Genomic DNA, 144,179 nt, shown 5'->3' with positions numbered 1-144,179 from the left:
CCTCAGGATGGAGAAAGACTCACAGAGCTAGGCTGTAGTTGGGGATGAACTCCTGTGAGCCTGGATTTCACTTGGCCGCTGGCTTCACCTCACTCCATGGTCCTGCATGCGTGCCTGGACCAAGCTCACCAAGCTGTGCTTGGCATGAGGAGAAAGAGAAGTCGTGGCTGTGCTCAGAGCTGAGGGGGAGGCAAGGAGCAGAAAACAGGTAGTGGGATACAAAGGAAACAAGCTCAGGTTCTCACAAATTGTATCAGAGGTCTTTCCCTGTGTTTGGTCTTGTATCCCACACTTACTGCAGGTAGGACTTGGCTTATTTTCTGAGCTAATCCCCTAGTTTCTAGTATGCGCTCCACTCAAGCCTATTCTCTTTTGCAGCTGTGTGAGCTCACTGTCTCCTTTCCTGAGTAACTGAAGAGCCAGCATTGAAGTCAGAAGGGCTGCAGCTTGGCTTGCAGAGAGAAGAGCTTCTGCTCTGGAACAGCAACCCACCCTTGCGACACTGGCCAACCTGCCCCAGAGGGCTGCAGGGCCACAAGTCCATATTGCTGCCATGAAGAGCAGGGACTCTCTTTTTCTCTTCAGATGAATGAATAAATAAAAATCAGGAACAGGAATATGAACCTTTAGTGATAGGAATGTTGTTTTCCAGCGGGACACTTCCCGCTCTCGGCAAGAGGAGCACGTGCTGTGCACATCATTAGTGCAACAGTGAACCCATATTCCCCAAGCTCTCATTCCCATCCATCCCTCCCAGCCCATCCCTACCTTGCAATGGCACAGCTGGGTGCCCTCTTTACTGGAAGAATTGGCTTGAGGTTTCCCTAATTTCTCTCCTTGTGCTGCATGCTAGTGCCTGCTCCAAGGAGCATGGAATTTCAGGTGAGCAAGCCAGACAAAGCTGAAACTCAATTTCTTCAGAAGAACATTTGAATTTGTAACAGTAGCTAGGTTGTTTTCCAATAAATTCTTTCAGCTTAAAAATTAATACCAAGAATAAATACCTTCTTGTGCACTTCCCCTATGTGTTCAACCCATCAACATAAGAATTTATAACCTTCTTAACAATTAATATCCATTCTCCTTGCAGTACCTCTCATTATAGTGGGCTTTTGTCTTCATACCTGAATATTTTTTAAACAGCATTTGCTGGGTGTACTATGATTTCCTGATAAAAGACATTAAGTCTGAATCTTGTCACTAATTCTGCAAGGTGATCACTGTATTTCAGCCACATGCTTTGATATTATCATTGAATGTGCAAAAAAGGATTCCTTAGCTGTGTCTGCTCAACACACACAGGAAAGGCTTTCAAACAAAGGCCAAATAAATAAGTAAAATACAGGTTGACATGGAGACCAGTTTATTAGCTCCTCAGTAAGTACATCTGTAAATAAATGTGTCTCTTGTGTTTTCTCAATATTTGAAACAAAATGATAGAGAGAAGGGCACACAGCCTTCAGCCCCGTGAGGCTTGACTGTTGCATAGTCATAAAATAAATATGTAGCTGTTGCTTTTCACTTCAAGTATCAACTGTGTGGAAAGGTACATAAGGGCCTACAATCAGTTGTTTAATCAGCTTTAAATAATAAAATAAAAAACCCCACAGACATTCAGACAACCTACTTGTGCATAACTGATATGCTTGATTTGTGAGAATTATGGGCAGTAATCATATTATCATTTCCATTAGATTTTTCTCTTCTACACTTTTTATAACTCAAGTGATTCATCTAGTAGATGAAGAGACAGACACAGACAAATACTTCAAAATGGTTTTTTGGAGCTGTTTAATTTGTCACATAACAAGTTCATCTCGCCTAATTTTCCAAGAGCTGAAGTTGTTATTACAAACACAAAGACATAAAGGATGACATGGCCACAGAGTAGACGAAGGAAGAAGAAACTAGGCATGGGAAAAGGAGGGTAAGAAACAGCGGTGTATGCAGTACCTGCCAAAGGAAGGGTGCAGCGTGAGAGGAAATAAAAAGGAAGAATCACACTGAAGGAGAGGGTTTGGGCATTTCATAGATGTTACTTGCAGATTGAGAGGGATCTGGCATAGACGAGGTAATGACAGCAGACAAGCGCCTTGCTCAGGAGTCCAGCTGATCAGGGGAACACAAAGCTGCCTCAACTGTCAGGACTTGAGGGTCACATCATATGTCATTGGAAAGATCAGTTCCCCAGACTGACAAAACAACTGGTGCTCTTATTCAGGACCTTTAAAGTTGAAGCCAGTAATGATCCTTTGCACCTCAGAGAGGGATGAAGATCGACAACTGGAAACAAACAGTCACAACACTTTCATTATCTTTTGTGTGAAAAATTCCTAGAGCATTATTAATTTCTGATGATACTTGCAATCAGTAGAACTCATTCATTTTTTAAGTTTCACTTATTTGCAGTGAATGGATCTGTTTCTCAGCTGGGTAGCTGCATTCATTTTTGCAATAATGGTGTTTGTTTGACATCTGAGAAATTAACAATGCAAATGCCTCCATGCCTTCATAGCACATTTAAAATAAAATATCTTCTCATAGAGAATTGATGACACGACTGTAAAAAGGGCTCCATAATAGTCGAAACATTTTTCAAAACCCATTATAATGTTAGGCACTTGGATGTGATGGGATTGTCTCTTGGGGCCCAGCTCTATCCACACTGTCAAAAAAAAAAAAAAAAAAAGCCTAGAAATCACTGTGTGACTCTGTGCTGTGGTTTTATTCCTTCTCCCACACCTACCTGCTCTTGGGGGCAGCCCGCATCTCTGCTGGCTGGCCCTCTCTGCCAGCTCCATAGAGAAGACTGCAGTGGTGAATGCAAGCCCATGCCTGCTTGCTCCTGAGAAGCATTAGCAGCTTCACGTCTTTCCCAAAGGTGATGACGCCAGCTAGAAAATATCCCCAGAAGACCCCTGGACACCCTAAGACTGGGCACTTTAATTGAGAATCTTGTAGTGTTACTCTTTATAATTCAGATTCATGTGCTAACACAAGAAGCATACTGATAATAAACGTGGCGATTTTTACCCTTATGTTTGCAAATAAAAGTCTGGAAATGTTTAACAAATACTAAAAGTGGAAAAGAGAAGAATAAAAAGTAAACTGCAGGCACTATAGTTACAAAAAAATCTCATTATTTTTAAGCAAATCTTTTTTTTAGGGGAGGGGGAGAATGCAGTCTGTTGGCACACAGAAAGCATAGTGCATTACTTTCCTGCCCTGGCTGACAGGAAAGCCCACAACGATTCATACTGTAGAGCTTTCTGTTGACCCCTGCTTCTATAACCCATTTATGCCTGCTCATTTCTGCATTTTCTTTGGTTCATAACTGTCCTGGTTTCAGCTGGGATAGAGTTAATTTTCTTCTTAGTAGCTGGTATAGTGCTGTGTTTTGGGTTTAGTATGAGAATAATGTTGATAACACACTGATGTTTTAGTTGTTGCTAAGTAGTGCTTACACCAGTCAAGGACTTTTCAGCTTCCCATGCTCTGCATGGCGTACAAGAAGCTGGGAGGGGGCACAGCCAGGGGGGCTGACCCAGATTGGCCACAGGGCTATTCCACACCATATGACGTCATGCTCAGTATATAACTGGGGCGAGTTGGCCAGGGGGGAAGGGATTGCTGCTCGGGAACAGGCTGGGCATCAGTAAGGGGGTGGTGAGCAATTGTGTCGTATATCACTTGCTTTGTACATTATTATTGTATTATATTATTATTATTACTACTACTACTACTACTGCTACTATCATTCTATTTTATTTTACTTCAATTATTAAACTGTTCTTATCTCAACCCAGGAGTTGTCTGACTTTCACCCTTCCAATTCTCTCCCCCACCCCACTGGGGGGGAGTGAGTGAGCGGCTGTGTGGTTCAGAGTTGCTGGCTGGGGTTAAACCACAACAATAACCATGAGGAAAGCCCTTTGTTTACAAGCCATTGATAAATTATCATTTACAGGAGGCAATAACTTCCTTAAAAATTAGCATAATGTTTTTACTGGTCATTTAGGGCTGTTGCATATTATATTAAACCTTAAATGGCAGATTTTTATTATGCATTAAGCCTCAAATAGTATTACGAATCTACCAGCCTCACTGGAATATTTTCTGTTTCCTGAAATTTAATTGTCTTGCAAGCCAAGGCAGCTCATAAGCTTCAATAAGTCTCGTTACTAAATTGGGATGTTGAACTGGCTATTTCAGATCACTTATATTAAATAAAATGGACACATTGTATTGCCAGCAGGCCTGCAAGGACCGAGGTCATGGGAAAGCTTCAAAGACAGACTGAGGAGCAGCCCAGCTTGAAGAGCACTTTAAAGGCTGGATTCAGATCTTCCCTCTGTCTCACAAACTCTGGCATTGAGAGCAATGCATATAGACATATAGAATAAGGGCATAGCCTCCAGAGACATCAGATTTAGTCCAAGAGCTTCCTTTAGGACAGAGGCATTTAACCAGCTGTAGGATGGTGCTAGGGCTAGCACAGGAATAGCTCCTCTCCAGATAAGTAGGGGTTAAGAGGACTTTGGGAAATTGCTCCTTCTTTTCTGGGAATGTGGGTCACTGGGGCTAGTAAGTCAAGCGAGGCCACCACTGGTTACTCATGTCACCTGAGATCTACTTCAGGAGCCATTAAGTCAACTGAAAATCTCTCATGGACATCAGATGGCTTTACCTGGCAAGTGTGATTTGTACTCATAGAAGTAACTGGCCTCAATAACAAGTGCTCAACTGTCATGGACCAGCTCACTGCTTAAATTAACTTGCTGAGCTGGACTTTCAAATAAAACTGGTTTAAGAATGCAGTGTACCATAGAAAGAAATTTGTTTCTTTAAGATTTAGTACCAAATGCCTAGGTTGATTTTGATTTTAGAGAAGGCAGCAACTGATAAAGTGAGTAATTTGAAACTTAACATATTTCTCTTCCCTAAGATCTGAACACATTAAAATTAAGTGCAAAGTGCTTCTAATTTGTCAATCATTCCTCGTGTAATTTTACTCCTCCAAGAAAATTGCCTGGGAGAGTCTTTCCTTTTTCCTTCATCTCCTTTCACCACACCGTTCAGTTGACTTGATCCCGGTTCAGGCAGGCAAGCAACACCCCCGCACCCACCTTCATGTCATCTCCCATCGTGCCAGCTGCTGTTTCCAGATGACATCTTTCTCTTGCCATCTGCAGAAGATGACAGGGTAAAGATAAAAGGACAACTGAATGAGCCTTCCATCCAAAAGACAAACTCTGATTCATATCTACAGTTAAAACAGCCTTAGCAGAGGAAGGAGTGGAACTATCCCAACACCTCTGAGAAAAAAATGGTTCTGCTGATGTTTCCCGTAAAGCCTGTTAAGTGCCAGAAAAGGCACGAGGCAGCCTTTTCTTGTAAAGTTTCCACCTCATGTCTACAGCAAAGAAAGTTCAGATAGGTTTCTGATTTAGAGCCGTCAAAAGTATATGCAGCGCAACATAAAACCAAAGCAAAACACATCCGTTCTTGGAGTTTGTCAAAAATGCTTGCATTTACATCTATTTCACAGAGCAGTTTGGAAAGGTTCATAAAATCTGAGCCCAAGTTTCAGGGCTGCATTTCATGCAAGCTGTGCAGAGAGATAGAAATAGTTATCTGCTTGCTTCAAAACGAGTTCATGTCAAACAAAACCAGAAGGCTGGATGAAGCTCAGAGTCATGTCAAGCTACTCAGGGAAAACCTGTGCTAAGCAACCCTGCTTTCAAGCTCTGCTCCAGCTCTAACGAACAAACGTAAGGAGTGCTTAACTGATCCACCCTCTGGAATTGCAAGAGATCAGCCTACCAGCAATGTGCAATTGTGAGAGAACATATTTATCTACTGCTCAATCATAAATTCTGCTCAGAATTTAAATGTACCAGTGTTATTTACAATTCGAGACCTCTAAGCCAAGCATGAACTACTTTGATGATTTGATAGCAGCTGTCTTTTCTCAAATGCAGGAGCCCTGGCTTTGCTGTGGTAGATTGATTTCTCTCTGAGAGCGGCCAGTATCAGCTCAGGGTAAAAATACCCCGGTCTGCTACTATAGTAACAGGTGTGCGATGCTCAAATGGAGGGATGCAATAAAATGGAGAGGGAAGAGCAAGAGAAATTCCTTCTGTCAATTTTTTTCTTTTTATATTCCTTTATAGCCTGAGCTTTGGGTACTCTGATGAGTGCTTTTAACTACAGGTATAACATGCAGTGCCAGAATCACCCCTAAAATTCAGCACTGGGTTTGGCTCATTGACCTCTCAGCGGGGAGGGGGGGAGTCATCGGCTGATTACACTCTGCATGGAGCAGCATTTCTTGTCATAAATTTAGCTGCCATTAATGCCCCTGAGTGACCCTGTGTTTCTTGTAGTACGAGATAGGCCAAAAAGACTCTAATCAGTTAGTGTCACACTCTTTAGGCTTAATCTCTGCCCCAGAGAGGTCCTGCCTGCTCCCTGCCCATGGCAGGTGGATGATGAACACAGAGATGTACTAAGATTGTGGGACCATGAATACTCTTTACTCATAAAATATTAAGTGTTTTTTTAAGAGCAGAAGTAGAAGAGATATAGTGTTGTTGAGCACTAGAACCCAGAAAAAATTTCCCTGATTCTCCTCACTCTGAGGAGCTGATTGCTTCCTACATAAGCCAGCATTTATCAAGCAAATGCAGCCTCAGGTTGGTAAAGGATGCCACAAAAGGGCACTTTCCCTCTTACACTTTCTACCATTCATTTGGGGAAAGACAGGCCACTTGAGGGAATTCCTCCCAGGTGCTGTCCATCCATAGCCTGTTGGCATAAACAAGCCTTAACCACTGCACACACCACAAAGCCAACAGAGCTGCAGAGGAACAAGCCACACTCCATCATGCTTCATGCATCGCCAGCAGAAACCATTTCTGCAGCAGGAAGAAAAACATAGCTTGGTTTTCAGGCGTTGGATTTACCCTGCAGCTCTGGCAGAGAAGGGAAAAGGGGGAAAGGGGGGGAAATAAAAAGTCAAGTTTTGACTTTTAAAATGAGCAAATTGATGTGGAAGTCACAGATGGTGAATAAATATGGGGCACAGAATTGTCATTTGGCATCCAGTTCTCCTGACCAATTTAAGAGGGATATGCTGTTATCTAGTTTGGTTCAGGGAAAATATATTCTGGGCAGCAGTTAACCATTTAAGAGGTCTCATTGTTTCATAAAATATATTTGGGTTTGATACAAACACAATTAATTCAGCTTTCTAATATTGTGTTTGAATCAAACCCAAAATACGTGTTGTGAACATTTATTCTTTTATGTCATTTATTGGTTCCAGGTTCTTTTCTGAAGGCTTAGATTTAAAAAGGGATTTGCAACAAAGAAAGAACATTTGGGGTGACTTCAGCTGGTGCAGCAAACTCTATTCTTATGCACTGTTTTGAGATGTGCCTCCAAATTATCTGACAAATGATATGTTCCAAATTAAGTCCCTCATTACCCATGCTTTTCTATTGCTAAGTGCTGCACAGCATTCTTCATTAATATACCACTGTATTTTGGGAACTTATTAGGCTTTGCTTGTTGGGTCTAGCAATTGAAGCAAAGGATTTGAATCAGGCATAGCACAGCCAGCAGTTCTGCCAGCTGAATCACTGTGCAATTGCATTTAAACTCTCACACTTTGGTTTCCCAAGTGACAGCCTTTGAGGAGATAATGATCTTGTGAGACACCATCAAGATCTCCAGCCCTCCTGATCCAGAGGCTTCTTTTCTCCCAGCTATGCACACAGACCTCCTTGGGTTCATTCAGATAATATGTGCTTTGGATGCTGAAAACAAAGGATATGGCAAATGAGTTGAAATGCAAAACAGTTTTTCCAGGTGAAGAAGTATCTTTTTGTCCCCTGTCTCATCCTGCTGAGTGCTGCAGTGGTATAAGGAGCTGTTTGGCAGGACAGGCTGAACAGTGGGTCTTGCTTTGCACCCAGGTGACTGCAGTCCCTGCTGGCAAGTACCATGAAGCCCATCATCAGTTACTACTAAGTGCAGCCTCTGAGCAACCCAGAAGGCACCCGCCACCACAGATAAGTGCTGGTCCTCGACCTGCAAATCAGCCCTGCCTTTCCTGCCCAGAAATATTTCTTAGTCAATGGCTTCTATAAAATCCTATTTTCTAACATACAGCACACAAAAATTTCCGTGGTTCTGAGTTAGGCCACGTTCAGCATCAAACTACTCTGAGTACGATTGCCAATTTGGACACCACAGTTGACACAGGGGAAAAAAATAAAATCTTTGCTGAAACATCAGTCCCCTTCTCCACATCTGTGTAACTTTAGGGAGAGAAAGGAATTGGTCACAAACATTTCAAGACTATGTTTGGGCTTCCCATTCTCATTAGGGACCTTATGGTGTAAAATTCTGCTGCAGATCCCTCTCTGTAACCAAAGTGAACTGTGCTTTTTAAAACAAATGAACAAAGCCTGCTCTGCCATACGTTATCCCTCATCTGGTGGTAAATCAGGACTGTTCACATCATTGCTGATTTGTAAAACACATCCCTCCATCCTAGACATAAATGCCAATTAGTGAGATTTCTGCTTCAAATTAGTGACGCCAAAGCACTTCGAGATCTACACATGAAAAGAGCCACAGAGGCCAAACTGTTACTGTCCTCTTTGGTCACAGTGTTTGAAATGGATATCCTTTTATAGCTCTGTTTTCTCCTAACAGGTAGCTTGGTAAATGAGCCCTGGTGCCCAGCCTCCCTCAGAAATGCAAAAAGGCAGGAGCAGAGCTCTTTGAAGCTCTTCCACAATTACAGTCCTGTGCTGGGGAGAGGCAGTGTGGTGTTAACAAGTTTCAAAATATACACATGAACCAGAGAGATTAGGACTTTCAGAAAAGCCTTCAATGAGAATCCTTGTCAGCTTCAAGATACATATCTAGTTTATTCACTGTCTCCAGAGATGAAAGCAACTTCTGATGGTATCTACTCACCACATTATCATATCAATGATAAAAAGGCCAGTCAAGATTCCTAGCTTTAGAACTCATAATACAACTATTAATATTTGTCTTTTTTTCCCTCCCTTAGATGGGTGGGTGTATGAAGGAGAGCTCAAGGAGGGCAGGCAGCTGAGGAGGAGAGGAGAACAACGCCGGAGTACCAGCACTGCCATTGCACCACACTCTGCGTTAATGCAACTGTGGTGAGGAAAAGGAGCTCCTGCTCCTCAGATTCCCTGTTGTAGGCAATAAGGGGAATGCACTGTGCTTAGTGCCAGCCACATCTTTCGCAGGACACGCTATTACCATGGCTACAGGGATGGAGCCAGGAGATAGAGAAGAACAGAGCACTCCACGAGTGCTTGGCCTTGAAACACATGGCACCAAACACCCTCCAAGGTCGCATTGACCCACACAGGTGAGGCATGTTTGTACCTCTCCTCGCTAACAGGTTTTCTGAAACTTACTGCGTTCACAAAATACCCCAGGAAGCCATGTCAGGGAACTGCTATTGTGTCAGGTCGTGTTAATCATCTCTGCATGATCTGGAAAGGTAGGGCATGCTGCACACAATGGAAAGGAGACAGTGAGATGTATATCGTGCTGCTTCGATAATGCAAGGTGTGAAAAGTGCCTTCTGCAATAAAGAAATAATAGTAGTTAGCATTAATTGCAGGTTAGAACTAGGGAATCCCACTGGGTTATACACATATGGTAAGCGTCTTCTCCACTTTGTGGATGGAGAAAGGAAAACATGAAAGAGGAAGAGTTGCCTGCAAACGCACACCAGGATGGATGAAAATGGAAGCCAAATAATAACTTTTTGGAAGTACAATCATATTTTCAAACAATAAATACTTTTTGTTTTGAAAACAAACATGTCTATTTAGATTCCAAGATTAAATGCTGACTGTGTAAACTTCTTATAATCTATTACACACCTTACACTAAAAATGCTCTATCTGGATGTCACATGCTTGTCACTTCAGATAAGAGGAGGTCAAACCAACTAACGTGCCTCACCCAGAACTAATGGTCACAAAAGTGCATAAACTTATGGTTGCTTTTGCAGGAACTAAAGGACTATTTTTCTTTATTTCAGCTTATTCAACTACTGTAGTGCCGTGACCAGCTAACACAAAAAGTCAGAAAGTCAGGAACTGTTCAATTCAAGAGTATAAATTAAGGGTGAGAAAAAAAGATCTATCTTTCCTAAAAGACACCATAAGATCACCAGAAATACTGCCCTCATTCATTGTCTTTTACACTCAGCACCTTGATGCCCTGTTATTTAATGAACAAGACATATAAGTAAAATACTGCCTTTTCACGTCCTTAAGTCCCACTTCCCATCCAAGTGCAACTTGAAACATATTACATGTGAGACACTGATTCTCCGCTGGCATATCATTCACCATTTTTAAGGTTGCAAAATGTAAAAATGAAGAATTGATTAATGTATGGTTAAACAACATACTTGTTTAAATCACTTTGTCTAGGCATACTGCATTCTTCTAGCTAGCAAGAAAATAGAAAGGCCATCCTGAATATTAACTAACTGTTTACTAATTATGTACCCAAAAGTTTCAAGGTTTTTCCTGAAAAAAATACATTATTTTACTTACTAGTATAGTAATTAGCTTATAGTAATAACTATAAGTTGTCCATCCCACCAGGCTTGAAATTTTTCTCTGAATACCTTCGTATCCAGATTGGAAATCCTAAATTCCTAGGCTGCATGTGGCTCACACTGCTCCTGTCCTGTCTGTGTGAGCATCTGAAGTAATTCCTGCCCCCATCCTGTTGCGGGGCGGTCACTGCTCAGTGCCATGGAGCACAGCTCAGACACACACCCGCCTGCCCCAGCAGTCCTGCCAAACCTCTTCCTGCACTTTCCAACTCTTCAGTCCATTCTCCCTTTTAGTTCTCTGCTCAGCAGAAGCCAAGAGGTACTTAATACCACCCTGTCTGGCACCTTCACTCTGGGCTGCCTATTTCAGGCTGCCAATACAAGTGCAGCAGCTCCAAACTGCCTGGCTGTGCCAAGAATTCACTCCCTTCTGTGCAGCTCACCAGCCAGAGGCAAATACATGAACTTTAGAGATTATCTAGAGGGAATATTCCAGGAATTTAGATTTCAGCTGCAGCAGTAGGACCATACATCATTAAAGCTGTCTCTCCTGCCAATGTAAAAAGCAAACATCGATGATTTAAATCACGGTTCTCTGGTGGCTCATTTAAATCACTTGGATGGAAATCAGTCCACCTTGTCACTGTGGAAGAGGTAGAAATGGAAGTTGTGGATTCATGACTCCCAGGTCAACGCTCTGCATCAGACGTGGACCAGGTGACAAAAAATCCAGCAAGGCAGAGTATATAAGAAGCAGTTTTATGAGGTGTGGCATGGATGAAACCTGGTTCCTACAGTTGTGAGTGTTGTGTTTGGAGTTTCTGTTGTCTGTTGACCAAAGCTTTTCCTGCAGTCATGATATGCAACACCATGCTCTTCGGTGTCTTGTGAGGGTTAAGCTTTCAGCCTTTCTTTCTGTGAGCACCTTCATGGAGTCTTTCTCTTTTTTTTTTACCTTCTTATTTTCAAGAAATCTTCACAAGATACAGGGATGGCATTTGCATTTGCATTTTCTGCAAAGCTGGTACCTTGTGAATGGGGACACGCTTGGAGCCACACAGCATGGGGCGAGGAGGCTTGAAAGCATATGTCCAATGGCACCTTCCCAAGGGCAGCTCGACCTGGACACATGCAGGCCTGGTCTTATTTGCCCGTATCACACCTTGGGATGCTCTGTGCAGCTTGTGAGATGTGGGACCAAAACGGGCATCTTGTCCCCATCACTGAAGCGCTGTGCAGGGCAGATGCATTATCAGAGGTGGTCTCTGCCACAGAAAATCTGTTTGACTGGAGAAGCCTAGGGAACGCTGGCAAAGGGAAGAAATGCTCCTGTCTTTCTACAGGTGAGCAACCAATGCAGACAGAAAACCCAAAACCCTTTCTGCACAAAGTCAGACCAAATCCTCATTTCCCTCAAGCAAGGAGAGCTCTGCCAGCTCACTGGCACACAGACATGTTTAAATTGGTTTGAATTTTTACGGCTGTACAATAACCAACAAGCGGCAGAACCTGCCATGTAACAGAAATGCGCTGGCTCCGCATTTTTCTGCCTGTTTGATTTCTTGAAAGCAGCAGATTTTGTTTCCTGTGTTACCTATAGAAAGAGACAACATTTAGTATGAAAGCAGGTATCAGAATCCAGCCCCAGATGAATGCTTTTTTGTGCAGGCAGCTGCCCACATTTTGACAAACTTGTTTGACACTTTCAGCCCTGGAGAGGCATTAGAGAGGTGACAGCTGATTTCAGTTTCCGTGGCATTGCATTCTGATCGCTGACACTCACAAGTGCTGTTAAGAAATCTTCCTGGCTTATAAACAAATAAATAAAAAATAGAAGGAAAACAAATAGGAAGAATGAAGTAATGTCACATCACTGCTCTCTCCAGCACAGGTTTATGGGAGCGAGAGGGAGAAGAAGACATAGACTTTCCCTCTGGCTCTTTTGGCTGCTAAGTTGCCTCGTCCTCTGTTTCGTGATCCCGCTGTGGCTGGCTCTTTATTGACTGGGGCTAGGACAACATTTAGGGTTCTCCCACACTATATAAATAGCTGATGTAATCTGCACACCATAAAGAGGAGAAAACCTCCACTTAAAACAGTATCCTCAATTGACAAAAAAGATTTATCTTGATATGCTTAAAGAAGGCTCAGAAGAAACGATCAGATATAGCACAGATAGGCAGGTGCTATAATAAGAATGTGCTTTGTCTGAAGATGCACTTAAGTGTCTCAGCTCCTTATGAACTGATTTCAACCTCTGCTTTTTAAAGTAATAACAGCTCGTTAATGAGGATTTTACTTCCTATTAGGGGATACTTCTGGCTCTATTTAGAGAGTCTTCAACCCATGCTTGCTTTCTTTGTTCCCCTGAATGCTTTTTTTCTCTCAAATCTTTTCCAGTGGTCAAAGGCAAAAAAATTATTCCTATTTGCATTATAGCAAGGGCAGTGCCATTATATTTCTTTCAAAAGACGCTTTCACAGGTTTCCATCTGCCTTTCTAATAGTTTAAAACAGAGAAAGAAGTCTGGCAGCTGGCAAATGCCCAAGATCTGATAGCTCCCAGCATGGGGAAGGGCTTGAGTAAATAGCTGGTGCCCTGTCTGAGAGTGATGAGGTCTTGCACTTAAGTTTCTTCTATTCTGCTCAAGTGGCAGAATAACCCACCAGCCCTCCCAGTGCCCTGGCCTGAGATCCAGGGGCTGCCACCTCTCCCCAGGATGCTGAGCCCCAGTTGGGTTAGAGATGGAAGGGTAAGTCCTTTACTGAAATATTGTTCAATAGTGCAGCTTCCAGACCCTAAATGGCTGACCAACAGCAAAGTCAGTGCACTTATTTCATATCCCTAAGATATGGGGAAGGGTCTGAGTGTGCACGTGCCTTCTCCCACTTGCCTGGTAACACCTCTGTAGCCAATAGCATCATAAGGGATCAGTTAAAAAAAAGAAGAGATCAAAGAACATTATAGGAAAAATTGGTAGGTAGTGAACAGGCTGCATATGAACAATAGCAAGAGGAAAAATGATAAATTCATGTTGAGACCTCTGAAGAAGGGGATAAGGGGCTAAAACAGAGAAGTCTTCAGAAGGATATGCGTATAATTGGGATATGGTTGGAGCCATGAGATCTGTTAAATTGAATTATGTGTTTGGTGTAACATCCGTTGTATATGTTAATCGGTATGTGCTCTAGCAGCCTGATTTAGTGTTATTATCAAAAAGGGTTCCTTGGCTGCCTTTGTCAAAGGAAGATTACAAATTATTCCAGATAAGTAATGGAACTAAAGACCTTTAAAACTAATTGGCCATTGAGCAATCCCGTTAATAGCTTTTCTTGTCTAACTAAACCTGAGAAGGTAATTAAGGGCAAATACCAAAAAATCTGTACCTGGTCTCTTGCATGGAAATATGATTTATATGCCCCTGGCTTTTCCTATCATGAGAAAAAAGATGGCAAATGATCATCCATCAGCAGCCAACATGGCCAAGAAAACTATAACCACATAATAAGGCCTGAGTTGGGTATGGTTTAAGAACCACCCTCTCCTAGGCTTGCTACAGAAAACAGGAATTTCCATAGGGAAAACAGGAGCCTTGGTATTGAACTTTGACAAGCTGGAGCTGTAGTATCCTTTGAGACACAGCTGCTTACTGACAGTTCTGAGAGGACTGTACCTGCCCAGCAGTGTCCTGGCAAGACATGAAATGGGTTAGTGGGAGGGGGCTGTGCAAACCTGCCACGTCCTGGTGACAGCTGCTCAGGCTCCATCAGAAAACGTGAAAACAGACCTTGGAAAGTGCTCTAAGGCCTCCTGGACCTCCCAGTCATCTTTAATCAATCAGGTCCCAGCTGCTGCTTGATGTTACTATTAATAATCACCATCATAATCAGTTGGCATTGTTTGCATAATATTGTTGTTGCGCACATCCTTTCCCCAGTCCTAAATGCCCTCAATGTTGCTTTAAAACAGAAGAAAACAGGAAAACAAATGAACATGGAAGTCAGGTGGGATCTGAGGAAACCATCCCACCACTGCTGTTGAAAAGCGGCAGGCAGCGATGGATGAACACAGTACGGGCAAGCAACAGCGGGGGAGTCTCTCCAGAGGCAGCTGAGAAAACAGCCCTTCACAGGACACCTAAGGAATGTGCTCAGCCTAATGCTCAGTTTTACTGTGCCATTAATTCATAACACCATTTTCTGAGGCAGCTCTTTGATCTGGACAAACTTTATCCCCTCTTTTACCTTAGTGTGTTATCTGCTTTTTTCATTTGCCCAAATCTCCTAGATTACTCATATCAGTTGCTAGATCTGTGCTTTATTTAATCCCGTGTTTCATGTTCACTTGCTCAGTTAAAAGCAGGACAGTTAGTCCAGCTCCATCCTCCAGCCATGAGCACCTTCCTGCGCCACTTTCCCGAGCATGAGGTTTCAAATTCATGTTTGTTGAATTCATGAATGCCAGCTTTGGACTGCGTCCTCATGGACCACATGGATGCAGCAGTTCACAGGTCTACACATATATACGGACACAGGAGGAGGTGTGCAGCTTTGGGGTTCACATCCTGTACCAAAGGTTGTTCCTTGCATCGTGGGGGCTGCCAGGGAAGACAGGTGATCGCTCAGGGACATCACCCCGTGAGCCAGCTCTGGCCATGGAGGGCCCTGACAGACCACCTGACTCTAGCTGGCAGAAATCAGTTGCAAGCATAGGGATTTCTCATTTTGTAAATGAGATAAGGCAAGATTAAAAGAAGAGAGATTAAGCAAATACCTCTGCTAGGTCTTTAAAATTGCCTATTATGGCATGTTTTTTTATTTTATACCCCCAAGCCACAGCAGTCTCCTCCTGAGCCAAAAGTTTTTTCATTTCATCTGAAGTGTTGTGTTTGCCTGATTGGTAGCCTGGCTAAAACTTCACCTGTGGGAAGACATCTCCGCAATGTTATGGCAAGATCTCTGTAAGGTTGATATCCTAAGCAAAGCCTTGAAGATCTGTTTCTTCCTAAAACGTGACAGAACTGGTCCTGGGAGCCCAAAGAACTAAAATCTGGGAGAGGGAAAGATTGAAAAAAGCCAAATGTTGATGAAAGTGTTTTCTCTGGAGTGGGGAGCCTGTGGAGTGAAATATCGAGACAGACTTCCAGTGGGAATTACAGCCAGCCAAAATTTGCCTGCACCCAGAGGAGCAGGAGCATTGCAGCATTGGCCGCAACCTCACACCGCCTTTCTGCAGCGTTGTTTTCAAGGAAATCAAGTCCACCAAGTCACTAAATCCACCAAGATTTAGTAAGACCTTGTGGGTAAAATATTGCTCCCTAAACACCTCCCCCCCATGCTAACATGTTTTTCATATTTGCAGTAAGAAGCCACCCATTTTGTTGTTGTATCAGTGTCTTGGCAGCAACTCTGCTGCTCAAGTAGTTAGTCAGCCATGGCACCTCTTAACATCATTGTAAGGGCAAACGAACACCGAGTACGTTACAGAGAGATTGCTGCTGCTCAGAACCCAGGTGGGCATTTACATCTAAAGATATACTTTGTCTTTAATGAATTATTGCTTTTTACCAGGCTGCATTTTCCATATGAGGCAGAATCTTCAACCTCCCTAGTAAAAGGGATCTTAGGAAATCTCATTTAAATTTCAAGGACCTCTTAGGGATAGTTGTTAATGGTTATGTTAATTGGCATAGGGTCTGAGTGACAGTTATGTCCCAGAATGATTTGCAAATCACATTTTCTTGGAACTTATTAGCAGACTTATTAACTGTACAACAGTACATTACTTTCAGAAATTCAGATCTAAGCAGAAAATTAAAATTATTTGCTAAATGACCTAATAAAATTGAATAAAATATGCTGAGAAAGTGAAAACTGAGGTATATCAGGACTCCAGAATTTGGCTAAAAATAAAAAATAATCTCCATTTACCGTTGATGTTCACCCCTCCTCTGGGAGCAGTTGTAGCCCAGGTGAGACTCAGATAGAAACTTGTTTAGATATGAAAACAAATGAGCCCAGGTCCACAGTAGCAAAATGAAACTTGTCACACACAGAGCTGGCATTAAGATTTCCTGAAGACTTGGCCAGGACTTTATCCAGCAACACATTTTGTGGTCCCTTCTCCACATCTCTATTTCTCCTTGCCTCCGCGATTCACCGTGCAATCAAAAACCCAAACAGCCACACTTTCCTGCTTCCCTGATGAAATCCATTTGCAGAGGTCTTTATAATAATAAAAAGTCTTCTTTGAAGTCGAAAGGATTATGTGAAGGAATGAGAGTCCAGGTATTTAGTTCTACTTACAGGTGAGAGAGGAGACACTATGAAATCTCCAGCCTGGTTAAGATATGTTATCCAGTCTTCCTCTGTGTGAACAAGATGTCTCCCGAACTTCATAAAATTCACCTGCAAAACAGTTTAATGAAGATATATTTAAAATTTTACAAAACTATCAGGTTTTCATGCTATTCAAAAATACACATTTAAGTATATATACTATATACATGTATTTAGAAAATATTGTGTAATTCCAAGATACTTAGTGCCAAGTCTTTCAAGGAAGGAGAATCTGATTTATGATTGTGTGTGAGCATGTAACACTAATGCTCCAAATCCAAGTTTGCTAGCAGGCAAATCTTCACGCATTTCATAATTTTGGACTGAAGACCAAGATCTGCATTATCATCTGACAATGCACCACATAGCATTTCCCTAAATTTATGCCCTCCAGATCTGACTTTTGAGTGCCAGGTGTAACATTTCCAGCACCAGTTCTAGCCCCTTCATTTATTGTTTGTTTGTTTGTTTCTTGGCTCTCTAAGTATAATAGTAACCAATAGTATTTTAAGGGACTTTAAAGTCCTTTTTGAGGCCTTCAATGCAAAAGAAGGGCTGGGCTGGATCAGATATACTCCCCAAGGCACACACAGATCAGAAATTTGTGTTAAACTTTCAGGGAACATGGTCGTCGCCTCATATTCGGAATTAACATACGTGATTTCTTTTGGTTCTGGATTTTACTGAGAACTCTTTAAATATCTCTACTTCAGAAAATCTTGAGCTGTAGCAGGAATAACTGATGAGTGTACAGTTTTCTTGGCACACTGAAGTGCCTGAAAAATTCTCTCCAGTTCACCATTTCTAACAGGCATTTTTATACTTGCAATTTATGTCGGGGTGAATAAAACACAGTCTGGTTCATGACACGTTTTGGTTGGATTTTTCTTTTTTTAAGGCACAGAACAGCAGGTCTTAGATAGAATCCATGGGATTTTTTTTTTTCATTAAAGAAATTTCAAACCAAAAGAAGCTATTTCACTTTAAACGTGCTTGTCAATTTCACAAAACTTTGTTTTACAAAAGAAGCAATCTGATAAGATTGAAGTGATCTACAATGAAATGCCTATCTTCTCTTGAACTGGCATTTCAAAAGAACCAGTTTTTGAAATAAAAGGTTTAAAAAATGGAAATTAGAATTAAATATTTTGATGTCATAGAAACAATCATTTCACATGAAAAAAATACCTTCAGCTCTAGTGCTTTGGAACTGAGATGCCTGAACTTGTGATAATCTCAGTAAATGCGGAAACCTGTGTCTTCAAAAACATTGTTTTTTGAAGTGTCCCATATTTTTAGCATTCGAGTATAACATTTCACAATTATCCATGGTGGCCTGTAAAAGATAGCAGACCTGCTCCAGGAAAGTCACTGCAATTCATGGACACAAGCTCCAACTGGTGAAACTATTAGGGAAAAGGCGAGTCATGAGCAATGGAGAAGTCAATCCTGCAAATGCCACAGCTACATGTCCTGGGATGCTGCGATTAACACATCCTCGGAGGAAGCGGCGGATCATGCGGTATGACACGTCTTGCTTTTAAAAATGTAAGAAGGACCCTGCCTGAGAGGCTGGTGTTGCTCGTAGGGTAAGGGTTTTTTTGTTGATTTGCAGGGCCCATTTCTCTACAGGATGGTGGCAATTCTGCATTATCATTTCTTGGCACCATGAAATCAGTTTGATCTGCCCTTTTTTTCATGTCCAAAACTAAGTCAACATCTAACCCAAGAAAATCCACACTGTCCTTCCCCCTTCATCTCAGCTCTGGCAATGGAGGCTGGAGGTTTGAACTCTAAGCCTTCAGGACTCTGGTCTCAGCACCATTGCCTCAATTTCGGCTTCCCCCAGGCACATGCTGGGAAGCACCGAGCAAGTGGGTCTGGATGTGTGGAGTAAAGATGCCACCATGCCATGAACAGGCCTTATTTTCCCACCACTTGTGCAAGTCGTAGATGCCTCCTCTTTCTCCAAGTCCCTTCCCAGACCATTAGATTCAATGTGGAGAAGGGTTAACCAAACCTGTGGTAAGGTCGTGGGCCAGCATGGGCAGATGTCTACTGACTGATATAGACTGAAGTCTACTGATGTCTGCTACTAGTGTCCCACCTACCTTTCCTATCACAAAACTATACCTAGGTCCTGTGAGGATAATTTCTAGTAAGTATAACTGCATTCAACTCCAGAAACTGTGTTTTCATCTCAGTAGGTCCTTTGAAAGCTTTTTCCTCAAACTACAGTGGATATGCTCTTTTAATCCACATATTATTGTTATTTTAATATGGTTCAGATTTAAAGTGCTTAGAAGGTGGTAAGCAATCTCACTTTGGGGAGCTGGAGAGGCTGAATCATTAAAGACAGTAGTGGAAATAGGGGAAACAGGCTCTAGGGAGATTTGCTCTTTAGAAAAACCATCTACTTTTGAGAAAATTTGTCATATTTTCTCCTGATAAACAAGCATTCCTCCTCTAATAAAGAACCCAGCAGACTGCTGTCACTGCAATACAAGGCGTTATAGTCTTAGATATACATCTATATATAGTATGTATATATATAATATATACTAAAATATAGCATAGTATTTCACCATGGGAAGGCAGTGTAATCAGCATCACAAAACACGGCCTCTTTGGGCTGCGAAGTTCCCCTACCCAGGGAGATTTATCTGTGTTGTGATAAATAGAAAACAGTATCTCCAGGTACCTCTTAGCACTGAGTGCAGTAGGAAACACAGGCACAGGGACCTTGCAATACGGTGTGTGTTGGGGAACAGAGTGAGGACAGTGGGCAGCAGGACTACATCAGGAATGAATTAACAGCATAGATGGACATTGCCTCAGGATCCAGACATCCCCCAAACCAAGCTGGACTAAGCATGGAAATTTTGGCCAAAAACTAATCTGACCTGCTACCAAAAAAGGGTCAAAGCCAAAATGTTTGGCTGCAAGTCTGAACCTCCCTGGTGCTCTGAGAGCTGGACCTGACATTTCTGCTTAACATCTCCTTGGACATGGTGAGCAAAGAGCAAGCGCAGAGGGTGGCCAGGAGAGAGGCAGACCATCTTCGTGTCCCTGCCTCTTCTCCCAGCAGCCAAATAAGAAACACAGGCAAATAGAAACTCATGTCCTAGAAGCAAAAGGCAGCTAGGAGGACAAATTATAGTAGGAGGAAGACTCATCTTCTTTAAGACTTCAGACTTGTGATGTATGAGATCCAATAAGCTCAGTAGTGCTGTCCAATACCTGCATCTTTAGACTTGTTTAAGCTTCAGGGGCTGTCTGGAAGTCTATGGAGTCAAAGCAACCACACGACAGAAACTTGCATGCCGTGCCTTTCATCCCAAGCCCTTTTCACATTAGGGACCCAGCTGTGTCTCCAGATTAATATCCATTTGGCTTCAGAAGTTGCTCAGCGTGTTCGAAAATCAGACTACTTGTTTAGGAAACTGCATGCAAAGTTGGGAACACAGCAGTACACTCCTGCACTTCAAAATGCCATTCTGGCTTGATTTCTATTTCCCTAGCTTTGAAATGGGGACAAAGACACCTTTAAAAGGTCTCCGAAATTAAATTGAGTGGGAGGGGCTGAGGTTGGGGCACTGGGGCTCTGCACTGGCAGAGGAGGTGAGCACCCTTCAGTCTTTGATTTTGCACCATCTCAGTTCTGGCACAAAGTAGACTGGTGCTACTACCAATTTCCCAATGTTTTCACTCAAAACTGTAAGCTACAACCACTGTTTCAAGGCATTCAACTGATCCACAGGCAGCATTATTCTGATAGTTTTACAAGAGGAAAATATCTCAAGCATTCACCCTTTTAAAAGCGTACCCCAAGTATTTGCAGCCCACCCTGTCAGCTATTGGAGTTTTTCCCTGCAGCTACATCTTTCCACTATATTTCTGCGCCTGTAGTAATAAAAACAAGGCAATAATTTAGTTCCCATGATTGTTGTACTGAAGCTTGTTTTTTATCCCAGTCTCTTATCTTCTCCATTCAGAGCCAACGTATCTTATTACTTTGCAGCAAACATGGTCAGAGATGAAAGATTCTGTCATATATTTTCCTTCATATTAAACCACAAGGCTTTATCCTTCTCTTTCATTTTTCAGTCTTGGACTTTATTGTTTCTGACTATCTCTGCCACATATGATTTTGGCTTTCATGCGGATGTGAATATGTGCATTTCTCTATTTATCCTCTTTATCACAACCAAACAAGATTGGGAACACTTTAAAATAACTGGCCACTGAATGCTGTTTCATCAGGTATTTGTTGCAATAACCTTACCAGGGCAGACTTGGGGTTATGCAGATACCAGAATAAAACATTTTTGACAATTTGCAGTATTTCTACACAATCTCTTTCCCTGTTTCATACATGAGTATGCCAAAGCAGGAAAAAAATGACCTAGAAGCAGTAGCACCAGGCCAAATCCTGCCCACACCAGCACAGGGGAATGCACCCAGAGGACAAGAACTCAGGCAGGACTCGGCAGGACGCTGTGGGATGCTGTGGGACTGGCTAAACTGAATCACATTCTCCTCCCCGTATCAGCAAAACACAGCCCAGCTGCAGGTAAGGATTAAAATTCTTGATCATTCAGTAGCACAGTTAATTATTTTCCCCTCTATCTTCTCCCTTCAGATCTCAGATTTTTTTTTTTTTTTCTGGTAAAGGGTTGGGTTTGCTCCAGACTCAGTGAGCATCATTTTTATCCTGCTGAGGGAAAAATGGGGGTCAGAAAAATAATCAGAGCTTTGAAAACTATTTAAGTAATATTAGTTCACCTTTTTAGTTTTTACTTTGAGGATGGAATGAAAGAGAAGCCAGAAAGATCAGAGTGCCTGAAGGATTAGTATCTGATTTGAGTGTAAAGGAGCAATCACATCACCTAATTTAGTCTCTTAATGCCAGAAGCCGTATTTTTCCAGATAATCAATGAAACAAGGTGGTTATTCTAGAGGGAGACTCAAGCTGTGTTTAAACCACAAAACTTATAAGCACTGCCCATCCTTGTCTTATTCTAATTTTTGTTCCTTTTCCACTGTTGTTCACCTCCCTTTCTGCTTTTCAGAAGGGACCTGGGGCATGTTTCAGCCAAATCCTCTTCAGGACAGCCAGCAAAGACAAGTGTGCATCACTGAGCACATCCATCCTGCTGTGTGGGCTGTTTCAGCTCGCTTGAGACAAGCAGTGGCTAGAGCCATAACATAGAAGCCCTGAATAGCTATCAGAAGACCACTCACTTGGTCTATAGAGAGCTTAAACAGTGCAAATACCCTCATGCCCCTAATGGCTTAGGTTCTGATGTCTCTAAAGGAGATAGTGACAGGGGTTGCACTAATCCAGTGTAGCACTGGTACTCCCAACCACAACTACACCTTGTCCTTGCACAGAAAGGTGCAAGAGTCATGTTCTCTTATTATTTGGCAGTCTTCCTGTACAAGCATAGAAAGCCAGGTTTGTCTGAATCCCTTCAGGGTTGCATTGGCAACAGGAAGCACTCTTCCTTTTTTGCATCGAGTTTCCTTAACAGGGAGCAATGGGTCAGCCTATCACATCAGTGAGGCTTTCATCAGGTACCAACTGCACAGAAGAAAAACTATAGTTTTCCCATGGATGCAGTGTTCTCTGAGCCACAACGAGTCCACATTTATGTAGTTACTTTGCAGTTGTCCACCCACTGTTTAGCTGAAACAGTGGGCTGGAAAGGTAGGAAAGGCAACCTAACGGGGAACATCGCTGGGTGTGAATTCCTATTCACACCTCTAATTAGTGTCAGTGGAGTCATCAATGGTGTAGTCACATTAATTACACGTGAATGACAGCTACAATAGCTTTGAGAATAAGCACAATTCTACTAGAGTGACAAAAAGGACAAACCTTTGACATAACACAAATACTGAATGTATTAAGAAATAAATTGTGATTTAAAGATTTTAATATTAAAATAGATTATATTACAGTAACAATAAAAAGATGGCAAAAAATGGAAAAACACACTGTAGAAATATAGTTGGTACTATGCTGGTGATAATTACTTACCAAATGTTTCTTACAAGATGGAGCTATAAATACTTTCGTGGTGGTCATTAAGCCTTCCTAAATCTCATCTGGTACACACCATCTGTTCTTCTGGCCTTTGCTGTAAGAGAGCGTGCGTGACTTGCAAGCACAGATGCACATGAACCGCTTGTATGCTAGAAGCTGCATGGCCCTGCTTCGGTCTGAGGAACTAAGGATGCTCAACACACCTTCAGCGCACAGCAAAGTTGTACACAAGACCACCATTGCAATTCAGTCCACAACCAATGGAGAGTCTCCAAAGGGTGGTTTAGACCATGGATGGGCTCCATCACTATCTCCACTTGATCACAGGGAGCTTGGGTGGTCTTCTAATGTCATTCAGTAGCTATGGTTGGGTGGAAGAAGTCTGGGTGACTGAAGCCCTGAGTCAGTGGAGTCACATGGCAATGCAGGTGTAGATGAGGATGTGTCTTGTCAGAGGGTGCATCTACCAGGCAGCGTGGGGGTGTGGATGGTAACGCAGGTAGATACACCTGCAGTAGCTCTGATGAACATGCCACATCACATCTTTGCCAGCCAAGATAACTGCAGAGATTTGGAAATCTCCACCAAGGGCAGACAAGTCTGAAGCATTGCCCTTTCCCTGGTTCCTGATTGGAAGAGGAATTACACTCCCTTAATGTCTTCATGCAAAGAGAAACAACTTCTAAACTGTACAGAGATCAAAAATCTTGCTGCAAACAGCATTCTGCTACTGAATGTTAACAATGTTTGGGTTTTGGTTGTTTTTTTTTTTTTTTAAATCTCCATTAAGAGGCATTTTCCTGGCCATTAGCATCCCTGGTATTCCTGTGCAGAAGTGCATTACCTCTAATAGGGCAGAGCTGACAAGCAGCACGAGCTAGGTAGCCCCCCGATGGTTAAATCTATAGGAAACCTCTAGTGTTTAATGAAACCCCTATGGAGACCTCCATATTAGCCATGGCTTAATGCTCCATAATGGCAGTGAGTAATTTATCTATGAGCAACAGCAACTCCTAGTTCTCTGTGCATTAGGAGTTATTTATGAGGTAATTTTAACAGTTTCACACTGGCTGGTCATTATGTTACTGAAGGCTAACTGTTGGCAGTTGCAGCCTAGGAGGAGAGAAATACTTTCCCTGTCACTGGCTAAGTAGTAAACAATGACACGGGAGCATTTGCATGTTGGTGTGTGCACAACTGGAAAAAGATGGCAGACGAAACAGCTCTGCAAGAAACCCTCAGAGATTTCTGCGTGGACAACAGAGCCTACTCCTCACGTCTCTCCCGCTAGCTGTTCACCAAGGTTCCTCCCTGCAGCTCTCATGGTGACACCTTTCATCTTCCTCCTTTTGTGTCTGTTTCCAACAGTTGTGCTGGAGAACAGTTTAGAGAGCAAGGGGAACATAGGGAACAGACCAGAGATTCTGAGGAACTGGAGAGCTAAGGTATGGCATCACATATAGGAGATTTGCTGTGGTCTGTTGAAGGAAGAGCTGGCACAGATGTTAGTGAGATGCTGCTAGTAGGTGGCCTAAGAGAGTGGAGAATGGTCATAAAGTGGCCAAACACGTAGGAGTAATACCTGCACTTTATGGAACATGCAGAACATTGTACAACCACCTACTTACCACTTCAGCTTCAGGCGTGTGCTGCAGACAGGCTGTGGGACAGCAAAACATGAAAAAAGACAGTTGAGGACAACTGCGAAAATATGAGGTTTAAGAGTGAAGCAGAGGGTGACTAACCATAGAAGTAGAAGATAACTGCAGAATGGAAAGAGCAAAACCACAAATAATTAGGAGATGATGCCACAGACTAGCACTCTTGTGAGGCTAGGATGTCGGTGGCCTGCAGAAGATGAGGACCCTGCTGCCAGACACAGTCCTTACTACGTGCTAGTAAAGCTCTGGCCTTGGCAGATCAGCAACTGCTGCCACAAGAAACAAAATAATGAAGGATATTGAAAGGAAATATGTTAATAACCCATATGATAATGAAAACAGTAGGACTGTGTTTGGAAGCAAGAAGTCAGCAAGAAGTTAGTCTTTAGGCACACAATTTGAGTGCTGGTAGTAGCTGTGACGGCAATATAAGGAGGTTTCATAATTGAGATTTGTTGGCCTTTTTTGCTTTAAAAAGTTTCTTACAAAACAACTGGTAACAGTACATGAACCACTGGGTAAGATCGAAGCAGACTGCTCCTATATTCAAAAGCTGCAGGATCTTCCTCCCACAGTGTCCCTAAGGCTCAGATCCTGGCTCATGTCTCTGCTGGCAGACCTCCTCCCCAAAATATGCTGCTCAGCAGACCTAGCCAGTTGCATGATGATAAAAGTGTTGGTCTTTTAGGTAGGTTCAAGCCACAACTTGTCCTGAGTTCATTCTGTTGGCAATGTGCAAGCCAGAAATGAACCCATTGTATTTTTTTTTCCTCTCCTAGAGTTCTGCAGGTTCTGTTAAATTATATGACAGATGTGATGCTGCACAAATTTGTAGAGCAGATGTGCTCACTAAGAAGGTCCTGTAGCTAAACCACTTTTTCAGACTGGAAGCTCACATCAGGAGACTTTACTTAAGGGAAACATAACTCCTTGGCTGTACATATGGGTTTGCTGAAGCTAGTTAAAACACATTTGCGTATCAGAAGGAGCATCATCTGGCTTTCTGGCTTCAGCCCAAGGAAATACTAAAAATAAAGCTCTTGCTTCCACTGTCCATTTCCCCTACATGAAAGCTTCCACCACTGTGTTTTGCCCCGAGGTGTCCCCTTGTCACAGGCCAGCTTCTCAGTGCATCTTGCCTGGTGTCTGCTGTGAAAAAACTTCATCTTGCCCTCTTCCCCAGCTGTCCCAGCAGCTGATTCTCTCTGCAGAGAGTCAATGTTGATACAGGAAGGTGTCAGGGTCCTTAACATGATGGCTGTGCCACAGGCACAGGTTGTCATGGAGAATTCCCCTCCCCGGAGCAGAGCTGTCCCCTCTCCCAGCTTGGGACTGGTCAGGCTTGGCAAGCAGTGGGGCAGGTGGAGCAGTTGTGACTGTGGACAGCTAAACATATGGCCAGCTTTGAGCAGGGCTGGTCAACACCATGTCAGCAGAACAAACCCACTCTGAAACTTCAAGACCGTATTCCAGTGTATGGGCTCTCTTCCTTATTCAAACAACAGAAGACATCCTTAACACACATAAAATAATCCTTTTTCTATAGCCCTATTCACAGAAACAGCTCAGTCACTTTTGCTGAGACCTTCAAAAAAGATTCAGAGACAGGTACCCAGCGCAGAAAATTTCAGCTTAAGCTGTTTGTTTAAAAGAGGACAAAAAGGTCTTACAATGGAAAGTGCCAGGCCAGCATAACCATGTATTGCGGCTTTGGCACACATTCAAGCTGGCCTATATCTAGGCCCAAGGAAGAACTCCTTCAGATGCAAATAGTTCTATAAGCTATAAAGTATACTGCACATTTCAGGAAAAAAATGTAGTATTTTGGACACCAGGTCTCCTGACTGCAGGAAGAAACTCAGAAATTTCAGCATTTACTGAGCAGATCAATACCTCCCTAAGTGAATCCATAAAAATCCCAGAGAAACCCCCGCCTGCTACCCCATGTGATCACTTTTTTTTTTTTACTTTGCTATGGTATCACCAATCTGCCACAGGTACTAGCTGAAAAGCCAAGCCATTATATTGCCCTGGAACTACCAGTTCTAGACTCCCAAAGGATTTTCCTGAAACCATTTTCCATCCTTTCAATGAGAACTGAACCTGCTTAAGAGCTTCCAGAGTTGGGCTTCATCATTTTCCAATAATTGAAATTATCTGGCCAGAGACAGGCTAGTGCAGAGAGAAGTCCATTGCCCCATTCACCCGAGCTTCCCCAGCCACAGCAATCCCTTAATTACATTGATGCACTCAGGAAGATGTACATGTTAATTCTTTTTCTCCATCCTGTGCCCCACCCTGGCCATTCTTCATAAAACAAAACACTAGTATATTTTCTACTAACAGTCATTAAAAATGCAGTTTATAATGGTCTTAATGCTGTGCCTTGGAACATTAACTGGACCTCCCAAGGTGTACATGAAGCAGCAGAGAGACTCACAAACGTACTTTGATACATTACCTGTATCAAAGCTGTCCTTTTATATTTACAAAACCAGACCTGCCTCTGCCCTCTTTTGCATCTAGTGCAAGTGAGGAGTTTCTAGAAGCCAAAAAGACTGTACTGGTTTAAAACTGTCTTCAGAGAGATTATTTTATTTTATTTTACTCAGAGAGAGTAAAAAGCCTTCCCTTTTCACTGCTTCAGAGAAGACTTAGCAAAAGCAGGAAGGCAATGAGAAAGTTCATTTGTAAAAAACCCTCAATATAAAAACCTTTGTTTTACCTTCCTTTTTCCTTTCCTGAGCATCAAATGAAACAGATATGCCTGAGACACTTCCATATCTCTCCATATGTTTGGCTGAGAATTAACACTCCTCTCCTTGAATTCTTCTGGACTGTACGCTCAAATTCAAGACAACATCAGACAGTGAGGAAATGCACCCAGCAGCGACATAACGACGTCAAAGGTGGGATATGAGAAATGGCATTTGCACAAGCCTCTGCCTAACAGCAAGATACCTGGAACAGACTTTTGCTGGGAAGAAAAGTGATTTCCTGACATTTTCAAATCAAGCTTATTCAGAAACAACATGGGAACAATTATATACTGCTAGGAAGAGTTAACCTTGGAATAGGTTCAGCAAACTTTATTTTCTTCTTTTTTTTTTTTTTTTACTGTGATAGCACAAACAATAGCTCTTTGGTACTTTTAAATGTTTTTAAGTGGTCAGAGAGAAAAAGAAGCCGCTATAGTTGGGATTTTGATATATAAAACTGTAATGATTCATGCTGTTGAAATTATTTATTTACACTTGTAAATTGGGTACTTTTACAAAGCTGACTGCTACTGAAATCAATGGAGGTGCTTTGATGCGTTTAAAATTCTCCTATCCACCTCTGTAACTCTTCTGGTTTTAAAATGCACCTTAAAGTCAGGGCTTCACTTCCATTTTAGACAAGTTACAAATATGAATAGTGTGAGAGATCAGATATATTCATGTAATAAAGTGAAGATGCTCATTGAACATATGGAGGGGGAACATACTGTGTCAATTTTAATGAGGCTGTTGTGGACCAGGGTTATAAAGTCCTGGTTGCCCTCGCAGCTCTTCTGTACTTCTGCCCAAGCTCACCAGAGGTAAGCTAAGGCAGGTGTGATTTGCCCAGGACAAAGTAACAACAAGCCAAATTTGTGTGACACGTCCACCCTCCCAGCCTCAAACTGCTTCCAGCTCAGGGTCTTCTTGAATTGGAGGGAAATTCTGTACACTTTGAAACGCTCAGATTCATTTCCATTAATTAATCTCCCCTTGAATCCACATAAGGTTTCTGCATCCGCCACATTTGTGGCATCGAGTCCAGCCAATCCACCCTCTATCTGCTGGAAGAAGAATCATCTTGTAATATTCGTTTTGCAGCTGGCTTCTTCTGGCTTCATATGAGGCCCCGTGATTCCTGTATGGAGGGAAATAGTGAGCAATCAATCTGAATCCACCCTCTCTCTTCCTCCCTCCTGTAGTTTTATAGATCTCTATGTCCTCCTCAGCTGTTTCTTTTCCAGAATGTTGTAAAGGGAGTAATAGTGTTACAAATGATCAGACATATTTACAAACAAGCTATTGTGTTTTTTTAAATCTAGAGCAACTACAGCAACCCCCTATAGAGTAACATTTGTATAAAATGTTGATAAAAAGGAACTTTTATGTGAAGTATGGGAGGAGAAAAATCAGTGCATTTCCAGCTAATCAGATGAAAACTGTAACTACATTGCAATTATTGCAAGCAAGTTGTTCCACCTGTACATGCAAAACTTTGCAGCATCAATGCTATTTAAATCTGCAATTTGTCCTCACTGCAGATGTAAAATATAACCGTGACACAAGAGCAAATGAGAAATTATGCCTTGGGGAGACTAAGTTAAGGCTGGAAATTAGAAGGATCCTAGCAGTAAAGGGAATGAAGTATTTGAACATCCTTCAACTTGGAGTAGAAAGACTAAAAAAGCCTAGGTGTTTTTGTCTTGTCTGTCATTAACTTCATCTGATTCAAAGCAAAAGAGATTTGCAGTCGGCTATAGAAATTTAGCTTTCAGAGCAAAAGCTAGAAGTCAATATGAGCTGCTTGTGAATCCGACTCAACATGTGGACTCGTGAAATCAGTTGAGGGAGGTCTCCAAACAGCCCTTCACGGGCAGGCGTCTGCATAGCTCAAATCATGGCGTGACCTGCAGCCACTGTTGGCAGTCAGAGCTGCAGTATGAACTGAGGGATGTGTTCCTAACAGGACTGCTCTCTCCCAGAGGAAGCCTGTTTAAGGCTAAGTCAGGGCTCTCGTCCAATGTATGCACACTTGAGAATGACCAAACTGACATTACCTGGACCATATAAGCTGAGCTTTCATTTCCAAGGCTGCCAGTGTTAGCTTTTGCTAGCATGACACTTGGAGGGGAAAAAGAGAGCTTTTGCTTTTTGACCTTCACAGTAGGAGGCAGAACACTATGTCCAACAAAATAATGTGCAATACCTTTAAAGCTGTTTTTTTTTGTTTGGAGGCTGGTTTTTTCTTTGTTTTGGCGCTCTGGAGTAGTTCCAGGTTACGTGAAAGCCATCTCCAGCTGACAAAAAAATCCAAAGGTCCAAAAAGTCTCCAGGTCCAAAAAAAACCCCTGCAAAGAAGCAGAGAGCAATTCTGTTGTCTGTTTATTTGACCTTGTCCCTCTAATTGCAATGGAGACCATTGAAAACACCTTTGTCTGAGGCCATGCGGTTTGAAGCTAGTCAGCAAGATGCTTCATGCCAAGCAGAGCCATGTGTGTTAAGTAACAATCAAGACAGTCAATATTTGCTATGGCAAACATGGGGCAGAGGGCTTGGTGATGCAGGAGGGTGAGTGCAGTGTAGGAACTTTTTCACTACTGTTTTTGATTTAAACAGTTTAGCAATGAACATCATTGCTAACCAGTGCTCTCAGAACCGAGCTGAGAGTACTTCACTGCCAGAAGAAAAAGAGATTCACTACTTGACAAAGATCACATCAAAAGGCAGGAGGAAATTCAAATAAAAGATGGGGGTGAAGAAGGTGCTGGCATGGGGATGTGAACCTGAATCTTGTGCTTCAGAAACAAAATGTATTAATGAGTAGCTGTTCTGAGACAAGGAGTGATATGTAGGAAGACTCATCCCCTTGCCAAAGAGGGTAAAAGGGATTAATCAGCTATTGAGAACTGTGTTTTAATTTAACACCTTTATCAAGGATAGGCTTTTAAGAGGAATCAGCTGAAAATATCAACTGCAAACACAGAAAACCACAGCAAGTAAATAATTCTAGTAACTGTCTATATTGTGCCCACTGGCTTCAGGTTTTTGGATGCAATTCTTCACTGATGGAATGGCAGATCGAGCTTGTATATAATTCACACTGACTATAAAAACACATAGGATCTTTATTGTTGCTATGCAACATTCCAACATTGCAATTATTTGACAACTTTATGCCCCCAATGCCCTCAGTTTGTTTTCCTGTCCACTTAGCTAGATCACCAGCTTTTGCAGCTTCACCTTCAGTCAGCATCATGTTGCAGTCATTCCCCTCTGTGTATGGGCAAGCTATGGCTGCCTCCATAGCAAAAAACCCCCCACAAATAATAAAAAAAAAAACACCCACAAAATCCCTGAGGCCCCCGACCCCATCATTAGTACTTCATTCTCAGATTCTCAGGACAAGACTCATACCACAGAGCTGCTTCCCCATCTGGAAAGCAGCAGTGGTTTTGCCTGACATTTTGTTTTGTCCAGTGACAGTTTTATTACAGGAAGAAAAATCAAGATTTATATTTGCAGCCCTTGCCGTTCCACTTGTGGGGGAGTGAAAAAAACATAAAAGTTGCATCAGAACTGGCTCAACTACAGACCAAACCATCCCTCTTTCCTTTCCTGCAGCCTCCCTCCTGCTCCTCTCACTCCTCCTGTAACTTATCCTCTTATTTATCTTATCTGCCCAAGTTTCACATTGAAAGAGTTATCTAGGAAGACCTTTAACCATCTTCAGCAGGGCTCCACTGTACGGTGCACTACTGCCAAAGTTCTCCTCTTTAGATCTGACTTCTAAACGTGAGACAAAATTTGCAGTCCAGGATTCTGGAAACTGTTCAATCTATCTCTTTCTAGAAATACAGGGGAGAAATCCATATGCTGAACATCTGCACAGGTTTGTTAAGTAACCAATCACTTAGGAATCTGATGCTGTGTATATATATATGGTTTCAGGCAGTTGGAGAAAAGTAAAGTGCATTCCTCCAATAGACCCAAGAATACCAAATGTCCTGCACTGTACCAAACTGAAGGAGCAAAATAAAAAAAAAATCCCAAGCAAAGGTCTCTGCAAAGCTGTAACAGCACCTTCCCTTGAGTATCAGAGTTGGGGGTTTGCACATCCAGGTGTAATCTCAGCAGGAACATACCAAACCCTGAGCAGCAGCACTGTATTTCATGCTGCTTCTAAAAACATCCCGGGACCTATTGCAGAGGTGAACTGTGCCCCTGTAATGCCATGGCACAGCCATTTCCTGGCAGCAGAAGCAGACCCAGAGGTTTCCAATCACTTGCAAAAGCAAAGAGAAAGTATTCAAGCTGCAGGACTTGAACTTGCTTGGAATTTTTTACAGGAGCTAAAAGAAATCAGGTACCTTGCTTTTACAACAGTTATTCTTTACATTGGCAACATACCCTGAAACTCCCTCACAAAATACAGACTAAGTAGTACCATCTTCAGTATAACTAAGCAGATGTATGTGCAGCGATATTTAGCTTTCCTACCTCCACAAACCTTTTAGCTCCTGATGGAACTTACAGTGCCACAATAGCTATCAGCCTGTGAGAGTGCTCAGCGATGCAGAAAACAAAGCTAAACCTTAAAGAAGGATTTCACATGCCTAAAGAAATATGCCTCTCTTTCCATCCTCAGTGCAAATAATGCCAGGTTCAATGGGGACCCTTGGGAGGGGAATCAATCCCACCCCCAGTAAATAAAGTGGTGCCATTTGTATGTTAAAAGAAGAGCATCGCAAGTCAGTTACTGTAATGACCTATAAAACCGAAATCGCAGGAACAGGGCTTTATCAGTTCTGTGATTTATACCTCTCTAGATTGGTAAATAATGGGGACTCTCGCTGTTTTTTTCTTTCTTGTGCAAGAGCTCCCATTATGTGAGCCAGAATCCAACTGAAACAGATATTTGTTAGAGACCTGGTACTATACCTTTCTGCACCTTAAAGAAAAAGGTAGTATTTTGCATTTAAGAATTTGCCTATGCAATGTGATTGCTACTAAAAAGGGAACCTGTTAAAAGGTCACCAGCCTTCACCAGTATCAAGACACAGCAGTGTCACCCTGCACTCAGTTCAGTGCCAGAAATGTGTTAACAGCCTCGTCATATTTCAGCTGAAATGCCACTTTCTCAGCTGGAGCTCGGGGGACAGCTACAGTTCATCCCTTCTTTCCACCATGGCTTTGTGGAGATCCTCATCCGGGGGATGTCTCACACTGTGTATGGAAAAGGGACAGAGCCCCAGGGATCAGGGTGTTTCCCTACCTGGCATTTGAACCTCCACAGATCTGCATATCTGCTCCTGTAATATTGCCCCACACTTTCTGTCCTGGAAAGTAGTGCTAAAGGAGGACCAGGAAACATCACATGAGATACCTGCTGGGTGCAGCAAGAGCAGGCAGCTCTGCAGAAGAGGCTGAGGTGGAGGCACAGGGCCACCTGAGCAGGGAAAGACAAGCAGGTCCAGCAGACAGCCCAGAAGAGTCCACAGGAGGTGAGGAAGGGTCAAGGCTGGTCAGAGGCAGTAAGGAACAAGGTCAGGCTTAGCATGCACACAGTCCTGCTTAGGGAAGGGCAGGGTCAAAGGTCTGAGCTTAAAAGCAGCCCCAGGCCAAGGGCTGGAGGCCCCAGTTAGGCTCAGCAGGACAATTAGAGCCTGCTGGTGCATGGAGGGCCCTAATGATAGCAACTCTAACTTACTTGCATTGCTCTACTATCACTATCCTAGTGCTAGAAGACTATGCATTTTGTTTCTGTATCTCTCTGGAGGCTGAAATTTTTTTTCTGCACTGTGTGAAGGAAACTCTGGTCCCCTGAGACATAAATTTCTTCAATAGGATTTTCTCTGTTCACGGCCCATTTTAGGTACAGGAGCTATGCTGGCACACGGACACCATTGCCTTGCTTTTGGCTCACCAGGGCCAGCCTGACCTCCTGGTTCAGAGTGTCATGGGATCCTACTACAAGGCAGCTTGTTCCAAGCAAACTCACTTGAGTTTTATTCTTCATGTCTTTGTCCAATCCTGGAAGAATCTGAAATTTCTTCTTCCTGTAGCCTAGAACTGAACCATGAGTGACAGGCACACCAAGCCCATCACTGCTTCCTTGAAGGATGGACCTTTTCTGTGTAGTGACCTCAATTTTTGTCATGCTGCGCAGTACACAGCAAAGATAGCTGCAGAGACATGATGGAGGCAAGATTAAAAAGGTGACCCAGAAGTACCTTATCCCACTGGCAGAAGGGGATATTTGTATCCTATTCTCCAATTTGTACCTGGTGTGAAAGTCCCTAACAGGGCCTGTGGCAAAAGATCTCCCTTCTCAGACAGGCACTGCATGCCACCAGTGTTGATCAGGTTGTATAAAGTAGAATGGGTTATCTTTAGGGTCATCTGTGATGTATGGTGATGTTAAGGGACAGATGGTTTTTTGACATCCATTGGTGATCGAAGTGAGTCCTGCAACTGATGTTGGAGATCATATGAAATCACAAAGGAATATCTTTAACATCAGTTTTGGGGTGGACGAGCACCTGCTGCAGACTTATTGCCTCTTGGGTTTGGGGTTTATTTTCAAAATGGCGTTACATGACTCATTGGGACTTGTTACACTTTTGTCAAATGATCAAACTTAACGAAGTGAGTGAAATGCACCCATGAACTACAGAGTCTGATTCAGCAGCCGTAGCCCTTGTGGAGATAAAATAAACATTACAAAAGTGGTATAAAGAGCACAGAAAATATAAAACTGAAACAACAAAATGCCCAAGAGACATTTTCATGTTTACCTTGTGTGCATTAAAATATATAATGAGGCTTTATGAAATACACTGTATTTTTCCTCCAGACATTCCCGATGTGTAATAGGGCTCATTTGAATTGGAAAAAAGAAAAGTCTTGGAATCACTCTAGACATAATCTTGGGGATTTTCCAGCAAATTTAATTTATTTTGGACTTTGCATGTGGGCCTGACTGAGCCTTGGAAGGTTCAAGAGAATTTTTTGGAACCTCTGTGTTAGATTTTTATCTGTTACACAAGTGGGAGCCTGAAACAGTTGTATTTATAGCATGAGATTCACTTCAGCATTACATCTGGATGCATTAATCGAGATCATACTCTGGCTCCATCCCTAAATATTTTCCTTTTTTTGATTGTAGATGAGAGGGAAAGAGAGCATTACAGCTCTTCATGTCTATGACATTTATGTTCAAAAAAAAGAAAAAAATCAGCAAAATATTTTCTCCTCTTTTAACTTTCTTAAGTTTCTCATTTAAGCCACTTAAGGTCTTGCATCACATGATGAAAGAAAGGAGACTGCCTTCCAGTGTCCACAAAAACTTTGAATTGGAGGAAATTGCATTTTCTACTTTATTTCTATGAGAGAAGTATGTTTTTTCAGCTTTGTGGCAGTGCCATCTCTCTGTGATATGGCAGGGCTTTTTCTTTTACATACTTAAATATATAGAGAAAGGCAAAGTGCATGTGTGGCTCTTGCATCGCACAGCTCAGGGCCTGAGGGAGCCTCAGGAGATTGCCTAGTTTATTTTCTTGCTCCAGGGCGGCATCAGTCCTCCCTGCATCATCCCTGACAGATGTCAGCCACGCACGTCTTCAGTCAGACCACAGGGAATGGCACCGAAATTCAATGAAGTACAACAGGAGCCAACAACAGTGACTATTAATTTGAAAATGTAATTATTGTTAGTTGGGATTGTTTCATTGGAGGTACTCTCTTTTAAAAGCAATGCCGTGAGCAAGAGACCAAATTATCCCTAGCTCAGCCCAAGTGAGCAGAAGTGGGGAATGCTTGGGAATGTTATTGCATTCTGGTTTGCACAGAAAAGAAACTGGACAGGAGAGGCAGTAAATGGCTACTTTTTCTTTTTTTTTTTTTTTACCCCTTGACTCAGATAAAGAGGTTCTGCCTCCTCTTTGCCTAGACAAAGAATTTCATCCCTAGATTTTGAGATAACTCAACAAGCAGATTCATCTCCACAAAGTGGAAGACAAGCTGATCAACTCACCTATTAGTGAATTAAAGTTCATTTTCCTCTGCTGGATGTTGTTTACAACTATTCTTGATCACTTGAGTTTTACTTTGATAACAGGTTTGGGTAGGATGCCTCCCTTGCAATGGTTAGCCAAAAAAACTCTGCTCCCTCTAGGGTGACAGGTACCTTTAAACTCTCCACCGATGCCTTTGCATAAATATAATTACTTTTCCAGCAGGGTGGCTGCTAGAGAACTGGGTCTGACTGACAGGTATCTGAATATATTGCTATGGTTAAGAACCAATGTGATTATGCAAAATTAAGCTCTGTGCATGTCTTGGAGTGCATGCGGGTGTGTAGATGAACTGAACGCAGTAGCTTTCCCTGAAACGTGACTGTTTTTTCTAAGATAGTGAAAAATTTCTGCTGTCAAATAAATGCTCACAGAGTACTAATGGAAAGTGGAATCTCAGCAGAAATTAAGGTTCAACCAGATTGCACACGCTGGATCCTTAGTTGGTATAAATCGGTGCCTACAGTGGATCTGACTGCTAGTCTACTCTAGGCTAGTCTCATCCATCCTGCTCTTGTTCCTTCCACATGCCCACCAGGACAAAGGCTGGATGAATGTCTGAACAATCAGGATCCATCCTATTACTATGCTGCCTGCAGACATGGCTCCAAAAATAAAACACTCTGTATGTCTCAGAGCAGCCCGGAGTCAACACAAGCAAAGGCTACTTCCCAGGCCACGCTCGGTCTCATGAATAAAGCGTAGCTAGGGCAGCTCTTAAAGAGTAGGTTTTATCTCCTTCCCAGCTTTCTTATTCCTCCACCCACTTTCCCCCTACAAAGATGCTTTGGTGGGACTAAGACAACACTGACAATTCAGGAAGTGCATGGAGTTGAAAAGTCAATGCTACTTTAAGAAGAGATGGTGAGAGGCAGAGCAAGGCATGAGGAAGAGGTAAGTCCAAGGAGACAGAAGATAAAACAGACTCATCTCAGCAGCAGTGCTTTGAAAAAAGTGACTTTCCAAAATCTCCCCTTTGTGGAGATAGGAGTATTGCATGCTGGTAGATGTGACAGTCCACGAGAATGAGAGGGAAGAGGAATGTGGCAGGAGCTGAGAGATCAGGAGCAGCAGCCTAACAGGTGTAAAATGAGTGAAAGACACCTGCAGGAGGAGAGGAGAGTAGAGGGGCTGTGATGTGCCAGGTTGATTTGTTATTTCATGGAACGCTTGCTCCACCATGCAACCACCCACCAGTGGTGTCGCGTGGGCACCCGCTGCTTCAAGCAATTGCACGCAGGAAGGTGGCAAAGCAGGAGGGGGAAGGAGGAGGGAAGCGAGAGGAGAAGTGGGGCAGCCTCAGAGGTCCATGTCGGCTCCACTTGGTGGGGCATGCATCAGAGGATGTGGGTGTCATTGCATGCCTGAGGAGATCCGTTTCGCTGTTTGAAGTGAGATATTTTGTAGAAGTGGAGAAAGGGAGAGGTGGAAACACATCAAGGATGTCTGGAGCTGTGGAAGCACCAATCTTGCCAGTAGCAAACAGTGAGAGGGGGCAGTAATTATGCACAGCACCCTTCAGAATGAAGCAATGCTTCCATCTGTAGCAGCCAATTCAGTGGAAGATATTGCCCCTGGTACAAATCCATAGGCCATCATGGCTATAGCTGCACCGTTTGTGCAAGGTAGGCAGCACCTCACTCCGAGTGGAGAGGACAGTGTTAAAGGCACTTACTGAACCAGGAGCTTATGAGAGAAAATGGGACAGTGGCAGATTGCAGAGTCCAGCTTGAGGCTCCTATGTTCACACCAGTGAGAGGCTCTCCCTGGGACCACCCCATCGCAGCCCCAGTAACAGAGAAGGGGGACCGAATCACGGGGTCATAGCACTTTCCCCCAAGGCTGCTACTACCCAATGTCTCCTGTGCTCCAGCTGAGAAGGTGCTGGAACAAACCCCAGCTCCTCTTCTCCAAATAGGAGTCAAAAGATAATTTTGACTACCTGATGACTAATTCAGGAGTATATCTTTTTGAGAAATCTTTCCAGGGTCATTAAAGATGAGACATTCAGTGAAGGGATTGGGGATGAAGTCCTGACTCCTCAAGGGTTAATGGCATCTTTACGCAGTGCTCAGGAGAGCCAGGATTTCATGCTGTATTTCCAGGGTGTGAAATACTGTTTCATTATTTCTGTGATCCAAACACCATAGCATAAGACTAACAGCAGCCAGAAAATGGATCTTGGTAGATACTGACCATAAACAAAAGTGAAATAAATACTTCTTTTCCTTTAGGCAGGCAGATAATCCATAAGCATTCAGCCAGCTAAGACTCCACTCAGCTCACAAATGTCAATGAACATACCATGCCCATTTGTTGCCCAGCCACTCACTCTTTGTTCCAAATTTCCTTTGCTCTCTGACTTGCTACAGAACTCCGCAGCCGTGTTACACTCGCATATTGCTCCAGGACAGTCACCCAGATGGGACTCTTCCTCCAGCTCCCTTGGTTGGATGTGAATTAAATAAACCTTAAATTCTCATCTGTTCAGGAGTTTCAACTTTCTTTTGTGTGGGCAGCTCTGCAAAGAAACCCTGAACTGCCCAGATGCCTGCAGAAAGGGGTCAAACCTGAGAGAGACGGGACTGCCTCTCCATCATGCAAAAAAAATTTTTGCACTAGTCTGGGATCCCTCTCTGAGTTATCTAAGCCTCCTTCCTAGCCAGTGTGTGTTCTACTTGTCAGCCCCTTTTTGCTATTTAACGCACTACTTTACCATGCAGATGTATCCCAAGAGCTTTTAAAGCATAAGTAAATATTTGCAGATCTTTTTGTCCTCCCTTACAAATCCAGAATACCAAGGGTTATCATACAAGTCCATCCAGATTTAAATGTTGTTTTCATACCATACTTTCTCTGAAAGTTCTCTAAGTGCTGCTGTAAAAGTGTGAATAGCTCAAGTCTTACAGGTAGGTGTCATTAACACACCCACTTCACAGTGCTCCTTTAAGGCACAGGGTGATTACTGACACACCCAAGGCCAGAACAAGTTGGTATCTGAGGCAAGACAGCCCAGAAATCTCAGTGCCAGACTCCAGAATATATTTGATGGGATGTGCATTAATGCAAAATTAATGGATATCCATCACTGTGCATCAGCGTTTACTAAAGGTGCTATATAAACTAGTAAATAATACATAACAATAAAACACAAATGATTTTGATGGCCAAATACTCTTCTAGTGTCAACAGCTTCTGTCAGTAGAGAATTTGGCTCTGTAATTCCAAATAAGCACAATTAAAGGAGACATATAAAGAACTGACAGCTCAGCTTCTGAGATTGGACTGTTATCATTTAGATACAGGCTGAGACTCAATCAATTCAGTTATTAGGGATTCTTTGTCTTGTGATGCTTTCAGGATGAAAGGCAATGCAAAGGGAAGAAGATAGGAGATAACAGAAAATGCCAATGGGTAAAAATAAAAATTAAGATCCTGGGGTTTTAACATATGTTTTATTCTTCCTTGCTACCAAGCTCTAAGCTTGGTCATACTCCCCGTAGTACATATCCCAGCCTAGACTCACCGTGCTCTTTCCACAGGTCTAGTCATTTCTCATCCAAAAGAGAAACTGATAACTTCTCATTTCACCCTGCCTGAGCATCAGCAAGGGGCCCTAATTCTGGGGAAAGCTCTTTGCTCTGTGCCTTTGGCTTCTGCAGGTTTTCACAGCGTCTCACGCACCCTGCCACAGCAGCGATCCTCCTTCTCCAACACGTGAGCGCTTTTGGTGCAAATGAAACAAGAATTTGGTATTTTCAGCAACAAAGACTTTATAAATCTTCATTTTTCATGCACTGCATTTTTCTGAATGCACGAGGGGATGTATTTAGTGTAGTTTCAAGACAGAGGAAAATTCCCAACAGACATTTTAAATCCCAGCTCTAAAGCAATGAGTACCTTCTAAAAGGAGAGATTGCTAGATTTTTTTTTTTGTTTGTTAGTATGAGTAAAACAACATATTTCTCTTTATTCTCTTTCTTGGAAATTCAAAAATCCTTTTGCCTGAACTCTTTCCTAACCAAGTCAGCTGGGGCAGGCACCTGCTGCAGCAAATTTCAGCCCAAATACTTAAAAGTCTGGCAGAATCACAAGGAGTTTGCAGTGAGATGCGTTAGGGCCTCAAAGACAGGAAACACCCCTGCACGAAGAAGGGCTGAAGAGTAGATGGAGACTGAAAGATAGAAGTAAAATTAAAGATCGATTTTATCAGTAATTTTAAGGGGTCAGAAAAGCTTCACCTAAAAGGAAGGATGTGACTAAGGACAGTGTAGTAAACAAATTAATTCAATATCTAGTTATTACATTTAAAAAAAAACAACAAACAAAATACAGATTAAGTAACCTTCAGTTGCTGCAAAGGGAAAGATAAAGGTCAAAATATTTTTCAGTGAACAGCTGCAAATGTAAAGGATAAGATAATTATTCTTAAATTGGAAACATCACCTCCTGAGGCAGGATTTGGCTCTCTTTTTTCACGGTGGAAGATGGGAAATACTCTGTGAGTAAAAGACATCAGCCAGTTTTACCTAACTACTTCCCACTTACATACGGATGTACCAAATTTGGTAATTAGTGCTGAGTCTGCAGATGTATCTGCACAAACAGGCCCTGAGGGGCAGATTTTCAAAGGCATTTAAACCATTAATACCCTTTTAAATCAATAGGACTTGGGCACCAAAATATTTTGAAAGGTCTGAGCACTGGACTATAGTATTTAGCAAAATCAGAGCAAATCAAAGTAAGCTGAGCCAGCACTAGAAGATGTCTGAGAAGATGGAGTAAGAACCACACCGTATTTATACAACTAACAGCTATTGGGTCTGCACAGGCTCAGAGGGACCTGAAAACAAGCGGTTAAGCAGGCGCAGCCCAGGCATTTTGTTATGAGCATGCAGTCAGCTCACGTCCTTCCAGCCCAGCAAACACTGGCAGCAATACAACAATTACCGTAATACTTACACATCCTTGCATACCACCTTGGGATCTAGAGAGATGGAGCTCTCTGTAAATGACAAAGTATCATTATCCCCAGGTTGTAGATGGAGAAACTAAAAGATTGTTAGGGGCCCAAGATCACACTGCAGCAAACAGTGGCAGCAGGAATAGAAACTGGCTTTGCTGATGCCCAGCACAGCAGCTGTTTGCACAAGCTCAGAAACCAAACACTGTTTCTGAATATCCTGATGTTTGGGGATTTCATTCCAACCAATGTCTACGAATATCTTTTTATTTCAGTGAATAAAGTCTCCTTTCTCATTTTAGTGAAGAGTTCCAGTGGTGATTATGATGCATTTGTATTATTTATAGAGAACTAGTGAATATGGAGAAAACAGCAAGGTTACCATATTCCAAATTCCAGTTTCCTACAAATATGGAAACTATAATTATCCTGGGTCTGATTCAGAATACATAAGGATGATGAGATCTCAGTTACAAATTTAAAAATTAACTTCTTCACTTGCGTCTACATCATTATGCCCAGTTTCATATCTATATCTCTTTCCCTATGAGTGATAACTCTGATCTTCCCAAAGAAAAAGGATGGATTTACTCAGTGCTTGGATAAGAGGAACCTGAGAAAAAACTTCCTGGATCAGGAAGAAATATGTCTGTGTCAGCAGATGGAGCTTCTCTTTGTAATCAGGCAGAGAGAAACTTCCCTGAAATTTGGAAGCTCCAGAATTCCCACCTGAGCTCAAAGGAATTTCCCAAGGACCATCAGCAGCTAGCAGAGTCCCTTAACAAACATCAAATACATGGTCCAGTTCACTGACATGACCTTACTCAGTGAATATTTCGTATCCCAGAATTATCTGCACCACTCTTCTGGAGCTGACCTTAGTAAATCGCACGTCCCGTGTTCAAGCCTACAGCTTATCGATCATAAATGCAATCAAAGCCAAGTTACATCCCCATATATGCAGTGGTCCAATCTGCTGGCATGGTCATTTTTAAATGCATATTAAGCTTGATACTGTACATATTTTTCATGCACAATTATAAAAAATCTGCCTTCAAAGTAGTTGATGGTTGTTAGATCTGTGGGTAAAAGATAAAGCTAACAGGTGGCTTGAAATCAGGAAAAAAAGTAACATAAAATGCTGCAGATAAGAGCGTCCACTGAAGTCCTAAGATGCAATTCTGCCTAGAAATGCCAAACTGACTTAAATTGGAGGATCACATCGTAATCCCATATAATTAATGTTTGTCATCTTGCTGTAAACTGCCAGATTATCATTAGTTCATCTTTTGTATTTCCAGGAGAGACTCATTACTCAGTGAGTGAAACGTTAGGAAATTATTTACAATTATGCTGCCGAGAGCAGTAGGCTAATTCCATCTACTAATTAGCACCACTTACATAAGTATAGGTAGAGTGCTATAAATAATAGTGGTAATGTGTGCGATGCTGGCATCAGCTTTCTGGGTCTTCTGTGCAGCAGTGGCAGCTACCCCCTCTGGTGGCCTTTTAATGGGATTTTACTCAAACCACAAGAAAGGCTCCTAAAAATTATTCTTTGCCTAGGGTGGAAAGAGATGAAGTGACTTGCAAATCAGCTATTTCTAACCTCCTTTCTGCAGTGGGCATCTTTACTTAACCACCAGTCAATGCTTTGCAGCCTGCTCTGACACTGCTGGGAGAAAACTACTTCTGTATGGGCCTTTAGGGGAAGCAGTGCTGACAGGGGTAAAAAACCCCTCTGCTCTAACCTGGAAGGTGTTGTGCAGGTTCCAGGCAAGAGCCATCAAAAAGACAAGATGTTACAGATTTTGTGCTGCTGGTGGCTCCAGTCTCCTTAACTCAACCACTGAACCAGGACAGAGTGTTGCACATCCCCTTTGTACTGGATTGCTTGCAGTTCTCAGCAGCACAAGTTGTATTCCACGGTCAATAGAGATAGGCTTTGAAAAAACCCAACAACAACAAAAAAAAATCTGCCTCCCTTCCAGCTGGATCAACTAACCCAAAGGCAGGGGAGCTTTGTCTCGTTTGCACAGCACATGGGTGTATGCAACCCACACCTGAATGACACCCGTGTAAACTAGTATCATTTGTACTTTTTTTTTCAATCTGACCTCCACAAACCTACAGTGATGCTATGCTGCCTATTTGCTTTCTTTCTTCTCCTCCCTCCATGAATTTTGCTCCTCTCTATACAGTAGCCTTGATTTAGCAGGGACTCACCTTAATGCACACCCCAGTCTGTTCCTTGGTGATATGGGGGTTGACTAGAGATGTGCATTTATGTGTGAATTAATAAAAGCCTGGCTGGTGCTATTTTAAGTAAGGATATGGAAGTACCTTCCTCACAAAAGCCTTCCAGGCTGTGGACCTTCCATGGAGAAAAGTAGGTCTGAGATAGGCTCCCTCCGATCCCAGGTGGACCTTCCTTTGGTGCTGTATAGACCCAGGCACCTTTCCAGGATGCTGGGTCCCTCTTGAAGGCCTCGATGCCTAGAAATGAAGAATGCAAAGCCCACATCCCTCCTTGGGTCTAGGCTGAAAAATCGGCACCTGTTTGGGAAAAAAAAAAGGAAAAAGAAAAAGATTAGTGCACATTTGAAATGTAACCTTTTAGTCTAAGCCAGCATTTCTTTCATGTGTGGTTTCTTTTCTCAATGACTTCAGGGACATCTAGGATGTTAGAGAGGGAAGATGAATGCTGTTGTAATGCCAAGGCGTACACTAAAAACAAGAAGTCCGGAGAGCATTTTTCCTTAAGGCATTGAAACACGCAGAAATGAACAGCTGCCATCCAAAAGCACTTTAAATATTAGTGACATAATAAAACACTTATTTTCATTGTTTCATATGGTTTTCAGTTTGCACACTTAGCAACAGCCAGAATTTCCTGACTGAGCGTGGAATTGGCCAACAGATTCAGCCAAACAGTCTCAGATGTTAGAGTCCTTATTACAATGTTCCCAGCACCAACTGCCTGGAACTGCTTAATAAGATGGAATTGCAGTCTGAATGACACATATAATCAAAATTTTCATTTGTTTTCAGAAAGAAAATCCATCTAATCTCCAGCAGAAGAGAATGGAAGTGGTTTTGAGGCAGGCGGTCCATGTTCCGGTATCAATTTAGATGCAATTTGAAATATAGGATTTGCCTTAATGGATCATTAGGTCTTAATATAGAGGGAAAATGAAGGTATAAGAAGGGTTATTGAATGAAAAAGAAAGGCTATATTAAAAGACAACAAAAAATAAGAGGGAAAATAAAAGATATATTTCTGTGACTGTAACTAAAAACAATTACTACATACGGTGGGATTTTTCAAAACCCTTCGGTCTCTTGCTATATCCAGACCATTTTCCTGCTGTGGCAGGAACGTTCCCTATAGTCCATGATCCAATTTGCCAGGCAGTTTTTCAATGATCCATGCAAGACATCAAAATACTCCCTACATGGTTATTACATCACTCCAATCTCCAAGATGAGATCATATAATTTTCATTACAGGGAAAAGCCTCCATCCAAAGTGGCTTACTTGAAGAAGAAGCCAAAAGGAATAGTTTATTGCTTTTGCTGCTGTTTTAAAACCTGTAACATTGACTGTTTCCAGTTTGGTACTGTCTCTTTTCCTTCTCAGTGTCATTCTCCAGGGAAAGCTGGTTTCTTCTTCCAGTGCTCAAATCCCAATGTTTGTTGTTGTTTGCTGTCTGCTCACTCTCTCATGTCATCTCAACTTTTAGTCAAATATATTCTTTAGGAAAAACATAGCAACAAAGTATATGCCTCTCCAGACCCACACATTTATCTAGTTCACATGCCTGCTAAACTGGTGGGTTGTACATGACAAACAAGGATTTTTTCCCCCAAACCTACTGAAGTCATCAGGAGAGCACAGGATGGCACTTCAAACCCCTGGTTCCCCACTGCAAAGCCTCAAGGCTTGGTCCATCAGCCTTGATCACTCAGTTGATGTTGCGAGACATTAGCAGCTCTCCTGGCACAGGGGTACTGGGTGAGCTAAGCCCCAGCTGAGGGGGCAGAAAGCTGGCAGGGTCTGAGGCAGTTCATACCAGGTCAGTCCGCAAAGCAGCAGCAACACTTCTGGAACCAATCTTTCCCAAAAGCCATTCCTAAAGATCTCCAGCCCCTCAGCTCTTCCAGGTACGTGGCACATACCTTGTGGCACAACAAATTTTAGGATACAGTTTACAGGGCCACATGTTTGCCCTTGCACTCACTGGTGTTGCTAAACCCACCTCCCTTTCTTGTGTTGACATCCAGCTCCTGGCCAGATTCCTCTTTCCAGATGCTCTACTGTTCCTTGGTGGAAAGGTGCCCAGAATCCCCAGATTCTTCCTCATGATCTTCCTTCCTGTGGGACATTTTCCTGATTTGGTACAGATTAATAAGACCACATTTCCCGATAGCTTGCACTTCTTCACTCTTCCCCAGCCCATATGTCCCACAGTCTATAAGTTTGCAAAGCCATTGAGCACTATTATGTCTGTTGTGGGAATCACATTGTCAGAGGTGGCAATAACAGAGCAGAAGCTGCATCTGTACCCTGAAAATTATGTGTGCAGCAAATAAAAGCACCACCTGAGTCAGGACTGAACCCCACATCCCTCAGTCTGAGTCCCAGCACAGGCTGCGTGTCAGCCCAGAAGTTACCAACAGTAAAGTTTTTGCTGAGAGCCTCCAGGAAAAGCATCTGGCCAGCAGGAAGCAGCTCCGCATGCAACGAGTTACTTACTTACACTCTGTCTTGATAAGTCAAAGGCAGAAATGACTCTGATTTGCTCCTGCTCACAGCATTCCCTCTGGGTCGATGGATATCAGGATTTGCTTTGTTGAGCATCAGGGAAGAAAGCCTGGGTCTTGAAAGTTACCTTTATATAGATGTATAAAACCAGAAATACACAGATGTAGACACATGCACATTCAGATGTTTTCATTGCAAACTTTAAAGTCATCACAACAGCTTTTATATGTCAAAGGGCAAAAGTTTGCTGTCGTTTTATTTTTATTCCCTCTTATTTTATTTTGTATTTCCACCATGTTGATTTATATCACAGGCTTACACTAGGATGTAAGCCATAAAAGCATTGCCTCATTACACACACAAATGTGTATTAAAATTATAGGCTAGTGGCATATATAAGAGGCAGATTATAATTAGTATCTAGACTCTCAGGTGATGAATCACAACAGAGTATTATATACCATCAGCCTTGCACTATGTTGCAGGTCAGAAGTTAATGATCCAGGTAATGCCATTCAGCACAAGCGCTGCAGGACCAGTTGCCTGTGCTCACGTCTCAGAACCAACAGGTGACATAGCTTCTTATGCTTTCCTCAAAACTCAAGGTAGGACTTGTGATGGGTGCTAGACAGACCGCTCCAGAGCATGAGGACTAAGAAAGTTTATCTCTGGCTGCTGCATGTCAGGAGGGATGAAGTGGAGAGAAAGCCGGGTAGAAAGCTGGAAAAGAATGAGTAGATAGCTCTTAGAGTTGGAAATATTTCAGTTGAAGAGGTTTTTGCAGGAAAATCCCCATCTCTTGAAATTCAAAGTTTCTACGGGGAAATACAAGAGAAGTTTTTCTGGGATGGAAGGGTGAGAGATGGAAGGGTGAGCAGGGAGAATTCCCAGCCTCCCTGGAGCATCTACGTGCACTGGAATGGACTGTCCCATGACTGAGCATCTCCACAGAGCTGAGCAGGCTCTCTGAGGCTCCAGTCCATGCTGATTTAAAAAGACAAAAATTAGCAGCTTTCACAATGTGATGACAATGAAGAGATTTAGCAACAGGAAGATCTCCCAGCACAGGGACTAGCATGGATTCATCCCCACGTGAGCCATCTCCACTGAGTGCATTTAAACACTGACCAGTGTCACTGTAAGCCTTGCAACATTACTGTTGGTTTTAAGCATATTTCTCAGCTGACTGTTGTGGTTTAAGCCCAGCCGACAACCAAGCACCACCCAGCCGCTCGCTCACTCCCCACCAGTGGGATGGGATAGAGAATCAGAAGAGAAAAAGTGAGAAAACTCCTGGGTTGAGATAAAAGCAGTTTAATAGGTAAAGCAGAAGCCGCACACACAAGCAAAGCGAAAAAGGGAATTCATTCATTACTTCCCATTGGCAGGCAGGTGTGCAGCCATCTCCGGGAAAGCAGGGCTCCATCACGCATAATGCTTACTTGGGAAGACAAACGCCATCACTCCGAACAACTCCCACTTCCTTCTTCTTCCCCCAGCTTTATATGCTGAGCATGACATCAAATGGTATGGAATAGCCCTTTGGTCAGTTGGGGTCAACTGTCCCAGCCGTGTCCCCTCCCAGCTTCTTGTGCACCCCCAGCCCAGTCGCTGGTGGGTTGAGGAGCAGAAAAGGCCTTGACTCTGTGTAAGCACTGCTCAGCAATAACAAAAACATCCCTGTGTTATCAACACTGTTTCGGCACAAATCCAAAACATAGCCCCATGCTGGCTACTATGAAGAAAATTAACTCTCTCCCAGCCAACACCAGCACACTGACTGAACATTTAAGAAGCTGAAAATTCTGTTTAAATGCATAGTTTCCTGTTTGCATGCAAGCTGCTCCCAACACTCAGTCTACATTTAAAAGCACAGCATACATATTCATGTATATACATAGTCATATGTGTGCTCATGAGACATACACACATATGAGTGAACATTTCAACTGCAAAAACACCCTACATCTCATCTGTCAGTAATTCTGCCCTCCAGGGAGATGTATGTGCTGATAGTGAGACGATTATGAAGGTGATTGAGCTTTGAAACGTATTGTTGCTCTCTTCAATAGTGCTGATTGGCAGCGGTGATTAAATGACTCAAGCAAGGGGAAGTGGTATTCAGAGGCTGACCAGGCAGATCATGGATGCAATCATCTTAAGCATCTGAGAATAAGTGCTGGTTTTCTTCTTGAACAGCGCTGTAGTTCAGAGGGAGGATGGCTGGCATTCACCCACTGCTATGGAGCCAGCCGAGGATATGCGTAGTGGGTGGTTAGAATGGGAGCAGGAGTTCGGCTATTCCTCCATTCTTTTACTTACCGCATCTGGTGGTTTCCAGGGAAGATCCAGGTGCTAAGTCTCTACTTCCTGAACATCAAAGTTTAGAAGGCCACAGTCCAAACAGGACTTCGTGGTAACTCCCTGTCCTGAAGGAGCTGAGCCTTTGGGCTCCTGCTTCTTTTTTCCAGCTCAGTCACTAATTCACCTTGGGTTTTCTTCCTAGTCATTCTCTGGTTCTTAACAGTGCTGGAAGTGCCCAATTGCTACGGAGAAAAGATGGGTATTGACAAAAAATTAAAACATGCCCACCCAAGCACCGAAGAATCCATGGGATCATACACTCATATCACAAACACACTTAATTTAAAATGCTCCTCTGGGTTATACCTAGTGGCATCTGAGCCCTCTCTACTGGCCTGGAAAAAGTTCTGACCTAAGGAAACTACTTTTCTGATCCTGCATGGCAACTTCTATCTCCAGCAGCAAATGTTTACTGAGCTACAGAAAATATCAAAACTATAAGGGTAAAAACAGAGAGAGTATTTATGCATAATATGATACTCCAAGGAACAGCCATCAAAATAGACTTCTAATTTAGAGAAGACTGTCAAATGCCCAGTAGGGTTACTGCATCATGCATCAGATTTCCCTTTTGCAGGTTTTAATGCTTGAATTCCCTCATAAGGCAGAAAACAGAGAAATTATTTTAACAATTGCTGACTGTAATTATATCATCACAGCCTCAGCTCTTCCCTCAGATATGACACAGCCACCAGAGCAAACTACCCAGTGCAAAGGTAACAAAGTCCTAGTCCCCAGAGGAGGGTGCTGCTTGCATCATCTTGCAGCACAGTCACGTATTAACCCTCCTCATCCCATCGTATGGTCATGTACTGTCATTTGGAGTGATTGGAGAGGAATATCTTCCTCTCCTGAGTCATGGGTCCAGATTTCTTCTGTGGCAGAGGTCTTCCTCAGGAACCTGCAGACTAAAACCCTGCTCACATTTTCGTATCATTACCTTAAAGAATTTTACTGCAACAGGGAAGGGAGGACAGCCTACCTGAGCAAGGTTAAGGAAGGATTTGGAATTTCTGATGCACAATTGCACTGATTTAGGGTGAAAAGTATGTCCTATGCAGGGCAGCACAAGCACGGTGCTGCTCGCATGCCTGCCTTGTTTGGCACCGTCTTTCTATGTGCTTGCCAGCACAAGTGCTAGGAGGAGGCGGTGGAGAAAGGACAGGCTGAGGAGTGGGAGCCTCACAGAGGACAGTAATCTCTCTAGCTCCTGCTGCTCGCTCACATAACTCCCAGGACTCGTTACCAATGAGTTCCTCTTTATTTCTTTTCCTAATGTTCATTTCATGAATTGCAGAAGTAACGTCTTTCAGTATTAAAAAGTAATTAATGATTTCACCATAATGAAATTAATAATTAACTAGACAGACATTTGGACCCTTTGTTGAACAAAATTCTCTAATTTTATGATGCATTAGGACTGTCTGGGCTGGTCTGCCTCTGAAGCAGCTATCCCACAGCTGGCAGCGAGCCAGGGGCTGCAGAAAAACATGTCTTTTTTCCTGTCAGCGCATTTCTGACAGGCCTTTACAGCGCAGTAGCAGCTGTGTTCACAGGCACCATTAGCTCCTGGTTTCTGGATCCTATCAAAGAGAGGAGAACAAAAGAAAAAGATAAACATGGATGGGGAGGAGGCAATGGTCTCAGCTGACCAGCTCCCCATCAACTATCTGCCATTTGTGAGAAGCCCAGGCAAAAGGGTTTTAAAAAGAATTTAGTGGGCACCAGTGGTTTGACATCTGCCTCAGAACAGGGTGTCTCTATAGTAGACCGACGCAATGGAAGCCACCAGCTGCAGGCAGGAATGATATGTAAGGGAATGAGCATTCTGCACAGCAGTGCCTTGTGCCCTCGACTTTGGAGCATCTTGGGAGAGTGGTCCCCACAACCTCAGATCAGTTCTGCTCCTCCTTTGCACCAAGCTCATGTCATTGCCACGGTGACAGCAAGTAACCATGAGATGATGGACTCCTTGAACTGGCCCACTGGCACTGCACACAGGACTAGCAGATTCTTTTGAACTTGGGCATTTTGCATGCTGCAAGCGCAGAAGTTACAGAGGCTTGAACTTGGAAACCTTGTACAGAAATGCACTAAGTCTTTAAGACCTTAGACTCAAACCAACTGATTAGTGGCATATTTTGCCAACCCCCACCACAACCTGAGGCACAGGTCCTCTGCCACGCCACCTTAGTCAGCCTGCAACAGAGCCAACACTGTTCTTTCTTTGGTATTGAAGCATCTTAAACTAAGACTTTAGCTTTCCCCTGAAGCCAACTGAATTAATCAATTCCTCCTTGGCATTAGTATACAGCGCGCTTTCTGCTAGGTGGGTCAAAAATGCACAATCTATTTTGGCTGTTCTGTTCCCATGAATTCTATTACAATACGTTGAAAAGGGGAAGATTACCAGCAAGGCAGAGCCAGCGGCATGCCTTGCTTTATGAGGGGGAAAAAAACACACACACAATTTATTTTTCATTGCTCTATGATGAATATGAATTCAATTACATGCAGAGGAGAACTGTGGTAGTCAGTCAGAATTATACTCAGCTAGTAGTGAATATAATGGCTTTTAACAAGGAGAGCTTATCATCAAGGCTCAGACAAGCTTGAGTCTGTGTTGCACCTGATGAACCTGCACAAGGAGACAATGACTATCACAGCTGAGAATTAATCTCTCATCTCCATGGCTGGAGAAGGGAGGGGGAAGCAGGGTGTTAGTAGAGCCCTCTGGTCATTGCCAGTCCTCCAACCACACATGTCAGGACAGCAGCCATAGGCACCGGGAGCAGAAGGACCATCCGTCAAAACAGGAGCACATGCAACAAAAGCAACACAGAAACATGCTTGTCTCCCTTCTTGTTTCTGTCATTTTTCCCAGCAGACAAAATTCATCTCTCCCTGTCCCTGGCTAACGTTTCCAACAGCCTGGTTAAGCTTTGCCCACAAAGCTCACAAGCTTAGTGGCCATGTGTGCAGAACACAGCTCACCTTCTGCCTTGATTCAGCCAGACATCTGCGAAGTGCCTGTACAAATGGCATCACAGCACCCAAGCACCCCAGTGCACAAGCGTGCATATATCTATATCTAAATCTATATCTTCATCTATCTGTGCCTTTTTGCTTGTAAGGCTCTAGTTACTCCAAAACCACAACCAACCATGCAGGAGCTTTGAGTTCTTTAAGGAGGCCTTTTAAGCCCCTTTTAGTTCTTCTAATTGAGCAGAAATCCACAATCAGCAAGACATTAGCTATGCTTGGCACAAAGTCCCTCTTAGCACAGCTCCACTGGAGAAATGAGCACCCTACCTTGGGGAGGGAGGTGAGACTCACCGCACCCCTGAGAGTCCCCTTACAAACCCCGCTGCTCCCAGGACAGCCCTGCGATGCTCAGCAGCCCCCAGCCCCTGGCCCCTCTCTCCTGCTCCCCAGAAACATCAGTGCTCTGGCAGCAGCCGCATTTCCCCAGCTGCCGCAGCAGCAGCAAGAGCAAATGGGAGGAGGGACAGACGACTGCCACATACTGTGCATTAACCTCATGCATGGTGCAACTCTCCTGCAACATCCAAACTGAAGTTTGTGCAACGCTGATATGTCCAAGTTTTCTTTCTTTAAGGCAGCTCTCAAGGTATTTCTTGAGGTGCTTAGCAACTCAGAATCAGAAAAGTAATGTTAATGCAAGATGCCAAGCAACCACCTCCAGCCCTCCTGTGGGAGCAGGCATGAAAAGATTAGATATATATCTTTGGTTACTGCTTAATGAATTAGTCCTAAGCAGCAAGTCCAGCTACCTTGACATTTCTTCTGCCGAAGACAGAAGCCCCAGCAGTGTGTGCAAACACACATATGAGTGTGCTGCCATTGTGCAAACACAGATACAGGTGTGCTGCCGCCTGTCAAAGCTGCCTTCCAGCCAGCTACACCAGTCAGGCAAAGGGGAGAAGCTGGGGGGTGAATGGGAGAGCTCAGGCAGCAGTAAGCCAGACAAGGCTAGAAGGAGATTTCATATGTTTTGAGATCCAGTTATTAAAGCCCCATCCTGGAGCAGCAGACATGCCAGGCTGTGCTTCTGAAAAGAGGCTGGTGGAGAAAAACTTCCCAGGAGAAGCTGCTCTGCCTTCCACTCTGCCCACAGGGAATGCACACAAAGCTTTCCCTGTTTCAAAAGCAAAATGTTGTTGTTGAGCAGCTGTCTGGAAAGGGCTTCTCAAATCTTGCCCAGTAACAAACATTTCAAATTTCCTCACTATTTTTCATCAAAGCATTTAATGGACATTTGTGGGATAAGCTTTACATCTTCTGCAGCGTGGAAGGTGAGCGTTGCTACTCTTTAGAGACAGGACAAATAAGACATGGGGCATCACATTGCTTGGCCAAAGTTATGAATCAAGACAGAGCAGAGCTCATACAAATCCCTGATATCTGTGCTCCTTCATCCCCATGTATTTGCTCCTTCTCATCAGCTGAGATGCTGCATGGCAGCATCATGGCTCTGAAACACTCTGAGACTGTTCTCTTACCCACCACCTGGAAAGTATTTATTCAGTGCTGGAGATACCATCAAGCTTTTCTCCAAACTGCTGTCATTAATTGACTTCTGCCGGGAAGCAGAGACGATCCATGTTTAATGCCCTCTCAAAGCACGGTGCTGACACCCCGATGGCGCTGCCCCTCAGCTTGGGCACGGGAAGGTGCAGCGGCAGCATAGCACCGGCCGAGTCCTACCACCCTGCGAAACCCCATGCTGCCTCACCTCAGTGCACCGATCACCTTCTCTCTGTGGTCATACAGCAAAAGATGGTTCCAGCCATTTAACGAAAGAGAAGGTGTTTAATCTCATTTCCACCCAGGTGAAGCTGCCCAGCTGATGACCCCACCCCAGCCCTGAGCCTCCCCTTTCCTGAGTCCACGCCACAGTGGGTGTAAGCAGAGCTGATCTCTGTCGTGAACACAGAGATGGCACTGGCAGCCAGCTTCGGGTCTGGAATCAGACTGCATCATTAGACAAAATCTACGGGCTTGAATTCTGCCATCTGCTCACCAGGCTTGATTGAAAGTGTAGGAATTACATTAAATTACCTGATTACATGAAGGCTGACAAATGATAGCAGATATTACAGCCAAGGCTGAACAAGAGCTTGGCCATTCCTGTCTATACAGGAGGAGTGGGAGTTTTGCCCTGGTAATAACAAGCATTGCACGTTTCTTCTCTTTAGAGCTCGTTTTTGTTTTTTTTTTTTTTTATCTGAGGATGGAGAAGAAAACATACAAATTGCACATAATAAGTGGAACACAGAGAAAAAGAGCCAGCTGTACTCACAGATGTTACAATGCAACCAAAGGTGCTTCTCTATTTTCTCTCCTCCTAGAATAAGCCATATACATCTAATGAATAATGCAAGAGATTTCCTCTATAGAATTAATAGCACGCAGTCCTTCTTGACTTGCCTTTAATCACACTCAGCACCCAGTGGGCCTGGGAGGGAAAGTCAGCATTACTCATTTACTCAGGCAAACTCAGTGGTTGTCAGCCATCCCAATCCTTCATGGCTTTAACACCACAGTTTGGGTGTTAAAAATCAGAAAATCAGAGTCTGCAGGCAGCCCTATGAGCTTTGCTCCTCACCAGGGGCAAAGTTTGGATTAAAGTCAATTGACATTTCACATTTCACTTGAACACAACCAGTGTTTACAAATGCTGTGTGTAGGAAAAACCTTTGCTTAATTAGATGGACTCATTCAACTTAATCAACGCACAGTGATACTTCAGGTTTATATTTGTGCAAATTCATGGAGATCCAGAGGATTCCACTCACTTAAAGAAGGTAGATTAGATGTAGATCTGACTCTATCAATCTATAAGATGCACACACACTATTTACCCTGAGTTTGTTAGAGACCTGTTATTAGTGGTGCAAAAGGCATGGTTTCAAGTACCTGTGCAAGCCTACAGCTCAAGGCTGAAATCCAGTCTTTTCCCAGAAACTAATGAACACAAAAGTATCTGTGAAGCTTTGCAAATTAGGATATGAAAAGAGAAAAGGAGTTCAGATATGGCTGAATCTGAAAATGATTCAGGATTTGCAAAAAACGATTTATAAATGGTTTCTCCTGATCTGGCCGGTGCTGGTTCAGACCAGAAGACAGCAAGGTGTAGCGCAGTGGGAGTATTGCCTAAAGAAAAAGTAAATCAAGTATGAGTCATAGGCAAGTGTTGTTAGAGAATATTGCAAACTGGAGTTCCCATCCATCAGAAAATCTGATTACCTTAATGTGTTTTGTTTAGAAACATTTCTACATACATAAAGCAAACTGTTTTGCTTTCCCTTGTTGAACTGTTATGGCAGTCAAGCAGCTTACCTCCACCGCCTGGGCTTTCAACCCAAATGCCATCTCCCAGCTCTCCTGCAAAGCAAAGCCTCAGAGGGACAGCTGTCTGTCCCTCTGTCCTGCCTAGACAGATCAACCCCAGAGAGACACATGAGCCACCACGCTCTCCAGGCAGCGGGAGGACGGCACACAACATCTGAACTACCGCTCCTGCAGGGCACTGAACCAGCTCTGGCAAACACAAAGAATTGTGGAATTAACTGAAAATGACATGTTTTGATTTGGCTTAATATGCCAAGATAGTTCGATCTGGATCCACTAGACTAGAATTATATGTTTCATTTAAATCTTCTTGACAAAAGAGAAAAGTCTATGCATTGATTTGATATAAGATCAGTTTTTTCCATGGGAAATTTTATCTTTTTACAGAAACTGCATTATCCGTATACACAAACACTTAAGCACCTCTAATTACAACACGTCGGTGAGTTTGCTAACAGACTTCTTGTGAGTTATAGGACCTGATTCTCAATTACAGTAAAGCCATTTTACATCCTCTTACTCCCTGATACCTAGACCCATATAATGGGTGTAAAAATAGTTATGGAGAAATATTAAGAGAACACATTTCTGTCTGCAAACTGTGACAGGCAGGCACAAGAACAGCCTTATGCAGGTGCAATCTCAGTCCCCCAAACCATGTTCGCATGGGGGTTTGCTGCTGAGTCCGATGGCACTGCAAGGTGCTGAGAGAGGCCGATGTGAGCAGGATTGGGCCCACAAGTGAAAACGTGAACTGCTACAGCTTCATCTGATTATCCTGCAAGGGTTGCTTGAGTCCTGCAGATTCCTCCCTTCTTCTTATTTCTCTTCCAGGTGTCAACAAGAAGTACAGAAAAAAGTGCCAAAGTTGGAGCAAGGGGAAAAGAGATCTTAAGTATGTCTTGAAAAAATGTAAATGAACTTTCCCACTCCCATGATGACTCGTATATTTGTCAACTGGTCTTTATGGGAAAGCGGTAAAGAAGATTTCCAGTGCCTCATAGTGACATATATTCCCACTGAGGAACAAAGTTTGAACCTATTTCTGAATTTCAAAATTATTGAGAGGAGGGATTATCACAACCAAGAATAACTGTGTGTGAAAGGAAATTGATTTCTAGTCTGTTAATAATTTATTTTACATTCTTCATAATCATATTCCAAAAAGCACATATTCCAGAGCAATAAATAGCTCCAAGAACTCACCTCATTTTCTCCTCTCCCCACAGCATTATGTGGACTTGCTTAATTGCACTGCCCAAGGGTGCTCTGGGGTTTAGGTGAATTTTAGATTGCACCTGTTTAAGATGGCACGCCATCAAAAAGCTGCTGTTGCCTCCCTGCCAGTGCAGGTATCCTACCAGCGATGGTCCCTGCGCTCTCCCTCTTGAAAGCTCTCCCCTGCTTTTTCTAAGCATTTTAATTTGGTCTGCATCTGTAGCATTCAGGTGTTTTCATATCCAGCCTGTGTTTTCCTTCTGAGCAAGCTGCTGCTTTCTCTTCTGGCTTAGGGACACTTCAGAAAGTTTCCCCAGTGCTCCTCATTCTGAATTAGCTGGGACAAGAGCTTGATTTTTAAAACAAGCAAGTGGAAAACTGATCAAATGAATGAACTGAGCCAGAATGAGTGGATATTCATGGGACTTTGAAAGGCAGCAACAGCGACTGTGAAGTCGGTCAAGCTGGTTAAACTGTGCTGCCCCATCTGCCTCCCTTCCCACAAGAAGTCCCCTGAGTGCCAGGGGAGGAAAGGCAGAGGGACCACACATTTGGACTGCTCAAAGTTATCCACAACTGCAATTTCTAGGCACGACAGTAAGGCAAATAATAAAAAAAACCCGACAGGATGAGTCATCCTTAACATTTTAGCTGGTGGCTTTTGTCTATATGGATCAGTAAACTACCCAAAGGTGTATGGACACTTATTTACTCACAAAGAAGGAGAAACTGAGGCACAGACTGATTAAATAACACATTCAAAGTCATAGCGACAGCAAATAAGTTTCATGCTCAAATAAGTGGGATGGCAGCTGCTGAGTTCAGCTGCTTCTGGAAGGAAACTTGTATCTGAAGTCACTGGTTTCTATTAAAACAAATTCTTGCCCATTGAAAAAACTTCCTTATCCTTTTCACTCTGGGCAGAAAATCTCGGCACCAAAATTCTTGGTGAAAGTTGAGAACTGAAAATTCATGTTAAATTTATTGTTAAATATATTCCAGACAGGGAAAGTGGTCAGCACTAGAGGATGATCTTTAATTCCTGGCTTTTAAAGTAGTCCGGGGAAGCATTGTGGGATAAATAGAAAAATTCCTGACTTCCATGTGAATTCAGCAACATTTTCATGTATTACTGTTCTATCTTTGCCTTGTTGTTTTGGGACTTTCTTCAAAACCATGTAACAGAGATGAAAAAAAGCATTTTATTTAGGTATCTTATTTACCAAGTACCTTTGAGCCACAACTTTCAAACGTCTTTGTCATTATCTGAAAAGTCAAAGTATGCAGCTAATTAGGTCTTCCTTTTCCACCACATAGATTCATCTGCAAAGTATTCAGCCACTTGCGTTACTGGAAGCAAAAGGGCATTTACAAACAGGATGGAAATCATCCCCAATTCAGTGGTGATCTAAGATTTTTCTCAAAAGACGATAGATGGCTACAAGAATTTAAGGTTGAAAAAGGTCCTCCTGGGTCATCCTTACCAGTGCCTGTGATTGGAAGGACCACAGTGTGTCATCCTCCTCCTGAGGTTACTGAAGGCCACTGCTGCTCTGAGAGGCTCCTGCCTGAGCAGGTTTCAACCTCGCTTTGGGAAATCTGTTCCTTTGCCTAGTGGGCTGTGCCCTGAATGTCACCTCTTTGAGCTGTGCTCCATCCACACCACAGTCCAAGGCAGAGAGAATTTTGCAAGGTATAAAGAGCCATTTATTTGGCAGAAAGACCCAAGGACCTCAGACATAGCTGCTTCCTCAGGCTTTCAAGGACTTGAAGCCAGATTTGCCCACAGACCTTCTGCCTAACCTTGAACAAGCTGCACTTAAAGTCCGCATCTGCTCTAAAGTGAAAGATCACCCCTGAGGCTTGGCCAGAGGCCAAACTTACAGACGGCCCATGTTCTTCACTTGGTGGAAGATTTGGATGCTCACCCTGGTGGCAGTTCAGCTCTGGTATCTGCAGGGCAGGCTGTGAGTACAAGGTAGATGGGCCACTGGGGCTGTGCCCCACACATCTGCTTTGTAAGAGCCACCTGATGACTGAGGCTGGGGAGATAAAATGGCCCACGGATCTCAAAAGGATCTTGTTACCTTCCGTTGCAGCAGATGGGATTTGCAGTGCAGCCTGCCCATAAGGGCAACGTGGATGTGCAGATTTGAGTTTTGGGATGCTGCAGGCTGCTGTTCCCAGGATAGCCAAGCCAAGGTAAGTGTTAACATAGTTCCCGTACTTCAATTTATGCCTGCAAAATGAATGCTATTCTCATGGGCTGCAATAAGGTTGTAACATGCTTAAATACTTCATTAATGAGACCTCTGTAAGTAGCACAGAGACAAACAAGATTTTAGAGGGGCAGAAGCCTTTGTGCTACCCCCTTCTCCACAGGGGAGAATTTCAACTCACTGTCCAATTTGCAATTGCTAACAGAAAATTTTGCAGATGGAAATGGATTTGCTAGCACAGTTTGTGCCTCAATCTAATTGTTTTTAAACTTTGCATCTTGGGAAGAATTAGCAATCATGCTTTGGTGGATCCCTGTTTTTATAGTCTTCAGATTTTTTAGAATTTTCTTCCTGTAATACCCCATATGTTTCTATTGCTTTCAGGGGAGCAGAGCCAAGTCATCTTCTAACTAAGACCTGTTAATTCACAGAGCACATCAATCTACTGGACAAAGCATTTGCAGTCTGTTGTAGAGGTTAAGACAAACTTCCCTAACGGGGAAAATTATACCAGGAATAAATGTAAATCTTGTTAACATGATTGTTTGTATTCTTTTTAACTATACACACAAAGATAGATTAATTTTCTTAGGGCTTTTTTGAAGAGAGGAGGAATGAAAAGATAAGAACAGGAGGATGTCCAATTAATACTACTGAGGCCAGGTATTTGCACGGAGCCATTCCTTTGAGCCTTGCCAGCACTGGTTCAGGAACATCAGGGAAGTTGAGGTGCAATAGTAGCTTCTACCACCCTTCTTGATTTGGCTCCTGCTATAATTTAAAAACACTTCAAGGCTTCTTTAACTAATAGTGATAGATAACCACTGCCAAAGGCCACACTGTCATCCAGGCTATGCCTCCACCACCCACTTTGACATTCACACCTCCTTGGCTTCTGCTTTAAAGTCTCCTGTGTGACCTTAAAAGTGAGACAAAGCAGGAGGACCTTACCAAGGTCCGGTCTATGATGGCTGTAAAAAAATTCTGAGCTATTTAAGTTGTTGTGCTTAAAACTAACATTGGCCCTGTTTTTGAAGTGTTCTTAAATCCTACTACTTGGGGAAAGAAGGTAAAAATACCCTACCACACCTGGTTAACTTAGTCACTTGTAACAGCCACTGCTTTTTGAGGTTAGGTATTTCAAGGTGTTGTCCCCTAAACTGCTTTTCTAAGCATTTGACGGGTTAGATATTTTAGGATTTAGGCAATATGCACCAAATCAGAGAAAAAGTCAAGAACTTGAGGCACTTGTGTCTGGTGGAAATATCAGAGCCCCACTCACTGCGGCACTGTAACACCCATCCCTTTATTTTTGCTTTCACAAAAGCCTCTGAACTAATTTCCTTCAAGGGAGACTGGTTCCCTTTCTCTGTTGTAGGCTTGTAATCTCAAGCAGGCTCCTAAAAATAGAAACACTACTCTAACATCTGTGCCCTTCTGATGTCAGTAAAAGCAGGGCATGAAGTGCTTTAAATCAGATTCTCATTCTCTGGAATAAGGAGGATCACCCCTCTCTGGTCAAAAGTCACAGATGGCAGATGTTTGCTTTTATCCCCTTTGGCCATTGGCTGTGGCAGATTCAGAGCTGCTACACAGCGCTAAGGCTCTGCACCAGCTCTTAGCTCTGGGAAATCCCGGCTGTCTGCTCTCATTCATTCTCCTGAAGCAATCTTCAATCTTCCCAACATTGCCTTCAGGCTCTCTGTTCCAAGGCCGCAGCTAGAAGAATGTCTTTACACAGTCTCAAAGTCCAGAAGAGCAATATAACCTCAAGGCATAGAGTGAAAAAGTGAACGTGAAAGTTTTGGGTTTTTTAAAAAAGAACAAAACCAAACAAAACCACAAAAAACCCTACCATTAAATTAAAGTGATTGCCAGCTTCCCCACCCATGAAGAGACTTGATCTGCTCATTCCTTTGAACATCAAAGCCAAAAAGTCCTGTGCTTCCTTCTCTCCTCAACCTTTTTTTTCCCTCAACAAACTTCCTTATTGCAACAGAAGCACCAACCATGGAGGCACCAAACCTCTGGGTTTGCAATGGGTCATACAATCTGTATGGTAGCTGGCACATCCCATCCACTTTGCCTACCTTGAGCGTGCTGATCAGCATGACTGACACACATTGGCTCATCCATGATAGAGTTTATAACCATGGTTTTCAAAGGAGCTCCAGGTGCCTTTGACTGTCTGAAGCTTGGATGATCATGAGGAAAGGACACCCAGAGCCTTGGTCACTCCTGTGGTTCTCTGGCCCTTAGGATCTCACCTGTAATGAAAGGGAGAGGGCCTACGAGGTCCAAGAGCTTGAATATCAGAAAGCACTTAAGCATACCTCACATACACTTCCCTGAATAAGCTCCTGCTGTGACTAGTTCTACTATACTTAAATTTAAGAGTTAAATTACTTTTCTTCCTTTTCTGACAGACCTAACCTTAGCACACCCAAGGCAGACATGCAATATAGAAAAACGCACCTTGTTTTTTAAGTTGAGGGAAGGCAAAGGAAACACAGTCCAGGGCTAAGTGAAAGCAGAGGACAAGAACATGGAGAAATTTTCAAGCTGGCTGATCTGCAGGTGAAGGACAAGCCTGAAACAGAATGAAAGCTGCTAACCAGACCTTTGGAGTCATCTGAGGTGAGACAGAATCAGCAGAGATTTCATTACTCACAAATCCCTCCAGATGCCTTAAATAATTCATAGCAAACACTGGGACATAAAGACCAGGAGTCCCATTAGGAGGCACATGGTATTGTTTTTGTTCATTAGGGTGAGTCACACAAAACACATTATTACATAAAGCGGGATGTCTCATTAATTGCATCAGTCTGGGGGCTATAATGTACCAGTGCCTGGAAGAGCTCTGGCAGACTCAGTCCTTGTCCTCGTTGTTCCAGAAAGTCCCACAGTGTCTCTCTGCAGAAAGTCACCCATCACTCTCACCCCAGCTGTCGCCTGAGGTCTGGCTCCCAGCACCCTTGCCATGACTCTGCCCGTGGGTGCCAGCCTGCATTTCTCCAGCAATGTCACCTCTCCCATGAACTGCCCCCTGAGGACATGAGTCTCCTCATGCTCACCCTACACAAGCAGGGCACAGCTCCATCTGGGCACCCAGCTCTGACACCAGTGAGGGAAAACCCACCCCTGAGCTGAGCTCCTGCCACCACCATCATCTCCAAGAATATAACGGAGACTAAAGGAGGAATATTTATCACTATTGCTTTTGGAATAACGAGGCAGCACTGCACTGTGGCTTTCAGAGTGAGGGGAACCGAAGCATTTCAATGGCAGCTGCCAGTGTTTGCCCATACAGGCAGGTGGTAGCTGTGTCTGCCAGCTGGAGGGGAGACCCTGGGACCCCGCATTTCCTAACGCATGCTGTATGTGTGTAAACATCCACCAGGGCCAGCCCTGCTTGCATGGACACCACTGCGAAGGGGTGCCATCCACTTCAGTACTGCCACCTGCAGGTATCCAAACGAGGGGAGTTTGAATTTCATGAAGAATAGGGGGTTTGCTTTCCTTCACTATACAGATATTGCAGTGCATGAGGAGAGTGCCTGGATTCCTAGGGCTTGAGTCATTTCTGTAGAGACAGGAGAGGGACCCTCCCTTGGGATGTACCAGCAGTAGCTGGGGAGTTGTATGCAGGCAACCTGTCCCATCTGTGCAGCCTCTGCCCAGTTTTGGAGCTCAGCAATGCAGCTCCCTCCTACCTCTTCAACAAAAAGAGCTGTTACGGGAGACATACATCACTTCACTTCTCCACAAACGCAGTCTTCAAAAATCTACATTATCCTGTGGAAGCCTACTGCAACCTCAGGCTCCTGGGGTGGACTAAAACTCCCCAGGTCCTCTGCACCGTCCTTTCTACTGTCCTACAGCTTTCCAGGTAGGACTGTGCCCAGTGATGAATGCTTGCACCCTGCAGTGATGTGAGACAGATATCAGGGACATGAGTGGGAATTAGACTTCACCGTTTGGCACAGAAGAGGATCATATAAATAAGTTAGGGAACATGAAGGTCTGCGCTAACATAACTTTTCTGAATAGCATTCACCCTATGCTTGGTTATATCGGGACTATGCGCTATGGACATTAGCAAAATATTGCTGCCAGGATACAGTGTTGGTTGCCTGTAATGAAAGTATAGAATTTACTGGTGGAGAGAAGGGAAAAGGTCAGGGAACATCCTTGCATATTTTGCTCTCTAACAGGTAGTCCTTGTGAATATATCAATATGCACTAGCAATGACAGGGACAGATGATCTAGAACTCCCTGCATTATTAATATACGGTGAAAGATGAGGCAGCTGTTGTGAAAAGTATCTGTTTGCATGTTTAATATATGATGCTCTAACCTCAATGCACTGTTACTGATGATGCTGTATTAAAACGCAGCTAACCTTTTAAGAAGTCCCACACTGAACAGAACAGGAAGCATTTGCTGAGTTCAAACACTCCTAAATGCTCCAGGCTTGGAAACAAGACTGTTAAGATAAGGAAAACCAAACAAATAAAAAACAAAACAAGGAGGCAGGGGGAGAAAATGCAGTGGCAAATGCCAATGGAAGTGAAGTAAAAGGAGAAACAAAGAGAGGGGAAGTGGAGGTGTGGGGAGAGAGTTCAAGGTGTGTCCAGACTCCCCTTCTGTCAGCCAAATTATGACTTCAGCTCCCCACATGGGATACCCAGACCATTATACAGAGCGATGCAGCACCACACCGCGCAACACGGTAAGGTGCTTTCTGACTCCCCTTTGAGCATCCATCTCTGCAAGGCACCATCCACTCGTGCATGCCTTGCCTAAGAGCAGTCCACCCCAGCAATTCAAATACCAGATTCTCATCCTGTCATTGCATGAAACAAACTCCATTCATAGCTCCGGTCTGGCTTCTGGAAGGGGCTTGCCTCCATCATCTTGAGCTCAGCCTCATGACAACTAGGAAAAAATAAGCAGTGAGATTCCTCTCTACAGCAACAGGGGAGCAGGAAGAAAGGATAGGGCAGTGCAAGGACCAAGGGTGTCATTCTCCTCCAAGAACCCCTGAATAGTCACAGTGTACCTGATCATGATGTAATCTAAAGAAAGTACGAATATGGCAGAGCCACACTTTTAAGCTCTGTAGTAACCAAATCCCAGAAACACTTTACCCTAAGCACTTTTACATGGAGTGACTGAGCAACATGTGTAGAATCTAGCCTTAATGCTTGCAGACAGCAAGGAGTCCAGGAGACATGGGTTTCTTCCTGTTATGTTAAGCTTAAATAGAATTATAAGGTCTTTAGTCTACCTTGCCATGCAGGTACATTAGGCATGGATTTCTCTAAAGCCAGAACATCACAAGCTATCCAAACAACCTTGTCATTGCAATTTCACAATTTCCCTCTTTTGTGCATCTTTGAGCTCTGACTGCGGTAAAATTTCATCTCCTCAGCCCACTGCCATCTGGAGCAAGGTTCAGACACAGTCACAAGCATAATGGGAAAGGATATTTCTGGAGAATGGTGGGAAGGTTAATGATGAGTATGCTTAGAGCTGGTGATCTCTTTCTGTATCTCACTGTGACACTCTATTCTCCACCGTATGATCTGGAACCACTAAGCGGAAGTTACTGGGAAGATAAGAAGAGCTCTGAGATCTGACAGGAATTGGGGACTACAAAACCCCAGTCAGCAATGCAGGGAGAGTCTCCCCAAAGAATTTTCAATCTGAAATTACCCTGGTTCATCCAGGAGACTGGAGCGGGTCCTAGACCATCTGCAGAGCACCAGAAGGAGATTCTCAGCAGCTGCAGGGACTTTGCAACTCCCAAGTTTGGGCTAGCTCAGCTCTCAAGGGGACAAAGATGGATGGTGTTCAAATGGGTTAATTCCAGGTTATGTTAAGCTCCACAGGAAACATCAAACCCTTAATTATCAGGGTTAAACATGGACATCAGAGGATGCCTTGTAGCCTCCTGCCATCAGGAAAACAGGTGGTACCCATTGCTTTGCACAGCTCAAGTAACACCCCAGCTTTCCAAGCTGTTCCCCGGCTGTGGGCTGGATCTCTCTGTACTGGCTTCAGCAATGCACGGCATCTCCTTGAATGGCTTCAGCTCTCTGACAACCTTCTTTAGCCATTTCAGTGCTCTTGCTCTTTCTGCCGTGGCCTTGCCTTACAAGGCTACATTCCTCCAACAGTCCACAAGGCAGAGATGAGAAATGAGAAAAGGAAGAGAGATGCTAATGCCTTCACTAGTAGGTGTTACAAGCCCATATCAGACAGGCTGTTTATTTCTGCTGGGCTTAGCTGGAGGTGTTTGGATGCTTTTATACGACTTGACATCCACCCCTCAAATAATCGACTCTGCATCCCCGAGAAGGCCAGAGACAGACATATTATTCTCTGATGCTATTTCTAGCATTGTCCAGCAGACACCACAGGGAAGAAGAACAGCTGCAGCTCAGGCAGTTTTACAAGCTGTTACTGGCCCGGCCGGTCCAGGCAAAGCCTGTCAGGTCTGAGCGAGCTGGACTCCGGTAATCGGGCAAACCTGTTGTTTGTTAGCCCCTCGCGGTCTCTTGACTTTTCATCTTGATTAAAGACTATGCTGAATGATAGAATTAGCAAGGCAGGAATCCTAATCCTTTCGCCGCTCCTGAAATCCAGTCGCCTGCCCACTGCAAACGTGCTCATCCTCAGGGCTACCAATTAGTGGCACCAGCTGCTAGCCTGGATGCCAGGGCCAGGAGCTATTAGTGCACAGACCATTAGCTTTAAAAGGCATTTGGAACTTCTGAATGTATTAGGGTTTGTGTGACTGACGTACACTACAGCCATATGTGGCTCGCTGTCCTTTCTGTCAACCGTTTTTTCTCCAAAAATATGTTGGTTTATCAGAGCGATCTAGGTGGAGCATCTCATGAAAGCATCTTACCAAGAGGATTCAGTAACTGCATTCAGTTAAATAGTTGTTACCTGCTTTAACTAACTTCCTTGGCATCTTTCCTCTGAGTTAGGAATGGCAATGGGTTGTATGAAAGGTTGAATATCTGGACTCTATTTTTAGCCCTGTCATTTGCCCAGTTAATGGTTCCAGGGAAGTCATTTCATTTCTTTATGCTTCAGTGACCCCATCTGTAAGATGGTAATGATGAGTCTGTACCATAGGGTTTTGAGATCTATGCTTGTAAAAAATATAATAAAGCTTAGAATTACTATTACTGCCTAAAGCAAGGGTGGAGAGGCAGCCCCATGGGCCTTTGCATATTTTGCAGCAGTACGTGCCTGCATTTTTTTTGCAAGTCCTGTCCTGACATGGCATCAGACCTGGATCCCCACACTGACCTTGGCAATCACTGTTCCATGCATGTTCCATGCGGTGGTACCAGCAAGTCGTGTATGTCATTTCCTGAGAAGATGACAGGATATGATGACAGAGGATGCTTTCATTAGGCACTTTGTGGGCGATCAATCCATCAGCACAGCAAGAGGGACTGAGCCATTGACTTCAGATTGTTTCCCTCACACTGCCTTCATTTCCCTCAGTCAAAATCACAGCTCAGTGCTGGGTAAATCATGAGTTACTCACCCCTCTTTCCATCGTTACTTGGATCAACTGGCATGTCTCCACTCTCCCTCTGACTCTCCCGCTTCTCAGCCTTGTCTCAGCCGGCATCCAGGAGGGATTCTACCATGCAGGACCTGCTCTTTGTGAAAATTAATAGAGTTGGACTGGAGTTTACCTGAGGATACTGCTAGCACACCAGTTACATGTTATTTGAAGCCAGTGCAAACGCCAGGAGGGAGAGACAGAACACCAGGCTGTTTGCTGTGCATCTTGTCTCAGGGGGCCCCGGGCAAACAGAGACAGAGGATGCCCATCAGGAGACCACCTGGCTACCCAACCATTACCCCTGACCAACAGGGATGAGCCAGGAGGCAAACCAGAGCCTTAACTCTCAAAAACAAGTTAAAAGCCAGATTGTCTTACCAGCCTATCTGAGCCCACTGCTGTCTGGCCGTGGGGAGATCCTCCCATTTCTTTCCCAGCTTTTTGTTTAAAGCAGAGCTGTCATGGATTTTGGAGTTCAAAAACATGATTTCTTTAAAAATCTCTAAAAGTGACTTTATAATGTGAAGTTCTGATGAAATTTCCAGGCCTTCCTCCTTCATATAGCTGGCAAATACCAGCAAAAGTCTTTCATCACATTAGAAAATATTTTAATATTATGCCCCTTAGCTGGATTCTTGACATGTTCATTAAATCAGCGTCATTCTAAGCTGGTCTTTTTATCTCAGGTCTGGCAGATTTTTCAGGCTCAGGCCAGTTCTTTTGTCATTTCAAATGACTCTTCTCTCAGTAAGACACATATCCTTCTACTTACCCAGATGGTCTCCTCCTCCAAGCTAGAATAATGTATTCAAATTTATCCAATGGTTTTCATGACTCAGATTTCCCATAACTGGATGGTTTCTAGCTATCCTCTGCTCCACTTGTTCAGACATTACAGCAACACTCTCACTGGCTCACAACCTGCAACGCCGCTGTTCATCAGTGGAGTGTGATTGCTGTTGGGTCAGGGAGAAGTTTTTAGCTGGTTTAGTCTCTCATACAGCAGTTCTAGAGCAGCTTCACGTTCACATAATCCATGGTCTACAGCTTGGTCTGTGGCAGTCCTGGAGAGAAACCACTGCTTTTAGAAACTGCTTCAAAGTTTTGTTTCTTCTGGGGAGGAAGGGTATGTCCTGAAAGCAGTCATTTCGATCTCCTGATCAGACAGATGGAAAATCACACTTTTATTCCACCCCAAATCTCTATCCCCTGAATATTTCTCATCAAACTACATATCCGATCCAACAGAAAACTCATTCAGCAACCACAAACACAGCAACTTCACTGTCTACATAAACAGATAATTTTCTGGTTTGGACTACAGGATGCAAATCCTTGCATAGTGATGTTTCATCATCTGCCTGGATTGCTTCAAGACAACGGGCAGTGATTTTAAACAGCATTATAAGTGATCAAGGCACCCCTCATTACTGCTGTTCATTGAGACTCGAGCTCCTGCACTACACAGGTCTTTTTGAAAATGCCACTTGTGCCTTCCAACTCACAGGCGTCCTTCTGGAGCAAAGGTATTTTTGGAGAAAAGCATCTTAAATGATACTGACATTCAAGAAATCTTTTGAAATTGCTGGCAGGCATGAGTGGTGGCTCATCATAGCCTGGAGCAGCTGAAAGCCAGATGCAGGAAAAGCAGGTGAGAGAGGATGAAGTGAGATGAAAAAGCTCAGAGAGGGGAAGCGGCGGAAGGAACAGGGGCAAGAGGCTGGATGCTGGGGTTGGATAGGTTTCAAAGCTGCTTGGGTAAGCTGTTAGATTGGGTTTAAAATGTAGGTTGGAGTTTGAGAAGGCAGAAGTGAACTGAACTAGAGGATACTGTGCTGCCATCATCTTCCACAGGCTATTCCCAGCTACCACAGAAATTACAGGCCATTTGAAACCCTTACTCTGCCCCAACCCAGACCCCACACGACACTGAATGCACAAAATTCAGGCAAGAACCTGGCTCCAGGGAAGGACAAACGATGACCAACAAAGTCTTTCTTCAGGAGCCCAACAACACTGATGATATGGCACAGTTTACTGCAGCCAGGGTGGGCTGTATCAGCTACCTTCCTATATGTAGACAAGTCATGAAATGTCGAGAAACAGAAACCCAAATGAATGAGAGATGCTGCATGTTAGAAAACTAAATCCCTTGCCATAAAAGACAAAACAAGAAGGGAAGATTAGCAAGGGCAAACAGGCAAGTAATTAATTACAGAGTAAATTAAGTCTCCAACCATGTACATAATCAGACAAGAAACATTATAAGAATAAGCTAGCAGTTTCAGTAGCAAAATTTTGACATAATTCCCATATATCATCCCTTGGCTCAAGCAACAAAGTTCTGCTTGAATGTGTCAAAATGGGGCCATTGAGGAGCACCATCATCACCAAAGGCCTCACATCAGGGCTCTGATGGGAAGTTGACCTCTGTCCATAGGACCCTGGTGTCATTTGCCACAAAAGCCATGAGACAAATGAGGCAAAAAACTTCCCAGTGTTGAGCAGTGCCCTGGTAAATTGTTCCCACTGTTTGAGACATCCAAGGACAGTTTTGTAGATTTGAATGTTCAGAAAGCTGTGAAAATCCACTAGAAAAAAATAGTACTGTAAATAAATAAATAATAAGCCTCAGCAATTTTCAAGTTGGAAGAAGAAAAATCAGTGGACACTGTTCACAGGTCTTCTGTGCCTCAGTTCCTCAATTACAAAACAAGACACTGTACAACATGTCTGGGATATCATTAAAAAAAAAAATAATGAAAAAACCAAACATGACGAAGAAACACAGGTACCACAGCTAGGAAGCAGTGAACCTGAATCCCACACAAGGTCTGTGAAGAAGGACCCAAGAAGAACAGGGAGAAACCCTGCAGGGTTGCCCAAGCACTGAGCAAAACAAAACTTCAGCAGAAAAATCTGTGTGTTGCTACGTATAGGTGTAACTGCATAAACTAATTTAAAGTTATGCACATAATATTAAGTGAGACATTTCCAAATATCTAGAGACAGCTTTGGTTCCAAATATCATTTGTATAGGTTTCCTTGAAGTTATGTGTGTGTATGTTGGGCTGTTACCACATTTGAGGAGTAAAATGGGAAGATAAGGCTAATTTTTTCTCTGAAATTCCATGCTGAGACTCTGCGGAGGGCTCTGGCATCTGCCTTTTACAGCTGAATAATGAAACCTGGCTGCTTCCTGTAGTGTCCTGTTGCAGTTTCATCTGAACTGGCAGATAAACATGGAATTAAGTGGTGGAAATGAAAGAAGCTGGTCAGGAGGTTTCCTGAGAGTGGCTGAGCCTTACTGGGTGCAAGGAGCTGATGCTGACTTTGGCTCGCCGTCATTCCTTGCTGGGGCTGGAGTTTCTCTCCTCACCTGATGCAGGTCAGGTGCCAGGTGACGACAACCTACCTGAGGGATAAAGGACAATAAGAACATGGCACTAGCATCAAAACCATAGCAAGGGTGAAGTGAGGTAAAATGCATCCAGGAAAGCCCCCGAGGATATCATGAGATGATGGGAAACATGCCTGCAGCCCACTGATGCATTCCAGGAGGACAGGTTGTTTTTCCACAGCAGCAGCAGTGGCAAAAGAAAACAAAACAAAACTAACTAAAATCGGGTTTTATTAGCTGAAAGCAAATGTTCTCTTCCCTGTTGTTTCAGAAGCCTAAGCAGAAGCATGCAGTTTTTGTCAATATGCCCGAGGAACATTTAAGGCTTTCAACATCAATATGTCTTTTCCCATAACAGCCCATCACCGGGGCAAGTCCTGCAAATAAGCCTTCATGGCCATAATATATGTTTCAGTGCATTTTGCTCTCTCCAACACAGCCCCCCAGGCTGCTTGCTCAGGCTCCAGACTGCTGTCTGGAGACTGTGAACAAGCAGTGGCTGGGACCATCTCAGCAACAGCAATCCCAAGGCTGCCACTAATAAGACAAGTCCACGCACATCACCATCAGAGCTGCATTCCCCTTGCCAGAGCCAGGCTGCCACGCTCATTTAAATTCTGCCTCCCACCCACCAAAGGGCAGTGGGTCAGGGCGAGCTCACACCACTATGGAGGGGACCTGGCCGGAGGGTGTTGCGAGCAGCTGGAGCTGCTGCAGGGACACCAGAGGATGAGGACCTGCACACTTGTGGGTAAGGTGTTAATGGGTAAATGCCAGTAGATGGCATTCAGGAATAGGAAGCCATGGTCCTGGGGCTTGGAAACTTACTGTTTGGCACTACTAACAGTTCCTTTTTTGCAGCTCTTTATGTCAGCTCCTATGAAGGGTTTTTTTTACCTGGATTCTGCCTTAAGCCACTGCCTAGCATCTCCCTGAGAAATTGTAACTGGACTTTGACCAACATGCCAAGGCCAAAATAGTATCTGTTATCTGACATACAGGCATTTCCCCAAATAATCCAAATACCTCTGCATTTCTTTGTTGAGACAAAAGTTTTTTTTCATGCTATGGATTTTGCTGGTTTCCAGCTAACATTGTAAGATCACATTTGGCTCAGGCTCCCACACTTGTACTTTGTGTTTTTTGAGAATCAGCAAGGTTTGATCTATAAGGCACATGCACTGGGGTGACAATGCTACTGCAGTGCATTGTTCTAACAAGTTTTGGAGCAGCACAGCAAGGGTCAGTGTGCTCTCATGTAATTCAGTGGTTCTGAGGCCACCCTGAGCGATCCTGGGGATGGAGCCACCATCTGAGGGTCCAGACCCTGGTCTCAGGTGGGCCAAGCAAACGAACTTCATCAAAACCACATCTGCTCCAGCCCTACCTGAATTTGGCCCAGAACTATTCATAATCCAGCTGACGGCTTTGTCTCCGAGGCCAGGCACAGCATACTGGAAATATGGGACTTCTCTATAATGAGTTTGGCAAACAAGATAATTGCATGCCAGCCCTGCAGGTTTCAGTAGTCTGTCCATGGCAGGCTGATCTACCTCTGTCCTCTGAAGTGGCTGCACGCCAGCACCATCCATCTCTCACTGTCTTCTTGGCTGCAGAGTCCAGTTTTTTAATAGACGTGGCCTGAAGAGATTCAATAGGTGCCTGGTGGAGGGAGTGAATCTGCATCTCTGAACATCCTGAAGGATGGCTGAGCATTAGGTAGCCCCATAAATGAGTGTCTTTCTAAGGTCAGAGGATGGAGGGGCATGATATCACCATGACAGATTGAGAGATAAAAAAAAAGAGGGAAAGAGAGAGAGATCATTAATATGGTATGCATTTAATCCCCAAATATTCTTCACATCTTAAAATAAGATGCCTGGAAGGAAGTCCCTGCTGTCCTGAAAGCAGAGCTCAGCAGGGTTCAGGTTTGTGCATCTTCAGGGGAAGACAGCAAGTTTGTTCAGACCGGAGTGTCAGAGTGATGGATGTGGCCAGAATGCACAGTTCTTCATTAAACTGCAATGAGATAATGAGTTATTGGGTCCTTTCCTGCAGATCAGTCTGGAAATGCTATTTGGACAGGCAAGGATTGCTTTCAAAGTTCTTGCATTTAAATTTCTTTTTTTGCATCTGAGATTTGTGATCTGAGTTTTATTCTCACAAACAGTTTCTACAGCTTTAAAATGCTTTCATATCCATTTGCCTTATTTTCTACTCATACCATGAAGAGTCAGTGTATACATTAACCAAAGCTTTTGTGAACATCAAGAATTCAGAAACTTTGGGGCAGGGGGAGGGGGGTGAGAAATCAATTTTAAAATAAAATAAAAACAAAAACAAAACCAGAAGATGAAAGAAAAAAATTCAGGTGGTAGCAATTAATCTGATTTCATCTGAACTTTCCCCAAATGGAGAATATTCCTCAAAAGTCAAACACAGAGCCCTATTTCATGTTCTTTGCAGTAACCTTTAGAGTTCAAAACGCTCATCTGTTCATCCCTCCACATCCCCTCACAGTGGTGTTTGCAAATGACACAAACATTTGACTATGATCTGTGCTCTCCCTAATGCAGCCAAGCCTGCGCACGCCTTGTAACAATTTTCTCTGGAGCAAGTTCAAGCACAATTTGCTCATGCTGGTATCTATCTGTCATCGGATGTGTCAGCCGAACTTCTCTCAGCTCGGGTGGGGAGGAAGGAGACAAAAGGTCTGGTATATTCTCCAGGAGGCAGGAGAGAGGAGGAGGAAAACTAAGTTTTCATCTACCTGACAGGAATCAAATGCTTTTTTCCCTTTCCCTCTGCATTTCATTCCCCACACTACAAGCACGGCTCAGTGCCTCTGGTAACAGGTGGATGTGCTCAGTACAGACAAACATGAACCAGATCTGTCGGAAAGCCAGGAGAGTTGGTGCCGCTGAACAGTAGCCCTGAAGGCTGCAATGCCTTTCCTTAAAGGAAGGATTGCTCACCAGCCTTTGAACACCAACAGTGCCTTATCTCCCCAAGGCTGCACTGTGCACTGAAACTAGGTCTGGTTGACACAGCCAACGTGCTTTCAGGAGCCAGCACAGGTTCATGACACTGCCCCAGCTGAAGTCACACTACGGTACTTGGGAGTTCATCCTCCCATGGGAGGTGCAAGCAAGGAAGATGACTTCAAGTGCAGTTCTGCACTGAAAATGGGTTAATGAAGAAAAAACACCTTCCCACTCCTTGTGTGTAATCATAACTGCATGCAATTACTCTGCTGACTGTACAGAAGAGCACATAGTGCCATGACCCTGGCCCACCCCACCACAATCTGGCATGGCTTCCATCGAGCATGCCAACAGGAGATGTGTGCAGTGGGAAGAGGAAGGACTTCACAGCCTAAGCTTCAGCCTGCAGTAGACACTTAGCTCAGGTATAAGCAGTTACCTTCAGCAAGTCAACAATTAGGAACCTAAGCTCTCAAAAATGGCAATTCTGAGCATATCAATCGGGTGACTAAAGAATATCGTGCCGCTCTGATCAGGCAATGGGATGTATGGATGCTGCTGGATGCAGGGTGGCAACAGCCCTGCTGATTGCTGGAGGGCACCAGCCCAACTCACAGGTCCCCAGCAGGCTGACACAAAACAAGGCAGATTTGATTTGGAAACCACTGCAAAACTCCAGTCCCACCAAGGAGCAATGCATCTCCTGATATTGGGCAAGGGCTTGCCATGCTCCAAGAAAGCAATGGTCCAAGACATATCCTGAAGCATGAAACTTGGGTTACCCAGATCCACTTGCTTATGGAGAGGTTTGGACTAGAAAACAGAGCACAGGGAAACACAGCATGTGGTGTGGTGTGACCGCTGCCCACACAAGAGCCAACCTCTGTCCTGTTGTACACAGGGCAAGACTGCTCTGGCTTGGGAGGGAGACAAAAAAGTGGCTGGAGCAGGGAGAGAAGACACAGCATCCATCTCCTTTGAAAAAGGATCTTATCTTTACTGCAGATAGAACCAGAAGGATGTTTTTATCTTTAAATTTTTTTTTGTTAGTGTTTCTGTATCTGACACTGGTCAAAAGGGATTCTGGGAAAAAAAATATAAATGGTACTTTTAGTGTTTTATAAAAGGAGATGTACGATCTCAGTCATTCAGTGAGAGGAGAAGACTTACGGGTTGGTAAGGAATAGAAAAGAGCTTGGAGATTTATTTCCTATTAGAGTGAGGCAGATGGGGAGGAAGGGGGCATGGACAAAACTGAATGATTTGTTGTGGAACCAGAGCCAAAATGTAGAAAAAGCAAAAATAAAATCATGACAAGCTGAAAGTTTTCCAGTGAAACACTTCCCTCCCCCCAGGAAAAGAGGTATTTTCTACAAAAGGCCATGTTCAGGGACACCCCCAGTTTTCATGAAATTGTTATTATTTTTCAGTTCGCATTGAGTAACCAACCCAAAAAGGATTAGCACCACCAGAAAAAGAAGTTAGGTTGGTGTAGACTTATTTCCATTCAAAACACAGGTGAAAGCAAAGGCTTATGTACAATTCTTCCATCAATAAAAAATCTAATTTCCCAACCATTTTTAAGGCTGAAGTGGAAAAAAAAAAAAAAAGAGTTAAGGAAAAGCATTCTCAGGGAAAGCAAGCTAGATGCTATTGACAGTAAATCTGCAGAAACTTTTACCAGCCTGGCTGCTGTTGTTACCTGTCAATCTCCAGAGCTGCCGTGTGAAGGATAACCATGTCCTGGAGGATAGCCTACTGCTTACAACAGGGATAGGCTTGTATACACACAAAAAAAAAAAAAAATATGCATTTTTTTTTCCAGCCATATCTCTTCATCTGATAAAAGGTTTTATCTCTCCCTACAAACTTTGCCTTACCATAATACTTACCCCTCACTAGCTATACACATCCAAAATAACGAAGCCTATTTCAGAGAATGGGAGAGGACTGTGATACATCGAGCCAGTGCAATTAGGCTTATGGATAAATGCATCTTAGCTGGGTCATGCAGAGACAAGAAAGATTGCTGCCCTGCCTGCCAAGAGGGCAGGCCGATGGGGGATCCATTGCTCAATCCCACTCGCTTCGAGATTTATTTTGCTGTGCCTCAAACCATGTTCCCCAAGCATCTCGTCTCCCCTTATTGCTTCCCTGATGCTTCCTGTTGCCCTGTTAGATGTTTTCAAAGTCACTAAAATAGGAAAATACAGACAAACACCTACACAACACAAATTTAGTAACATGAATTGGAGGAGAGAGAAATTTTTTTTACATGCCGGCTGTTACCAGCACACAGCAACAATTGGTACAAACTGTACATTTTGCAGTATGTGTCAGTGTGCAGAGACCCAGCCACAGATTTTTAGCAGCAGCAATAACTATGATGAAGCTGGTTTGTGACAACCAGCGCAAGGTAATGAAGCAAAAAAAACACAAAACTATTTTCCTGTGCAGCCAAACTAAATACCTTTTGGTCCTTTATGTATGAGTTTTATAAGTGTAAACTTTTCACACTACAAGAAAGAAAATCATCCCTACACTTTAGCAAGAAGAATGATTCAGATAGCCCCAGGCAACAAAGATCTGAGCCGATAAAGAACAACGGTGTTTGACTGCCTTTGGAAAAGTATTTGCTGATTTTTTTTCATGTGTAACATTGCTTTAAGCTACAAAAGATGCAGAGGTTAATGGCAGGTCACTAGGAAGATGTTATTATGTTATTTCTTTTCAACATGCCTTCCTCCAGTTTTCCAGAGGTGTAGGGCCAACTGGGAGATGGACTGGCAGCGGAAGCCTCGATCCCCACTCTCTAAGGAGAAGTCAGCCCAGCTGACCCCAGAAGGGTCTGAGCTTTGGGACTGGAACCTCCTCTATTGCTCCGAGAACGAATCACAGCATTGCTTTTGTAGTGACTGTTCTAATGCAGTTTTCAAAATCCAGATGTACACAGAAATAAAAGACAAACACCTGTCAGCTCCACATGACTAACTCAGAAAACCAGCACATATCTTCGAAATCTGGTAAAGAAAGGGCGGGGGAACAAATACCTTCAGAGTTCCCATTATTCAAGTATCTCGGCACTTCCCATCTCTGAAATAAACCTCTCTGATGGGCAGAGTACCTTGGAGGAGCCCCTAGCTGCTCTGGACTGGAGAGCAGCCAATATTTTCTATCCAACAAAGTGAAAATAGTGCATGAAGAAGACAGTCAGTGAAAAGAGGTGGAAAAAACAGTGAAGACCAAAAAAGTAACTGAAGCACCATAGGGCGAAATCCTGGCCTTTCTAAATCGATGGCAAAAAACTCCCACTGTTTTCCATAGGTTCATGTAAGTTCTCCTTTCATTAGTTAAACATCCAGAGAAGCACAGAAAATGTTATCAGGAAGGATTATGTTCACACTGTCCATCATTTCTTCTGCAGTTCCATCACTGTGGTAAGAGATCAAGTACGGTCCCCTGTTCTGCCAATAGCACTGCTCTGATGTGGAAGAGACTATGGCCTTTTGACATTCTCTACTGGCTACAAGATAAGGTAAAGGGCTTTTTCATCTCCTGCTTAAGCAGGATTTCTAGCATTTCTTTCAAAATGAGGAGAGGACCATAAAAAAACCAGTCTCACAAACATGGTGTTCCTAACAAACTGAGATGGGATGGAGAGAATGATCTCTCTCTACCCTACACATGAGACCATGCTTATGCTCCCTGTGCTCCCCCTGGCACAGCCTCCACAGGATGCTGTAATGTCCAGGGAGCAAGTCTCATCCACGACCATCGCCCAGCAGTCCCATGGTGAAATGAGATAACCTGACCTCCCACTTAGCAATGGTAGATAGCTTCCCCAGAGCTTCCTTCCAGCTCTGTAAATCAGTCATCCCAAGCAGAGGTTGGCCGGAGGGTGCCTCATCCCTTCCAAGACTCATAGCCCTGCCCTCCTCTTCCAAAGTCATTTATTTGGAGAGGGCAAAGAGAGGTCCCAGCAAAGCTGTGACTAATGCCTAGCTAATTCCCAGAAGAGAAGGCAAACCAGCTCCCAAGGAAACAGTCTTATGCTTTCCTGACCCAGGCTGTGACAGTTTAAGAGAGAGCTTGCTCTTACCAGCAAAAATAAATGCTTTCCTCATCAGAGATTACACAGGGCAGCTCTCCCATTTGTGTTACATCTGCAGAGCCAGTGGTTCAAGGGCAGATGTCAAGACACTGAGTACAGCAAAGACCTGCAGCAGTGCACCGCAGGGATTAACCTAGGTGCAGTCCAGAGGAAAAATTTAGTGTAACTCTTGTCCTAACCTTTTTAGGTGTTAAATGCTGAAGTCATTGGTTGGTTTTCATTGACACAACCAGGCAAAACTTACCTTCACTTTCCTTGAGCAGTTGTTTCCTACTTTGGGTTTGAACACGAGAACATGTATAGTCCTTACTGCAATGCTCATCACGTTCAGAGGTGTGATACAGCCCCCAACTTCTGTGCGCACCTTCAGTGGAAGCTGCTCTTCACTTAAGCCAAGAAAGCAGGTTCTGAGAATAGCAAACAAGCAGCAAATACAGCATTGCTTAATAAATGGAAAATACAGTACACATGAGCAATTTGCGACACAAAACAATAAGGCTCAATGAAGTTGAGGAAGTATCTATTCAAATGAAGAATACTTCAAATTACAAATTTTTTCCCTCCTCAAATGTGTATGTTTTAGTTAAGTATTTTTAGCACTTTACGCTTCCTACATTACCAGCCAATTTGTAAATTCCAGCATCTTTGCGTACTTTTTAAGCTACATTTGTTCTTCTACTGACAATACTTTATTCAATTAATATTTTTACATTCACCAAAGAGGTATAAAATCTTTTATCTTTGAAAAAAAATATTCTTTTAATCATCTCCAATGTTCTGCTACAGGCAATATTTTTCAGGTGTACATGGGAGCTGGGGAACAATTACACAGATCTGGAAGTGCCAATGCTCTTTCTCCCTTTAGAGGAAAGGAGGATTCCAGCACTCAGCCTGCAGTAGCTTGTCTTTAGGAAGAAAAATGTTGCACGAAAATAACTGCAGTTAGTGACTATTGTGCTTTTTGCCCATATGAATTTAGATAAATTGTCTCTTTGTAAAGAAATAGAAAATCCCTTGTTCCACCAGTTTTCTCTGGCCAGTGTACAGGAACGCTAGAGTACTTACCTCTAGCACCTAACCCCAGAGGGTAACTTCTCCCTTGGAGAAGCTGATGTATCCCAATAGTTTTCTGTGACAGGTAGTATCCACTGAAGGGCCCCTGCAAAAAAGACTATGGAAGCTGATGTGAACCTCACTCTTTCCATGCAGGTTTCACCCTTCTGCAAGGGTTGATCTCAAGGAGTTTTACACACTTGCGGGTGTGAGCAGAGTGTCTCTGTAGCATAACTTTGCAAAGCAGAACTGCAAAAGCTTGCTAAGTCTGAACTGTAGAAGGAATTCAGGTTTGAACATGTCAGCAAGGAACAGAAGTACCTGAGAGCACGAACTACACAGTAAATGACCCATGGCTTTCTGTACAAAAAAGGGAAGTTGATAGGGTAAAATATCACAGGGAAGGAAACTATTTTAACCATATAAATGACAAGCATATTTTAAAGAAAATAGTTTTAAGTTTAGCAGAAGTAGCTTCTGACCTAGAAATACTTTGCTGGTATGGTATTCAAATGAAATACTATTCACTATGAATACTAATATTCAAATTAAATAGAAATACTTTGCTGGTATGAACCTTTACTTTCACAATGTTGTGCCAACACAGCCCATTACACAAGAGAGGACTTTCAAATTCTTCTTTAAGAAAAGAGGTCAGACTGAGCTCAAACAGTTTCTTCTTGAAATGCAGCTTAATGAGGATTTGACTAACTATGATGGCTCAGTGCCAGTCAGCAACTTCAGAGATATTTCTGAGAAAGGTTCTTCAACCTTCCTTTGCTTCAGTCTTCTTTATTCGGGGAAGGAGGGTAAAGCAATGAGACTGAGAGGTCTTAATAAAGGAAAAAATTACAAAGTCTTGCCACTACTTGCTACAAGTGGCAAGTCAAGGTTTCCAGGCCAGACAATGTGTCTGCTGGTTCTGCTGCTGGACTACATCTTAACATAAGGGAAGCAAAGAGAGTTGTTGCCTGTAGGTGAGATAAACAGAAAGATGAAGCCATGTGTGCTGCAGAGATGAATGTGTCACATCAAAAGTTCATTTCAAACACAGGTTAGGATCGACTGGAGGGTGACATAGTGGCAAAACCTTTTATTCATCCTAATTTTATGGCTAGATCTGTGTAAGGATGAGGACAACAATTTTGAAAAGCATCACCACAAATATGTTTATTTTTTTGTGCTTTTTTTCTTAAGGCTTAAAACTTGACATATTCAATCAATTCTACTGCTCCTGTTACATCGTGGATTAGTTAATTGCAGAAGCAAAAAAAAGGGCACCTGATTTGTTATGTATAGAGCTTTGGAAAACTACAAAAACCAGAAACCTAGACAAGTCGTCCAACTCCTCACTCATGGCCTTCAGCAATGAGGAAATGAGACTAACTGTACTAAAAATGCAAATCAAAAGCAATATATGAATTCAGACCTCTGTCTTCATTACAGAATCAATAAGAAATACATTAATTCAGGCAGCCAAAAGTTTAAAGCCAAAAAAAGGAGAACAAACTCCAGCCTTTCACATCTGTAGCCCTGGCAGCAAGGAAAGCTTGCCAAATTCCTAACCACTTATATAGCAATTTGTACCTCCCATCACCCCATGTAGGCTCTAGTAGCCTATGTCAACATTTCAGAGAACAAGTCTCCAGAAAAGAAAGTCCAGTCTTCCTCTGGAGACAGGAGGAGCCTCTCTTGAAATCTCTTCCATGATGAGAGCATGAAATTGTCGAGACCCATTGAACTGATCTTGAACAAAATTTAAGCTGGAACTTCTGACCCATCCAAAAATCCTTGCTACTTCTTCCCAGATGTATCTCTGGCAGGCATAATGCTACAAGGGCTCAAGCACAGTGACAACAGCTGACTAAGAGCTTTTCAGTCATGCTAAGGAGCAAGACTAATCAGTAGCTGCATGAGAAATCTTCTTCAAGGGTAAGTTTTAGACACCCAATCTATTCTGGATAAAATGAAAGAACTTGAAAAACTCAACTGTGATACCAGATGCTTTTGACAAATCCATTACACAGCCATCAGCTCATGACAACTCTTGGCTTTTAAAGACTGAACCAGTGACACGGAGGAGAGAGTTCTACATGCAGCTAGCTAACCTCAAAGCCCCTTTGTGGTGAAGCATCTGATAAAGCGGCAAGCCTGTGCAAACTAAATTTAGTGCTGAGAAAATGGAGCTCCTGTACAAAGCTTTCACTCACTGTGTGTGCATGTGTGTGTGTATGAATCAAATTTCTACATTGCTCTTTGCCAATTAATACCTCCAGATAAAACACACCAGGGAGAGACTTACAATTTCAAAGATTTTGTGTGCTCTCCTGCCCTGATAGACATTGTAGCACTTTAGTCCTGTTTTACATGTCCAAATATTTGCCTGGATAAATAGATTTAGAATAGTTTGAATAAGCTACACTTTCTCTTCGGAAGCTGGATGAGTCACATAGAAAAAAGTATTCTGGAAAAGATCTACGGAACAACTACAGACAGGAAAATGAAAGGAGAAGTTAGCACTAACCAATGCATCAAGGGTAGAAATGTCCAGACTATGTGAAATGTGAGTTGCCTATAGATTTAAAGAAAATTTGCTGAAGGAGGCATTTCCCCAAGCTCAATTTTTATGAAAACTGTTTTATAAAACAATCAGTTGGATAGATAACTTTTTTAAAACCTAAAATACATACTTTGTTGTTTTTTTTTTAACATGAAAGTCTAAGACAATTAAGCTCACCAGGTGGAGAACTCTTTAAGGTGGTTATATTCATAGCTAGACTAACTGGACTGTATTAGGACTGGATGCTCTTTTAACACAACCTGTGAGCTCAAAAGGTTCTAACCAGTGGGAAAGACTTGCCAAACCGTAGTTAAAGCTAGTCCTTTTCTTCCCAGTAAGAGTCTCAGAAACCCAAGGAGTCACTCCTTAAAGCTGTCTGCTTGGCTGGAGTACCATGGTGCTACAGGTCCCTGCTAAGAGAGTCCATGCAGCAAGGTGGCCTTAGTCCTGCACCCAGAACTTGCCATGCAAAGCAAAAGAAATTGAGAGGGGTTTGAGTGGAAACCTGCCCAGCATGCTGGAAACACAACACAAATATCTGAGATGCAACAAAACCAATATTGTTCACTCTTTTGTTACTCCACTCATACCACAAGGAAGCAAAGGACCAAAATAACACATGCACCATAAGAGAGGGCTTGAGTTATAATTTTGTGTCTCTCAGGACACAGCAAAAGCCCTCACATGCTTCAGAAATCCAGGTGGAGATCTAGCAGTTTATGTAGATCAATTGCAGGCATAGAATTAGGGAAGCAAAAAGTGATATTCCCACCATTAAATATAGGTTGGAGCCTTAATAAGTGAGGGAAATGAGAAGCTTTTAAATTGAAGTTATTATGCACTGCAACAACTGCCAGAAATTACATGCTAATGTCATTCTCTTGCTTTTATTCCTCTCCAGTTCAGCAACAACCCACTCCTCTGAGTCTCTTTCTGCATCTGCAACTGCTCCCATCTCACAAATTTGATACCACTCTTTCTTTAAACAGTGGACCCTCCGCCATGAAAATGCACATCCTCCCCAAATCCAACTTCATCAGGGATCCAGCAACCCCTTTCCCTGAAAGCCCCCCTGTTAAGCCCCCCAGGACTTCTCCATGTCTCTGCCACAGGCTGGACCATAATCTGAGAACCTACTCATACAATTTCTTTCCTACCAGCAGTAAATCTGCTGCTAGAAGGATCCATTTAGGCATTCAAGCTTTCTCAGCCTTGTCTTTCACTTCTGTATAGAGGAAATCAGAAAAAATCAATTAAGACTATTGCATTTTCCCTCCTTCCTGATTTGCTTTATTTAAAAGCAAGAAACAGTCCAAGGTTGGCCAACTGAAAACTTGCAGCATGGCAACTTCCACCTCTTTCCTGCCTCCAGAAACACAGAGGAATAAACCCAAACCTTCTTTCCTCCTGATCTTCAGCTTCTGGCTCTGCATTACACATGCATTGTGCAGTCAACCTACTTTGTTACCTGCACTCATACCTCTAATTAAACAGAAGATAATTTCAGCCTTTGGCTGGTTCCTTCTACATGGGGACTCCAAGCCTACGTTATTCCTTCTGCTCTGTCCAACCTGCAGTTTGACACACCGCCAAGGGCAGGAGGATTGTGTGGGCAACACATGAACCTCCAGCAGCATTGGTCTTGTTTGGCAGCTCCTGTGCTGTCCCCAGACAACTGAGTAGCATCTGAGTGATGTTGCTTACTGTACAACAAAGGATGTTCAGACATTACAGAACAAAAACTGTATAAAAACTCCAGCCACCTCGGGGTGTTGGTTGACAGCTGGCTGAATATGAGTCAGCAGTGTGCTCAGGTGGTCAAGAAGGCCAATAGCATACTGGCTTGTATCAGGAACAGTGTGGCCAGCAGATCTAGGGAAGGGATCAGCCCCCTGTACTCAGCACTGGTGAGGCTGCACCTCAAATACTGTGTTCAGTGTTGGGCCCCTCACTACAAGAAGGACATCGAGGTGCTGGAGCGTGGTCAGAGCAGGGCAACGAAGTTGGTGAAGGGTCTAGAGAACAAGTCTTATGAGGAGCAGCTGAGGGAGCTGGGATTGTTTAGCCTGGAGAAGAGGAGGCTGAGGGGAGACCTCATTGCTCTCTACAACTACCTGAAAGGAGGTCGGTCTCTTCTCCCAAGTAACAAGTGATAGAACAAGAGGGAATGGCCTCAAGTTGTGTCAGGGGAGGTTTAGGTTGGATATTAGGAAAAACTTCTTCACTGAAAGGCTTGCCAGGCACTGGAACAGGCTGCCCAGGGAAGTGGTTGAGTCTCCATCCCTGGAGGTATTTAAAAGAGGTGCATAAGGACATGTTTTAGTGGTGGACTCGGCAGTGTTAGGTTAATGGTTGGACTTGATGATCTTAAAGGCCTTTTCCAACCTAAACGATTCTATGATTCTAAAAACTGGAACTGCAACCAAACTGAAGGGTTGCCTGGGGAAAGGGAATGGAAATCAATCTTGTCGGGCTGTTAGCAGCTAGCAGCTATTTAGAACTAGAAATAAATACTATAAGGGTGTCCTGCAGCACACATACAAGTGCACTGTGCTCTCCTCAGCCACAGCTAACAGTCCTGAATCCCCTCTGCAACTATAGGTAACTTTGCTCTTCCCACCTATGTGAACAGCTGATGTCCTCCAGTCACTATGGGTACCGGCACCCCAAATCAGACCGTGGCAGAGGCTCAATCACATCAGTAGCAATAAGCATGAAAATGGTGTTATATGAAGCAAAGAACCTGTGGAGAGAGGGAAAAAAAAAAAACAAAACACCACAAAAAACATTTACAGGGGAACACGAGACCAAGGTGAAAATCGGAAAGCCACAAGATCATAGGCAATTATGGGTGACTTTCCTGGCAATCACATCTTGCAAATCAAGTTCACCTCCTGCTCCAGTGGCTGATTGCCAGGAACAAGTTAATTAACCATCACTAACAAATGCACGTCTAGTCTAGACTTTAACAACTCTACTGATGGTGGCTCCACCTCCTCTTGGCAGCTTCCCTGGACTGACCTCCTGTGATTGCCCACGGGCCAAATTCATCCTTGGGCGAAGTCTTTTTTTCTTTAGCTTGCACCAGGAATTAATTTAGTCCCGAAAGTATGCCTTGGCACTTTCCCCATAACCTAAAGGAAATAAAATCTTTCTTTTTTGTTTTTGTTTTTGTTTTTTTTTAACCTTCACTGAATATCATTGATCTTTCCTGTCTTCCTCCAATCACCTTCATGCCAAAGGCTTATGGCCAGCTCCTTTTCTCTTTCAGCTGATATTTGCAAGCATTTATTTTATTTTAGATGTTGCTCATTGAACTTTTTCCAGTTCATGTGTCTTATTTTAAAACTACAATTCACAAAATAGCCTAATTCTCCAAATGGTGCTGAACTGAGTGGAATAATTACCTTACTTGTTTTAGGCCTCTGCTGGAGTCCAGAATTATACACTTGGAAAATTATGATTGTTTTATCTTCTTTTTTTTAGTTTTAACAAGATGTGTGAAAGACAGGTTTTTATAAAGGACATAAAACCAGCCAAAACTATAACTATCACAGACAGAAAAGAATTCAGAGAAAAGATGATTTTATGATTAAGTCATTGGAGTAGAAACTCAGAAATTTAGATTCTTTTTGTGACTCTGCCAAAAACTCTATAACCTTTGCCGAGTGAGTTAATCCCTCTGTGCCTCAAATAAAATACTCTGGCACTTCCCTGTTTTACGATAGCTGCTGTGAAAATACATTCATTCACATTTGTGAGATGTTCAAACACACCAATAATCAGAGAACCACAACGACTGGGACGGTTACAATCATCTGGCTGTATTTAATCATCTCTTGTCAAAAGCATATGCATCTTTAATCACAAGCACATGGGATATAACAGCATCGCTCTTGAGAAACAAGTGCTGTACTAAAAGAAAAAAAAAGAGCAAAAATTCCATGTTTCTAACAGAAAATAGTTTGCAAAGCAGGGCAGCAAATAACTAAACGTATATCTGAAACTTAGCATCTCCCCATTCCAGTTCCCCAAAACAGGGACAGGCTCAGGTCTCGTACTAAAAGAACCTGACCAAAATGTCAATTCATATTCCACTGGAGATGTGCGAAGAGCAATTATGGCAACTCCCAGACTTCCATCTTGATACCAAGGAAAAGTACACAAAAGAAATGCTACTAAAGGCATACACACAATTTTTAAAATAACCTTAGAAACAGGATGTCAGAGGAGCCAGGGGGATTAGTTGCATACATTTCCAGGACACAATGAGGACACTGAACTTTCAGAGTGAATTCCATTTAAAGACTCTGAGATTGATCAACAACTGAAATGAAAAAGTAGGAAAGTCTAGCTTTTGCAAGCCAAAGCAACACAGCAAGCAAGGATCACTGCAGGCACGTGTGAAGGCAGCTGCCTTCACCCAGCACTTCAGTGCCTTGCTGCCAACTTTGGGCACATACTAAGGCAGATCCAGAGGGTCTTTTATCTGATACTGCCATATGAACCATGCCTGCATCATGCGCTTGTACGGAAACTGCCACCACCATGCTCTGCCCACCCTGGGCACCCTGCCTGGGGGAAGAGGCAAGCTCACGGGTATGTCACTTCTTCTCTCTTCCTCCCCGAGCACCAAAGACTAGGAAGGCTGCTATGTCAACCGATCCCCCCCCTTCCTTTTTCATTGCTACAGTAAATTAAGCCAAGCAACAATAGAGATGAGAGAAAGCAGGACAATGTGGTAAATGTAGCAGAAAGAAATTTGAATTGTAATGAGGAGAGCTAATCAGGAAAAGAATGGACTATAGAAAAAGCACTAATGAGTTTCTAAATAAATTCAAAAGGTTAATATTGTTCTATCTAACAAATACAAGAAGAATCCTGATGTGAAATTAAAGGCTTCACTCAAATGCCCTTGCGGCCATATGTTAAAGCCATACCACCCACTCTATTTACCTGTCCAGCCACCACAGCCTCCTGCTGCCTCTTATAGATGGCTATTGTAAATGGGACCTCTTCAGATCAGCTGTGTGTCTCATTCTCTTTTGTTTCTGTGTACATCAAATGCTTGAGACAAAGTCCAATAAGTCAACGGACAGACTCTCTCTGACTTACAGAGTTTGTATCAAGATTTTTGTGACTCAATTATGTTAGCATTTACAAATCAGTAATCAAAATGCAGTTTTTCAAACCGTGAGGGGTGTGTGTGTTTGTGAAGTGCCGGACAATGTGGTTTTCAAGCACACTTGTATCCACTTTTATTATCATGGGGATTGTCGGGGGAGTTAAAAGCCAATGCAGGTTCACTGAGGAAAAGGCAAGTAAAAATAAAAGTTTATAAAAACAAAAAGCTGGAGGGTTTTTGTTTCTTTGCTTGTTTTAATTTATATGATGCCACTAGTTCAAAATATAAAGCTAAGACTTTCTATATGTAATCAAAAATTCAGAGTCCTTTATGCATTCTATTACAAAACATGGTAAAAAAAATGTATTTCAGCCAAAATATGATTTTTTTTTTTAGGTGAGGAAAGCAGCCCCTTTCAAGAAAAAAAAAATATCCAATTCCCATCAAAGTAATAGACTCACAGGCTTTTCATAAGAATAGAAGACCTGCTCAACTATTTTCTTGCTTGAAGGGAGGAAATGGTGCCATTATAATATTTTACCCTGAATATAAAAAAACTAGAATGACATAATTCTTCGGGGAGAAGTCTGAGTATATTTGTGTACATGGCTGTCCATCTGTCTTCTGAACTGCAAACAAAATCTAGAGGAAAGAGATGAGGGTAGCTGCACATTTATCTCCCCCCCCCCCCCCCAGTCCCAGAATGCCAGGAGATGAGTTAGGTGCAGTCCCAGCGCCATGTAACCTCATTATGATCCAACTTTATCCACATTAATAAATCTATCTGCACACATTACTGCGAGCACAGTCACACACTGACGCGCCGGCACAGCCGGGGGATGCGCAATGACTCAGATCCCATCAGGTCTGTGCGGGGCAGAGCTGAATGTGTCTGTGCTCCTCTGCCCTGTCCCAGGCAGTAGCCATGGTCAGACCCAATGCGTGGTCCCAATGGGCTGAGCTGCTCCACCATCAAAGGATCCCTTTGCTCCTATCACTTACAGTTGGAGTAATACTCCCCTGCCAAGACTGACCATCCCATGTATTATTCACAGGAACCTTTCAAAATGCTGCTCAGCCACTCACCTGCCATGAATAGTTTTGTTTGACAGGCAGGTTAAATACTTTAGCTTTCTAATCCTCCTCCTCCTCCTCCTCGCAGGGGAGGTGGGCATTCATGCACTGCACTGAGAGGCATCGCGACGAGGATGTTTAATAGAGGCTTTGGTGGAATTCGACCCTGGGAGGCAAAGACTGAAAACAAAAAAACTTGGACCCAAGAGACAGGGAGAGTGGGAAATGCATGGAGACAGAGACTTGACAGTCAAGACATGTAAACTCTTTGCGAGTAACCCTTTGAATACTAGTGGGAGACATGCACTTATCCTCACATCAGTTATGGAGAGCTCACCAGAGCTCCTCAGTGTTTCCAGCCCAGCCCATGAGGGGAATAAGATGGAAAGCAGTGGAGTAACTTGTGCTCCTGAGCCCAAGGTGGAAGTCTCACCAGCTGAATGTTTCTGGTACTTCTCTGTCTGTAAAAGCTTAAATGCAAAAATCTTTCTGAGACAAAGGGCACTGCAATGAAATTGCTAACTGTGAATAAACAAGACAGTTGCACAGCTCATCATAACCCTAATGATCCTCTCTAAATCATATAGGCCCATCACCTAGATCTATTGGCCACATTAGCAGACTGCTGAGTGCAGGAAATATGGAAAGGATCATTTTTAAAGGGTTTTGCATGCCACACTCATTGGGAACCCTTTGAGATGGAGTCTAAAGCAGATGGTGAAATGGGAAAATTATTCACGTTAATTCTTTAGCAGCCTAAAATAAATTAAAAAATAAATGAAATAATGAAAGCCCCATTCAGTCACGCTTTTGCAGCAGTCGTAAAAGCTCCAACAGGAAGAATCCAATGCTGCTGCATTCTGTACCACAAACCTGCTGCTAGTTAATTGGTTCAAGGGCACAGGAACAGTAATATCCTGTAAAAAATATATAAGGTCTTCCCCCTTCGTTGGCTATTGTTCAATGGCCTGACAAAAGAATGAACAAGCTGAAACAGCTAATAAACCTCACTGTATACACAGTATTGAATCCTGAAATCCTTTCAATATTCCTTCATACATGTTTTCTATAGAACAACATCTTTTGCTTTGAGCTTCTCATCCACTCTGCAAACTCTTACAATGAGACATCATTACTATTGCCCCCATTTTATAGACAGGGAAACTGAGTCACTGCTGAATCCAGAGGGGGAACAGCAAAGTCAGGACTACAACCTACATCTACCAACCCCAAGACTGAGTTTTTCTGCTCATTTTGCAGGAGGACCAGCTCCTTGGGTGACTTGGTGTATCAAACCATCAAGGTCTCCTGAGCTAACCAAACTGTGGCCCCTGCCACAGCAATGCCAAGACTTGTAGGCTCTGAAGTTTTCCCTCACCCAGATGAGCCAGAGGACTGTGTCACAGGGGAACCCCACTCCCACAGCAGCGGGTTATACAAGATTTTACTTACCGTCTTAAACACAAGAAGCAAATAAAGAACGTAGCAGAATTCATAAGACGTTTCTGTGTGAGAGCAGTAGAAAGCTCTATGAAACTGCTGAAAGCAAATGAGGGAGAATGCAAATGTTTCATACTAAAACTGCGAAAGTTCACTTTTAAAATCACTAACACCAAACTCATCTAATATTAAGATATAATATTTGCTAAATGGAAATCTCTGACTCAGTTCTTGCTCCTGACACTTCACAGCCCTGTTGCTTTCTGGTTATTTTATTTCCTATTAATTTTTGACATGACGACTAAAACCTACCAAGGCTTACAACCGCTTGTAGCTCTAATCTGCGTTTCTCTAAGCTTCTGTCCGTGGTCCTGACACTATTTTAATTTCATCCTCTTCTCTCTAATGCACTAAGGTGTGCAAAATGAGTTCAGCTCACACAGCGAGAGCTGCCATCAGCAGAGAGCTGTTTCATTAGTGGTTTTCCCATCAGGTTAGTGCTGGGATAAGCAGCCAGCTGTTTCAGTGAATAAACATATGTAGACCTACACTACCTGGACAGACTGCCCTGCCTCATTTCCCAGAGTCCAGCAACTGTGAGACAAAAGTTAACACAACACAAGCACTGTCCACTGCCTGGATGGATTCACCTCTGCAGTCCAGGCTTAGGGACAAGAGCCACCAGCAGTTCCCTGAGCTGGAGGCAGGCTCCAGGAGCAGGTCCCTCTCGTCTGACCCCTCCCAGGGCTCAGCTGAATGAGTCAGTGACTGTGGCTTGGCAAGATGCTACACATCAGCTCAGCTCTGGGGACTGCACTTTTGCTCTTAGTCCACGGTTAGTGAAAGCAAGCATGACTCAGGATAGTCCATGCTGACAAAGCTAAGGCTCAGTACATGTGCTTATTATTGGTCGCACACAGCTCTCACAGCTTGGCCCGCTATGGTAAGGCCACCATGTTCCCAATCCCTTGTCAGTACTTAAAACACCACTGCTTCCCCAGCTCCAGCAACATGGTCAGAAAATCCTTCTTTCCAGTTTGAAACATCCCCTGGGCTGAGGTTTTCCTGTCCTGCTCCCAAAATGAGGACTGCTACTGGAGAAGAGGAGATGGGAGGAAAGCTTTTCTGTTCTCCTCTTGTCTCTTACCACCATCAGCTGAAAGCTCTGAGCTCTGGAAAAAGCACAGCTCAGTAAAGGTCATGATCTGAATGCAGATTATTCATGGATATGAATTTATCTGATGAATTATTCTAAACTTATAATTCAGTTGGCTCTACTGAGCACGTATAGGATGCATCGCTGCAGCTACTCTAAATAAAAAGCGGGGCATTAAATAAGGACAGTCACTTGCTTGAAAGCATAATATTTTATTTGCCACAAATATACTAATTCTTTAATTTTCACACGTGGTGCTAACTAGAAAAACAACCTGAACAAGATGCATTTTCTTGTAGCTGATTACTAGGCAGCATACCACAACCAATATCCTAGATTTTAGACCCTGATTCAGTGCTTTCTTAGACTCTAACCTAATTTTGATCCCATGGTAATGGATTTTGAGTTGCTTGCAAACATGTAGGACTATCATCTGTTGGCCATGTCCCCATGTTGCTCATTATTGATGCCTACTGACCAAACGGATTGGCAAGTTTGTCAGAAAAATTGGAGAGACATGGATTTGACAGATGGACCACTTGGTGGATAAGAAATTGGCTGGATGATCTCACTCAAAGAGCTGTGGTCAACGGCTTGACGTCTAAGTGAAGACAGTGACCAGTGGCGTTCCTCAGGGGTTGGTACTGGGACCGGCGCTGTTTAACACCTTTGTCGGCAACATGGGCAGTGGGATTGAGTGCACCCTCAGCAAGTTTGCCAACAACACCAAGCTGTGTGGTGCAGTTGACATGCTGGAGGGTATGGATGCCATCCAGAGGGATCTTGACAGGCTTGAGAGGTGGGCTTGTGCAAACCTCATGAAGTTCAACAAGGTTAAGTACAAGGTCCTACACATGGGTCGGGGCAATCCCAAGCACAAACACAGGCTGGGCAGAGAATGGATTGAGGGCAGCCCTGAGGAGAAAGACTTAGGGGTGTTGGTTAATGAGAAGCTCAACACGACCTGGCAATGTGCACTTGTAGCCCAGAAAGCCAACCGTATCCTGGGCTGCATCAAAAGTGTGACCAGCAGGTCAAGGGAGGTGATTCTGCCCCTCTACTCCGCTCCCATGAGACCCCACCTGGAGTACTGCATTCAGCCGTGGGGCCCCCAACATAAGAAGGACATGGACCTGTTGGAATGAGTCCAGAGGAGGGCCAAGAAGACGACCAGTGGGCTGGAGCACCTCTCCTATAAGGACAGGCTGAGAGAGCTGGGGTTGTTCAGCCTGCAGAAGAGAAGGTTCCGGGCAGACCTTACTGCAGCCTTGCAGTACCTGAAGGGGGCCTGCAAGAAAGATGGAGAGGGACTTTTTACAAGAGCATGCAGTGATAGGACAAGGGGTAATGGCTTTAAGCTGGAAGAGGGTAGATTTGGATTAGATATAAGGAAGAAATGCTTCATGATGAAGGTGGTGAGGCACTGGAACAGGTTGCGCAGAGAAGTTGTGGGTGCCCCATCCCTGGAAGTGTTCAAGGCCAGACTGGATGGGGCTTTGAGCAATCTGGTCTAGTAAAAGGTGTCCCTGCCTATGGCAGGGGGTTGGACCTAGATGATCTTTAAGGCCCCTTCCAACCCAAACCATTCTATGATTCTATGAAAAAGAAGTGTGTTTTCTACAGCCTTCATATTCTAAGAGGCAATGAAGAACGAGCCATTTCAGTATCTATCTACCCCAACCTCCTGATGAACCTCCTAGTTTCAGGACTCCAGTTTACTGGATACAGACAATAAAAGCAAAACCAAATTACTTTGATTGAATTCCAAGGGCTCACCACAAAACCAGGAAAGCTGGAGCAAAGCGTGTGCCAAGGTGCAAAGCATCCTCTGAATCCCAGTGACCTGGTTCTGTGCTGAGCCCACCAGCCTGAGCCCCACACGATACAGGTACTCACAGACGCTCCTTATCATTTAGCACATCTTCTTCTCTTAAGCTTCACTGGTCCTGATGTTAATGATATATAACTCTTCATTTTTAAAAGGCTATTTTCTGTCACTATGATCTCTGCTGAGCACAAACTCCCACGTGGAGGGACCACAGGCATCATTTTCAATAGGATCTGGGGAGGTTAGAAACAATTTGTTCTGTATGTTGTAGGTAGGTCTAGTTATAGCTAATCTAATTACACAGGAATTATGGGAATCATCTCCAAGGAGGAAGGCACTAGGCCTCGGTCCAAGAGGAATAAACTGCAGTTCACCAAAGCAAGACGGTTCAGAGATTCTGACCTGGGACTGCAGCGTGTAATTCCTATTCAGGGGTGCACTTGCACGTGGTTAATTATACTGACTTTAAGTGCTTTCCACAATCTGGTAAATGGAAGCACATGCTTAAAGCTGGTTTTAGTGGCTGGGAGAATATGAACATTTCAGCTTGGGTCCATCTCTGAAATGTGCAGCTCTGTGGAGTCATCCCTTTCCTGGGAAATTATAAAAATGTCTCCAAAGTCACATGTGATGTTTGCAACTCCTGTGGTGTTTTGCCATGACAAAAGGAGGATGGGAATGTTCACCATTATCAAATTTTAAAGAGAAATTTCCTGTCGCTCCGCAACATTTGGGACTATTAATTGCTTGAGTATATCAGCACAGGAAATTTTAGGAGATGAAGAAAACAGCAAAACTATTTTAAAAACAAGCACATCTCTTTGCATCTCCTGAATACTTCAAGTGCATTGTTGGTTCAGGACAAATATTCGATTTAATTTTTATCTTATCCAAACTCCAAATCTCTTTTGTCATCAGTTATTTTCCAAGGCAATGAACAAGAGAGGTCTGAACTTACATTTAAAAGACACAGAAACAACACAGAGCACTTCCGCTTCCCTCCCCAGAGCTTAGCCCAGCCCAGACTCCTGACAACCTCTAGACCTTGGGGAAGTTCCAACCCAGAACAAGCCAGAAAGAAATCCCAAAACTATGGAAATAATGGCAGTATCTAAACATTTCAAGTAATTTTCCAGACATATCAGGGCAAATCAAAGTCCAGAAGCGGTCACACTAATAGGATGTAATCAACAAGGCTGAGAGCTTTCTGTACATCTCTGTCAAAAAAAAAAAAAATCAGGTATAAGGGACTTCTTTTCTCACATGGTCTCTTCACCATCTCATCCTATCACCTATAAAATTGGTTCTCCACTTATTCCACAGATGGAAGAAACCAAAACAATCCAGATTTAAGCCAGGTGCTTTGCTTGGCCATGTCCAATCCATGGAGCTCATTAGAAAAGTTTGATATATTTGTCCCTTTGAAAAATACATATCCATTAAATGGAAGCTGATCAGACAAAAAAGTCACTTTCATATGTTTTCTTGATTTAAAAAAAAAAAAAGAAGGTCAGAAAGATATTTTTAAAGTTCAAATAAAAATGCTCAAAGTTAGATGAACTACTTTTTTTTTTTAAATTGCAGGAAAATATTCATTCTGTTCTGTGCTGGTTTTGGCTGGGATAAAGTTAATTTTCTTCATAGTAGCCAGCATGGGGCTGTGTTTTGGATATGTGCTGGAAACAGTGTTGATAACACAGAGATGTTTTTGTTGTTGCTGAGCAGCACTTACACAGAGTCAAGGCCTTTTCTGCTCCTCACCCCACCCCACCAGCGAGCAGGGGGAAGAAGAAGGAAGCAGGGGATGTTCGAAGTGATGGTGTTTGTCTTCCCAAGTAACCGCCACACATGATCGAGCCCTGCTTTCCTGGAGATAGCTGAAGCCCTGCCTGCCGATGGGAAGCAGGGAAAGAATTCCTTGTTTTGCTTTGCTTATGTGCACGGCTTTTGCTTTACCTATTTAACTGTCTTTATCTCAACCCACGAGTTTTCTCACTTTTACTCTTTTGATTCCCTCCCCCATCCCACCGGGGAGGTGTGAGCAAGCAGCTGTGTGGTGCTTAGTTGCTGGTCGGGGTTAAACCACAACAGTTCAAGTAAACAAAATTAATTGACTGATTAGCAAAAATGTCCAGGTTCTAGCTCTTCCTTCTGATTTGAAATCTCACACACTTTCGTGGGAAAAGAACATTTCTCGTATTACGTTATCCGATCAGATATTGTCGCTGTTGGCTGAGTATCATTTCCACATTGACAAGTAACAGGTGAGTCCTGCAAGCACTCACCTTCTCCTGGGCTGCGTTGTTAAATCCTGTCCCAGCAGCGTCGCCCCGACAGACAGCAGGATACACACGGGACATGTTCCCTTTCCACTCAACACTAGGGCAGTGACCACAAATGGACTTTGGTATGACTGACAGGGCTTTGCAGATCCTCAGGATGGTCCTCTCCTGATCCGTGTTTTCTGTAAGGCAGCATCCTTATGCTTGTCTAAGCCATGAGCAAGATGCATCTTTATACTGAGAAAAGTAGCCTGGACCGACTCAAAGTACCTACAGAAAGTCAAAAATCACCTAGGCCTTGTTGCCACAAGGCAAGGTTTAAGCACAAAATCATCACATTTTAAAAACACCCTTTCCCTGCAGTCAAAGCACCAGCAGCTGAAGTAGTATTGTAGTAGCAAGGTACACAGAGCATCCCCAAGCCCCATGCGGATACTATGGAAAGCTTCAGTACAATGAATTTTCTTCCTTTGTTGGAAATATGAAGGCCTGGGGCTTTCTGGTCTATATCTTAATTTTCCACTCATCTCCTCCATGATCCAAAGATAAAATGGCTCCCCTGGAATTTAAGAAGGAAAACAAGAGAAAAAAAAAGCATAACCCCTTCCACCTTTATTGCCCCCAAACCTACTCAACCTAATCATTTCTACAATGAGTCCTTCAAAATGCAGGAGGCATTGTGCTTACGTACATGTCAAGAGCAAATCAAGGCCCCTTTAACACTCCAGAGGACACCTGGGTCTTTGTGGGCACAAACATATGCCTCCAGCTTTCCTCATGGACCTTGGAGGTGGTGTGCACAGGAAGGACAAGCCCAACAGATTTTGGATGATGTGAGACAGAATAAAACATCAGCTATTGCAGTGGAGGTAAGTCCAAAAGCACTGACAAATTTAATTCTCAGCAGGACATGTTACGCTATGGAGTGTACATGTGGGAAATAAAAGATAAACTGAAAAGAAGAAACGGCTTCAGACAGCATCTTTATCCAACCAGCAGAAAATCGGCTGCTCAGCAATGGGCTTTGTTGGCCTGTTTATTTGTGAAAGCCGGGCAGCCTGTACCTGGGGAATTCTAGTAAAAATACTCTGATCAAGGCGTAAGTACAGATACCTTCAGCACAAGCACTTTCGGCTTTGCTTTCATATAGGGAAAGGGAAGGACGAAGGAAACAAATGCAAGAGGAAGGAGCAGAACAGCAGAACAAGACGGCAGCACGGGTGACAGGAAACAGTTTATGACTTACTTGAGAGCCTTTTCCAAGTCATCTGTTCTGCATCTCAAAGAGCAGTGGAGGTTTGTTCGACTATATTACACACAGACATGTAAGCACACATACATTGAAAGTTAGTTGTAACCACCTCTTTCATCCTGAGTTGTGGGATTGTTTCAGCAAGCCACATCTGCGCTGATTTGTTTTCGTGCTTAGGGCTGAACTGACCAAACGGTGACAAAATTCAGATTATTATGACCAGCCGAAAGGGAAAGCTGCCCTAATTCCATGGAAACTTCTCTTAAAATAGATAAATTAATATGAGCTGACCTCATGGCTTTTTGTGCAACGTGCTAAAGTCAGACATAAAAATGCAAAAGTGCATCCCCCTAAGACACATTTGCACCATTGTTCTGTGCTAACTTGTGGGAGAGAAACTGGTGCTTCAGCTCAATAAACTCCGGCCAACAGAGCTCTGAAGCAGTGAAACCCAGTGCTGCACTCCCTCAGGATCCTTGTATAAACCCCCAGCACTTAAACAGAGGATTTGTTAGCTCAAGTGTCCCCTTGGATCTCATTAACCACCATGCTTTGGGTGGGGACAAGAAGGCTCTCAGAAGCCTTGTGAGACCTGCTAACTGCACTTTGCATCCCTTACCTGTGTTTTGGGCTGGGTCACAGTCTGCATCTGCAAAAACACGTGCTGCTTCTCCCCAGATCCTCCTGCAAACCAGGTTTGCCTCACGGCACTGCCAGTCCCAGCTATTGATCAGAGTTCAGAGTTATTTCCCACTCAGGTGACTATTAACTAGCTATACTGAACCCAAACAGAAACTGAAAGCAGTGAATTAAGGATCAAAACTCAAAGGAAAAAGTCTTCCTGCCCAGTGTAGTTGCATGGGAATGACATGCTACATTTACACCCACAAAACCACATAATAATTACGCAAGCCTTCTGTTTGCCCAGTAATTACAATGAAATGGTTTAAGGAGGAGTAAGAGAGTCCTGCATATCAGCATGGTTGGTTTTCTAGTCAGCTCCTCTATCTTAAATTCCTTTCCTCTGCAGCAAAGGAGACCCTCCGGCTCATGGCTTGCCCCAGCTGTTACCCTGGGGACCTGCTCCAGGTCTGTGGGATGCCGCTGCTCAGGATGGGCTGTGGGGAGCTCCACGCTCTGTACCCCATCCCTGACACTGGGACCACATCAGCGGGTGCCACCACGCAAGCAGAAAAGGTGCCATCAGCTGTCCAAATAGTGCTGTAGGCACTGCTTCGTGGCTGTCTCAAGAATATTTAATACATTCTTCAGAACCACCAGAATAAACCCTCATTAGCTTTCTAGTCCCTCCTGCCTGGACAGGAGAAAACTTCTTGATTCCCTAAATCAATGGACAACTGCTGGCTCAGTTCAGCTGGGACCAAGCACAGCGGCTGCACCAGCAGAGGTGGGACTGCCCCCCCCCATCCTTGGTGGCAGATGAGTAGCTTCAAAGCCTGTAGGTGACCACGCCGGGGCCTCTAACTCGCTTCACTTTGAATGCCAATGCAAACTCCCAGCTTGATGTATTAAAATTTAATTACCAGGGACAGCTAGAGCCAGGCAAGGGTCTGACTCTGAGGACCTGGAGAAAAAAAAACGTGCCATTCAGCAGCAAGCTGTCCAGCGCTGAGGAAATGGACTCAAGCCAAATATTATTTATACATCTTAAGGTCTCAAAGATTTCGCTGTACCAGGCTTGGACAAGCAACTAAATCCAGGCTTGGAGCCTGCAGGACATACCCTCAGGGACAGCACCCGATCCTCAATGCAGGGGACCTGCTTTGCCATCTCCATGCTTTTTGGGAGGGAGCTGAGTCCTGCCACATGGGTGACCCACATTTTAGGGGAAACACATGGCAGTGGGACAGGAGGACACAGGCACCTGCGCATACACCCTGATACAGGGCTGGCTGCTACTGGCGGTAACCACCAGCACTGCTGCTGGAGCATCCTCCAGCCCACGACCAGCTTACTGGAAGCGTGCAGGTGACAGATTTCATATTTTCTGTTGGAAATGAAATTCAATCTCACACAAGTAATTGTGTTTGTTCTCCCTACAGGTTCCAATCAGGCATAGCTAGCTATTGAAAAAGCCAAATACTCATCAAATTTGCTTCTCCTCTCATTTTCAATGCTATAGGTTGCAAATTTTTCTCCTGGATGGGTGGTACAAACTTAAATACTTGGGCATCAGCTATGTTCCAGTTTTCAGTAAATCAGACCAAAACTGGGAGGAGCAAATATCCTTATACATACGAACAGTAATTTTTAAATACAATTTTTGTTACACTCAAAGACAGGAAAAACCGAACAGTTCTGAAACTGAGTTTGCAATATGCGTTCAATCTTCTGCTTTACCCCCAGCAAATCTACAGTTGTTTTAAGGGCTGGTGGTGTTTTTTTTTTTTAAAAGCACACACACCTTTTCCAGTCTAAAGGGACAGAGGTGCCATACAATAGCAAAAGAAGACCAGGCTGGTCCTTGCGGCGTAGCAGCCAGCCTCACCTCCAGCGCTGGGGCTCAGGGCACCCAGGGGTGCAGCTGGGGACCTACAACCCCAAAACGCATCTCCCGGCTCTTGGAAGGAGCTTTTCGGTGGGGGAAGGAGTGTAACTGTGCACTTGCCGTGCGTGGGGCTTTGTCCCCCTCTGGTGACCGGCTCACGGAAGGACAGAACAGAACAAGCCGCTCTGAAAACCGCAGCTCCGGCTCAGCCGCAAGCTGAGGTTGCCACCGGCCCAGGCTGGGCTCAACCTGCAAAAGCAAGACAGGTAGAGAGACAGGATCACAGCTTGGTTTAAAAAAAAAGAAAAAGCTCAACTAAAAAATGCTCGGTTAAGAAAAAGCTCAATGCAATATAACCTCTCCGGGGCAGGGACTGTGCCGAGGCTGCTTTTGCGCTTGCCCCAGTGGGAGTGTGAGCAGAGATGCTGCTCTGGGTCTGGAAATACCTGCAGTAAGCAGGCAGTGCTCACTTCTCCAGGAAATAAATTGTATTTGTGAAGATTTTGTGCCTGCAGAGCAAGATGCCACTCACCAGCCTCGGGGGGATGTTATTGCTGCTCCTCTGAAGGCTATGTCTGAAGGATGTGCTTTACCCCACTTCTGGTTTGAGTTAAGAAAAGGCAGGATAGTTCCCACTGAAAGCAAACACCATCCTCAGAGAAAGGTAAGCCCCCCACTTTTTCATTAAAGAAAGTTTTGTATGAATCTTTTTTGGCCAGCCCAACTTCGAATCTACATAAAGCACGCTGGCAATGTGAGCATTAGTGGAGGAAGCATTTACTAAGAGGATTCCTCCTCTATGATGCAACCAGGAAAAAATAATCATTTCACCTTCTACTGAACATGAGGAAAGGAATATATATTTTTTTAAAAAAACCACACTCTTCCAGCAGATTCATTAGGAATCCACCTAAATGTTCTCCAAACTCTTTTCTTAAGGAAAAGAAAAGGTTTCAAATTTTTGAAAGGATTAATTAAAAGTACTAATTAGAAGAGAGAGTGGAAAAGTTCCACCTTGGAAATCTCAAGTATTGTAATTTTTTAAATCTTCTGTTGTACATTCAACTTTAGGCCTGAAAAATGCTGGAAAAAATAACTTTTTTGGTTATCATTTTTAACAAAAAGATGCAATCAATACCCTTATCATATGTTTGGGGGTTTTTGCCATCTTGAGGGAAATGTTGAGAAACAAATATAGGTGGATTTGGTCAAAATTATTTGGAAAAATGCCCTCAGGCTTGGCACAGCCCTGCCACTCACAGCCAAAGCATCTCACATTAAGAACAACCTTCATGGGCAGGTACATTTGTGTTTTTCAGAAGCAAACTTAAAGCCATTTAAAAATGCATTTTAGAGATAAGTGGAGCATTTTCCTAGATGCCTTTCCATTCCCTGAAATCCCTGGCATTTGGGGGTTTAGCTGTACCAATATAGAGAATAACGCAGGGAAACCAAAGGCCAAACACAAAATCCTGTTGCAACTGAAGCAATCAATGGAGCCTTGCCACCATCTTCAGCAGAGCTGAGATTTCACATGGCTCACATAACTTTTGTGGGATTAAAAGGCCTTTAAGAACGCCTCAGTGCTCACTGCGCCTCTGACATCCACAGCACCACACAGAGGTGAAAGCCACAAAGAGGCAACTTTTTCAATTAGGTTTCATGGGGCTTTGTATTTAAGATTGCAGAGCCTCATGAAATGACAATGAACTCGCTGCTCTAAAGATTTTTGATTTACAGTCAAAAGCCCAAGAATGAGGCGTTATGATCTGATTCTTCTGCAGATGCTTACTTATGTTCTAATACTGTCACAGATAATTGGCCTTGAATATTTTAAAAAATGCTTAAAATTATTTGGTTTTGTTCTTTCACAAGTAGAAGAAATCCTTGTTCCTGGCTTAGGTACCAGTTTTGCACAGGGAAAATGTTCACAATTGTGTCATCTCCCAGCCCTAATTGCTTCGTTGTTATCATTATCTTATCTTTAAAACTGTCATTTGAAATTTTTCTAAACCTTTCATAGCTCTTGAAACTACTTCATTTAAGGGGAACCTGCAAGGGAGAGGTCTGCTTTATACTTCCATCATCTTTCCCATTAGTTTCAGAAGATCAAGAGCTTTTTTCCTCCATCTTGTCCTAAGTAATCTCTCTGAGGGGACAGGGGGCTGGTGCAACGTCCTGGCTGCTCTACAACTCTGTGTTGGTCATGCTGCAAAGACTGCATAAATCACTGAAGGTCAGTACTGAAGGGGTGACAAGGGTTCCCATGGTGAGAAATGTCACCTCATCCATACCCCTACCTTGTGGTAGGGTCCTGGAACTTCTCCAGGTCAGTGAGAGCAGCTCTGCAGAGCTTCTAGAGGAGCTCCTCTAGGCAGATCTGATCTACCATCATGAGAAATAAGGATGAAGAGGCATTGCAAGGATTTGTGCATTTCTTGCCCATGTCCGCTGGCTGACAATAAGGAGGTGCTGGATTAGCTCCATCCATCCCCAGAGAAACAACGTTTCCCCATCCCTACTCTGTTTTTCCCAATTTCTCTGTTTATGGCTGTGCCTGTTTGCTTCATGAGTCGTCTGGTGGTGTTGTCCTCTAGTGGTTCCTTCCTGCACAAGAAACACTAGCTTCCTTGGCTAATTTATGTCAGCTGTATTGTAAAAGCATTTGGGAGAAGGAAAACCACATACTTTCAACAGGACTCAAAGGAACAGAAAAACAGATTACATTTTTCTCCTTCATTTATGTACTTAAAAGTTATAGCAAAATTCAGTCCATTCTAATATTAAGGAAATTTTATGAAAGGTAACGAACAGCAGCATGATTCAATATTTTTGAAGTCATGGCTTTCTATAAATACAGAAAAAATAAGAAATGGCCAGTGGAGCTATTAATTAAAATGTGAAAGCAGATAAATAATGAATAGCAGTGTCATGTACTCATTAAGATTCTACAAATGAAAAATATCTCTCCCAGTTATTCCTTTGATGAATCTAGCCCAAATATACTTGAACTGCAACATAAAAAATTCAGGATGCTCATATTTCATTCTGTAGCAGCCATTCTCAGATCCCCAAATCTCAAAGCCAAGAACTGCAAATGTCTAATCACAGCATTGATACTGACCTCTTTCTCTAGCCTTAGACAAGTCATTTAACCTGCCATGGTCTTAAGACAACAATGTCTCTAATAAAACCTTATGAAGTTGTGCATAATTTGGTGAAGTTGAGAGACCCCTGCAAGGAGAGCAATTAGCTAGTGTGGGGTGCAGGGCTGCAGACAGAAATATCAGTGTTTCGTCCAAGGACTCCTAAGAGCTGAGGCTATGTCTTGTTTATTCAGGGGATCATCTTAGAAAGACAAGAAGGTCCCACATCTCCTGCTTGTTCTGGCTATTTGCTTTGTGGAGATCCCATGGACTTGTAACTGAAAACTGGCAGGTAGAAATTTAGACTATTCACTCTGTCCTGGCTCTGGCCAAACACATTTGTTCCTTACACTGTTTTCACTTTAGACACAGAGATACCAGCTAGAACCAAACCGGCTACACTGCTGGCCTCTGCCTTACCAGCAAGATCAGCCACACTGTTGTGGTGCACCACTGCCTTTAATCCAGGGGTCAGATTCTTCCGTTCCATCATAACTGCAGGCTGACAGGGAACACTTCAAATTTATAGGCAAATTCCTTACGTTTTAGAAGTTTAATGACAGGGAAGGATTATAGCAAATTATTCAACTTTCAGAAAAAGTGGACAGATCCCACTACAGCAGTAGAGGGATTGAGCCATACAGCAAGGAAGGGAGCTACGGGGAAGGGGTGACTTGGACAGCCATGGAGGGGAAGGCTTCTCCATTTATTCTGTGTTGTTCCCAGTGGTACAGATTCCTCAGAGCCATCGCAACAGCATGCTTGCTTTCTTCTCTTACAGAAGTCAGATTACCATTGCTTATTCAACCAATGGCTTTTCTATTGCAATTATCGACAAAATTTCAAACCCGTACTATCACTGGAGAGAATGTTATGACACGAACACCTAGACCACCTTTTGGAGACCAGCTCATATAACCTCACTTCACAGTGAGAATGGCCATGACATGTAGTCCTTGTCATATCACTGTCACCCTCTGCAGGATTTGATTTGAAGACCCAAAACATCAAGGTCCATGACCCTTCTCTAGCAGTCTACAACTTCCAGCCTTACTTACAGGAATAACCATCTGCAGGAGATGGGTTTCTTTTCCCTCTAACCATTTGTGCTCAGCACAGTACCATCAGAGCACTGGATGTATTTTGGGGCCCTGTCAGGCAAAGGAAGCACGTGGGAGCAAGGATGCATAGCACTGCTGGAAGGAAAGGGAGTCTCCAAAATAAATCTCCATTTGTGCAAGGCAGATTAAAGACAGGAAGGAATAGGTCCACCTGCTGTATTATATAAACATATTTAAAATTAATCTGCAGAGGTATATGTCTACAACACACTAATGTGGCTTCTTTGTTAAAATGTTTTCTAAAAGCACCTAAGCCCTTTTTGAAGAACTGGAACCCAGTGTGCCACTGAAATCCAAGGGCAGTCTTAGGTCTTAAGTTACCTCAACACTAAAAAAAAAAGCAAACAAAAAAACCCCAAAACAAGTGCCATGTCACTAGTCTACAACAGAAGTAGCGACAACACACCGTGACTTGTTCATGGAGCCTCTGCAGTGACTGTCGTCGCAGGCTGATCCTCCTCCCACCCCACCTGTGGGTTCAAGGTGCTGTGCAGAGGGGGAGCAGGAGGACAAATGGGCACCGAAGCCTCCTGCCATGGCCAGTGGGTGTCTCAGCCCAGCGATTCTTTTTGCTCACACAGAAAAAGTTTTCACTAAACATTAAAATAAGGTTCCTGAAGTGTACTGGCAGTTGTTAACAAAAGACATGCTTTCCCCTGGGGTTTGTCAGCTCTGCACTTCAAAGCTCATTTTACATGTAGATTGCCATTGTATTTTAAAAAGTGAATGTTAACATGAGCTCTTTGGTCAGTTGAATAAAAGTATCAGGAGCCCCCTCACCTTCCCCCTCCCATCAAATTAAAAAAAAAAACAAAACCAAACAAAAAAAACCAGCAGCCTCTGACGGATTTAACATTACAGTTGTTTTTCTGATATATCTTCAGTCCTCTAATTTACTCCCTGGACTTGTGCTGCCCCACCAACATCACCCCTCTACTCTCCCGGCTGCAAATCCCCCGCCCCCCCGCAGGGGCAGCCCTTAGCTCCCACCTCGGTTTGTGTTTGAGGTCTCCAGGCAGGACCCTGCCTGCAGTTTCACAGACAGCCCAGGGTACTTCAGCGTGGCCATCACAAACAGGCGTGCATCATCCACTTTGAGTTGAGACATCCCCAACACAGCACAAAGCTCCCAGGGTGCATTTTGTTCAAGCAGAGGACTGCTGGTATTTGTTGGCAGCAAAATTTAGGAAATACTTTCCAAAAACAAAGAGGGTGGTCTTGTCACCATCCAAGTACCCTTGCTTCCAGTTAAAAGGGAAGTTTAAAGGCTAAGCAAAGAGTGTACTAGCATCCTGGTTCTTAAACAGAGTCACAGGGAGACTTGGGAAGGTGGAGGGAGTAACACACCCATTGCAGGGTAAATAGAAATCCCAAGCTCTATGAATGGGATTTTTTTTCCATAATTGCAAAATAGAAAACAAGACCAGGTGACACAGACCAAGGAGTGAGAGCTAATAACCAGTGTGCCCAAAGGGTGTTTGACTACCTCACATTTTTTTCTACTAAACAAAGGTTGATACTGATGCAGGCTATCTCAGGCACATATGCTGGAGCTGGACACTGCATCCCAGACAGGTGAAGAGCTGGAGATACACATTTCCTGGTGTGCATTTCCCTCATACCTCTTGCTCGGGTTGCTCTGCAGAGGCTGTCATCTCACTCTTTTCTTTACCACCAGGCTCTCCAACTGCTCCTGCTCTTAGTGGGTAAACATGGCAACATGGACCCACCATCCCAGCATGGGTATGCTTGTCCAGAACCATCTCGAACCCACTGCTATGGGGTTTCACACCTATGGGAGCTCCTGGGCAGCCTACATTCAGCAACACCTCCTAAGCCCTGGCCAGGAGGGACCTGCTTTCTTCTCTCACTTTCACCCTCTCTTTTTACCAATGCTCATCTTTGGACAAAGCCCAAGTCCCCACTTGGGGGGACTTTCAGCTGAAGCATATCAGCACTATGCTGTGCTATCCAGCACAGTTAACTTCACCCTCGAGCTTCCTTGCCAGGACCTTTTGGAAATTGTCTCACACTCACACTCCCACCAAGATCAACAGCACTTCCATGGAGGTTGTCTCCTGCAAGAAGGTGTTGGCCCCAGCAAGCTGGTTCAAGAGGACCTGGCTCTCAGGTTCCATGTCTCTGGTGGTGGAGAGGTGCTTCAGGCTCCATGAGCCACAGCCGGGGTGAAGACATCCAATTTAAGGGCTGCACTATTCCAGGCAGCAGTACAATTCAAGCAAAACTGGCTGACTATGCACATGGAAAGATCCAGGCTCCTTTTATGACCAGAAGAGAAATCCCTCCCAACATTAATTCAGAGCATATAAATCATGTGCTATCTACTGGTAGGGATAAACTGTGAGAGGGATGTAGGATCTCAAGCAAAGGACAACTCTTGAAGCCATGAAATCAAAAGAGAATTAAAAGAAAAATATATTACTTCTAGTTATTTGGACAGTTAATTACAATGATATATATGTATATTAAGCTTATATTTATTGTAATTAGTGAATAATTTATATCACCATGAAGCTGACAGAAATTGTATAAAGAAATTAGAAAGATATTAAGTTATTTTAAGTGTTTTCCATGTGTGAGAAATATTTTTTAAGATATATTGAAAGATTCTAAATCTAATTATAACACTAAGTTACATAAAGCTCGGTTTCGGCTAATGTTTTTTTCTAGCAATTAGAAAGTGGCTGATGATGCAATTACACTCTTATGTATAAGGTCTTTGCAACCAAGATTTTTTTTTTTTAAAAATAATCAGAAAACATTATGTGGGAAGTAGTTATGTTCAGTTTTTTCTAACATTTTCTCCAGATACATATTGTAGCTCCAGTGCAGGTCTCTGCACAACAAAAAAGGTAGGGTGAAATCGGAAAAAAAGGAAGGAAAAGAGTCAAGACAAACAATTAATGCATGGTAACTCTCCTCAGAAAAGATTTTCCCAGTCTCCATCAGAGGATTGTGCAGTTAAGGTTAATTTCAAATGGAAGAAAAATCTTACACGTGAGAGTAAGAAGATTAAAAGTCAAATGAGAGCATAACAAGTCTTAATGACATTTTGTTTGTTTTCCAAATCTCGATTTAAAGGTTATGACTCAGTGGGTTGTGGGGGTTTTTTTCTTTCTTTCTTTCTTTCTTTTTTTTTTAATCTCTTTATTTCCTGAGCTGGCAGCACTGTAGCTTTGGAGCAGCAACCAAAATCTCTTTGGAAAAGATAGTCTTTAGACAAAGGCCAGGGCCAAGTTCCCTCACACAAACATCCAAGAACCTGCTCTGGCTCAACCTTGTATCTCTTGGGAATCAAGCTGATCTCAGCCAAGCCAGCTAACCCCAGGAGACTAGAACAAGAAAAGCAAAGGAGGCATTTGTGTCAAGGTCCAAAGGAAGCAACTCTCCAAGTCACCTTGAAGCCAGTATGTTCCTTCCAAGAGCTGGCAGGTTGCATCATTTCTGCCTTCTCCTCTTTTTCTTTTGCTTTTCTGCTTGGACCAGACTTCCAGCAGATCTGGTGGGCCAGGCTGCCCAGCCTGTCCAAATGCCAGTCATCTTTGAAAAGGATCATTTAGATAATTAAGAACAGCTAGAATTTGAATAGTTAAGATTTATCCATGGATTAGGAAATAGCAGATGAAAAAAATCAACGGCCACACTATCACTCACCAATACTAAATGATTCTTTCAAGAAAGTTAAAATCTTATGTAAAGAAGCATTCATTATCCTCCATCGTTGGTGCTTCTGCAAAGTCAGTCTTTACTGTACCCTGGGATGGCATGATCCCAGAGATGCAGCAGTCTATCACTTATTTTGAAATGAGAAAATTCTCCTTAAATCTTTATCCCATGCCGACTTCCCTTGCTCATTTACAGCAGCTACATCTCCACTGAATTCCGTAACATTACTGCTGTTGATTTCCATTAACAGGAGAGAGCTTCAGGACTGCATAGCCAAAGCCTGGGATCTTCAAGGGAGTCCAAGACTCTCAGGTCTATTTTACTGAAAGACACAGAGAAGTATAATAAAATACTTAAGCAGCCATTTAAACACTGTAGCTCAGGGGATGCCATCCACTGCAGTGGTAAAGACTGGAAACCAACATCAGGCTGCTCTCCAGAACTGCCTTTAGGCTCACAACCACATGGATCTCTTAGGCATCACCACACTGGAGATGCAGGCAGCACTTCCCTAAGCAACCATCAGCTGAGGGCTGCAGAACTTCTGTGGCAGGTCTAGTTATGCAGAGACCACATGGTGTCTGCACACTCCATCAGAGCATCTCTTGGCGTTTCAAATAAGAGTACTGTGTGTCCAGTGATTTGGCAGATGTGGTGCCAGGCAGGTCTTGCATCTGCTGACACAACTATCCCTGCTCTGCAATTCATCTGGAAACAGTAACAGTGGCTACCAACTCTGGCCACTTTTGTTTACTGTAAGTTACAGGTTTAAATATTTATTTTTATCGATGGGTTATTGTGGTTCTAGAATGGTAGTGCTCAAGGAAAAAAATATGTTGATTCACCAGAATAAAAAACCTAGCATTTAAAAATCTAGTTATTAAACAGTATATCCAGATTTCCGTGTCTTCCCATGATACACTCAGCTTTAGAAACAGGCAGACGTTGTTACCGTGGTCAATGGACAATATTCAGGTTGTTAAAGATGGGTAGAAGACTAAACACTGAACCCTGTGCCTTGCAGCATTCATTTCTTTTCCCTTCATGCTCAGAGATGTGACCAGCTAAGAAAAGACACATGAAATGTGTGTGGTGAGTGGATCAGCTGGGTAACTAGATGGAAGCATGGACAAAATTTTCAGAAATTGTGCTGGCAGAGTGCCTGGAGGCATAAGGCAGGTATGGACCAGCTGATGCGGACTTAGACGGGAACATTGAACTGCGAGGAAAATAAGGCAGAGGACAGCTAGCATGAGCATGTGGCGAAGTGGAAGGGTAATGCAGGGCATCAGGGGGACAGCCTGAAAGCAAAGCAAGGAAGAAAAGTGGGGAGAATGAGAAGGAAGTGAAATGTGCAAAGCAAAATTTTCAGTGCAATAAAATGAAATGACCCAGCTGTGTTTTCCGCTAGTGCTGGGGTAAACTGAAAGCAGGCATGCTGACACCACTTCAGTTTGAAAGTACATGTTCTGTGGTTTAACCCCAGCCGGCAACTAAGCACCACACAGCCCCTCACTCACTGCCCACTGGTGGGATGAGGGAAAGAATTGGAAAAGTGAGAAGACTCGTGGGTTGAGATAAAGACAGTTTAACAGGTGAAGTAAAAGCCAGGCATGCAAGCAAAGCAAAACAAGGAATTCATTCACTACTTCCCATCAGCAGGCAGGTGTGCAGCCATTGCCAGAAAAGCATGGCTTCATCATGCGTAACGGTGACTTGGGAAGACAAACACCATCACTCTGAACGTCCCCCCCCTTCCTCCTTCTTCCTCCAGCTGTATATGCTGAGCATGAAACCATATGGTATGGGATAGCCCTTTGGCTAGCCTGGGTCAGCTGTCCTGGCTGTGCCCCCTCCCAGCTTCTCACTGGCAGAGCATGAGAAGCTGAAAAGTCCTTGACTGGTGTAAGCACTACTTAGCAACAACTAAAACATCAGTGTGTTATCAACATTATTCTCATCCTAAATCCAAAACACAGCATTATACTAGGTACTAAGAAGAAAATTTACTCTATCCCAGCTGAAACCAGGACAGCACGGAACTGATGTTGATGGGATCAAAGGCAGGATTTGTTTTAAGGTAGTGCCAGCACCCTTGGATCTGTGCCTTCCAAGTCATTGCAATACAACTTACGGACTACCAACAACTAAATCCCAACAGTTTCACTTACTGGCTCCAGGGAAAACTTCAGTGCAAAGAGCAGCCTGCACACACTCAGAAACCAGACTGGACCAGACACGTGTAGCTTCCCTGATTGGAGACAGACTCACGAGTCTGCTAAGCACAGATGGAAGTTTGAGATTCAGGTGTGGCCTCCGAAAGTGACTGTGTTACTTACAGATGGAAAAGCAAAAGCAATGTCTCCGCTATTCATCTTCACAGTAGTATTTAGGGTTAGCTCATGTCTTTCTACATTCAGACTGTTGCTGAGATGTCCTCTGTTTACTTGTGTGAGGTTTTCTTATGCACTTTTCGTTAGGGAATTCAATCAAATACTTGTTCATTTTTCAAATACAACAAAACCCCAGAGGCTGTATAGAAATGAAACATTCCAATGAACTCTTGAAATTAAGTAGGAGAGTGACCTGAACAACAGCTGGAAGCGCTGACAACCAGAAAACATTTGCAGGCAAAGGAGGGATGAGTCAGGCAGTTTAAACGACTCCAACCTTATCTGAATGAAGGTCTGAAGAAGAATTAGGAGAACTTATTTTAACAAATTGGAACAAATTGCCAAGGGATGCAGTAGCTTTTCCATCACTTCATATCTTTCAAAGACGATTGAATTTTATATACACATATATACATTTTCATTTCAGGTCAACCAGAAGTTATTGGGATGGATACATCACTGAATGAAATCCTATGACGTGTTATCCAAGAAGTTAGCCTGGGTTATAACATTAATTTGTCTGCTTCTCCTAAAAACCTAGGGCTGAACTAATAACTTCATTTGGAATAGAAAAAAATAAAGCCTTCATTTTAGTTATAACAGCCTATGAACCTACTGAAATTCAAGACAACAGTAATAGTTTTTATATACATTAAATAAGAATTTACAACTGCTGAAGTTTAAATAGTATTTGATTGTGACTCTACATAAATCATGGTATGCTATATCACCATTTTAAAAAGCCACACTTACCATCTGATAAAGAATACCAGCCCCCCCCAAAAAAAAATCTGAAAGCTCCCAGATTCCTGAGACAATGTGGAGATTTTTACAATGAATTCCTGTGAAAAATAATGCCTATTTTAAGTAGAGAAAAAAATTAAAGATTTTTCTGTAATGTTTGAGAGCATTTTCCTAACACAAAAACTAGATACCAGTTCTACAGACTGAAGAATTTCTAGAACACTTTTCATATTTGCCTACTTTGAAGTTTTTACACGAGGATTTTTAAGTTTCATGATCTTTTTCTGTAACCGTCTAGCAACCTTGGATGGCTCTGGTTTTGGTACTGAGCTCTACAGTTGTGGACAGAAGCTAGAGTAGCACAAGGGTCACCGTGAATCGTAAACAGTTTAACAGAGCATAAAATTTAACAGACCCAAGGAATATGACGGCAGGGGCCAAAAAATATAAAAAATAACTCTGGGAGCACTCCATCATTAAACAGGGATCGAGGAACAAGGTAAAAAGCTGGCATTGGATCAGGAAGCTGTCACAGTAATTGAGGTAATTAGAGAACTGTGGTGTTGACCAGTTTGCTGGCTCACATGAACATCCTATGCATGAATTCACGTGCCATGTTGGCTTTGGGTTGCACAGTCATTCTCTGCCTCATGTCAACACTCGTGTTTCTGCAAGTGCACAGCACTCAGAAGCTGTAATTTATGTTTGCAGAAAAGCTCAGGCTGCCATGAAGATACCAGAGCAAATAATCATATTTAATTTAAAAAAAAAAAAAAAATCTACACAAATAAGCTTCCCCTATGCTCCCCGTATTTGAAAACCTGGCTACGAATCTGTCATTGAGGAGTTAATACTAAAGTCATGTTCGAAAAATTGGCATTTTTTTTTTTACTGCTTGACCAGTTCAAAATCTGAATTATTTGGAAAAATCTAGCCCTATATTTAGTTAGATAACAAATGCCCAGCTCTCCAGAATGAGGACTCACTCCACAACACTGAGTGGGCTGCAAAAAGACAAAAGCTCCATTGTCTGCAGCACTTGAAATGCCACATCTTGACCCGACAAGGAGCTGCACAAAGTGACAGGACTGAGAATGAAAGCATTAGGCTGGGAGACAAAGGTCAGAAAGTGGCTGATACGATACAAAAAACGTGACTTGCCTGAAAACAGAGTTATACCCAGGCTGAGATCCACAAGGCAGGAAACAATAGGAAACCATAAGGAAACAATGGGCAAGCAGTATGAGAGGCAGTGGTAAGCAGGTGGATTTTAGCCTCTGTCTTGGATAGATGACGGATGTTTAGGTGAGAACCCACTGCTCCAGTCATGCGATGAAGGGAAAAGTTAAGTATATTACCCTGGAAAGCACAGTGGTTGTTTCCCACGTCTCCAGCCAACTTGTGCAGCAGCCATGAGGAGCATTTTTACTGTGTCCTGCACTTTATTGAACTGCTCTTCTGCAGCTAACCTAACTAAATAACTCTCTTCCATAGTGAAGAAAAAAAAAATATTCTTTTTTTCAAAATAGTAAATCAGGGTGTTTTGTCAAAATACTAAGTTTGGGAGTCCAATTACTAAAGCTATGAGGATCTTTTCATAGGAAATTAGATCTCGGAAAGCCACAGCTGGCCCAAGTGACTTCTATATCAAAAGCCATTTTTCCAGGCTCCTGGCAAGGAGGTATCGCTAAGACTTCCTAACTCCCAGACCATGTAAGAGCCTACAACATCTCACCATTTGCTGTGCTAAAAATTGGCCTCTGAAGAAGACAGCATGCTCTCTTGATGCATTAGCTTTCATTCCTGATATAACAACTTCTTGTGCCATGTTTTCCATATGACTTCATTCTGTGGGCCATATATTTAAGATATACTAGTGGAAATTGGGAGTCATCCCATGAAAAGCAAAATCACATCAGTGGAAGGCAGATGCAAACAAAAGCAGAGGAGAAACGCTCACACTGCTGTCATCTTCTGAAACCAAATAAAGAGTTTTATCAGAATGAAGATAATCAGGCACCTCTAACTCACCCACAGTAATACCTGACCACTTCACAGCACCAAGATGAACAGTGCTGTTACTGTACTCAGTTTTACAGGGGCAGAAAGGACTTGACCAGGCTCACCCAGAAATCCCAGGACAAACAGGAGAATCAGCCCTGGATCTTCCTGTAGGGAATGGCCCTCCCTTTCTCCTTGGTACCACGTGCTGCTCTCGCACACTGTAAAAATATTCTCTGCCTCATGCTGCCTTCCCAACTTTATATATATAAAACATTGCACATGCAATTTATCTTTGAAATTAATATATTCACTTTTAATACACATGTGTGTTTGCGTATATAATCATGTTTCTCTGAAACTATGAATATTCTCTCTTGCCATGGCCGAAAATCCAAAGAAACATTTCTACCCAGGAAGACCATGGTGATGTAGAGTTTATTTAGCCCAACACAGAGTGAGTGTGCTCCTTAGCTCAGCCCATGGAGCACTCCCACACGGATCCACGGGCAGAGCCCAGGCAGCAGTGGGGTCCTTTCACCTTTGTGTGATGCCACCAGTACAGCTTCTCTCCAGAAAATGCAATGTGGAATTGCATCAGGAAGCTGAGAAAAGCCGCTGATAGAGATTGATGAGCAGCTGCTACAATCCCACCAGCCAGGAAGACTCCTTTCAGCCTTGAGAGAAGGCTGCTGAAAATGGCTTCTACATTTTTAACTGATATAAACAGTTTCTACCCCTTTCTTCCCCTGACAATGAAAAGTGGCAGGAGGTGTTCCCCAGCCAGACAGAAAGCAAGTCAAGATGATCATCTGGGAACAGCCCCAGCCCTTTGGGAGTGAAGCGAAGATGTGCACCAGGCCTAGCAGAAACAGACCTAAGCCCAGCCAGGAGAACCAGCCCTTTTCTCTATGCCTGTCTGTCTCTGACAGTCTCTGTGCTGGAAAGGGGACATGAGGCAGCATAAGGGGCAAACAAAGTGGCACTGGACAGCGAGAAGTCCTCTCCAGGCAGGATCCCACACTGCAGCAGGTGATGGCAAACACTCGCTGTTGAAGGCTCTTGAGGGGGCCCCTGTTACTTTTTTATTGCTCGTGCACACCCACAAGAGTGTGTGAATGAAGGCTCCTCATAGCAAAGGTACGTGAAAGAAACACCCTCAGGAGACCATCATGCAGAGCCTGGTCCTGGGAATGAGGCAAGAGCTGCCAACGGTTTGCTCCCTGGGGATGAAGAGAGGTTGGTCTCCTCACCTCAGCACAGGGCCAGGTTTCCACCAGCCCTGGGGGCAGAAGGAATCACTCATTCCTCTGCACCCCAGCTATCAGAGGAAACACCTTGTCTGACAGACAAGGATCAAAGTCCTTTAACATTTCCCATGATTATCTCTGCAGGCCACCATGCTGATGCATGGGGCCAGGAGATTATCCAGCAGAGTAAATACGTTCCCAGTTAGCCCTGCTGAACCATCAGTCCAATGTACCACATGCTTTCTCTATTTTCCCTTTAACACGCAGCTTCGATTCACATCAGCACCGAGCTGCTGTGCTCTACCTCAGATGATGCCCGGGATGAGGCACCGCAGGACACTTCAGGGAAAGGCGTTATACCAAATGCATGTTTAAATGGCAGCCTCCAATCTGACTACAGATGTCATTAACTCACACTGGGCACTGAGTGATTACAGTACAAGTTCACAATGATGCTGCACTCGCAAGTGCTATAAACCTTCGGTCAGAATTTACTCTAAAATAAATAAAAAACCAACCACAAAACAAAACCAATCAAAACAAAACCATGAAAGAAAGCTGAATTTGTGGTGTATTTTAGAACACTCAGGGAGAAAGAGGAGAGATAATAAATCTGGGAGACAGTAGCCACAGAAACAAATTGCATTTCTCTCTGGATGGCTTTTCCTCCCCAATCAACAGCAATTACCAGGCACCTTAGGGTAATATAGCAAAATTTATGTTGCTTCTATGGCAAAGTTCTTTTCACAAGACTAATTTCTTCCACGTCTGCAAGGTGCTGATTCATTACAGCACATTACTGGGGGGGGTCTGATCATGACAGCTCGTGAAAACACAAAGAGAAAAGCCCTGGACAGAGCTCACTCTGCTCCGTTGTTTTTTTTTTCTGATACCAATTAAGAGCCCAGCACAGTGAGCGTGGAAGAAAGATGCCTTCCCTGACTCTTAGGAACAGTGCAAAGGCAGCAAAGATAAAAGTGTTTGAGGAAAAAATTGGGGTGAAAGGAAATGTAGGCTCGTACCTGACAACGTCAGTCTCAATAAGGGCTGTGGTTGAGAAACCACGTACGTGCTGCATGAAAAAATAATAATGAAGGAATAGCTGTGCTTCCTTCTGCTCTTCAAAGGCTGCCTCCAAACCACTTCAAATTCTCTCTGTATCGCTGCAGTGCCATCAGGTCTAACAGGAATCTGGTTTCCGTAGTTTTTATTCAAAAGAACTTTGTGAAGAACCAAGGTTGATATGCTTTCAAAACATCCGTGTGCATACATCACAGACCACCTACCTCCACACATTAAAAGACTAGTTCAGCAGCTGACAAGGTGTAACACGTATTGCTCTATCCTAGGGCATGGTACAACCATTGAAGCATCTTGGCATGCACTTTGGAAAGGGCTTTAAATCAGAAGCTAATATAGAAGGACTGAGTGAGGACGAAACCACGCATGGCAGAGCAGATCCTCCCAGCTCCAATGTGACCCAGCAGCTGTCACTGTTGGATTTTAACCACATTTGCTTTTGCTACCTTTTAGGCCCTCAAGGTTTTCTGTTTCCAAGGGAATGACCTTCAGGTGCCAAACTCCCAGCTAGAACCGGCAGCATGACAGCATGCCACATGCAGGTGCATGCGTCTAGCCAGTGGGAAAAGTAGTGGGAAATCTTGCTGCCCAAAAAGGAGATTTATCGCCCCTGAAACAAAGTCCCTCCAAGACAGCACAGCTTCCAGCACACTCACAGCAGGCAGGGTCAGCTCTGCAGGCTGCAATAAGGCATTGCCTGCCCTAATGAGAAGGCAGAGATGGTGGAAAGAGCCATCTCCACACCACATTCAATTATTAAAGTTGACAGAAGGGATTTGTATGGTTTTCTAAATATTTTGCAGGGAAGCTGAGAGTTCATCTCTGTGTGAACCAGGAGATAATTTCCATGCAGGATAAAGAGCTTTGTGCTCACATTCAGCAACAATCATGCCCTGTCTGTAACTACAGAGAGCATGAGACATGCAGTGTCTGGATGATGCACCAGAAGGATATCTAGCATCACCCATGACAGCTTGACATGCTACTTTACTTTCCTTAAACACACTCTTATGACTGCCTATGAATCCTATACAGCAGCTATTTCACCCTCCCACAGTCTCAAAACACGTGTGGAGCTAAAAGAACACACCATTCATCCCTGTCCAGATATGCCACTTGCTCCTCTAACCATGGATGGTCATGTAGGACAAACTACCTGGAGGTACCTTGTCTCTTTATTGGCGGTACACACACTGGATCCATCAAACACAAGCTTCACCTAGTTTTCAAAAACCTCCTTCTTTAGCCAGGACTACCAGAATGGATCTCTCATTTCTGCTGCCTTTTATTATAATAGCTTGTTTTCATGCTATATTTGTCAAACTTCGTGATGTTCCCAGAAAAAACTTAACACTAGCCTAGCTCAGGGTCCTGGAAATACGCCCAACTTGCTAATACAAAGCATAAGGGCAAACACAGAAGTCTCTTCCCTGTTTGAACAGTCTCTTCCAACTACATACACCCAAGCAATATTTTCCTGCCAAAGCAGTTCACTACCTCTCTCTCCAAAGTTTTTTAGACTGCTTTAATCTAGAGCCAAAGAACCCTGCCCTGCTGCTGCTGAAATTAATAGATGCTTTGCCATTACATTCAGTGGGATGAAAATTAAGCCTTAAGGAAAGCCAGACAATCACACTGCAGTCCATATTCACACAAGGAATACTGCAAGCAGGATTTAAAAGGACCTTACATTTATCTTTGTACTGCCTGTGCTCCATCTGCATATAATTGCTTATGTCTACAGACGCTGCAATGCTCATCAAAGGCTATATTCTTACCCACACTAGGTCTCTCTTTCAACTGGCAGAAAATTCTCATTGCTTTACAATCTATACACAGCCATTTAGCATTTAATAATTCAAATTGTAACACAATATTTGATGGAAAATAGTCATTATGGATTTACAACACAATGCAGGTAGCTGAAGTACACAAATTTCAGCATTTCAGGAAATGGGTACTATTTTGAAACAGAGCTAATCCTATAACAAAAAAAAAAAAAAAATCCATAATATCCATAATCTTTTCTTGCTGCATACATCTATGGGTTTTGGTTGATTTCCTCCCCCCTCTTTTTAATGCTCAAACAACTGAGTTATAGCAGAACATTTTTCTACACTGTGAAGCTTATTTACATACTGTAAATAACTATGAATGCAATAAAATTGTGGTACAAATAACGTGAAATAATGCCTCAATTTGCAGTTGTTTTACATCAGCACAGTTTATAGCAGTGTTTACTGTAGACTTAGAAACAAATAAATAAATAAAAAGACAAAGAGAAAGGCAACAACTTTATTCCCAACACCCTGCAGTGTGGCTTACAACCCACTAACCAGCACTGTGGTTACTCACCGCTTAAATAACATTAAAAAACAGAGGTCGCAAATGATGCTAGAGCACAGCTTGGATAGTGGAGTACAGGGAGAAGACAATCAGTGGGTTTCTATCCCACATCATTCACAACCTGATGTCCCAAGAGGTACACAGGGCAGTAAATTTGGTCAGAGCAGGGCATTGTTTGAACCTGGATAGAGTTGGAACCAGATGATCTCTAAGGTCCCTTCCAACCCAAACCATTCTATGATATGATTCTGTGATAATGGATCCTTTCCCACATGCCCGAGTCTGTGCTTTGAAACCAGTTTCTCCCTCTCTGTGCACCCAGGTTCCCCAGCCATGCTGATATTTCACCTCTGACTTGTCCATTTGGGTGGTGGTCTCATTGGGGTGCCAACTGCAGAGCGCAGGGCACTTCAGACCCTGACTCCAGCTCTGGTTTCTATGAACTTTTATAACACACTCCGGACAAACAATCCTTGTGGCTAATTCTTACCCTCCACTTCCTTAAACTGGGAGATCGTGGTAACTGTCCAAACTATCCTATTTTTTTCATGTAGCCACACATCTCCTGGGAGCAGGGATGTCTTGTAAGTCTGGTTGACACTCGATCTGGCATGTATGGATCTAATATTCCCCTCCAACAACCCACTGCAAATTTGAGTTACTGATGACATGAAGAAAACCATTACCTTCTTATCCAGAAGCTTAATGTTGGCTCCTAATTTAGATTTCTCTGCCTGTTTTGGGCTTTTGATGAGACAAGTTTCCACAGTACCTACAGGATGATTCAATCTGCCTTTTATTAAAAAAATCCCACCCTTTTAACACATCAGAAGTGCTCATAGGGATCCTTTTGGCTTAGCCAAAATAGGCCAGTTTATAATGGCATATCTCATAGTCCACTAGCTACCAACCCCACCAGTCAAACAAATGTGTCAAACTTGAGTACTCCCTGGAACAGACAGGTGAGGGCAAAGATTCCTCCAAATTCTTTTTTCCTCCTGGCATATCAGAGATCCAGAACAGAGCCTTGAAACAATGGAGTGCAATTTTCTCCTTCCTTTAAGCACGCACTGACTAAATAGTCATTTCCAAGAGCTTAAAACCCCAGGGAAGCAGATAAAAAGCAATTACGCTAACCAGAGAGCACTGATGTCTAAAAATTAATTTCTGTGCTAACATCCCACCCCTAAAGTTTTAAATTCCAAAGCAGAGCACCTTCTGAAAAAGACACACAGGTGTACAATTATGTTTCCTACACATCTCTCTGTACTCTGATGGCACATTTAACCCTGCCTACTTAGGGCACAGGCAGTCCACAATAGCCTTTCCTCCACATTCCCCACCCACATGTGCCTTCAGACAAGAGTTGCTGCTGAAGTATAAAGCACTACATTGATTGCAACAAATTGATCTTGTCACTGCAGCATTCCTAACATGCTTATCACACTATAGATTTCCTTTATCTCTGCCAGTATTTACAAATCAATTTTTTTTAGAGAAGGTTCCTGTTTTCCTCAAGATCTTTTCAAGCACTGAGCTGTCTAGCATCTTCAGAAATCATTGAAATGGGACAATAAAGCCATCAAAGTCAGAAGAATCAGGAACACAACCACAGGAACCTGGTTTCTCCAAACAGCTCCTCTGTTCACAACATTTAGTTCACAGGCAGCAGTGCTAAAGTTTACACCAATGCTCTAGGGCTGCTGGCCCATGGGGAGATGTTTCACTTTCATGGCTTCACACCACCCCCCTTCTCGAATTCAGAGATGTCATCTGTAAGAATGACATCAAGTCTTCCTGGTAAAGCCTACCTTCTTCCACTAATATTTTTCAGAAAAACAAGAGCAGTTATAGGGCTCCATATACTATGAAATCACAGCATTCTTTTTATTTCATCCCGTATAACCATTAAGAATAACCAAAAGAAGTGAAGGAAAGATGAAGAAGCCATCTTTAGCAGCAGCATTTTGGGTTTACAGTGCTATTAGTTGGATGTTATTTATAATAAATGAGCCCATCATGGTCAGTCTATGTTGCATCTAGGGTCCTCTGAGATATCTACATATGTGCCTAAATAATCACCCCAGGCACCCAGAGACACCTTTTATCTTTTATTTGCTGTCATTCTTTGAAGGTAAAATACCAGAAATAAATATTGGTTATCTACATATGGATTTAGTGCCTACCTTAATAAATGCTTACATTTGGAAATTTGCTCCACAACTACCGTGTAATCCTTAAAACAGAGAAAGAGAAAGCTAGCTAATTTGTAGGAACTCAGTTAATATTCATTGACAAATATCTATTAATTTGTGACATTATGGAAAAAAACAGCTCAAACCCAGATCCTCTACCAAAGCCCACCCTGTTGTTCTACGCCCTGCTCCTTAACATTCACCACTGAATGATATCTGGAAACTGTATTAGTCATAAGTTTGAGCCCTGAGATCTCATCTTTTATTTTGTCATTTGCCAAACATTCCCTTGTATTTTTTTCCTGCAGCTCTGAATGTTCTCTGCCCTTCATTTCAATTAATGATGTCATAGATCAGTATATTCTCCCAACAAACTATTAAATTAACTGCCACATTCTTCCTTCATTTTTTATTCATAGAAAGGAAGAAAAAATAACCACAGCAAACTGATGCACTTAACTCCTTATGATTTCAAATAAAAGCCAGAAAAATGATGCTAATGTTTCGCCAGTCCCACGGTTTAGCCAGAAAGCACACTGTACATCTTAGTTGTGTCATGTTTTATTCCTCAGCCTATGAAGATGCAGGAGAGTGATGCACCTAGGGTCAAAAAAACAAAATGAGAAGAAACTAGCAGCAACTTGAAGTCAGAGATTTTTCTGTTGCTTAACTTAACGCTGCCACAAATAACCTTGTTCTTCTCTCTCCTTTTAAAAACAAAGACGCAACACAAGGAAATAAAAAAATGCCATATGAAGCTTTTATTTCCAAGTCTGTGGAAGTAGTAGTTTCTCATCTTTAGCTTTCACAGTTATAACCCCTGTCACGTCCTTTCCCTGCTGGCCATGGGTAGCTGATTGACAGGGTGCTGTCTGCATTCATGCCAGGTTGGAAAGCTGGTCGAATACTGCCCCAGACAAACAGGCTGGAGGAAATTTCCCCTCGAGACCCTCCATATTAAATATTTAGATATCTTTTCTCATTATTGGACCACCAAGAACAGAAAAATGTCCACCAGGTGATTCAAACTTTCCACCACCTCTTTTCCAACTACTCCTTCTCCCTCTTCTGAGCAACAGTCCCTACCTCTGCCCTTCTGCACCCTTTCCTCATCCTCATTTTCCCTAGATTTCCTACAGTCTTGTCCCCAGAATCTCCTCCATCAAATCTTCCATTCAACATCATCCTTTCCCCCTCCCACTCTACCACCTTTTGCTCATTTGTTTTGCAGGAAGCTTTGGGCTTACTTAAGTTAAAAAAAAAAACTAACAAAATATATGTCAACAACTAAACGCTCCCTGGAATAAGCAATGGTAAAGTATTTGTTGCCGCTAATAAACCCACAGCAAATGTGCTGCAAATTTACACTAGCACTTTCCAGGGGATTCCTTGTTGCTATGGAGCTGCATCCATTTGCCCCACAGCTGAACTCAGCCTAAGGGATGTCTCTGTTGCTCATGATGACAAACACAAAAACCTGCTAGGCTCTTCTCCAAAGTTAGCAACCTCTACACACTCCCATGCTTTTAATCACCTTGCTTTGTGTTTGAGCACTTCCCAGGAGAGCAGGACCCCGGGCCAGGAGCAGGGCTTCCCAGAGCCACCACAACACACACGCCAAGCTGCTGCATTGGAAATGATCTCCTCCACAGCACCTAAGTCAGGCAGTCACGCATCCAGTCCCACACAGGACTGTACACTCACATCTCCCATCTACACAACCGATTTCTTTCCAGACCAAACATTTTATTCAGTTCTGTCAAGAAAGGATTTCAAGGCTGTTAAGGAGCCCTCTGACCTGCCCTGCCCCACTGCTCTAACAAGCGATGTGCAAGGAGTTGTTAGATGGTTAGGGTTTGGGGCAATCCTTGCACATTAACTGCTGATGAAATTCAGAGACACTCCTTTGAGCTCTGCAGACAGACCTTATTAAGAAAGTCTATAACAAGGATAATGGTGAGGACGTGAGACAAAAAATAAGATAGATTGGAAGTGAAGACAGAGAAAATGAAAGAAATTATGTGAACTGCAAAACAATGCAGAGTAACATTGCTTCTGGGTGTCTTGCATTAACCAAGGACAGGAAAGTGGGGCCTGTTTCTCTCCTGTGCACCTTCCCATTGAAGCATCCAGAGCAGAGTCTCCCCTCTGTTTCCAGGAGGGGATGCATCCAAACTCAAGCTTTCCTCTGCAGCATGTTTCTTTCCTCACTACATAGTGTCCAGGAGCTATGACACAATTTGGAAGAGAGGAGGAGAAAGGTGGTGAAGGGTTTCTCACCATGATCTGTCCTCTGCTGAGTCCACAGACAAAAAAAGTAGGTACAAGGACCTGTTTCTTCCTCACTGCACAAAGGAAAAATTGCAGCCCTAAGTCAAAGCTGATTAAGTTTCACTCTAAGGACAAGCTTACCTCTCCAAGGGCTCCTAAAAAACCCACTAGATGAAAATGCGAGATGCAAGTCACAAGTTCTCAGTAGCAGTGCACACCTTCACAATTAAGACTGTAGCACAGGCAAACTCCAAAGCAAAGGCAAGATTTGGCTACTTCTCCAGTGCCTGGGCTAAGGGAAAAGGATGCACAGGATTAACTCCCATAAAAACCTCCACCAGCTCCAGGTAATGGTCTTGACAACTGCATGCTGGTTGGGGAACCAGACGAACCACAACTTCACAGCAGTCCGCACAGATTGTTGGCATAAGTGGGACTGAATTCCTGAAATCAAACACCCGGGGATCCATGGGGTTTGCTTCTCTTCAGGGCCCCCAGATCCAAGGGAGAAAACCCAAAAGTTACACAGAGGTTAACCTGAAGAGCTGAATCCAGGGATTAAAGAAGTCTTAGTTTCTAGTACCAGAGGTTGCAGAGGATATTTTTAACTACCTTCCCTGAGGACTCCAAACAGATGCAAAAATATGAATGCGTATGTTTAGGAGAACCTTGCTTCATGTCTATAATGTTGTGGGCAGGCAATAGTAATGTTGTGATCTGGCCACAACCACACTGCACACTCTTAGCACTGACCTGCGCTCCACTTTTTATAGGGAAATTGCCCACTGTCATCAGGCTCATTCCAATTACAATCACCTTTCTACTTTTTTTCTTTAAGGAAAAGCAGGTCTGAAACCTATCACAGATGCTTCATGGCTATACACCCATTATTAGTTCTCCTGCTTTTTAAGGGCCATGACTCACAGGCTGGGTTGTCCTCTGCATGCTGAGAAATGGGCAGGAAGAGCCATGAATCACTCCAGGCACCATTATCTCTCACAGTGATTGAGTAATGGGAGAGAAGTGCAAGGAGTCAACCTTGACTGCAGAGGAATTTGTTGCTGCCTGGGAGTTGCCACCACTTTGGTCGTCCACTGAAAAGGAACAGACACGGCAGCAGGGAGCACATTCCTCCAAAGCTCCTGGTGGCAACTATTGCAATGCAGAAGACTACTCTGATGCCCTATTCCTTCCTTGTTCCAGGTGCCATCCAGGCATGTTCTCCATAAGCACCACCTCCATGAATTGGTACTGCTAAAGGAGGCTGTCACACCAGCTTCCAGTGAACAGGGGCAAATATTTTTCCCCGAGCTGACAGATTTGTTATGTGTTAAAAGTTTTTTAATTACATCCCTTTCACAGCCCCACTAGGAGCACACGAGCCTCTGTTGCCCTCTGATGGCTGGTTTGCCTGTAACAGAAGCACTGGGACCAGAAAGATCTCTCGGGTCATTGAGTCCTATCATTTTTTTATTGCAGACAAACACATTATATAAGCCCTTTAATAAACGTTATCAATCCTGCCTGTAAAAACTCGTTAGGTTAATGTGGTGCTATTTTTATTAAAGCTCAGAGAACTTGCATTTAACAGCAATTACACTGTTTAAACATGAAACAACTCTAAAATGATAGAAGCCAGAGCCTGGTGTCAACTGAAATTCACAGCCCCAAACCTCATCTCTCAGTCAGGCTGACTTTTTGGTTCTGCAGTTACACCCCCAACTTTTCTCAGCAGTGACAGCAATTCCACACTCTCAGAGGATTCAGATCGGCTCCTGAGTGAAGGATTTGACTTCCGGCTCTCGTCTTGTTCTGCACAGACTCCCCTGAAGCCCTACAAAATTCAGGTGGGAGGCATTCCCACCACATCTCCACTCCAGCACTCAAAATGCAACAACATTGTCCCCAAGAGGGTCAAGTACTGAGGCATTTGACTCAGTGCAGCATGTTACTCACCAGCTAACGGCATGAGAAAAATAGTGGTCCTACACCTAAAGGCTGCCTTTTCAATAATATTTACGGATAAGCTGCAGCTCAGCTAATTTTAACAACTTAAACAATGAAGCACCCTTTGTGGTAAAGTGTCTTTAGGGGAGGGGAAGTTCTTGCATGCATTATAGGGATTTTACCTCTGTCTAAATACTCTAAAAAGAGTCAGTCAGGTGGAGATGAGGTAGGAGCTTCAACCAAGAACTCTGAATGAGCAAAAGAAGATTTTTTTTCTTCCTGCGAGCACTTCATTTCATAAACTGGCGTGTACAATAAATCAAACTGAAACAAGATAATTCAAAGACTCCATTCTGACTTCCAGCCACAGAAAACAAAGCTCCAGCTCCTTACTGTTTGCTATTATATAGCAGAGAGCCACCAACACTGCAAGCATAAAGTATCATGTGCCCTCACCTCTTTTCTCTCTGGAACAGATGCTCCTATTCCTGCAGGGAGAGGACAGGACTTGTGAGCAAATTCAGGTTTACTCCTCCATATTCATCTTTCAAAGGTCAAGAGTCATCCTAGAAAGCAGAAGACAAAATCCCTCATCCCTCTGAACATCTGACAGGAGACCAGCAGAACTAGCATTTATCTGAAGTCCAAAAGGCATTATTTTCAATAAGAATTTCTATTTTCATCAGCATGGACTTCTTGTAAGGCTGTTTTCATATTCTATTAATCTCTCTAAAACCTTCATGCTCAGCAATCTGGCAATTGTCACACACATTGCATCACCAAGAAAACAAAAGGCCATAGTTTAAGTAAAGTTGGTGCTGAGTCCTCATTAGTCAGGTGTTGGCAGGACTTTATTAATGGCAGTAATTAGTAGAAAAAAAGTGCAGTGGTGGCAGTAGAAACTTCCACCACTTAAATATTCATTATTATCGACTCCTCTAGCACACATGGTGCAAGCTATCTTATTTAGCTTCCTTTGGGCCAGACTCTCAGGTCAGCTCTGCTAGTAGCGTTGAAGGTGAAAGGCTGGAAATGTTAAACTTCTTTCAGAAATCAGCAGAATTATATGCTAAGACAAATGACCATCCCTCACTTCCCTGAGCAGCCCCTTCAGGGCATCAGGGCAATCCAAGCATGGCTAACAAGTACCGCACTTCACTTTGGACTTTTAATTTACAAACAACAGTAAAGCAGTAAGGAAGGCCACAAGGAAAATAAAACACTGATCGTAGCCACAATGCGCTAAATATAGAAAGATCACAGATCCATAGTGTGCTCTTCAATTGTCTAATAGGACTGATTAAGATCAGCAGAGAAATAGGGAAAGTTCTGTAGCAAAGGCCCTTTAAACACAAGGTGGGAAAATTAGAAGATCTAGGACAAAATTATCAGTACGTTCTGTCTCCACGGATGTTCAACTTTGACACAGTTAGGTCTAGATCATCAGAGAAACTCAAATACTTAAACAATGCTGAAGTCCATGGAAAGCAGAGGCACAAGCCCTGGTGAATCAAGAACCTGAGGTCTCTTTTCCAAAGCTGCTCTCCCATGGAGCTCACTTTTACCTCGGCCAAGCTGTAGGAGATGAAGGCAACTCAGAGGGACTGTGATTTGGTGAAATCCTTTGGCTTTCAATTGACCAAGGGTCAAATGCTCTGCAACAAGCAATTCTATCTGAAATCCTTTGCAGTTAGTATCTCACTTGGCCCATAGTCCTATAGATGTCATACACATTAAAGCTATGACCTCCAACATATTCAATATACAGGCACTCCAGACACAGGCATTGAAATATCTACTCTTATTCCACATAACCTGGGACTTCTGGCCATTTGTAGCTTCCCCTTTGAAGCACACTTGCACTCAACAGACCACAAAACCTACAGAACTAAGGCCAAGGGCAAAGCCCACCAATAACAGCATGATAGCATTTATCTCCTCTGGGTTTTTATTAAAAAAAAAAGCCCCAAAAGGTCTCAGCTGACAGTAATTCTTCTATCAGCATGAAATTAACTGGATCTATGCCAAATTCTGTCAGCTGGAGGACCTTGGAGTTAAATTCTACTGGCCCAAAGCATTTTTGAGATAAGATCTGTGATTCTCAAAAGCCAGCCACATCCTCTGTGGCTTTTTCTCCTACCTATGAACATGGGATAGTGTTTTGCTGTGTCCTAGCGGTGCTCTATACCATAACACAACAGCTGTTAAATGCTAGAAGAGCTTGAGTCTAGAGGGGGAAATCATAAACCTACACAGAGTTTTATTGCTTAAACTAAATGGTAATCTTAGCGTGGCACTTGTAAAAAGAGGCTGAGCAGATCTGACCTTTGTACAGTCCATTAACTTTTACTAAGAAGACTATCCTAAACCCAGCTAGCAATGAAGTAAAGCAAGCTCATGGTACACTACTGCAGCAAAGAGTGTAGCTCAAGAAAGATGGTTCTTATTAGAAAAGGCCAGTCTAGGACCATTTATAAATAGCTGCAGAAATGCAGTTCTTAAAGAAGGCGGTGCTGCATTAAGAAGCCTTCATAAAAAAACAAGAAGGCATTTGTTGAGATTATTCCATTCCTGGAGTTGAAATATTTCCATAAATCTAGCTGATTCCACATTTTACCCTTGTAAGTCTCTGTATGTGTGAAAGGATTTAAGACAAAGCAACTCCATTTCTCATTGTATAGGATGTCCTGCAATACTTTTCTATTTGTTGTTCTGTTTGCAATAGCTTTTCACCTCCATGGTGCATAATCTGTTCTCATTTGTACCTCTGTCTTCATCTCTGCTAAATGTGGTCTTCCACAATATTTTGGCTTTTTGCTGGAAGTTTGGTTTAAATGAAATGTAAAAATGGGAGAGTTTGCAAATCTGCATGGTTCTAGCAAATGAAAAAGGAGCTTTCCCACTGTCACCTGGGCTGGAAAAGCAACGCTTCCTGCCTGGCATTAGGCATGCAGAGCACTGGCAGCAAAGCTCCCGAGACACCATCTGTGCACATAATAAAGAGCGGTGGGATTTTTGTAACATAAATGATTGAGTTTGCTTTCTGCTTCCCTTGCAGTAGGAGTATGCCAGCTATTAAGTGCCATAAGAACTTGCCAGACTACCTCTGAATATAAAATTTGCCTTCTCTGATTCATGCCCTCTCCCACCTCTGCAAGTAAAGCCGGTGCTGCTATAGGAAATATTGTAGTCATTTTGTTTAGGCAAAAGTAAGTCTACTTACCTGTCACATCCACCTAAATTAGGAGTGTAGTTGTGAACTACAGAAATCCTGAACTACTTTCAGGACTTGCCTCATTCTTCATTGACAGTGGGACAAACCTAGAGTGACCACTGGATCTTAGCGCCTCTCACAAACCTTTTAAATTTTAGTGCCAATCTGAGCCCAGCGAGAAGGCTGATGCGCAGTACCATCCATCTTTGTCATGTTATGAGCTTCTGGCTCTTGGTTTACTCCAGCACCTGCCTATCACTTCTCAAGTAAGAGAGGAACTCTGGATCTCCAACATCAGAAATTTTTTCTTCTTTCTGTATTTCTTTTCTTCTTTCTGTATTTTTCTTCTATAAGTAAATAAATCATATTCAGCAGCTGCATGCAGCACCATCAGGACCAGAAGCACTCATCAGCAAAAGTGTGCCTTGTTAGACCTGTTTTCATTGGATTATAATGCCAAATTTTCTACAGGATTAGAATTTTATATCTTGAGTGCCTACATCAGGCTAAAGAGGTTTGAAATAGCTCAGCCAAAATGAGTCAGGTATTTCAGAAAACAAGAGAAAACAAAAAACCAAAATCATTCCTATGTTAAAAAGATAACTGGACCAGCTAGTGATGCTTTTACTGGGAGTGTCAGAGCACCTCATCTTCCTGGCAAGGACATGAAGTGCTAGCAGGGAGCTTTTAAACATAACTATGCAATTAAAGATGATCATAATGTGTATGTGCACAAAGCAATTGTACAAACCAGTTTAATTCTGACCTCTTCCTAACTCTGTTACACTTGACCTTTTCCTCTTCTAGTGTCTTGAACGTGTTGTTTGTGTGGTTATATAAACAAAACACAACACAATTACACCCAGGCAAGTCTTTTAAATTTTATGGGACCATGGGATGTATGTAGTGGGAAAACTTAGCCTGCACAAATTGACCAACAAATAGAGACAGCAGCGGCTGCGGAGTAGAGGCAGCCCTTGCTGGTGCCATGTGTGGGAGCGCTGAGCTGAGGTCTCTCTGAGCCCCGGCTGCACCCTCGGCAGCCGCAGGATTTAAGAAGGAAATAGTATGCTGCGTACAGAAGCTATTATATTGAATGTAAAGGACAGAAACACGTCCCACAACCTCTGAGTGGAAAAGCCATTCAAGTTGTGCTTAAACAGGGCCATAGGGAGGGGAACGGAGGTTTTCAATAAGCTGCAACATCACCTTTATGGCAGCAATGCGTGTGGCATCCATGCTGCTCCACCTCCAGGCCAGCATTAGCTCTCAAGCTAAAGATTAGCTGACAGTAACATGTCAGTGGACGCAATAAACACGGGGATAAGTGCAAGCACTCTGTTGAATGAGCTTTGGGAGGACAACTCACTTTCCCAGAAAGAAAAATTAAATCCAATACGCTAATAACCAATGAGCAAACTTGGTATGAACAAGCAAACCCAGCGCTAACAGACGTTTCCTCCCATCCTGCAGTCCTCAAGGCTGGAGCATGGGACGTGAAGACGTGCTGCCAGCTGGGACCTCTTGGCTGGCCCTCTCTGCATGGCACGGTCCCGGCAGCGAGGCGCAGATGTGCCATGGCTGCTCCAGGCTCTGGCATGAGACCTGAAAGAGCAGCACTGATGTGGCCAGGGGTTGTACAGCCACAGCAAGTTGTGCAGCTGATGCTGTCCCTGATTTGTGATAAATCAGCTGAATTGTGAGCCCCTTTCTGTTTCCAGGAGAGGAAGGCAAGGAGAAGCAAAAGCATAGGAGAGAAGAAAAATCAACCCAAATTTGTGGTGGCCCACAAACTCCTAACTGGTTTGCTCTAAGGACTACTGTGAGACACTTCAGGCAGACACTACCATGGAGAGGACAACTGGCTTATCCCAAGGTCTAACGGTTTTCTTCACTGCAGATCTGCACAGGTAGAGTTTTCCAGCCTGATCACCAAGCCGGTGTCCATCCTCAAGGAGCACCAGACACTGGGAGAAAGCAAGGTACCCACAGCTACATGCAAAAATGAGAGATAGAAAAACTGTAGGGTCTACCTGCTCTGAACTGCTGACAAGGTCTCCAACTCACAGGAGGAACAAAATCTTGAGGATGGGGAGGAAGGACAAGGTGCACTTGAAACCTGCCCCGTTCTGGATGAACTGCCTACTGATGGGTGAGAAAATTTTCACTTAGAGAACACGAGGGACACAGAAGATCAAAGCTTCATCTGGGACCCAGAGGCAGTGGGACTCACTAAGCCCTGCCCAACGAAGTGTTGCTCTTGTTTCAAATCTAATCTCTCCAGCCAAGAAATATCTTTTTTTCCATGCCTATCCCAAAAACTGCTGCACTGTGGTCATAAATGATATGCACACACTGACCAGTCTCCTTGTGGGGCCTTGGGAAAAGACATTTTTTTTTCCTCTATTAAAACTAGCAGACCCCTTGCCCACCACAGCAATCCCAATGCTTGGTAAATCCATCTCTGTACAGCACCCAGTAGGCAGGCCTGATTATGCTGCAAATAAAGATTTAAATCCACAGTAAAAGATTCCTAAAGTGCAAACAAAAAAGGCTACTTCAGCTCCTGTTAAGTTTCTGTCCCTGTTAAGCTCCAATGAAGAGCATTAGCGCTCCTATACGGGCTGGCAAATGCATTCTTTCCTTGCAGTATCTCTGCTTGTCTCCCTTCTCCTGCCCATTGCCAGCCCTGACTGACACTTTTTGTGCTTACTCCATTACTGCATCTCCAGAGAGTTCGGGAGGGGTGAGAGGAAAGGAAGAATGAGAAAAGGGAAAAAAATAATCACAACGGGATTTCATCGACAAGCAGAAAAAAGGAAGTGTCCCTCTGGGTTTGATCAATAATGCAGCAGTTGTTATCTTGATCTTCTTAATAAACCACAAGCAACTCAGATACATTTCTATCTGTGAATCAATTCTGTGCAATGTTTCTATCACAATATAGCCAGTATATGCAAACACACAAAAATAAAATTAAATGGGCTGGTTTATTGATTGTCCAAACAAGAAACCTTGTCATTTGCATAGATTATCAGTGGATAAGTGCTTCCTGCTTTGCTTCTGTTTAATTACTTTTGCTTTGTTTCAGACTTTCTCCCCCACTGGGGCCATATGCATTACTAGGCAACCCGCTATGCCATATCAATGGCTAAATCCTTCCAGTTTAACTCCACAGACATTTGCTAAACCTGAAACAGGAACTGCTTCTGTATCTGTGTCCCCTGTCGAAGAAACACTCCTAGGCACTGCTTTTATTTCTCTTAAGACACAGGTGTTGGAGGTATCACTGCACTTCACAGGAGGCAAAACTGGCCCAGAGTTCCTTGCCCCAGAGAAAGTTTAATTACACAGCTAATTATATGGCTCAGTTCACCTCCTTTCACCTGTTCCTGTCTTGGAGCCTGACTGCAAAGTTCATCCTCTCTGACCCATTGCTGTGCAGGCTACGACCACCCACCCAAAACCATGCCAAGCAGCAGTAATTGCTGGGCTGGGGTCAGGCTGCAGAGTCCTGCCAGGCTGACCTAGAAATCAGCTTTGTGAAGCTGCGCTGACCCTCACAACAGCTAAATCGTGAATAAAATGCTCGAAGGCATTCTGTGTTTGGGTATTTTCAGCCCCCTGATGTACCCTCTGGATCATGGCATGCTGGGAGCTGGTACAACAGCATGGATGCAGGAAGCAGCCTTTGGTGGACCTGGCCTCGGAAAAGGGCTCCCGACACCTAACTGCCAAGTGACCTGCAGCAGTGCACCCCATGGTTAACCACACAACAGAGATAAGGACACCCACCTCACACACACAGTGTGTCCAGTGCCAGGTTATACTGAAACAATCATCTATATGTAACCAAAGAATGCTTTTATCACCCTAGATTGAATTCCAATGTCTTTTCTTTTGCTCTTTCAATTTTCAGTAGCTCCTTGAGCCTTCTGTGAAGGAAAATTTAAGAATAAATCAAGGAAAGCCTTCAAGATTTGACCAATGAAGAAATTACAGATTTTCAGATTTTTGAACATCTGATGAAACCAAGAAGTGCAGAAGGAGCAAGGTAACATCTCATTATCTATCAGTTTAGATATTGGGCACAATAATGTTTCCTGGGGGTCTGGTGCATCCATGCTGCAGCTTGAATTGATTAAAAAAAGGTCCTAAAGTAATTCTCCACCTTTCTAAGGTGTTTACCATAGATATTACTAAGTTTTGAGAAGATTGCCCCTGAATGTATGTAGATGAGCCCCCTCCCCACTGAGCCAGCATAAAATCCTTCAAGAAAAAATGTAATTAAGTTAGACTTGTGAACGATAATGAGTTTCTATTACACCCTGCTGAGAGTAGCAGCAACATCTGAAAATTATTTTTCACTGTCTACAACCAAGCAATAACTCCTTTATTAGAAAGAGGAATGGAGCTGATAGCTTGGACTGTTGCAGTTCCAAACTTACTTTAAGACAAAACACTTGTGAAAGATGATGCTGTGGATTAAAGCTCTGTAATACTATACACAGATAACGGAGCTTTGCTCTAGCAGGACAGTGCTGGAAGTCTCGGAGAAGGATGTATACAAACCCTTTCCTTTCCAGTGTGGCATAGCTTGTCAGCTGAACTGTATCCATGCCCACACCACACAACAGCTTTGGTCTGGCTCTTCCATCTCCTGCGGCCACCACTGACCAGTGCCATGGGGACACATGTAAGAAGAGGACAAGCAGTAAGAAGTCTCTGGGACTGGTGCTGTGCTTGCTGCAGCCTCTGGCTCAAGGCCTTGCTGAGCCGGGGGCCATGTCTCTCTAGGATGGAAGCCCTTTGTGATTTTTCCTCCCTACAGTTTTGCTAAGTCAAGTTTTTAAATTTAATGCCATGTTTTTGTTTTGCAACCTCCTGTGCCTAGGAGCTCCACACCTCAGCAATCTACTGCCTGAAGCAAACACTTCTTTGGGGTTTTCTGAACCTGCTGCTTTAGTCTGAGGCTGCATGGGTTTAGAAGAGGCAGTGAACCTCTCTTCCCAGTTCAAGCCAGTCCTGATTCTCTCGAGCTCTGTCAATCTTGTCTCCATTTTTTCTTTTCCAGGCTGGACTCCTTGGCCCCTTTGCCATTGGTCCCTGGGGAAAAGCTGCTCTGTGCTCCTTGCCCAGCCTTGCTGGTCATCCTGCAGTGGGGAGCCAGACCTGGCTGCTGGATTCGGAGGAGATCAGCAGTGCTTTGCCCAGTGCCGTAACAAGATGTGGTTTTTTTACTGCTTATTCCTTGATAATTCCTCACACTTGATTCACCTGTTTGATTCCCCTTGAGCACCAAGCTTACACTTTCTTAGGGACTCTCTGTTAAAAGTCCAACATCTCATTCCTCAGGACACTAGTCAGGTCAAGGACCATCAGAGTATGTATACACATACATATATGTATGTATATTTACATATCTGTATACACATACGGTTAACACAGGGGGTTCCCCCCCATGTGCATACTTTATATTCAACTACATTGAAAGTCATCAGGTACTGCATCACCACTCACTGTTATAAGGTCTTTACACTCAGCCCTTGTTCGTCTTGGGAGTTTGGGGGGGGGGGCGGGGTTTAAGAACGAAATGGAGAAAACCCAAACAATCTGTTGGTCCTTGCAATGCAGGACGGGAGTTTTTCCCCTACTTAGAAGTAGCAGTTTATCTAGGACCCGAAACACACCAGGATGAAAACCTCTTGTGAATTTTATCCAAGAGAGTTCATTGCCTTAATCCTGGATAATCCATATCTAATCCTTTTTATAATCTTACTCATCTACTTGCCTCAATAGTTTTCCACAGCAGGGAGTTTACATTTCATAAAAGGAATATTTTCCTCTTCCTTTTTTGAAATGAGTTTTACTATCATAGAGGTTTCTCTTCTGCAAGAGTTCTTCATCCAAACAGAAAATAAATTTCCACTTTTTGATGCCATGCCTTGTAAAGGAATAAACAGTTGTTTTGTTTCCCAAAAGGACTTGTAATCCAGGTGGCTAAATGGTATATTTTGGACCCAGGAATAGTCACAGACCCCTAAAACTCACAAGTATCTGAATACACATACTGAATAAAGTAGATATATATTCAATATTGAACAGAATATATTTTATCAGAAGAAAAGCAGTCCACAGTATCCTATAACGATGCTAAAACAGTGTATTCAGGGCTCGCCGTGATAAGGAGACAAGAAATCCTGTCTTATGGGACAACGACATCGTCCAGCTGCCCTTTCCAAAATCTGGTACAAAACGAGCATCCTGTAGACTTTTTCCAAGACGCTGAGCCTCAGACTCAGTCTCTGCCAGGCAATCTGGACCACCTGGCCAGCCTGTCAGGGAGCCCTTCTGCCAGTCAGGACCTTCATCTGTGAGGATGTCTGCAGGCTGGGAGACCGCAGGAGGTGCGGCCAGGAGGCAGGCAAGGGCAGAGAGCTGCCCTTCTGCTTGCATGCTTTGTGGTCCAGAGGCAGAAAGCCAAGAGAAGTCACAAATGTGGGACTGGAGAGATTTAGTTTTCCGGTCACAGCACTCGCTGGTGTGGCAGACGTGTTGATTTCTGGCTTAAGAATCTGCTTGAATTATCTCTATTGTGCTTAAGGAAACAAGATGGATGTGCATTTTCCTTTTTTTGTGTGTGTGAAAAAGATTAAAAAAAGGCTACACAGAAAATGTAGCTGCTACATATCACCGCTTTCTCATCCTGACAGAAAAAAATCAGCCAGCCTTCAAACTTTTGATAACCACTCAGGATGAAGGGGACATAGCAACTCCACTGAAGTAAACAATGTGAACCTGGCAAATATTCAAGGCAGGTATAATACACAAAAAACAGTATTAAACTGAATAATCTGTTAGCAATCAAAGATCTGGAACCAAATCCATACTCTACAAATAACATGCCAAAAATGAACTGCAAACTCTATACCAAAATAGATAATGACTAAGGCAAATTTGTCACTAGGATGCGGGTGGTGCAGCTGTATTTTTTGCTCAGGGAACCTGAGCAATTGTAACCCTTAGTAATCACCAAAGAAATCCTACCTTTCATTAAGTAGGGCATCCTCACTTGAAATTCAAATATCTATGCTCAGCTACCCAATTCTTCATTTTATTATGAATTTCAGAAGGAGCGCCTTTGCCCCCAAACCCTGCATGTAATTTCCGAACCACATGCCAATTACATGCAGCTAACGAACGTGGTTGGTTGGCACCACACTGTGCAGTAATGCTGGCTTGTGCTGAAGAATCTGGTCCACATGGTGAGTACCAGGGGGCAAGAAGATGAGTCCCCCCCTTCTCACCCAGTATATATAGCACCTCTCTGAAAATCCCTGAAGTTTTTCCAAGTTGCTGCTAATAAAAGCAGTTTCCTAGCAGTGCTAGATCTTAAATACAAGAAGATCACTTCCAGCTGCTCCTTATCTAATTTCCGTTGTCATCTGACACTGTTCATTTACAGTATATCAATCTAGCTTGGGATTGTTTGAAATATTAATTACTCAATGGCCTCAGCTCATTACCATGGATGTGTTTAGCAGAATGCATGCCTGTTTACAGGTAACCGATCTGCTGTGCAGGACAAATAATCAGTGCTTTCACCCTTAGGGTATGTCTGTGCAGAACTACTCAAACTAGCTGTAACTGAGTCAGCTTGGTTGTTGTACTGGTTCTGTGCTTCAGCCATGATAATGAGCTTTGGGGAGATGCAAGATATATTAGGAGCCACTGACGATCCCATACAGCCCCACTTAGAGCTATACCACGCTGCAGTTTCTCTCAGTTTTATTCATGTCCATCTGAACCTGCCTATGCTCGGTGCCCACATGGCTAAGCACGGAGATGCTGTTAATAAACACTCTACCCTGCTACGAGGCAGAGGAGCACCTCCTGTCCCCCCCACTACCCCGCTGGCTTGGACGCAGGAGGGTGCTGCTAGCATCACGGCCAGGTCAGGGTGTGCTTCTTGGTCTGTACTTGCTCAGATTTTCAGCAGGTTTTACAGCCAGTGCTGAGCTGCTCTGTGATTAGCAGCACATTTAAATCCTGCTCACCCACCCGGCCCACAGTCCCTGCCTGGTGACCATACCCTCTTTTTTGTCTTGCTCCTTAGGGCCACAAAAATGGTCAGAGGGCTGGAACACCTCTCCTATGAGGAAAGGCTGAAAGAGCTGGCGTTGTTCAGCCTGGAGAAGGGAAGGCTGAGGGGAGACCTTATTGCAGCCTTTCAATAAGTAAAGGGAGCCTACAAGAAAGATGGGGATAGTCTTTTTAGCAAGGCCTGCTGCAACACGACAAGGGTTAATGGTTTTAAAGTAAAGGAGGGTAGATTTAGGCTAAACACAAGAAAAAAATTTTTCACGATGAGCATGGTAAAACACTGGAATGGATTGCTCAGAGAGGTGGTAGATGCGTCATCCTTTGAAACATTCAAGGCCAGGCTGGATGGGGCTCTGAGCAACCTGATCTGGTTGAAGATGTCCCTGCCAATTGCAGGGGGGATGGACTAGATGACCTTTAAAGGTCCCTTCCATCCCAAAACATTCTATGATTCTATATGATTTATGGCAAGGCTAGAACATGTAAAACATAGGAGAAGAAAGCACAGAGGGCTGTCCTCCACCTAAAAAAGACAGGGGCAACAAGAACCAGCTCTTCCTGGAGGCACCCAACAGCAAGAAACGTGACAGCACTTTGCCCTCACCCCACTTCTTGCTGAGGCCGGTGGCTATTATCACATAAATGAGAAATAGGGGCTTTGCACAAGCCAAGCCCCACAGTACAGCTCACGTGGCAGCGCACAAAGCTGCATCTCTCTCATGCACCCTCTTGAGTGCCTCCAGCTGTGCCCCAGCAGGCCTTTCCTTGGTTTTGCCTTTTGGGGAGGGGTGCCAAGTGTTGAGGGGAGAGGATCAGCCAGAGAGACAAGCCCCAATCTGCTGTATCAACAGCACTGCAGCTCTGCCCAAATGCACCATGAAGTACCAGCGTGGTAGGACACAGGATTCAGCCCCTCCTGCGCCCACATCTTTCCCTGATGAGGCAGAATTGAGGAGCCAGTCAATGAATACACGCAAAGATGAACACACATGCACTAAAAGCTGTCATTTAAATGCCTGGAAAATAGCATAATTTCTGCTTACTCTGTCTGACTATTGCCGAGGTGCTGGAGGAAGATGGGCCAGTGATTGATAAAGTGAGACATTAACTCCATCAAGCAGATGGAGAATGGCATAGTTATGGAAATAATAACAGTGATTGGCCGAGATATGACAAAAAAACTGTAGAAATTATTTACGTTTAGGGTTGTTGGGGCCTAATTTATTCTAGCATTTGAACAGCAAGAGAAAACACAGAAATCACGCCTTCTGAAATGCTCTGTGTCAATGCTTATAATAGGCAGTACAACCCAGAACAACACCTACCAGCTAAAGTGGTTTAATTGCATCTCCTGGTGAATGAAATTAACCCTTATTTGGGGCTGATGTGCGCATGTCATCCAACAGCATTTCTCAAAAGGTTCACGCTTGCTTCCGTTGCAGTTAATGGCTTAAATGAGTTCACTGTGGTCTGGAGCGAGCTGAGCTCAGATGCACCAGGATGCCAGATAAGAGGAATTAAGCTGTACCCAGAGGACCAGCTCTGGAGCAATTAAAGTCCCTCATCAACAAACAATTTGCAGGGAGATGGGGAAAGACTGATAAAGGAGATGGTTTTGAATAAACAGAAAACACATGCTGCAATTCTGTTTATGCCTCTGTGTTTCAAGAGAGTTAAATCTGGCCACATATTCGTGGTGGCCAGCCAGGAAACCGGTGACCTTCCTAAATAAAACACTCTCATCTATGGATTGAAATATGACTGTGAAGATTGTCATGCTGCCATGAACACTTACATTTTTCATACTTAACCCTAAATCTTTTCACCTCTGTGAAGTTTTTCATCAATTTCCCTGCCACATTACCTATTTGTCAAAGCTGGTTGGCCTCATCTCACCCTGCTTTCATACTCCTGGAGGCAGTGGCATTATCTGGGCTCGGTGGGATCTGCTCTATACATACAGACCTGCCCTCTCCCCTTGTCCTGCTGGGTTCTCTCCTCCCTAATTGCTGGCCCATACTTCCAACCCCTTCACCTGGATGAAGGATGTTTCAGGATTTAATCACACTTTTTTATCCACAGGACCTCTGCCTCATTTGCAGCACAGGATAGACTCTGCTCAGAGAACAGGAGAGTTATTCAGTGCTTAAATTCAATGGGCACCCTCTGCCTTATTTACTGCACCCCTCCAGCCCCCGCACTTGACTACTCTTGCTCTTTCCACGGGTGTTCATCATTCTGCTTCACAAATGCTAATCAGCCATGCTCTGCCTCTTCCCAGGAGAAAGCAGAAAACTGCTTTTGGTCTTGTTGAGAGTGGGGAAGCCAAGACACAGGGACACCCATGATGCCTGGAGGAAACCAACAGGAGAGCTAGAAATCAAGCCTATGAGGATGCTCCCCACCTCCCTGGCTGTGTCCCGTCAGCAGCAGCCTCATTCCCTAGCGTGGTGACCAGCACTTTGGGTACCAGAAACCCCCTCAGCACGAGGGAGGAGCACACAGCTTCACCAGCGACGGACCCAGCATCACCTGCCCTATTATTCTATACTCTTTCAATACAAATTTTTCATAAAGCAATTCCTCTGCTGTTCAATCTCGATTCCCTTCCATGGCACCACTGCTCTTACTTTGGGCAGGGTCACAGGAAGGACCAGCAGAGTCAGTGACTACAGGATGAAATACATAAGCTAAAATGGAGCATTTCTGGATTTCCAGTGTTTGCCTCCTCCCAGTCTCAACTGCCACCACTTCTCAGCCAAGACAGGCTTCATTTCCAGCTATTGCTAGGAACCAAGGTCCTATACTAAAAAAGAACATGAAATTTGAGAAACAGTCATCCACACGCTCCCCAGCAATCCCACACCTTTCTGCTCAGAGCAGCTCTCAAATAAGTGCCTCTAGCCCCTTTCTGCACCCCAGGCATTGAGCCCTGCCCATGCACTGCCTCCAGCCCTGACCTCTCCTGGGCATGGGAGAGGGGAACTGTCCTCCTCCAAGGCTGGCTAAAAGCAGATATCAGAGGAGCTTTTAAATTTGATGTTTTAGGCCCTTCTGGTGCAACAGCCTCAAGTTCAGCCGTGGCTGTAAAACTTTCTGAACCCGAGCAGATCCCGCCATGAGCTGCCTGCTGCTGGGGCCAGGAAGGCAGCATCCCTGCTCGGCGGTTTACAGCTCACACAGCTGCAGTGTGTGGAAGGGGGAGAAGGGCAGGAAAAGTTAAAAGAACAAGTGAAAAACACTGCCATAAAATGATCTTTTATAAGCCCATATCATGCACAGACACAAGCCTTGATAAACTAACTGGAGTCTTGCTGTAGAAAAAACCTGCAGAAACCTAACAGAGAGCCCTGGCATAGGCTGTTGCACCTGAACAGGAACGAGCAGTGACCACAGTATTTATGCACTAGTAAGTAATGCACAATCACTTAATGCGAATCAGACTCCAGATTCTGCAACTCAAATGGTTTTGAGCCAGTTACAAGAGAGGTGAGACATTCCAGCAAAGTTACCCCTTCGAGACATGTTACGGAGCCTGCAAAAAGCGTAGTGCCTTTGTTAGCCCTGTACCTGCTCCGTGAACAAGGAGAGAGCTTTAGCACCCATGGCTGTCAGTCTGCTGCCTTTCAGAAGCATGAAATTCACTCAATACATGAATAAAGAAGAAATGTTCACTTTTGTCTGAGTTTTTCCCCTAGTTAAGTTGTGTTTTGCTCCATTTTATTTAAGGTAGAAAAAAAGTATTAATTACATGCTGCCAAGATCTTTGGAGAAAAATTCAATATTATCTTTTACCGCAAAGAAGAAATGAATCAAGGCTCCATTCCAAATCCAGCAGCAGTCCTGACTTTGACATGCCGGGGAAAATAATAACTTTCAGCACATACTAATTGTCTTGTTAACATGGATTATGCAGCCAGCCAAATAAATGTCATTCACACTTCTATGAGGAAGAGCATAAATCTAAAAATCGGAAATGCATAATATTTTTTAATTTTTTCTTTTCTCCCTATTCTGCATTCATAGCCTAAATATATTTACATTTTTAATACATGCAAAAAAGCAAGATGCTGCTCGAGACTTTTGAAACCTCCCAGGGGTCCCAAGCTCAAAGTGATCAGATTTTTAAAATAACAAGCTTGGTTCGCATGTAGCCTTAAAACCAGTTTATACTTTCTTGGCACTGCAAAGCGCTTTTGAAATAAAGATAAATTACACTCAATTTAATTTACACTAAGTCCCCTTCACACTGCCGGTGCAGTAAAAACAAGCACCAGGGCTAGCCTGTGTAGGGAAGTGAGCGTGCCAAATGCTCATTTCGTTCCTCTGCAGGGGAGGGATGCATCCAGGAACCGAGGAGAAAAGCCAAGCCTCCTGGGGCAGTTTCCCCATTTGAGATGACTGCCTGACCCCACCAGGCTGGCACCTCCCTTGGTTTAATGATCTCTGTCCCATCAGTGTAATAGCTTCTGCCACTTACATGCTTGATGCTGAATTTTCTCTCTCAAAGCCCTCGTCATCCATTGCCTTCACTTCATGGCAGGAAAAGGGGAGAGGCAGAGGTGGTGCGTCGTGCAAAGCCACACAGCAGTGCAGGGTCTGGTTAGCCATACAGCCCAGGGCTCCTGGGTCCTGCTCAGCCAGACCCTCCTGACAGGCAAAACGATTGTTTAACTGAAGGAAGAAATGGCCAGACAAGGAGATTTAGACTAACATAGGACGCTGATAAACTTCATTTATTAATGTTGCCTCTGTAGTTATTAAAATTCAGCATTCATCTCTCACCCATAGATCAGGTCCTAGAAAAGTAGCACTCACCAAGGGGACTCAGAGCACAGCCTGGTTTCTGACCTTCCCAGCACAAACTGGATTTCTCAACAGGAACTATTCCTTGGGCTTTCTTTTATTTTACAGCAGTCCGGCAAACAGCACAGCTCTGGCACAACCCTGGGCTAAAGCCCGTGGTGATGAGCCCTGGCTCCCTCTCACCAGCCTGTTCCCTTGCAGGATTATCCCTTCTCCAACCCCAGCACTGCTGCAGCAGTGCAGTACTTGCTTCGTGCAAATCCAACTTGGGTACCTCTTCTAACACTGCTCCTTATCGCCCCGGCCTGCTAAGATCACTTTAGTCACTACTATCCCATTTTTCCTGATGTCTTCTGCTCTGGCTGGCCCTTGTGAGCAGCAGCACTCCCAGCAGTTAGTGGGATGGACCGCATTGAAGTTGTCCACTACATAACGACCCTTCTCCATTAAGGCAGCTGTCCCACTGTACACACACCATTGCTACTAACCGAGTCCAAACCGGCCCCACAAGCCACACTGTCTGACCCCCAAACTGGCTCTGAGCTTGTGCATCTCAGTGCTGTGGCATTCAGAGATGCTGCCTCTGCACTTGGAAGATGAATGGCCTCAGCAAGGCCCTGAGTCTGGATTGTTGAGCACGAAAACCAGTGCCAAGGTGCTGCTCTCCTTCAGGGCGAGAAGCAAGCTGGCTCAGTGTGAACACACGATGCTCTGCAGACTGGAGACAAACCCCCCAGGCCATAAGCACCAGATGCAGAAAGCAGGAAGACAGCCCTTTCTCTCTGCTGGAAAGAGGTTCAGGGATTGATTTTTGTGCAGCTCTGAAGTCCTGCTGCACTTCACAAACGTAAAACCAAATCTGCTGTAAAAAACACTGACTGACACGGTAGCATCACCCAGCTCAGGAGCAGAGCTAGCAGAGTGCAGAAGCAACCTCGACAGAGCAATTCGAGCACAAGCTTGCGGACAGACACAATTAAAATAAGCACTATAGTTTCAATTAAATGTCCTCCCCAGCAGCACAGGCTTGGAAAGGACTCTTAATAGATCTCTTCCACCGCAGTGCACAAACTCTATTGCCATTCCTTCACCAATTATTGAAAGTTAGCAGAGTGAGGCAGTTCTCGCACAACACCTTCAATAACGATTTGAGGATCTGTCTGTTATTAGCTGGCCATTTCGTGTACGGAGAAGCTAAGCAGGGTGTGGAGTGTAACCATTTTTCAGATAGTTTATCTACTCAGGCCCCTGTTTGCTGCCTTTGGGGGATGCGTTTGCCCTGCTGCCACTGCCGTACCCTGCGCATGGAACAGCATCCCAGCCTCTGAGGAATGGCTGGACCACGCTGTGTCTGTCATGATTAAATCACAGGAGCTTACAGTTCTCCTATTGCCTCGGGTTGATTGGGAAAAAGGCTCACAATAATCTCTGATAGATTTCCTTCTCAGACAGAGAGACATGCTGATGGTCTTAAGCTTTCTTTTTTAGCTTGCAAAATACTCCCCAAGGAGGGCAGGCTCCTGCCAGCCACAACACGGGGCTTTCACATGTGACCTCCTAATAGGGCAGGGAGTGCAGAGCAGATTTATTTAGCCAGGTGTAAAGGTCAGCCACCTGCATGTCTGGACATTTGGGAGCAATATTAACTTTAGCTTCCACACTGTTGGTGTGCAGAGGCTCTGGAAGAAATTCTGGCTTTAGCAGCCAGCAAAGCAAAGACCATCATAGAAAGCACAGCTGTGCCTTCATTCCCCATCTCAAAACACTCTGTAATAAGCAAAGAGTTGGGTTTAATAGAAATTATTAATTTTTGGAACAACAGACCTAGAGATGTCAGCGATTATTTAATTCTACAGTTTTGAAACCAATCCTGGCAGACATTCTAAAAAAAACTATTATAAAAATAGACACTATCACTCAAGTTTTTAATGAGAAATGATAGCTACGAACAGCTTCTTCATTTCCTTTTCCTCTGGTTTCTCACTGACTACGTGAAAATGAAGTGTCCTGTGGTTGAGGCTCAGAGATGAGAACCATGAGGCTCAGAGACCATGTCTGATCCTGTCACAGACTTTCCATGCCCTTGTGCCCATGTCCACTTCTGTACTTGTAAAAAAGTGATGGAAATACCACCAACTTTCTACACAGATAGCACAGCATCCTTGAATGGAAAGTAGTATAGAACTGCAAGTTATTAATTTTCTCTTAGAACTGGCTACTCCCATTATTTCCTTCAAGACCCACTGAACATGGTCTAGTCCCTTCTTGATTCTTCTTCCTATCAATGTCCACTTTAATTTAGGTTAATTCCAGTGGTCCCCAAGGCCCCCAAGCATGGGACATCATCCAACATCCCAGCTCCCCCTCTTTCTTTTAGCTGAAAAAAAAAGGCCCCCACACTTTAAGTTCCTGTGTAGCCAGGAGAATTACCAAGTCCTACTTGGTAAAACAGAAATACAGAATATATTAATACAGAATACAGAATATAATAATACAGAAAGCACCTGAGCAGATTTTTTTACATCCCCCAAGATACAGGTTTGTCCTTGATGGCAATCCATATCCACGGAACACCTGCAGCTTTGGTCTGCATATAGCAGAGGGCATCAGACACTGACCATCGTATTGTTTTGGGGTACCTGCCTCCAAAGCGGAACCCAGGGGAGCAACATATTTCTGACCATTAGGTAGCTGTGGTTGGACATCTCCTACAAACACCTTGCATTGCTTCCAGGTACCCAGGGGGAAAAAAAAAAAGCAAGAGAAAGTAAACATGAGTGTGTAGGGAGAGAGAAAAGTTTCTCTTTGGACGAAGGAAGGTGACATTAAGGGCAATCAGATGCAGTCACATCACACCTCCCTTCTCCTACAAATATCCCAATGTAGAGTCACAAAATTGCTGAGGCATTGTTGATAAAACTTTGGTTTCATTCCTCTGAAATATCCACTTGTGGTCAGGGGAAATTCCTACACAAATTCCACTTTGAACTGTATAATTCAAGGTTTCATGGTGTAAGCACTTTCTGAATAGGGTCAGCATCCCCCTGGGCTACCTGCACCCCTCTGTTCCCCACCAACACCCTGCTCCCCGTGGCTTCTCTGTTATATTGAAAATCAAACTCGGTAATGGGTGTTCTCCATGTCTTGGTCTCATTTTTCTCCAAGGGTTTTGAAATATTGGACAACACAAGACAAAAATCCTTTCTTCTTTTTTTCTAGTTTGAAAAAAATAATTTCACCTAGATGGCTGCAGTGAACATGCTACAATAACAAGAAGCTTTTCTAGAAGGGTAAATTACTTAGTGGTGGTACCAACTGGGAGCCATGCTGATTTGTAACATGAGCTGTAATCTTTCAGCAACGGGGCGGAAAATGCTTTCAGAAAAATGCTTTTTGTCATTGGCCACTATGGTGGTGCATCCAATTACACTGCTTTCATTTCAGATCCAGGGGACACAGCTCAGAGGAAAAATCAACAGCCACAATAAACTTGTGCAGTAGGGATCCAGCCAGCAAGAACAGGAGCTTATATATGCCCTGCTCCATGAGACAGGGCACAAAGTCTTTCCTGTTTCGCCTCCTTTTGGGCTTCTCGGAGAAATCGCAAGGCTTTTGATAGCCTGAGGAGATGCACACAAAGTGGGCAGGTTAAAGGGAGGGAGAAGCATCATGTCCTTCATTCAGAGAACTGAGTCAGTACATCAAATTCTGTCTGGAGCCAACAGAAATCTGACCTAAAGTCTCTAAGTCTGTTCTGAATCTTACTGGTATGCTGCCCTTAGAAATCTTTTTTTTGTAAATCTTAAACTCAATAGAGGGTCTCTCTGGCAAGGAGCTGATGCAGCACACAGAGGCTGGGCGCACCCTGCACATCCTCCTGAGATCCGCCATCTCCATTATGAACTGCCTCATCGATTATTCCTCCTCTTCCTACTCCATTGCTCTCCCATCTGCCAATATTATCTATTATCTTTTCTGACTGTCATTCTCATTGACTTTTCCAGTCTTCTTCCCCTGCCCCAGACTTGCTGTCAGTGTGTAGGAATTGGGTTTTTCAGGTGCAAATTTCCCTTACATGGCCACAGAGCCACTCCTGTCACTTACAGCGAGGTGACCAGCAAGGACCAGCCAGTGCTCATCCCTAGGATACATGAGATGCTGTGCACACAGGTAACATCACCCTGGTGATATCATCTGCAATAATTTTTTGTCAGTCTGCATATGCAGACTCTGATACCTATCTTAACAGATATAACCCTCTCTTGGAAAGCAGCATCATATCTGCTGCAGCAAAGACCTTCCAGCTCACATTACATGGGTGGGTCTCTGACTTGTGCAAACCAGATGTGAAACAGTTCTGCACAGTCCAAAAAGATGTGCGTGCTCTTGGGAGATATGCTCACATGTCACTTATAAATTACAGAGGGAGCTATGGGGAGCCTTTTCCAGCCCGCCTGCCCTGTCAGCACACCTCCACACCTTGCAGAGCTCCTGGGGAACACGAGATACAGATTTTGACTTTGAATCCTCTCCTGATTTAGGAAGCTCTTGCTTCTGTAGGTACATAGTGGAGCAATTTGTGGGGGAAATGGTTGCATAATATTCATTTCTTTCTTTTCTGCCGATTATTACAATACATTTGCAAAAACATTTTTTCCAATATTCAGCCAGCTTAACAGGTGACAGAATAATATACACCAAGTACATCATTTGCAATATTTTCCTGTCAGTCATCAACTAATGTATTCAGAGATTAATTCCCTTTCTCCTAGGCCAGCTTTAAGTCAAATTTAGTGACTGAAAACAACATTAGCCTTATTGACTCTTTTATCAGAATCCCGTTTGTTGGTGGGGAGAGACATCCCAGCATTTCATGAATAATAAGACTGATCATACTTTAAAATCACAAGAATCAAGGGGAGAGCAGGGCAGAGGCAGAGGCAGCAATTTCCATGGCCAGATTGGGCAGCAATAAGGTCCAAGCCCTTTTGCCCCGCAGCTGAGTTTAGGTCTGGGTCTGAACTTTGTGATTAATACACAGAAGTGAGGCTCTGATACTGACTCTCATTCTCTCCCACGATGGCCTCAACTACCCAGCTGTGCCTTCAGACCACAAAGCAAATCCCTGCTAAAATCCCTTTCTTAGCTGTTGCACAATGATTTCCTGATTCTGCATTTGCAGGACTTTCCTTACGTTTAAAGTCATAACAATACCTAAATACCTACAAAACCCTGACACTTTGCCCTCCCAGACTATCACCGGCAGTGGTAGGTCATTGATCCCTTGCCCAGCTGCCCCAGGAACTGCCAGAGGGTGCAGGCACTCAGCACACACATGCAGGGGCAAGATGAGAACTTAGGTCTCCCCATTCATGACTATCAACCCTAGCCACCAGCCTCACCTGCCATCCTCTTTTTCTCCTCGATTAGCAAGACTATCTGGCTCTGCTTTCTGAAGAGCAATACCTGCATGTCCACTAGTGAAAGCTGAGTTCCTGCTCGATAAGTCATAGCCACAGCACATTTATCTGCCTTCAGCACCTGTAATCTGTTTCTCGTGCACTGCGCCCTTCCTTGGCAATGCAGATGCGAATCAACATACTTACAGCACTGAAGAATGGAAACGAATCATTTACATCTGGTTCCTAACCAGTAGCATTTTCATTTTATTTCCTAGCTCTTTTTGTAATCACCCTCTACACAATTTCAATCAGATCACATCCATCAATCTGCCCATTACAGCAAGCATCAGTCATGTGACCCATGCTCATTCTTCATTGATAACCTTCTGATCCAGAGATCACTTGCTGTATCAATTTATCTCTGGGAGAAGCTCTCTGGTGCAGGTAAAGCTCTCACATAAATTTTCATATGAAGGTAAACTGTAAAAAGAGACAATTCTCCACTTTTAAATATGGGGAGCTGGCAAGAGCAGAATCTGTACCTCCAATTGCAGCTCTGTTTCCCCTTGTACACCTGGCTTGCACTACCTCTTCTCTCCAGAACCGTATGCATTTTATGTTTTCATACACAACTTGGTAGACCCACAAACCTGTGAAGACCAAGACAGGTTGCTTTTACCCCAGTCTTCTCCAGGTAGTTCCAGATGCCAGCTGCGAGTCAGGACCACATCTGCTTTGTCTCCCCCGGTATCCTGCAGTGCCTCAGCTATCTCAGGTCTTCTGCTTTGAAGAAGAAGCCTTTTGCAGCAGGTGCACAGCCTGCACTAGAGGGTCTGTGAGCTCTCCAAGGAGGTACTTTGTGCTCTGAATATTTGTGCGACAGTCAAGACAGTGAAGACAATCTCTATCTGTACTGTTCAGGCTAGTCAAACGAGAAGTCTTATATGGGACAGTTCCCTGGGAGAAACAGGGGATCCACAGGGTCTGATTCATACCTAAGTCTCAGCTAGCTGAGCAACTTCATGGAAACCATCTTCACCCAGCACATGCCTGAGGACATTTGTGCCCACCACAGCCAAGGACGGATCTACCCCCAGTAGGAACAGAGACTAGAGATGCTCTGAAATGTTTTTCCACCCTAGTTATGCCCAGCTAGGAGTGCTGGGGAAAGGAACAGAACAAACTAAAGAGGCACATACCAGACTTACACACATCATTACCCTCTAGACCAGCACAATCACATCCACACTGGGTGTGCTATAGCACCTGAATCACACTGAAGGAGGTTCAAGGAGTGACACCTTTCAGCATAGGCACAGCCCTGGGACAGTAGGATTCAGCCCAAAGAATTGCTGTTGTGCTTTGTGTTCCCAAAGACCCTGCAGGCTTTGACAAGCACTGTAAGCAGAGGTGGAAATCAAACTGTCTCATCTGTACATGAATGTATCCCTCTTCTTCTTCTTCCAACACTGCAAATCATCCCCAAAGCTCTCCTGTGAGGAACAGCCACAGGAAGGAAGTTGTGCCTGGGCACATCACAGCACATGATGGGCAAGCCTCACCACATATGGACCGAAGACCATCCTAATGTGAGAGTAGGTGTTAACCTACATCCCTAGACTCATCAAGGGTGGCTCTGTTTCGCATGGGGCTGAACCTCCTGCGATGGCTTTGCGTTTCTGAGAAAAACCTGCCACGGCTTGCCGGTGCAGGAAAGCTGGCCACCACTCTGCTGAAAATGGCACTTCTCAAAAAACAGCCCAGCACTAGGAGAGAAATCGACTCAGCAATTTTAACAGCTTCAGGTCTTGCCTGTGCCTGGAACCAGCACAGTCCCTCCTCCTCCTGCCACCAGCACGTTTGACACCGACATGGAGAAGATCTGGCTCTGCAGTAGCACAGCAACCTGCTGCTAGCAACGGGGCGTTACGCTGCATACAAGTAATGAGAAAACTGGGAATAGTGTGGAAGACAAGAGATTATTAGATAATAAATTATCAGCGCACAAAAACTGCTCCGTACATATTTTTTTCCCCCCTTACTGCCTTCCTAGTGTCCTGGGAAAGTGACAATTACACAATTTAAGGAGGTTAAGTTTATTAAAAATATTTTTTCTATGACTTCTAATATATGGTTGAGATAAAGCATCTGGTTAGAGGAAGGTCACAAAATAAAATATTTAATACTCATCAAAAGAGGAATTCTTCCTCCCCTCTGCATGCAGCAGAAGCAAAGAGGCAGGGGGTCCTGGTGACAGCTCGCTGCAGAGGCTGTTCCACAGAGACCAAGAGAGAGTAAGAAAGTGTTGCTGGCAGCCGGGCCCTGCTTTGCCACATTATGGCAGCCCTTAGAAATGGTAAAATGGGCCATATGTGAACCGAAAGAGGCAGGCCACCTCTGAAGAGGATTTACACAGGACTAACACCTCCCTGACCTCAATATCACTTAAAAAGAAAAGAAAAATTACATTCAGCAGCCTGGAGGCATGGTGCCCACTCCAGCTCTGCACAGATGGACACTGCACCCAGTCTAAAACAAAAGTTTTAAAACTCATTCTGTGCCCCAGCCCAGCACGTACTCGCCACACCCAGTTAACCACCTCACTTCACTATGCCTAAACTGCACGTCACAGATGCCTGAATTATATGCTCTCTCTCACAACAAGCTTGCCAATGCCTTTGGGAA

Source organism: Nipponia nippon, unplaced genomic scaffold (genome assembly GCF_047370975.1).
Source record: "Nipponia nippon isolate SJK-2023a ecotype South Korea unplaced genomic scaffold, ASM4737097v1 scaffold_13, whole genome shotgun sequence".
NCBI lineage: Eukaryota > Metazoa > Chordata > Aves > Pelecaniformes > Threskiornithidae > Nipponia > Nipponia nippon.
The sequence above is the reverse complement of the archived record's forward strand: the minus strand, read 5'-3'. Positions refer to the sequence as shown.